This window comes from Pinus tabuliformis, chromosome 6 (genome assembly GCF_031772625.1).
Source record: "Pinus tabuliformis cultivar Carrire ecotype Pingquan chromosome 6, CPIR1, whole genome shotgun sequence".
Taxonomy (NCBI): domain Eukaryota; kingdom Viridiplantae; phylum Streptophyta; class Pinopsida; order Pinales; family Pinaceae; genus Pinus; species Pinus tabuliformis.
In genome coordinates, this window is record NC_142292.1 from 1,175,355,711 (window position 1) to 1,175,499,889 (window position 144,179).

A 144,179-nucleotide genomic window follows, 5' to 3' on the forward strand; every position below is an offset into this window, starting at 1 on the left:
AGAATACCATTATAAGAAAAAATATTATTAGAGATATCTTAGTTCAAGTATGTTTTCTACTACTATCCCCAATGCCATGTTTCACACTTACATGCACTCTATAAACACCATAGATCTTACCTCCTTTGATCTCCCACTAGTTACCTTAAGGACATGTTTTGATAACATGTCTCTCATTGCTTTTTATACACCTTTGTTTCATTCCAGTTCTCTATAATTAGTTAATGATGACATATTACCCACCCAAACCTTGGCTATTATGGAGTAATCTCAATTTACTATTTCTCCAACATCCAACAAAAAGTGGTACACTAATGGCATCCATGTTTCCCTCTTAAAACCAAGTAAAACTACTCACTAAACTATTCTACTATGATATACATGGTTATGTAACAAATACCCCTAATAACATAAACATAGAAAGAATAATTAAGTTCATTCCTTGAGAATGACATAGAGTTAATGAATGAGAAGCCTCTTCAAGGGCACAAACTCCTTTTACAATACATGAAATGAACAAATTCAAGATGCTTAGTTAAATGGAACTCCTTTATTTTAAATAGGAGATTAATAGGGCATGGAATATATTACACTCCAACTTGACCCAAGTATAACTAATATAATAATATTAGTAAAAGAGGGTTATGACCTTAACATAGCTCCCATATTTTAAAAATATTTGCTCTCAAAGTTTGTAATCAAGAGTCTTTCTTCTATCTTCCTATGTATTTTCTTCTAGATACATATTCTTATCTTAATTGGGTACTTGTTGAAGCCTCAATAACCTCCTTAGTTTTTCTTAAAAAACCTAAGACCCCTCATATAAACCTTGTAAATACCACATTTATTTGCATTTAATTTTGTGTTACTTGATTTGAGGGTTTGATTTGGATCATATTCCTTTTTTTTTTCATTGTTATAGTATTATAACCCACCATTAATGTATTTATTTCAATGAATAATGAAGACCCTTTGGTTTTTAGTTTTATTTTGAGTGTTTAAAATCCACATAGCCCATAATCAAGCATTGGTTTTCCTTAGTTTCATTTTCCTTTCAAATCATTCCTCTATATATATATATTGGTTTTTCCACATTTTGAACAATTTTTGGTGGAATTTAGTAAAACATTCAAAAGACCCAAGGATCCGCATTGAGCTCAAGAATTTTCATGTTATCTTTTGAAATGTTTCATGATTAATAATGTGATGATTCCCGTCTATTGGGCCTTGGGGTATAAATGAGTTTTTGTTAGTAACAATCACACGTTTCTCTTGAAAACCCAATATTTTCATATTCGTGAGATGCTGTGTCATAAATGATTTATGACAATAAACAAATGTATTTTCCATCCCTCGTATCTTGATATTTTCTCTTGGTTATAAACCCCAAATGACCTAATGCCCCAATATTTTTCCCCACCCACTGTTGTGAGCCTCACCTGGTGTAATATCCCTCCCCTTAATAATAAATAATAAAAATAATAAATAATACAAAAATAATAATTAATAATATAAATAATAAATAATAATAAATAAATCACTTAATAATAAATAATAAAAATAATAAATCATAAATGTTAAATAATAAATAAGATTAAAAATATATACAAAGAAAATAAATAAAAATAATAAAAATAAAAATAGTAATAACCATACTAAAACTCTAGATAAGAATAAATAGAAATAAAACAAGGAAACTATCAAAAAGAAGGAAATAAAACAAGAAAGCCAAAAATCAAAAGGAAAGTAAGAAATAAAACAACAAAGCTAAAAAAATCAATAAAGAAAGTTGCATGTAGACACATGGAGTGTGTGCATGTGGTTTCCCTTTCAATATTTGTTCTATTTAATAGATTGGAGAGAGATGAGAGGCACTCCTGCATTCCATCTTTTCGAGTTTCTATCTTGCATTCTCTTGGGAGAATGATGTTCTAAGACTTAGGAGTCACTGGCAGTAGTACATTGATTGAGGGCTCGGGGTGACCAGTTGTCGCAGATCCTTGCATAATTGAGCTTATGGTTGGGTGGAGAGTCATCCCCAAAACCTTGTTGCCGTCTGGCACACTTCGATTACATCTAATATATGTATGAATTTATTTGTCTGTTTATGTTTTTAATTAAGAAATTAACTTATTTTTACTTTGTACTGTTACATATGGTATCAGAGTAGGGCTCAACCCTTAGGGCCTATGGGCATCTGAAAACAAAAAAAAATTATTTTGTCAAGATATTTAACTTGACTTGTTTTTTTTGAAAGTTACAGGGTGCTTATTGATCACGCTATCATCCATGCCATTCCTCCAAATGTATAACAACACAGATTCTAGGGTTCTAACTTTTGAGTTTTAATATATTTTTCCCGATCAGGATTTATTCTTGTGACTGGTTGTGGGTATTTACATTATTATTGATATTTTCGAGTGAATACTGTAATTGGCATTCCTGAGTGGAGTTTGATGGCAACCCTTTGGAATCTTTACTTTTTGTTCCTTTTTAGCAAAACCCTCGTTTATTCAATCAGACATAAGGTTCGGCCTAGACGGAGTTTACAATTCTAACACTTATTATTATGTGTGCGAGCAGTCTAATTCTGTAGTAACTTTTTGTTAATTGTCGGACTCAAGATTTATTTGTAGTTAAGCTTTTATTGATTTCGAATTTGAGTTTTTTTTTAGGGTTTAGTTCAAAATCTTTAAAATATTGTTTCGCCATAAGGTTTTTGGTGGTACTTTAATCCTGTCGCATTCTTATTGAATTAAATTTAATAATACAATAGTTAGGGAATGAAGATGATTACATCATATGTGTGTATCAGATTGTCATATGAATATATGTTTCAAATTTAAGATATATTTCAAATTCCTTATGAAAAATGAATATTACTTTAAAATTTTAGCTGTACGAGATGTTTTTATTTTTTTTTCTGTACCAAATCATATTGACGTTCATATCTGTACTCAAAAATTTACTATGGGGGAGCTGGAATTTCCGGTAAGATACTTGGAATCCATCGAATTTGGGTCGAATGGGCCTAGTTTTAAATTGGGTTTGCGACTTTTATAAAGGGGCAAGGCCTGGATTCTTAAATTGGTTTCTTGTTGAATTTGGGTCATCCAGGCTTTGGTTTTAAATTGGGTTCTTATGTTCTTTTACACAGCGTCGAGACCTGAATTCATAAAAATGGTTTCTCGGTATGCTGCAAAAATCATTAGTAGGCCATTGAATTGACAGATTTGATTCACTGTATGCGTTCGCTTATAATATGTGTTTGGGAGTCGTTCCATTGCTGAGATTGAGGTTCCATTGCTGAGAGTTTGAATCATTCTTTGCTTATTGTTAACACAACAGAGTTTGATTCATTCTTTACATTGTTTGACTTTTCGATGTTAATAGAGTTGTAGTGTGCAGTATGTATTTGGCATTGTAGCTTTTGGTGCACAGAATTGTCAAGACCATCAATACCTCTCTTCCAGAATATTTTAACCACTCTTTTGTCTGATGTTCCTATCCAGAATATTTAGAGAACCAATGCAATTGCAATTCTAGGAGCTTTAACATTACTACCTATTTCATTTTTTTCCGTTGTGTTGTCTTAGCTCCTGCAAATTAGTGTCTCTGCGGCTTTCAGTACCGAAAAACAGCCAGCATGTTTCATTGACCTCTAGTCACTTTCTGCCCTCTGGAAGCAATCTGATCTTGACTAAACGAGTATAAACAAATATCAGTTCTTTATAATTTGCTGAAGGAACAATTACCTACCTTGGATGAGGAAATGGTACAATTGATTGTGTAAATGGTATTGTCTCTCAACGAATGTTTCAAACCACAATGTGAGGTTGATCTTATAGTGCATGCAGATTGTCAAAAGGAACAATGGAATTTGCAGGAACACGCATAGCCATGGCCGCAAGCTTACAATCTTCTGTCTTATATCTTATGCAGGCAATTTTATGTCTTATCCGGGCAATTAATATGGCTAAATGTATTGTAATTTAAGGGATTCGATATGGTGTTGCCTTCGCGTGTGCGCTTGCAGGCAGGCCATATAATTAATAAAATGATATTATTTGGTGTTGGGGAGGAATAACCTTCCCGGTCATCCAATCCGGTTCCGGGTCGGGTGGCAGTGTCTCTTCTTTATGGTGTGGAATATTTCTTGATGGTTTGATTTCATACTTTTCTTAAAATAGTCATAAGGATCTCAAGATACACTTGTTTAAAAATTTATTTTAAAACAGTCCATTTATTTTCTACATAAGTAATGATTGCATAAATAGATACTTAAAGTCATGAATCTGCAGAATTAATATTGTTGTGACATATAATGCTTCTTTCCAAAATTCAATACCTTCTGAACACAATAATGTCACCAATATTCTTAAGCTTTACTCATTCGATTTTTTATTTTATTTTACATTGATCCAATTCTCTAAGTTTTATGGTTTTATACTACAAAATTGTGTTTGTTGATAATTTATGGTTTAATTATTAAAAGAATATGGTTTAGATATTGTGATTATTGATAATTTATGGAACTCATAAACTCCATGTTTCTATACTACGAAATTTGTGATAATTTATGGTTTAAGTATTGTAATTCAATTGAGTAACTAAATGTATATTTTAAATTTGAACATATTCTAAATTTGTTGTAGCTTTTGGCATAAAAGTAATGTATAATTTAACTGAATATTACAGGGTAGATCATGGCTCCTAAACGTTGAAGACAAACCCGAAACAACCCTGAGGTAGAAACACCACCTCCCGCCACTTCAGAGATAGGAACCCCAGCTGAGCAAGCTATATTACATTCCCTTGGGGAAATGACCAATATCTTTAAGGATTGGGTCTCAAGCCAAGGACGAGATCAAGGAAATGTGCAAAAGGAATTGGAACAAAAATAGAGACAAGACCTAAATTCTCAATTCAATGCCAAAGATGGACAAGCAACACTTGATATTATGAAAGAAGTCCAAAAATCCAAATTACCAGAGTTTACGGGTCTAGAAGGGGGTTCAAAAGCAGAAGCATGGGTAATGGCTGTCAAAAGAGCACTTAGTTTTAAGGCATACACTTCTAGGGAAAAGGCCTAGATATCAATGAGTCTACTAAAAGGAGATGCCTTATTATGGTGGGTAAATGAAGAAATGAAGATGCAAGTCACCCCAGTGCAAGTTACTTGGGAAATGTTTGAGGAAGCCTTCTGAACTAGGTACCTATGAAAAGAGTACAAACACCAACAAGTAGGCGCTTTCCATGAAGTACAACAGAATGGTAGATCTATCAAGGACTATGAAGCTGGATTTTATTCATTGGTCCATCACGTGGACTATATGGCTGATGATAAACGTCAAGCTGAAAGATTCTTGCATGGACTCGACCCCTTAGTCTGAGCAGAAGTCGCCATGTGGAAACCCACCACTATGGCAACAACCACTAGTTTAGCCAAACAAGTCTTGAGGAAAATCAAAATGAAGAAACAAATGGTGGTTGATGAAAATTCAGGAAAGGAGCATTCCACAATGAGGCTAAATAAACCTGGGGGGAAGCCATATAGATTCTAGGGAAGACAAAACACTATTTCTCGGATCGCTAGCGCAACTTCTCGACCGCCTCCAGGAGGATGTAAGGGTCAGCCTTACTTGAATAGTGGGCGGGGTAAAAGATTTGGTGACTAAGGACAAGTACAACGTAAGGAGCAGACACCAGTAGAATGTTGGCAATGTGAAGGTCCACATTATAGAAAATAATGTCCAAGCTATCAAACAGGGATTAAACAACAAGAATACAAAGCAAAAGGAGGAAGACCACAAAACCCACATCGAATTCAAGCAGCGACAAACCATCGCCAGGCTGAGCAACAAACCACTGTAGTAGAGTTTGCAGGTTTCCGAGGAAGGAGTCCTTCAGGTCGAACCATTCTGTATACTGGACCATCGGGTTCGTCGACTCAGGAACCGTGAATTTGAGCAAGTCAAGGTCCAATGGGACCAATATAGCCCAGGGTCAGCTACCTGGGAAGATGTAGCTATTATTTTTCAAGACTTTCCTTATTTACTTGATTAAAATGTGTGGAAATGCTTCTTAGCTAACACATGTACTTGAATAATATGATATAATGATGCACATATGGTTCTTATAGTGATACTGTATCCTTATGATTTGCATAGGATTTATGATGCTATAATATGAGGTTTATTTACACATGGTTCATCTATTATGTAAAGTATTGATATATCTCTGATGCAATATGTGCATATCATTATTTGAAATGGTGAAGCATGTAATAGTTGCATACAAATGACATGCATGAGCATGCAATTTGTTATTAACAATGATAAATATTCTCATGATGACATAAAAGACTTGGCATGTGGGTTATTTTCTATGATACTGTGATGGTATAACAAATGCATTGTTGCATGTTGAGCTGTAATGATTGACAGGACTACACATTGGGCCGTGAGGGCCGGTTTATTTGATGATCTCGTGCGAGCCAATACACATGAGGGAGAATAAGTAATATCGTATAGGTTGGGGACAAAACTTAATCAACACTACATATGCTAGTGGTTCCTTTGTCTTGTGTATAGCTCTTGAAGATCTATGGGACCATCTTGAGGAGGCCAAGTGCCTGATGTTCTAGGCTAAGTGCTTGTTATCGGATTGGGATGCCGAAGTTTGGAAGGGATGTAAAGGACTTCGATGCCTGGGGCTGTGCGCCTTAGTAGTTGTGGAGGGAGTGGGCCAGCCTTGCGAGATGCCTGGGGTCATTGAGTACCGGACCGGATGCCTGCCTTGGGGCAGACGAGGTCTGAGTCAGGTGCGAGCCTTGGGGCCAGCCTTGGACTAGGATACAAACCAAGTCAGGCTTATGCCTGGTGCTGAAAGTGGGAAAAAAGACAAAGATTACTTGAGATTTCCCGGGTGTTGGGGACTTTCGATGCCTGCTGGTTATACTAGTTCAACAGAGGGTGTTGGCAACATGAAGTAAATTAAATAATAAATAATAAATAATAAATAATAAAAATAATAAATAATAAATAATTCAACTTAACTTCGGGACAAAGTTCCTTAAAGTGGGAGAGTATGTAATATCCCTCCCCTTAATAATAAATAATAAATAATAAAAATAATAAATAATAATAAATAAATCACTTAATAATAAATAATAAAAATAATAAATCATAAATGTTAAATAATAAATAAGATTAAAAATATATACAAAGAAAATAAATAAAAATAATAAAAATAAAAATAGTAATAACCATACTAAAATTCTAGATAAGAATAAATAGAAATAAAACAAGGAAACTATCAAAAAGAAGGAAATAAAACAAGAAAGCCAAAAATCAAAAGGAAAGTAAGAAATAAAACAACAAAGCTAAAAAAATCAAAAAAGAAAGTTGCATGTAGACACATGGAGTGTGTGCATGTGGTTTCCCTTTCAATATTTGTTCTATTTAATAGATGGGAGAGAGATGAGAGGCATTCTTGCATTCCATCTTTCCGAGTTTCTATCTTGCATTCTCTTGGGAGAATGATGTTCTAAGACTTAGGAGTCACTGGCAGTAGTACGTTGATTGAGGGTTCGGGGGTGGCCAGTTGTCACAGATCCTTGCACAATTGAGCTTACAGTTGGGTGGAGAGTCGTCCCCAAAACCTTGTTGCCATCTGGCACACTTCGATTACAGGTAATATAGGTATGAATTTATTTGTCTGTTTATGTTTTTAATTAAGAAATTAACTTATTTTTACTTTGTACTGTTACACCTGGTCGATTAAATAATGACCAATTTATCATCTCTTGGACCTCAACATCTTGGGACATTTCTTAAATGATTTTTTTAAAATCTCCTGAGAATCTAAGAGTTGATGGGTTTCTCATTATATAACTAATGTTCTTATTTTTCATATTTTTCATTGATTGAGGAAATATCTTCAATTTCTCAGTTGAGCCTCACCTGGTCGATTAAATAATGACCAGTTTCTCATCTCTTGGACCTAAACATCTTGGGACATTTCTTAAATGATTTTTTTTGTAAATCTCCCAAGAATCTGAGAGTTGATGGGTTTCTCATTATATTACTAATGTTCTTATTTTTCATATTTTTCATTGATTGAGGAAATATCTTCAATTTCTCAGTTGAGCCTCACCTGGTCGATTAAATAATGACTAGTTTCTCATCTCTTGGACCTCAACATCTTGGGACATTTTTTAAATGGTTTTTTTTTTTTAAATCTCCCGAGAATTGATGGGTTTCTCATTATATAACTAATGTTCTTATTTTTCATTGATTGAGGAAATATCTTCAATTTCTCAGTCCTCAGAGTCTCAAACATTTTCATTTGAATGTTACAATAATATCCTCTTGAGAGATCGAAAGTAGAGGTTCCAAGACGGTGTGGTAATCCAACTACGTGTACCTCCCTGATGATGCCACATGTCACCCTGTTTAGCCATATTAGCAATACCAAAATCACCTTTTCCACTTGCCACATGGCATTTCCACATAGGTGACACTTCAAAAATGCAACCATTATATAACTACTATTCTTATTTTTCATATTTTTCATTGATTAAGGAAATATCTTCAATTTCTCAGTGCTCAAAGTCTCCACATTTTCATTTAAACGTTACAATCATATCCTCTTGAGAGCTCGAAAGTAGATGTTACTTTTCATATTTTTCATTGATTAAGGAAATATCTTCAATTTCTTAGTCCTCAGAGCTTGACATTTTCATTTAAATGTTACAATCATATCCTCTTGAGAGTTCGAAATTAGAGGTTACTTTTCATATTTTTCATTGATTAAGGAAATATCTTCAATTTCTCTATCCTCAGAGTCTGGGCATTTTCATTTAAATGTTACAATCATATCCTCTTGAAAGCTCGAAAGTAAAGGTTGAAAGCTCGAAAGTAGAGGTTACAAGATGATGTGGTAATCTCACCACGTGTACCTACCTGATGATGCCACATCAGCATAGATACTAGCTCATCTCATATCTAGACTAACTTCACTAATAATGCTTCATAATGCCCATATCTTGGCTAGCTTCACTAATAATGCTTCATAATACCCTAAAAACCGAAGGTCTTGGGAAATTTCCACATGATCCATATTTATGCTTCTCGAAGCCACATTTATGCTTCCCCTCAACTAGCTTCACTAATAATACTTCATAATGCCCTTAAAAAGTCGAGGTCTCGGGAAATTTCCACATGCTCTATATTTATGCTTCCTTAAGACCCAATATCCTAAGAATTAGGATTAATTCACATGCTCCATATTTATGCTTCCCGAAGCCACATTAGCATAGATACTATCTCATCTCATATCTCGACTAGCTTCACTAATAATACTTCACAATACTGCTTCACTAATAATATTTCATAATACCCTAAGAACCCGACTAGCTTCACTAATAATACTTCAAAATACCCTAAGAACACGAGATCAACATAGATAGCTAATAATACTTCATAGTACCGCTTCACTAATAATACTTCATAATACCCTAAGAACCCGAATAGCTTCACTAATAATACTTCATAATACCCTAAAAACCCGAGACTAGCATAGATACTAGCTCATCTCATATCTCGACTAGCTTCACTAATAATACTTCATAATACCTTAAAAATTCGATTAGCTTCACTAGTCATACTTCATAATATCCTAAGAACCCAAAGTACTTCATAATACCCTAAGAACCTGAAATCTCTAGAAATTTTGACATATTTATGCTTCCCTTAGAATTAGAATTAATTCACATAAGAGTAATCACTCCTATTACTCCTTATTTTTTTTTTCTCCGTAAAATCTAATTCTATTAAAGAAAAATAAAAATATATACAAATAGGTTAGAACCTCAGAGGAGGCTGCGGCCATTCCTCTACCAAAAACTCAGAGACCTTACAGTTCAGGCTTAATGCCGAATTTACAAAACATACTACAAAATTTTTAGTTCGGGCCCTGACATACTGAAAAAGATTGCCCAGACTGAGTTCGTCATGCCCTTCATTGACCACAAAAACTGAGAAGCACCTATCATAGCCATTTCTATAACAAAAAACAGAGACTGGAATGACATTGGCCACACTCTGTAGCAAGAGTATGAACCAGACAGAGACATCTAACCTCAGAATTGACGACACATACCCAAAATTGCTTAGACCACCCAGCAGAGAGGAAACAGTTCTAATCTGCATGCTTTGGTGAATCCGACATTTCCTTTTCTACCTGGCTGGAAGAAGCAACCCAGGTCACAAAACCACTGTCATCATATACTGGTTCGCCACCATCAGGAGTGGTCACCAAATTTAAAATACCGCCTGCCCACTGAGTCGGGCCGCAAGGCACAATATCACTTTGAGCCAGATCCACGGGTTGTTGCGGCACCTCCGAGACATGGCCAACATCTTGCTGGTTGTCTGCCTGGAACACCATCCCTGTTAGGTCCCCGAGAAGCACACTGTCTCCCTGAGATTGAGAGGGGGTAGTTGTAGCCGAGCTGACTTGATTACTGTCTTCCTCCACGAGAACGATAGTGATACTTGCTGTCAAAACAGGCCTATTAAGCCGGCTTTGAAAAGTGAATCTGGCGGTCTGGAATGAACTATTCTGAATGGGCTTGGCTTGTTCCAGAGACGGAGAAGAAGGGGATGCTGAGGAAATAGGGATAACATTCTGAGGAACAGGGAGTGAAGGTTGGCCTCTGTTCTCGGTACGACTGCCTCTGCGGGGAACACCTCGACGTCGAGGCATCTTCAGAAGCACGAATTGACGAGCAGAGGGATTGAGACAGAGTAAATCTATTACCTGAGGAACGCAGACAGCTTCGAAGAGTTTACAAATCCACGCTAACAACCAGATTCGGAACACCAGACAGGGGTTCTGAAGCAGCTCTGCCTCGCTATGAAATTCTCCAGTGACTGAAACAGGCGTAGTGAACCGATCCATGACAATAAACCAAATTATCTGCCGATCACGCATGCTTGCATTAATGCCGGACTGCAAGACCAGCATTCGAGACTGCCCGGAATTGAATTCACCTACGCTTAAGTCCATTTGCCCACCTGCTACGCGTACCCTGCAAACGATCCACCTGCCGTCTGCCAGGCCAGTTGCCTGTGTTATGCGGCTTGTCATAAATGAGTCTTAATACCACCCGCATCCGGGTCTCCTATTACTCCTTATTAAGGTTAATTAATGATATTATTAAATGCATAACATTATCGTGTTTAAATTCAAATTACCGTTACATCCAAAATATTGGCCACCGTTACATCCAAAAGATTAGCCAATGAGCCAACTTATATAGCGATTATGTTGCATCTGACGACATATAGGTAGTGGAAATCTTTGTTATGCATGTGGTATTAATATTACAGATCAAATAGTCACGATTTAGGCATGAGACTAATCAAATTGTTTATGAGCAATAAGTTCAAATGAGCGAATCTTGAGTTATGGAAATCCATTTTAGGCACGAATTGATTCACCGAGTTGGTAAAATTAGGGAAAATAGTTTCCATGAGGTTTATCTTGTTAAATTTAGAGGGAAAGCCTATAAGTCAATAAAAACCTTTGTGTGTTATATCTTTTCTAATATTAATTATTTGTTTTCTAATTAAATATTTTATGTTTCCCACATGTACACAATTGGTCACTCACGATTTGTAGATTGGATTTCTAGATTTAAGGATCGATCCTCCCACTAATGGAAAAATAGATAATCGATCTTCATATCTATTTTTCAATTATTTGTTGAACTCCCGTTAAATATACTTTTATTTTCATTTAATTTGTAATATTATTTAAATGGAATTGGGACGCTTAGAGGGGAAGTTCGATTTCCAAAAAAAAGGAATAAACCTTTGCAATATTGTAAAGCTGAATTTTTGGAGGAAATTTAGAAACTGTAGGAACAGATCAAAGAGGATACACTGGAAATTGGAGAAGCTCATGTTGTCATTACTTTTCTTTGAAATCAGTTATACTTTGAAGCTAGTAACTAGATCTTTAATTTTGTATATTGTTGTTTGAATCTGAAGGATTACATTTATTAATTTTGATTTATTTTTTTTATAAAAGATTAATATATTTGTATGATTTTAGCACTATTGTTGATTTTATGCAATTCTATGCTATTTAAAATTAATGAAAAGCTATCTTCTTATGGTTTGTTAGATTTAAATCAAAGTTGAATGTTGGATTAAGATAACTTGTGCATGCTGGACGATAACCGTTTAGGAATTTAATTACAAAATTATTTTTCGCTCTAACCATTATTATATCATATAACCAATTCTATGATATAACAATGTATACAATCTTGAATCCAATTTTTACCATTGGAATCTAAGTATTTGTGTATACGGTTTTGGTGACTATTAACTCAACTAGCCATATATTCACGTGTCCTAATTATTGTGAGGCATATGAACTATTTCTATGATTTACTAGTTCATCTTTATCTTAGACTTAATTCTGGTCCATTCACCTTGCTCTTGGTTGAGATTGGGATTGTTCCCTCTCTTCATCAAGATAAGTTAGAAGGGTTAGTTTTATATTAGTGATAAGATAACTCTTTTTTTCATTTTCATATTAGCTTAGGCTGCATTTTGTTGCACTAAAAATTGTCACCTTGACATTTTGCAATCTATTTGAGTTCATTATCACTCATACTTTCCTCCTTTCGAGTCTAAAGCTTCAGTTCTTCATATCAGGCCTTGAAAGTAAGAGAAAAGCCCTAAAAGTCTCTAAAACTTTAGTTCCGCACTTTCTCTTTGCATTACCTGCGGTCCCGCACCTAATGGTCATGTCCCTTGCGCACCTGACTGCTCTATCCTTGTGTTATGGGTGTGGACCCCTGTAAAAGTTAAAAAGGCATGAGTTTATTCTAAAAAACTCACTTTCAGTCATTTCTGGAAGCTTCTGGAAGGAATCTTGAGGTGGCAAGTTCGCTCTCTTAAGGTTCATGCACTCCATACCTTTAAGGAGCTAACCCCTTGATGTGAGGAGCTTATCCCTTTTAAGGAGGATTCTATCCCTTCATAGATGGACCTGTAAACTTCTCCTTTGCACTATAAAATGAAGCATTGGGCTGGTTACTTGGGAGGTTGAAAGCTGAATATTTTTTGAGGTGAAATGCTGCTGGAACTTAGTCTTCTTAGTTGAGCTTTTATGAGGAGAGATTACATACCTCTAAGATCTCATCTGGAAGAGTGCAAGGCTTATCAAAGTAAAGGAAATTCCTGTTTCAGACCCCAGGAAGCACTTGTTCAACATCAAGGCTGAAAAGGTTGTAAGGTTCTTCTACTTCAAAGTTAATACAAATAAGTTTGTTTTTCTCAATAAACTGTTCATTTATGGTTTATTTTATGGATTCCTTGATCACCATAATAGACATGATTCATAATATTTGCTATGCAGGTGCTCTTTGATGTTTGCTTGTTTGTGATTGCAGGTATTTAAAGATAACTCTTTCAGACAATCGAGGGATGGCTACAATGAACAAGTGTTGGATCTAAGGTAGGATCGTAACACCTCTATAGTCTTTATTTGTAAATTGCATATGTCTAGAGAAAGATAGATTTATTTGTCTGTTTTTTGCTAGATTATCTTGTGATACTAGGGAGATCGGTCTTGTCCGCAAGATCGATTTATCCGACCAACAAATTGGCGACTCCGCTGGGGAATGAATTTGGTTTTTGGTTTTCCTTTGTTTTGACTTGAGAAAAGTGTTTTCATTTCTGGTTTTTGATTGATGTATACTGGTTTGGGTAGTTTTTAAATCTGGGAGTATTTTTTGTTTTTTTCGAAGTTTTCAGGGGACCACACTTTCTCTTCACAGACAGTGCGGGCATCTCTGCACTTTTCCTTTAGTAAACAGAGCGTGACCGCACCTGTTACTTCTGGAGCCTGCGGACCCTGTAAATTTTTTTGAAAAACCTAAAATACCTTTTTCTAGTTAGGTTTAGGTTTGATTTAGAAGCTTTAGGGTCTACCCAAATATCTATTTTTTCCTGTCAAAAACCTCTTGTGAGTAAGTTCCAATAGTATTTGTGTTTTAGATGATTTTCTAGAAGTTTGCATGCTTGGAGTGGTTTTCACTTGGTCTATGTAGTGACTCAAAGATCAGAAACCTGAGAAACCTTAGATCACCCTGGTGTCCTTTTGTCTTCTTGATGAGTCTGACTTGGTTGTGAAATCTATCCTTTATGAGAAATAGATTCAGTTTTCTCGTTGCAAATCTTTGAACAAACTTTGTCATAAGTTTTGAATTTCGTTTTTACAAAATAAAACATAGCTGGATGTTTTTTGGTTGATTTGTTATTCTGAATAAATGAATCCTTATTTTACCGAACAACTAAGTAAAACGTCCTAAAAAAGAATTCAAGCTTTTATTTATTTAGATTTTAAAGTTTTTAGATCTAAAAATTTGTTTTTGTAGTTTTGAGTGCTTTTCTGGAACTTGTAGATCTCTTTTGAAAGGAAAATTGTTTTTCTTGTAGTTTCGAGTTTTGAAAAAGGAAAGGGATTTATTGTGAGCATTTATTATTAGTCTCGTTTTGAGTTCTTATTGAAAAAGACAAAAAGATTTTCTTTTCATTCTCATGTTGAAAGAAAGATTTGTTTCTTACAGAATTGCATTCTTGAACTCTTTCTTTTAGCTAGAATTTCATTGAAAGAAAAATGAATTGCTTATCATTTTAGGTGCATTTTTTAGCATTAGGGCTCTTATCACCAATATAGCTTAGGCTAGTATCTTGGAGTAGGGAGTAATTAACTCTTCAAGATAGTTAAAACAAACAAGTATATATATCTTGTAGTAGGAAATAAATCCAATTGTAATTGATACATTCTGGGAAGCTTCTCTTAAAGGAGTCAATCACGAGATCATGTCCGAACCTTTGAGACAATCAAGTCTGTTTCATTGGGAAAGATAGAAGATTTGCGCGTATTATAAATGGTAAACCTATAATTAACCATTGTCGAGGAGCCTGGGGTCACTTGTTGGTAAACCTCGAATCGACCATGTCAAGGAGCCTTCAAGGGGATTGAGCTTTGTTACTCTGCCCTTGCGTGTAGATCGGATCGTAGACTATTCCCCTAGTTGTGTTTTTTACTGTTGGTAACCTTAGTGTCCATAAACTTAAGATTATTTCCTAAGGTGATGGTGAAGGATGGGTCTCGCTGTACCTGGAGCAGAAATTGACTAGACTCACTTAGACTCTTTGGGGGGTTCTCTTCACTCGAGATGGTTTTGTGAAGAAACTTGTGCCAGTCTGTTTCATTAAGCAGGTTTTTGGGGTAACTATTCCAACTGCCCTTTCTGTATTTAACTTCTACTACGTTGATTTCATCACCAACTAGTGTTTTTAGTACAGGAAGTTACTGTTTGTGTGTGGTTTAAACTCTTAGATTTTGTTAGGCGTATGATTCGTTTCTTTGTTTCTTTAGAGACTTTAGGTGGTTTTATTGAAATTTTCTTTGTTTGCATGTGAGTAATTAATATTTAATCATGGCTGAATTACTGAGACAATCTCATAGACTTCAGGGGAAACCTCCTGAATATTCACCAAGCTAGCTTGAAGGGCTACGAGCTCTTGTATCACCTAGTGATAGTAGAGTTGGATCACCAAAAGCCAGAGAATCATCTTTAATTGTTCATCCTGATTACCAGATACAAACAATAGAGTCTATTCAAGAGCCAATTTCATTTTCCAAAGTTACTGGTAGTATTTCTCCTTCCAGTGAATTAGCTGAAGAACCTGAAATTTCTGAACCCGCTGTTACTTCAACTTCAGGATTTGCTTCTCTAGCCTCTAGTAATCCTGGTTCACCTAGGGTAAGCAATATCATTACTCAAAATCTTCCTTATGGCCTCATTTCTATTGAAGAACTTTTTAATCCAGAAGAAGACGTAACTTTTCCTGAAAACCAACAGATTTTAAAAATCTTAGGGAGCATGAATCAGTATTCTATAGTCCTTTTAGGAGTGATGCTTGGTATGTTTCATTGACAATTTTTTTAGAAAATCCAGGTCTTAGTTTTTCTCCACTTCGAATTCCTTTTCATCCTACGCTAAGAGGTTATTATCCATCATCCATTATGTCAAGACAGTCATCCATGTTTTCCCAAACACTGGAAACATTTTTATCTGGCGGTCCTTCTGTTCCTACGGGGTACCAGTCACTTTTTGGTACATTTTCAGGAGCATCTCCTCGACCGATAGAACAAGTGTTATCATCTGGGAATAATGGAACTCAAGCGTTGAACACAGAATAGATCCTTATGATGTTTGGTAGTATTCCAAATCCTCAACCTCAAGGTAGTCAGTTACCGCCTGGGGAGCAACCTCAAGGTAGTCAGTTACCGCCTAGGGGGCAACCCCAAGGTAGTCAGTTACCGCCTGAAGGGCTTCCTCAAGTTTATCAATCTTCAGGACAGTACATACCCCAAGGTCAACCTCAGACTCAGTACATTCCCCAAGGTCAACCTCAGTTTCAGTACATACCTCAAGGTCAACACCAGTTTCAGTACGTGCCTCAAGGTTATTAACCCCAAGGTTAGTACCCAACTCAAGGTTTCCAACCGCCTTCTGGTCAACAATTTTTTCAAGGAGCTGGAAATTTACAACCTAATTATCAACCCTACGTTCAACCAGGTTATGGTCCTCCATGTGCACAACCTTTTGTAGGTCCATACTCTGGAATGAACATGGTTTGGGATTCGTCTCAAACTCAACAGACTTTGCAACCTAATGTGCAGTTAATTAATCAACCTAGAAATCCTTTGGTTTCTGGTCCAACCCAGCAACCTGTCTAACCTACTATTCAAACCCCTTCATCTGGTACAGTTCAGCAACCTAGGCCTAGTTCACCTCGTACTCTGCACCAAACTGCTCCAACTACTGCAACCTCTGTTCAACCTACAACACCTATTTCTGGAGTATCAACAACTTCGGTTTCTACTACTCTTGCATCAGTGCATATTCCTCAAGTATCTGTGCTTCAGTCAGGACCTACGGTTCAGACTTCAGTCCAGATGCCTATGGGACAAGCTAGTACGATTGCTACCATTACTACAAGTCAACCACAATTTACATATCAACTGTACCAGGAGCAATATCAATTCGGTCCTACTGTGCAAAACCTTGTTTATCAGTATCAATCGTATCCTGGCTATACTTATCAACAACCTCAACAATCCTAGTTTGGTCTAGTTAATCCTGGTTTCCCGGGAGGTTATAACATTCCTAATGCAAATCCAATTCCAGGTTATCCTGTATATCCTCCTCCTGGAACTGGTCACACTACTCAAGGTTTTTGTGACCCTAACCGTCAGTTACCATTTATTACAACTTTGGATTTACCTGATTTGTCGCACCTTACGAACGATCCGATTTACTATCTTCCGTATTGGCTGCCAATGCCTAATAAGTTGCTCAATGATATCCCAAAATTCGAGGGTAAGTCAAGAGAGGATCCATCAAATCATGTTATGACTTATTGTTATAGACATATTTTGGCACTGCAACCCCAATCACATATATTCATAAACCAAGGGCTTCTAAACCCCTAAAAGTGTTGTTTCATACCCTAAAGGAATAAGGTCAGCTGATTACAACATTTTCCAGAAGTTCTCCCTGAAAAACTGCTCAGAACTGGACCATACAGACTGCTCCATGCTAAGGGTGCGATGCATCTCACCTATTACACATGGGGGTGCGATGCATACTGAAAAGCCCTTCTATAGGGTGCGATGAGCGAGAGCAGACAAATGGCAGAAGTAGTTTACTAGGTGGAAACTCAAAGAATCTTCTAGAAGCTGCTCATATGACACTTGTCTCTCTGAATTCGCCCAGGGATGAGTAAGAGATCATGAAATCTCCAAGTGGAACCAAGAACTATCAGTTAAATGACACTAATCAAAATCCCAGAAGCTAACTCACTCTCCTACAAACATCTATATATGGATCCCTCTTCCTAGAGATCCAGGAGGTTGGAATTCTGTAATTTGCAAGGAAGCGCTGTTGGTTTCTCTTTGAAGACATTGTTGGGTGATCTTGCTTTGTATGAGGTGAAGAGGGATTTCATGCTGGGAGGACGATGCTGGATCAAACAGCTTGGTTGTAATCCTTTCTTCTACTACTTCTATCAATAAAGCTATTTGAGTTTTCCTCCATATGCTTGTATATCTCTGAAACTTGTATTTGTATATGCATTTATATGGTTAATGTACACATGATCCTACATTTTTTATGGTTATAGATCTCTATTCTTTGATGGTATTTTGCTGCTTTGACTCTACAGGTGTTCTTTGAAGCGGGACAAGTGAGAAAGGAGTGGCGAAAGCTCTATCAAAGGAGAGAGGAAACAAGCAAGGAGACTAGCAAAAGACTGAGGTTGGTACTTTCTTCTTCTCTCTCATCTATCTCTCATAAAGGAAAACACAAGTAACTTTAGTTTGTTTGTTTTTAAGATAGCTACCCGTTTCAGTGGGACTAACAGCTTTGAATGGACACTGGTTTTTCCGATAAAAAAATGGCGACTCCACTGGGGAGCGAATAGTTTGTTTGTTTTGTTACTGTTGTTTGCTTTATAAACCACAGACGGAGCCTAAAGTTAAGCCAGCTAGCCTTCGAACTGCTTTTGCTATGCAACTGCAAAGTAGATCAACGCTGCTTCAGTCAATCTCCGGGTTGGTTTATGAACTGAACATCTAGCTTGCAAACATCCTAAGTTCCCTGGTGGTAGCTCAAATAACCTCATTAGATCAACCCCTATACTTTTTGTTTATTGACTATCATTAGCTAAGCCTAAACCCCTGAACTTAGCTGCAAACTGTGAGTGAAAACCAAGCTCAGTCTCATCCCTGGACCATCGCACTGTCTCTTCTGGGCAATCTGGATGCATCGCACCTCCCGTGTGTTGTAGGTGAGATGCATCCCTGTTTCCCTATGTTACAGGTGCGATGATTGAGTAAGACTATTTCTGCCTCCAGATATTGGTTTTTTCTTCACTGTCTTCAACTTTATTCAGTGGTTTTGCTGTCTATGATCAGTATATAACTGTTGAAACCATCTTCCTTTGCATTATTCAGCCTCCACTGATAAGGAATTGTGAATGTTTTTTTTAATGTATTTTTCATCATTTACAGTTCTCCTTTGCAAATAGTAGCTTAATCGAACTGTCATCTTTTGATTTGAAAGTGTCACAAGTGTCATTTTCAGTCAAGAAAAAGAGTGTCGTAAAGTCTTCCTCTTTCAAATAGTTGATTACAATTTTGCCATTGTATATGATTTGAATTAATAGTATTTCAAGTGTCGAAAGCAATTTTAAATTCGAAATCGCAAAGTGTCGTCTTAGCCTTCCTTTCGTTTTTTGAAGTGAAATTTTTTAGTATTGTCGCTTTGAAAGAAGATAATTCAGATCTATACTTAGTTTTCTTTTTGTCATTCTCACATTAAGGAAACTGAAAAACAATACATGCATGTGCATTTGCATTTAAGACTGCATGCTGAAATTGATTTAGGAAAAGTGCATCTAGTGTGTGTTCTCTGCTTTATGTTGAAAGAATTTCATCTCTCTTTCCTTAGTAGCTAGGATTTTCATTGCAAAAAGAAAGTAAACGACTATTTATCATCTTAGATTGCACATTTAGGAATTGTATATCTACATCACGTGGTGAACCTTAAAGGTAAACTTCTTAAGAAATATCAATTATAAAATAAACCTCAATGAACATAAAAACGCTTTGGAACTTAGCGCACAACATTTAGAAGTCTAGGCTAGAGACGTATTCTGGCGTCATAAAGCCTGGTAACTATCGCTTTCATCATAGGTTGGGTAATTCCTCCTCTTTGAGACGACAAGTGCTAGTACGGACTTGTGCTCCCACATACCGTCGAGTATATATTGGGAGACCACAATAGGCTACATCCTTTATCCTTAGGAATCCGTGTCTGTCGCCCTATCGATCGCAATGCACTGAACACAACATTCGGGAAGATTGACTGCCATACTGTAAAAAGTATTCTGCAGTTTTGTGATTGGTTTGGTAATCCCTCTGTTTAGATTTCCAGAGCAGTCACTTTTGTTCCTTTTCAGACTCCTTAAAAGAAAAGGTCCATCTGAGCACTTGTCACTTCAGATTCATTAAAAATTGAAGGCGACTAGAGTCATCTTTAGCTTTTTCTTGACTCTTAAAAATTGAAAAAGAAAGTTGTGTTAGAGCGTCATAAAATTCATTTAATTCGGAATAACATTTTCCCCTTTTTATTTTGAGTTGATCAAGTAATCCACAATCGTGGAAGAAAGTCAATCAAAACCCCATCATTCACGAAGAATAACGAGTCAACCGTCTTTGACTCCGGAAACGAAACCATTCCGAGCCAAGCGATCTCGTTTAACTGGGTCAAAGTCTCCGGGTTTATTTGAAACTTGTGTTTCAACATCCTCAGAGACTCCAATTACTCCAACTATTTCTAGTATCCTTGCCTCTACAGAAGAAGTTCCACAGTCACAAGAGGACACTAGAACTGATCCTAGTGTAACGGTAAACACATCTATTCCTGAACCAGCTCCATCTAGGACGGATTTGGAAGGTGTCTCCCCTCCAACATCTGTCACTGCAGAGTGTGTACCTTCTTCGGTACTAGAAATATTTTACAGACCTGACGGTCTACCTCTTCCACCTGGACTGATTGCGATAGAAGAGATTGTGGAGGATCTTCCACCCAGTACCCCATTGCATTTTGGAACTGGGATCCACCTATATCCTTCTAATTCAGAAGTTAGTCACCCTTCATCTCAAGTTCCTGTAGAATCGCTAGGAAGTCTTTTGGATAGACTCAATATGTCTGAACAACCATCGACATCTAGGATTGTGTCATTTGATACAGCAGTAGCAGAACCTCCTGCCACTACTCCAACAATGTTCGTTGGTATACCATCCGTCCCAACTAGCTCTCAACCGCTAGATAAAGTCCACCCAGGGACTGTTTTGACAGTTTGGTTTGTTCCCGTTTGTTCGTCTGGAATAATATCTGGAATTTATTATGTTGAGTCTCAACAAATTGATCCTTCACAACAGTATCAATTTGGGCAGTCCAGTCTATAAAGACCAATTTTTCCCTTTGAACACTGGATTGCCGCCATATGGGGGGCAGTATGCCTTTTCATTGTTCCCTCTAGGAGAACAACCATATGAGAGTTCACAACATAATTCAGGTCAAGATGGAATTACATCCAGTGGTTGGGTGAAAATACTACCTCAACAACCAAGAGTTGTATATTCAATACAACCAAATTTACCTGTGTCGAATATTCCTACTACATCGGCTATTGCAACAGTGTCGCAAGTACAAGCGTTGCCTGTTGTATGTCAACCTCAAGTCTCTCAGGTCGTAATACAACAACCTCTTGTCTCCACGACACAACCACAATTGCCGATTAGTGGCTCCTTAACTGAAGTGACTCAGGCTCAAATGGGTACTATCAGCCCTCATCTTGGTCAAACATCCAGTATTGGACAACAGCAAATGGCTTCACAACCATGGCTAGTGTAATATCAACAACCACAATTCCAGCAAGCTTACTGAGGACCTGAGCAACAAAGCTTTGCGAGTAATGGGTAGCCGTATATTCAAAACGGTCACCATCAATCATATCATAATGGTTATGCCCATCAACCTTATCAAAGTTATCAACATCAAATACATTATGCTGGTATGCAAAGACCCACTGCTCAGGCGATCCCATCTTATCCTGGGTATGCTTCGCCAAACCTGAATCAACAGTTGCCTTTCGTTGCAACGTTAGAATTACCAGATCTGAATCGGCTAACAAATGATCCAATTGCTTACGCCCCTTGGTGGCCGGCGATTCCTCATAAACTTCCGTCAGATATTCCTAAATTCAATGGAAATCCGGGTGAAGATCTGTCGAATCATGTGATGACCTTTCATCTGTGGTGTTCGTCCAACACTCTCAATGATGATTTGATTATGCATCGCCTTTTTTAGCGAACGTTAACTGGCCCGGCAGCAAAATGGTACATCGAATTGCCTAGAGCTTCATTCAAGAACTTCAGCGCCCTTGCCACAACCTTTTTAACCCATTTTCAGTCACCCATAAGGTACAAAGCAGGAACAGAGCTTCTTACCAATTTTTAGCAAATGACAACCACTCACATATTTGATCATATTCATGAGTGGTGGCGTCGTCGTCGAATGGTAAAAACATATGTTCCTGATCAGCTACTAGCTGAATGGTTTATTAAGTCATTATTACCTTCTATTACAGAAGATGTGGCTAAGGGGGGGTTTGTCACTGAAGAGCAAGTCATTTCTCGTGCGCAATATCTAGACTTGATTTATACTCAGTCTGGAACACTCTACGACAAAATCCCTGATGCTCCTAGACCAGAGTTTTCCGTTCCTCCTCCTCCTAAATCAAACAAAGACTCTCATGCCGGTGATGGCATGATAGGTACAACCAGCATGAAAACCACAAAGGATACATCTAAAAAATCCCACATGGTTTCTGGTCAAAATGAAAATGAAGAACATCTTGCCTCAGAGGTTAATTCCGTGTTGACAGAGAAAGGCAAAGAACCAAAGCAACCAGGGGGCAAGAAGAAAGGAAAAAGAAAAAAGAAGAAACAAGATGATTCGTCTCCTAAAAAATCTTCTGCAGACCTTTCTGGGCAAAATAAACCTAATCAACCATGTCTCATATGCGATGAGGACCATTGGATGAGAGATTGTCCATAGAAAGTTGAGGTTAAGAAGTTTTTAAAAGTTCAAAAACCTCAGTGGTATTGACTGATCTGTTTCCAAACCCAGAAACCAATCTGGTTGCTAGCGACAATGCTTCCCCTTCCCAAGTGCTTATGTTGTCCATTTCGAAGCAGCAAAATGATGCTTTGATATCGACAAGGAATAAAGATTACGGGAATCCACAGCTATTGAAAAACAAGGTTGCAGAACAACCTAGTAGTTCGACAACAACTTCAACAGAAGTTGTGCCACCCATCATTCCTGAGCTAACAATAAAGCCGCCAAAGGGAGTAGTACACAAATCGACATTTAATAATTGTGCCCAAGAAGCACAAAATTATAATATAGTAGAGGATCTGGCCCAATCGCCATCCGCTATGTCGACACTTGAGGTACTGCAAAATTGCCCCTCCCAAAAGCAGGCTCTATTATCAGCAATAGGTGGGATTGACCCAACGGATTCCAATCTTGTGGCCTTTAATCATAAAGGATATGAACCTCAGTTACCAGCTCAACTCGCTTTCCTCATACAAGTGAAAGCCCTCAGCAAAACTGTTCATCGAACAATTATTGATGAGGGGGAATCTACCTGCATTATGTCAATGAGTTGCTAGAAAACTTTAGGATCACCACCCTTTTCAAGATCATCAACGACATTAAAAGCATTCGATGGATGAACATACACCCTGTACGAGATTTTAAGTAACTTGAAATTTGAACTTGGGGGAAAAACAATAGAAATTGACGTCGAAGTTATCGATGGAAACCTTGATTACAATATCCTACTAGGAAGGCCTTGGATTTATTCTATGGCTACTGTTGTATCAACTTACTTTAGAAAGATTGCCTTTCCTTTTCAAGAAGGAATTACAATCGTTGATAAAAAAACCTTTCTCCCCAACAGTTCACAAGTTACAGGAAGCATTCCAATGATCCATGGAAACTCCCATTCGCTTCAAAATGTCGGAGTAGGCCTACTGAAAGACCCTGCCTTAATGGGTACTTTTGCCCTACCACCTCCAAGTAATCTGGTGGAAGTGGCCACTGTAGAAACTTGCAATATGGTATCTTCCATTCAGAAGATTTCTGAAAATTTTGTTAGCATGGATCATCAACAGGTATTGCCTCCAAGCACAATAGAAATTTTGTAGCAATCAATTTTGCTCAGCCTGGGCGGCAAACCCGAATCAACGCTCATCGAGTGTTTGTATAGATAGGTCAACTGAATATGGCACCTCTTCAGATCCTTGGTCACATGTACATTCTACAGACAAAGGAATTATTCAGTTGATGATGATAGGAGAGGAACCATGGGAAGATTACCACCATCGTTGCCATCTTCCGGATTACAACGAAGATTATTCCAACGACCTTGATCATCCTTCAGTTTTTGATTTTCTATCAAATACTATAAATATGGTGGATTCCGAGTGAAATCTATCCAATATTGAAGAAACTATCGCCATAAATATCTCGATCAAACCTAATGTTGTAGAGAATATTCATGTTGGCAATCTTGTTCTTCTTTAGAACTGGAAATATATTACACTCTATTTCGCGAATTTAGAGATGTCTTTGCATGGTCATATGAAGAAATTCCAGGCATTGACTCGAGCATAGTTGAACATGAAATCAAGATGTATCCAGATGTCAAACCGGTACGACAACGGCTTCAGCAGGTGCACCCAAAGAAATCCTGTTGCCATAAAGGTAGAAGTTGAAAAACTTTTACATGCTGGTTTCATTTACCCGTTTCCTCTAACTGATTGGGTATCGAATATTGTTCCTGTGATGAAAAAGCAAGGAACGATTAGAGTGTGGATTGATTACAGGGATGTAAATCAAGCTTGTCCAAAGGACAACTACCCTACACCCTTTATCAACCAGATAATTGATGAATGCGCCGGATGCGAAATATTTTCATTTATGGATGGATTTTCCGGGTATAATCAAATAAATATCCGCCCACAGGACCAGTCGAAGACTACATTTATATGTCCGTGGGGCACATTCACATACCGCAAATTACTTTTCGGTTTAAAGAACGTAGGGGTAACCTTTCAGAGGGTTATGAATTATGCCTTCCATGACATCAAGAACATCATTCAACCATATCTCGACGATCTACTGGCTCATTGGCGAAAGCGGACTGATCATCCACAACATTTGAAAGCTATATTTCTACGTTGCCGACATTACAAAATATGACTCAATCCACACACGTGTGTGTTTTGTGTCGGTTCTGGTCGTTTACTTGGCTTCGTGGTTTCTAAGGATGGAATTCGACTCGACCCATGTAAGGTTCAGGAAATCATTGATATGTGTCCACCTTCAAATTTGCTTCAGATTTAGAAACTCCAAGGGAAAGCAAACTTTTTGAGGAGGTTCATTCCAAATTATGCTGAACTTGCTAAAGGTTATATGCGTCTTTTGAAAAAAGAAGTACCCTTCAACTGGGATCAGGTTGTGCAAGCTTCCTTTGATGCTCTAAAGGAATCCCTAATAGAAGCATCATTAATGTACGCTCCTGATTATCAAAAAGACTTTAACTTGTATCTAGCTGTAGCAGATACAACCATCGCAATGGTTTTAGTTCAAGAAGAAAATGGAATTGAACTCCTGTCTATTATTTAGGGTGAAAATTAAATGACACAGAAAGCAAATACTCCTATGTTGAAAATTTGGCTCTTGCAGCTGTTCAAGTAGTATAGAGATTTCGACACTATATCCTCTTTCGCAAAACTACCATTTTGTCAGATTGCAACCCTATGACTTACATTCTATCGCGTCAGTTACTTGGGGGCAAATATTCAAAATGGATAGCTATTTTTCAAGAGTTTGATCTGGAATTCGTAAAATCCAAATCAAAGAAATCTCTAGTTTTCGCGGAGTTATTATGCGACTTCCCATCGTCGTCCAACGATTCAACATCCAAAGCAACAATCGTGGATGAATCTTTGTTTTTGATATCGTCAAGTGATCCGTGGTATGGAGATATAATCATCTATCTCCAAACCCAAACATACAGGCCTAATACCTCTCGCTCTGAACAACGATGTACTCGATACCAAGCAAAAGACTACATGATTGTTGGTGATACGCTTTACCGTCGCGGTATCGATACAGTTCTACGAAGGTGCCTCACCCATGAGGAGGCTGAAAAAGTCCTGAATGATTGTCATTTAGGCACGTGTGGGGGGCATCAATCTGGTTACTCTATGGCACAAAAGATTTTACGAGCATCTTACTTCTGGCCAACAATGTTCAAAGATTGCATAACCGCAGTCAGAAGTTTCCATGCTTGTCAAATCTTCGACCGCAAAACTAGAATACCACCCGCACCTCTGCATCCAGTAGTTGCTATTGGGCTATTCGCCAAATGGGGCATAGATTTTATGACATGTAACCCCACCTCGGCCGGGGGGCATGGGTATATCATAGTCGCAGTTGACTATTTTATGAAATGGGCCAAGGCGATTCCTACATTAAACAACAACGGTGAAACGACTGCTCTTTTCTTTTTCAATCATGTAATCTCTAGGTTCAGTGTTCCACAAGCTATAGTCACAGATCATGGATCGCATTTCTGCAATCACATGATGGTCGAATTGGCTGCCAAATTAGGATTGTCCCATGACAATTCTACTCCGTATTATCCGCAAGCTAATGGACAAGTTGAGGCCATCAACAAAGTCCTGAAGCGCATGCTGCAAAGGATGATTGGAGTCCATAAACAGAGTTGGCACCTAATCCTGTACTCAGCCTTGTGGGCATACAAAACCTCGGTAAGGAATGTGACCGGGTTTACACCCTTTCAGCTGGTGTATGGCCTGGAAGCTGTATTACCAATTCAGTGTGAGATTTCATCTCTCAAGCTCGCAGTCGACCTTCTCCTCAGAACTTAAGAGGAAGAGGCTTCTTTCTTGGAACTAATCCAATTGGATGAAACCCGTTGTGACATCGCCTTGGCTAACAAAGCTCATAAGAAACGAGTTAAGGCACAATTTGACAAAAATGTCAAACCCCATGTCTTCTCAGAAGGTGACCTGGTCTTGCTTTATGATCAAGAATCTGATAAATTGGGAGCAGGTAAGTTCCAATCTTTATGGATGGGTCCCTACATTGTTAAACGAGTGTTAGCAAAAGGAGCCTACGATCTAGTAGATTACGATGGGATTCCACTGGCGCAACCCCGAAACAGGTTGTACCTTAAGCATTACTATGCTTGACTAAGTGTAGTAACCTCTTTATATGCTTTTGTTACATTTTTGTTTTCATCAAGAGTGATCGTTTTGGTTAGGTAATCCACTTTTGCATTTGTTGCAGATGTCAAACCTATTGGAATCATTTTTTCGATATGACGACAAAGCTAGTTGTAGTACACAGAAGCTATCTTCTGTGGCCTAGGCCATTTTTGATCCAAGCGGCGAGTTAGTGAGTTTCATAGGAGTATGTATTGGTCAGTCAACGAACAAAATCACTGAGTATAGCGCGTTGATGGAACTTCTCTTTGATGCCATCGCACGTGGAATACGCCGACTTATTGTCAGGCTAGACTCACAACTTGTCATCCTACAACTTACTGGCATCTATTCTGTTCGGAATCCAACTATCTATTGTATGTTCCTAAGGGTCAGGATTTTGGAAAGGCAGTTTGATTCTATTCAATATCAACACATTTCTAGAAACTTAAACACATTAACTGATTCATTAGCAAATTATGTGTTAGATAGACATTTGCAACATTTATAAAAGAAAGCATTTTAATCAACATTTGCATCAAGATCTATAACTTAACTAAAATAAAGCTCCGAAAATCAAAAATATATATAACTGTTTATAGTTTTTCAAAATTTTTTGTGTCCAAGACAAAATCGGTCACATGACCCAAAAACTCAAAAATGCAGGAAAATCACCCTAGACTAATGGTGCTGGTGATAACAAGTCACCGCCTGTGTGATCATATGTAAGAGCCTAGCCCATCGAATCGGTGCACCAGTAGTATGGCGCTGTAATCTCAGAGGTAACTCGTCGGTCTTCACATCCTGAATACCAAGGGTGAGACCCTCGATCTGATCCTGTAATACTGAAAGGGTCTTGGCTACGCCCAGATCGCGAAGGACAACCCTCCCTACAGCCTCTCCTGTTGGAACGACAACTGCTACCCTCGGGCGCACTGCTGGTCGCACTGGTCCAATATCTAAACAAATACATGGGTTTGATTAGTCTTGATAATATTTAAAAGACATAAGAACATTATAAAGACGATAAACAGAGATATGGTTAGATCTTTTACCTATAACACCCCACTGCTCGCTAGCTGGCAGCACCAAATCTGGGTCACCCAGGAAATCCATCCCAGCATACAGACCATCTGCTGACGGTTGAACCACTCAAAGAAGGCATCAGAGAATGAAATCTGTGATTGACCAGCATGTCTAGCCATAAGATCAACCCATCTCTGCATCCTTGGTTCTGTCGGCGGCACTCCGAGTGAAATGTACTGTGGCTGCATCAATGGGATCTTCTCCAAGGCGAAAGTGGTCAGAATAGAACCATAACCAAAGTTCTTAGATCTTCTATTCTTCACCTTGGTAAGCTATTCTTTTATAACCAGAAGTACTGCATCACACCAGTTGAATACCTTTGGTTCAAGGCATTCCAGAGCATACTGCATATAGGACCTGTTGGCCAAATGAAGAGCTGTACTACCAGCCAATCTAGTAAAGGTGAATAAGATAGTCCTCAAGGACCGGTCAGTGACATATCAAATAATAATCTTGCCGTCCGTGCTTGGCTGAGATCCATCTCTACAGAACTGACGAATATAATCCCTCACGGATTCACCCCCATGGGTGGATCCTGATAATGAGAGAGGGGCACCACGCCTTGATAAACCAGTCAAGAAGTAGATATCCTCAACTGCCAAAGGGATGGATTTACCTCGAGTCTGGAACACTTGGTTGGTAGGGTCCCATGCATCGAGAAAATATTGCAACAAATTGATTTGTTGCCTCATGCTGGATATGCGGAAGAATTTGAGCAAGCCATAGTTCCGCAATGCAGTCACCGTACCCAGATCATGTAAAGAAACCATGTCCTCTTCTTCATGCTCGCGTTCATGCCATGTAATGACCATCTTGATCCGATGAATCTCTGAAAAAGAAACAAGAGAAGAATTAGGATCCTGATTCAGGCAAAAACAGGCAAAATTTCCATGAAAAAACAGTGCATAAACTTTCCTTTTTGCACCCATCGCACCCCAGCTATGTACTAGGTGGGATGCATCCTGACTGGCCAATGACCAGCTCAGTATGCATCACACCTTTCGATGTATACTAGGTACAACGGGGAGAGAATGAATTGTTCAAACCCAGAGGCCCAGAAGAACAGGAAAACGTGATCAGAATTAGAAAAGGAAAGAATGCAATTGAAGAGCTTAGGGTTAGCTCCTACCTGGTCTAGACGGCACCGAAAATAGTTTGCAGAATCTCCTAGAATCAGCTGGTGAAAATCGAGAGGGAAAACACCTCCAGAGCTCCAAAAATCCCAAATTTGAATGAAATGGTAAGAATGAGAGGTAAAAACTACTTTTATGTTACTATTCACGTAATTCAAGTAAAATATTAGTGTTTAGCTTATTTTTCAAGCATGTATTTACATTTCTAATCAATTTGATGGAGTAATTGAATATGTAGTATGACCGTAAAAAGAACATAGTGTTAATGGTGAAATCAACATCTTTGACTATTATCACGAGAAGTTTTACGCGAAGTTCAAGCTCGTTAAAAATAAACCTAGCCACCAACAGTTTTACACAAAGTTCAAGCTCGTTAAAAAATAAACCTAGCAATGAGCACATGTTCCCCCAGAGTTCAAGCTCATTAAAAAATGAACCCACCTTCAGTAAATAACCATTGCGATGGCATAATTATCAGCTATTGAGCCTTGGTCGTGTTCTTACCATCACCTCCACTCTTTTTTAGCCGATCATATGCCTCCATTTGATTGTTTACCCTTTTAAGGAACAACTGCGATGAGTGATTCTATTAGCCACCTTCTTTACACTGCCATGATTGGAAAGTTCCAAACCTTACCTGGAACCAATTGTTATCTGAAAACATCACTCGCTCCTCAAAAAATGAGTCTCCTTTAAGCTCTTTTCATCTGACTTGTAAAATATGAAAAGATTGCCAAGCAATTGGCCTCTCCAGCTCGTTAAAGCGATCAGAAGTGCCATCCCTCCTCTAGATTTTAATCTTTTTGGACCTGAGGGATCATTACAAAAAAAGATCGAGTGCTTGTCTTGTTTGGCTCGTTAAAACTATTGAAAAGTCATCCCTTTCGTATTATTTTATACTTTTTCGGACTTAATGGATTATATTACGAAAAAGGGACCACTGGAGTTACCTTTATGTCTCTTTTTAGACTCTGTAAAATTGAAAAGGACCGAGTTATATTTGTCGTTAAACTCGTTAAAACAATAGCGACAAACTTGTCCATACAGAAAAGAGCGAGTTTCACTGTCACTAGGCTCGTTAAAACATAGCGACAGGTTTGCTCGAAGGGAAAATTATAGAACAAGCATATGTTATCCTCCTCAAGCTTGAAAAAAATAAAGAGGTACTGGTCAGCAATGACTGGGAAAAAGGGAATAAAACTTGAATAACTTCATTGGTAGCAGGTCGCTCTTGAACATGACACTTTCACTCCGTCACCATGATTGAGTCAGGTTGGGTTATTTTGTTCAACGGTCATATCACCATTGGTCTGTCGTACCATCCATTTTGGGGTTAATGCTACCAATCCATTTCAGTGTCGCCGATGTGTTCAAGAGAAGTCGCTCAGAGAATTCACCAACCTAGCTAACATCTCATCCGCTGTAATACCTTCACTCTCCATTTTTCATGGCCGCCACCTTGAACCTTGTATCATCAGATCGTTTTCACCTCCACAAAATTATTTTCTCCGTTCTCTTTCGTAGATGTGGGATTCATTAAGGCCCTCCTACGATGGGTCACTTCTTGTTGACATCAGCTCATTATCCAAGAAGTTGACTTAGCAACAACCCTTTCAGTACATTGAAGCTTGCATGCCTCAATGGCAAGTTTCTCACTTCCGGCGATAGGTTTACATCAATGGCCTTTGACCGAAATATTTTGCGTGGTGTTCGACATCAACTCATGTATTCACACCACGTGAATTGTACTGCAGTACCTTGAGGGTCATTATCATTATCGATGATTCCTCTCGCACCTATTAACGGCTTACATCATTGGCTGGTAATCAGGCGATGTCTTTCCATGTTCGACATCAGAGCATCTTTTCATATGGATCGACTTGTACTTTGGGCGAAGATTGAACGAGTTTGAAGACCTCGGATCTAGTTTCATCCATCCGGGTTGTGATATATTCAGGAAAATAAAGACATCAAATGTACATCATTGCTGCACAGTTAATCATCCAAACTAAGGGATGATGGCTCTACCAGAATCATCAGTCTGCCACATAGACTATTGTCTGTCCTATGTACATGAAAATGAATTTATAAATATGAGCATGGGAATGCCTGCTTCAGCTAGATCATGAAAATATTATGAAGATAATGTACTGTATTGTATCTTATTACAGGTCACCTTCCAATTTGAAAAACCTCGGATCCTCATTATAAAGCATTTCACCCGACATTAGAAGATTTACGACCTCATGCTTTAGGGGGAAACTATTATAGACATATTTGTGCACTGTAACCCCAATCACATATGTCCATAAACCAAGGGCTTCTAAACCCCTAAAAGTATTGCTTCATACCCTAAAGGAACAAGGTTAGATGATTACATCATTTCCCAGAAGTTCTCCCTAAAAAACTACTCAGAACTGGTCGAAACTAGACCATACAGACTGCTCCATGCTAAGGGTGCAATGCATCTCACCTATTACACAAGGAGGGTGCGATGAATCCTGAAAATCCCTTCTGTAGGGTGCGATGAGCAAGAATAGACAAATGGAAGAAGCAGTTTGCTAGGTGGAAACTCAAAGAATCTTCTAGAAACTTCTCATATGAAACTTGCCTCTCTGAATTCGCTCAGGGATGAGTAAGAGATCATGAAATCTCCAAGTGGAACCAAGAACTATCAGTGAAATGACACTAATAAAAATCTCAGAAGCTGACTCACTCTCCTACAAACATCTATATATGGATCCCTCATCCTAGAGATCCAGGAGGCTGGAACTTTGTAATTTTCAAGGAAGTGCTATTGGTTTCTCTTTGAAGACATTGTTGGGTGATATTTCTTTGTATGAGGTGAAGAGGGCTTTCATGCTGGGAGGATGATGCTGGATCAGATAGCTTGGTTGTAATCCTCTCTTCTACTACTTCTATAAATAAAGTTATTTGAGTTTTCCTCCATATGCTTGTATATCTCTGAATCTTATATTTTTATATGCATTTATATGGTTAATGTACATGTGATCCTACATTGTTTATGGTTATAGATCTCTACAATTTGACGGTATTTTGCTGCTTTGACTCTACAGGTGTTCTTTGAAGCGGGACAAGTGAGAAAGGAGTGGCGAAAGCTCTATCAAAGGAGAGAGGAAACAAGGAAGGAGACCAGCGAAAGATTGAGGTTGGTACTCTCTGCATCTCTCTCATCTATCTCTCATAAAGGAAAACACAAGTAAATTTAGTTTATTTGTTTCTAAGATAGCTACTCGTCTTAGTGGGACTAGCAGCTCTGAATGGACACTAGTTTTCCCGATAAAACTTATCACCTCTGGTGTGCATCTAATTCCATCATTGATGATTCAATTCGTTTGCATCTTTTTCAATGAACTCTTATTGGTCTTGCAGCCAAATGGTACATTGAGTTACCACGAGCCTCTTTTTATAACTTTAATCAGTTAGCCACTGCTTTCTTAACTCATTTTCAGTTGCCTGTTAGATACGACAATGGTACAAAACTGTTGACTTCACTGAAACAATCCACGTCCATATATATTTTGATCACATTCATGAATGGCGACGTAGAAGGCACTTAGTGAAAGTCTTCATTCTGGATCAAGTTTTAGCAGAATGATTTATTAAATCATCGTTACCTAAAATCACTAAATATGTAGCTAAGGGAGGAGTTGTTACTGAAGAGCAAGTCATTGCTCAGGGCCAATACCTTGACCTTGTTTATACGTAGTTAGGTACTTTACATGAAAAAATCCCTGATTTTCCAAAACACGGTCAAATAACTGTAGCTCCTTCAGGGTCTCCTGCCACTGATGGTATGATTGGTACAATTAGCACTAAATGTAAGAAGAAATCTTCAAAGAATTCTTCTCCTATAATAACTTTACTTGATTCCCCGATAGGAGAATCTTCCGCTGAAATTTCTGCTGGCATTCATGTTGTAGAATCATCTACGGTCAAATCAAAATCTGAAAATAAAAAGAAGGGGAAGAAGAAAAATAAACAAAATTCAAAGGATAAAACAGATAAAAATGAATCTACTGACGAAAAAAAACCTCGTTATCCTTGTTTCATTTGCGATGAGGATCATTTTACCAAAGACTGCCCACATCGAGCAGAGGTTTCAAAAATCGTTAAAGGTTCTCAAACGCCTGTTGTCTTGAAGGATCCTTTTCCTACTCAAGATAGTAAGATGATTGGTTCTTCCTCGAATACCTCAGAAGAACCCATTATGGTGATGTCTCATGTCAGGATTGCGACGCGATCGCAAGATTATGGTAGTAAAAATCTTGCTGGTGGTAAAGAAGTAGAATCTTCTAATTCAAACACATCAACTACATCTCCTCCTAGTTCCGGTCCACTACAGATCAAGAAAACAAACCCTGAATTAGTAATCAAACCGCCTGCTGTTATAGACATTTTTGTGCCTTACAGCTTTGAGCATGAAATGTCCATAATCCAAGGGATCCAAAGTCCCTAAATATGTTGTTATAGCTCCTAAAGGAACAAGGTCAACCAATGACAGCTTCTCCCAGAAGTTCTCCACCAAAAACTACTCAGAACTAGTCAAATCAGGATCAATTCAGAAGCTCCACTAGCTGCCTGCGTTGCAAAGCACCCAAATACACTGGCTAGGTGTGTTGAAACACACTTGAATGCACTACCCAGGTGCGTTGAGCGGGAAATGACAAGTGGCAGAGTCATTCAACGAGGCGGAGAGACAATGGAAGCTTCCAGAATCTTCTCCAATGACACTTGCCTCACTGAATCCGACCAGTGATGAGTAAGAGGCTCTCAGTCTCCAAGTGGAAGCAAGAACTGACAGAGAGAAGCCACAAGTCAAAACATAAGCTGACTCATCCTCTCTGCTTACATCTATATATGGATCCCTCATCCCAGAGATCCAGAGGCTGAAATTTTGTACTTGGCAGAGAATTGCTGTTGGTTTGAGATTGAGATTAGTACATTGGGTGATTTATGCTTTGTTGGAGGAGAGGAAGGGATTGCTTTGCTGGGAGGTAGATGCTGGATCAGGACTCACTTGGTTGTATCTCCTCTTGGACTTTCTTATCATATCAATAAAATTATTTGAGTTTCTCCTACATGCTGTGTATCAATGATGTTTTGTTATATTTGCATGTTTAGCTTAATCTGATCCTAAGCTTTTTATGAATGTAAATCTGTATCTTCGTGTAGTTTCTCTCTTCTGTGATCTTGCAGGAATTCGGTGAAGCTGGGCCGGTAAAGGAGCAGGGAGCTGGGAGCTATTGAAGAGAGGAGCGATTGGATCAACAAACTAGCGAAAGACACAGGTTAGTTACATCCTTCCTCTTCATTTACATTTCATAAAGAAGAATACTCAAGTAGTTTTCCTCGTTTGTTGCTAAGGCACTATCACACCATAGAGTGGGATAGGGGCATTCTGAATAGATACTTTTCCCAACAACAAATTGGCGACTCCGCTGGGGACCGTATCTAGTTAGTTTATTTGTGTTTCTATTGTTGTTCTTCTCATAAACTTAGGAGTGGCGAATCGAACTACATTTGCCATTTACAAATGCAAAGTAGAGATCTGCTACTCTAGTCCATTCACTGGGCCTGTTTATGATCTGAACAAGCTGATCCACAAATTCTCTAACTGCCCTTTGTGATAGCTCTTAGTCCTCCTTTAAATCATCCCTATAATTGTACCTTACTGATAGCTTTTATTCGGCCAAAAACCATAGATTAAACTGCAAACTGTGACCTAGAACCCAGAGAAAATTCTCGTTTTTGCTTCAGTGCAGGCTCTGTGAAGAGGTTCTGCATTTCAACGCAGGTCCCGAGAGGGCTACCTGCGCTGCAATTCAGTTTCTCTGTGCAACAGGTGCACTGATCAGCCTTTGCCCTGTGCAGCTGTGGTTCTTTGCTTCATTTTGTTCAGTTTTATCTCTGATTTTTGCAGCCTGTTATCAGTGTGTGTACCTATCTGAAAACCCCTTTTCTTTGCCTTAATTCCGACTCAGTTGTATAAAAGAAACTGTATTTGTTTTTGTGTATTTGTTACATCATTTGCAGTTTCCCATTACAAAAGTAAACTAGTCATACTGTCGCCCTTAGATCTAGACCTGTCGTAAGTGTCGTTTTGATCTTAGGAGTAAATTTGTTTGCTATTGACAGTTGATTGCGCTTTTACTTTTGTCTTTTGGTTTGAATTTGTGAATTTCTAGTGTCGAAACAAGTGTTTACTTCAAAATCATAAAGTGTCGTAATCATCTTTTTGATTTCAAAAAGAAACTTGTTTGTGTTTTCACTTGAAATCGAATTCAAATTTGTACAACAGCTTTCTTTTTAGGCATCAATATTAAGAAAGTGAAAACAAATACATGCACATGTGCATTTTCATATTGATAGTTTGTATGGTTTGATTTAGGAAAAGTGCATTTACAGTGTGCTCTATGCTCTTTGAGAAAAGATTGTGTCTTTCTTTTCCCCTTGTAGCTAGGATTTTCATTGTTGAAAAGAGATAAATGCTTGCTTATCATCTTTAGACTGCATTTAGGAATTGTATCTACATCTCGTGGTGATCCAAAAAGGCAAACTTCTAAGAAAGATCAACCTAAAATAAATTGAATGAACTTAACAACGCTTTGTAACTTAACGCACAACATAGAGGTCTAGGCTAGAGACGTGTTCCGGCATCGTAAAACCTGGTGACTGTCGACCTCACTGATGGTTGGGCGATTCCTCCTGAGAGACGATAAGTGCCAGTACGGATTGTGCTCCCACGTACCATCGAGTATATATTGGGAGATCCCTATAGGCATAAAACCTTTATCCATAGGAAGCCGTGTCGGCCGACCTACTGATCGCAATGCACTGAACACAGCATTCGGGAAGATTGACCGCCCGTACCTTAAAAAGTATTCTGCGGTTTTGCGATTGGTTTGGCACACCCTGTACCTAGAACTCCAGAGCAGTCCCTTTCGTTCCTTTTCAGACTCCTTAACGGAAAAGGTCCATCTGAGCACTTGTCACTTCAGGCTCATTAAAAATCGAAGGAGACTAGAGTCATCTTTTGCTTTTTCTCGACTCTTAAAAACTGAAAAAGCAAGTTGTGTCTAAAGCGTCTAAAATTCATTTAATTTGGAAACACATTTCCCCTTTTGTATTTTAGTTGATCGAGTAATCCGCAATCATGGAAGAAAGTCAATTGAAACCTCGTCGTTCGCGGAGGCTTACGAGTCAACCGTCTTTGTCTCCGGAATCGAAAACAGTACGGACAAAGCGAACTCGTTTAACCGGTTCGAAATCTCCTATTAAAGTTAGAACAAGTGTTCCAACAACATCCGAGATTCCGGTTACTCCAAACACTTCTGGAAACCCTGCCTCTACAGAAGAAGTTCAACAACCACAGAGGGATAGTGATACTGATCCTAGTCTGAGAGCAAACACTTGTGTTACTGAACCAGTTCCATCTATAACCGGTTCGGAGAGTCTTGCTCCTCAAACATCTGTCGCTGTCGATTCAACCCCTTCTTCGGCACCAGAAATATTTTACGGACCTGACGGTCTTCCCCTTCCCCCTGGTTTGATTCCGATAGAGGAAATTGTAGAAGAACCGCAAGCAAGTACTCCAACACATTTTGGAGTCGGGGTCACTCTATTTCCCTCGACATCAAAAGTTAGTCTACCACCAGTGGAACTTCCTGTAGAATCGCTAGGTAATCTTTTGGATAGACTCAAAATGTCTGAACAACCGTCAACATCTAGGACTGTTTCGGCTGACACAGCGACAACAGAACTCCCTGCCGTCACTCCGACAATGTTTGCCGGCGTACCATCTGTCCCGACTAGCTCACAACCGCTAGAAGGAGTCCATCCAGGGGCTATTTCGACAGTATGGTCCGTTCCTGTTTGTTCCTCCGGAATAATATCCGACAACTCTTATGTTGAGACTCGCCAAATTGATCCATTTGGAGGTCAATTTGGGCAATCCAGTCCCCAAGGGCAGACAATCCCCTTAAGTTCCGGATTACCACCGTATGGGGGGCAGTATGCCCTTTCATTACCCCCTCCGGGAGGATACCCATACGGGAGTTCACAACAGTATTCAGGTTATACTGGAATTACGTCAAGTGGTTGGGTACCTATACTACCCCAACAACCAAGAGTTGTGTATTCTATGCAACAATGTGTACCTATGTTGAACATCCCGACTACACCAGCTATTGTGACAGTGTCACAAGTTCAAACACTGCCTATTGTATGTCAACCTCAGATTTCTCAGGTTGTAATGCAACAGCCCCTTGACCCTGTGACTCAACCACAATCGCCGACTGGTGGGGCGACACAGGTCCAAACAGGCACAATTACCCCACACCTTGGTCCAACGGTTAGTATAGCGCAACAGAACATGGCTTCACAACCGTGGCTGGTGCAATACCAACAACCACAATTCCAACAAGTGTACCAAGGTTCTGAGCAGCAGATCTTTGCGAACAGTGGACAACCGTACATTCAAAACGGTCAAAATCAACCAATTTACAATGGTCATGTCCACCAACCGTATCAGTCATACCAGCATCAACTACATTATACTGGTATGCAAAGGCCAACTGCTTAGGTAATTCCATCATATCCTGGGTATGCTTCACCTAACTTGAATCAACAGTTACCATTCGTGGCAACTCTAGAGTTACCTGATTTACACCGGTTAACAAACGATCCAATCGCTTACGCCCCTTGGTGGCCGATGATCCCTCATAAACTTCCATCAGATATTCCTAAATTTAATGGAAATCTAGGTGAAGATCCATCGAATCACGTGATGACATTTCATCTATGGTGTTCATCAAACACCCTAAACGATGATTCGATAAGGCTTCGCCTTTTTCAGAGGACGTTAACGGGTCCAGTGGCAAAATGGTATATTGAATTGCCTAGAGCTTCGTTCGACAACTTCAATACCTTAGCCACGACTTTCTTAACCCATTTTCAATTACCGATAAGTATGAAACGGGAACGGAACTCCTAACCAATTTCAAACAGACAACGGCCACTCACATATCTGATCATATACATGAGTGGCGACGTCGTCGTAGGATGGTAAAAACGTACGTTCCCGATCAGCTATTAGCTGAATGGTTTATCAAATCCTTACTTCCTACAATCACGGAAGATGTGGCAAAGGGGGGAGTCGTAACGGAAGAGCAGGTCATTGCTCGTGCGCAATATCTGGACTTGGTCTATACTCAGTCTGGCATGCTCTACGACAAAATACCTGACGCCCCTAGACCGGAATTCTCAATTCCTCCTCCTCCTAAATCAAACAATGACTCTCACACTGGCGATGGCGTGATTGGCACGACAAACGCGAAATCGACAAAGGCTACGTCCAAGAAAGCCCGTAAGATTTCAGATCAAAATGCAAAAGACGAAATTCTTGCTTCGGAAGTAAATGCCGAATCAGTAGATAAGGGCAAAGAAACCAAACAACCAGGAAGCAAGAAGAAGAAAGGCAAAGGGAAGAAGAAGAAACAGGATGAGTCATCTCCTGAAAAACCTTCTTCAAACCCTCCTGGAAATAGGAAACTGAAAAATCCATGTTATATATGCGATGAGGATCATTGGACAATAGATTGTCCATACAAAGCTGAGCTTAAAAGATTCTTTAAGAGTTCGAAAACCTCAGCTGTGTTAACTGATCCGTTTCCAAATCCAGGAACAAATCTGGTTGGTAGTGGAAATGCTTCCCTGTCTCAAGTGCTAATGTTGTCAATTTCGAAGCAACAAAATGATGCTTTGATTTCGACAAGGAACAAAGATTACGAGAATCCGCAACTGTCGAACGACAAGGGTAAAGATCAACCAAGTAGTTCGACAACAACTTCGACAGAAGTTGTACCACCCATCATTACTGAATTAACAATAAAACCGCCAAAGGGAGTAGTACACAAGTCGACATTTAATCCTCGCGCTAGAGCGGTGCAACATTATAACATAGTGGAAGATTTGGCCCAATCGCCATCCGCTATGTCGACTCTTGAGGTGCTACAAAATTGCCCATCCCATAGGTAGGCTTTGTTATCAGCCATTGGTGGGGTTCATCCTAAGGATTCCAATCTTGTATCCTTCGACCACAAAGGATACGATCCTCAGTTACCAGCCCAATTAGCTTTCCTTATTCAAGTGAAAGCCCTCAACAAAACTGTTCATCGAACAATTATTGATGAGGGGGCATCTACATGTATTATGTCGATGAGTTACTGGAAAACTTTAGGATCTCCAACCTTGTCGCGATCTTCGACGACATTAAAAGCATTCGACGGAAGGACATATACCCCATATGGTATCCTAAATAACTTGAAAGTTGAACTAGGGGGAAAAACAGTAGAAATAGATGTTGAAGTCATCGATGGAAATCTTGATTACAACATCCTACTAGGAAGACCGTGGATATATGCCATGGCAGCTGTTGTGTCGACCTATTTTAGAAAGATTGCATTCCCCTTCCAAGGAGGGATTACAATCGTCGATCAACAAAACCTCCTCCCTAATGGTTCTCAAGTTACAGGAAGCATTCCGATGATCCATGGAAGCCCCCATTCGCTTCAGAATATCGTAGTAGGCCTACTAAAAGATCCTATACTAATGGGAACTTTCGCTCTTCCACCTCCAACCAATTTGGCGGAAGTAGCATCGATAGGAACCTGCAATATGATATCTTCCACAAAGATTTCAGAAAACGATATCAACATGGATCATGCAATGGTTTTGCCCCCAAGCCCAATAGAAATATTGTAGCAATCAATGTTTCTAGCATGGGAGGCAAACCCAAATCAACGCTCATCAAGCGTTTGGGTAGATAGGTCTATAGAATATGGTACCCCTTCAGATCCTTGGTCACGAGTGCATGGAACCGACGAAGGAATTGTACAATCAATGTTGATTGAAGGGGCACCATGGAACGATTGCCACCATCGTTCCCTTCTTCCGGATTATGAAGAAGATACTCAAGATGACCTTTATCATCCTTCAGTTTTTGAATTCCTTTCAAATACTGTAAATACGGTGGATTCTGAGTGAAACTTATCCAACATTGAAGAGACTATAGCCATAAATATCTCGACTAAAACAGATGTTGTAGAGAATATTTATGTTGGCAAATGTTGTTCTCCTTCAGAATTGGAAATATATAACGCTCTTTTTCGCGAATTCAGAGATGTCTTTGCTTGGTCATACAGTGAAATGCCAGGCATCGACTCGAGTATCGTTGAACACGAAATTAAGATGTATCCAGATGTCAAACCGATACGACAACGGCTCAGGCAGGTGCACCCCAAGAAAGCCGCTGCCATTAAGGCAGAAGTTGAAAAACTTCTCCATGCTGGTTTCATCTACCCAGTTCCTCTAACCGATTGGGTATCGAATATTGTCCCTGTTATGAAGAAACAAGGGACAATTAGAGTGTGTGTCGACTATAGGGATGTAAATCAAGCTTGTCCAAAAGACAACTACCCTACACCCTTCATCGACCAGATAATTGATGAATGCGCTGGATGCGAAATATTTTCATTCATGGATGGATTTTCCGGGTATAATCAAATAAATATCCGCCCACAGGACCAGTCAAAGACTGCATTCATTTGTCCATGGGGCACATTCGCATATCGAAAATTACCCTTTGGTTTAAAGAACGCAGGGGCGACGTTTCAGAGGGCAATGAATTATGCCTTCCATGACATCAAAAACATCGTTCAACCATACCTCGACGACCTTCCGGCTCATTCGCGAAAGCGGACTGAACATCCGCAACATTTAAGAGCGATATTTCTATGTTGCCGACACTACAAGATACGACTCAATCCGCACAAATGTGTATTTTGCGTCAGTTCTGGTTGTTTACTTGGCTTTGTAGTCTCTAAGGATGGGATTCGTCTCGACCCGTGCAAGGTACAGGCAATCATAAATTTGCCTCCACCTTCAAATTTGTTTCAGATTCAGAAACTCTAAGGGAAAGCAAACTTTCTGAGGAGGTTCATTCCAAATTACGCTGAACTTGCTAAAGGTTATACACGTCTTTTGAAAAAGGAGGTACCCTTCGTCTGGGATCAGGTTGCGCAAGCTTCCTTTGATGCTTTAAAAGATTCCTTAATGAAAGCATCATTAATGTACGCCCCCGATTATCAAAGAGATTTTAACCTGTATCTGGCTGCAGCAGATACGACCATTGCAATGGTTTTAGTTCAAGAAGTCGATGGAATTGAACACCCTATATATTATTTAAGTAAAAACTTAAATGATACAGAAAGTAAATATTCTTATGTTGAAAAACTAGCGCTTGCAGCTGTTCAAGCGATACAAAGATTTCGACACTATGTCCTCTTTCGGAAAACTACCATTCTGTCTGATTGCAACCCCATGACTTATATATTGTCGCGACAGTTGCTGGGGGGCAAATATTCAAAATGGATAGAAATCCTTCAAGAGTTTGATATGGAATTCGTAAAATCCAAATCAAAGAAAGCTCTAGTTTTTGCAGAATTATTATGCGATCTCCCATCGTCGTCCAACGATGAAACATCCGAAGAATCAATCGTGGATGAAAATCTGTTTCTGATATCTACAAGCAATGAGTGGTATGGAGATATAATAATTTATCTCCAAACCCAAAAGTTTAGGCCTAACACCTCTCACTCCGAACAGAAACGTATACGATACCAAGCAAAAGACTACATGATCGTCGGTGATACACTTTACCGTCGTGGTATCGATACAGTTCTGAGAAGGTGCCTCACCCATGAGGAGGCTGAGAAAGCCCTGAATGAGTGTCATTCAGGAGCTTGTGGGGGGCATCAATATGGATATGCTACAGCACAAAAAATCTTACGAGCAGGATACTTCTGGCCAACAATGTTCAAAGATTGCATAACCGCAGTCAGAAGTTGCCATGCTTGTCAAATTTTTGATAGCAAAACCAGAAGACCACCCACACCTCTGCAGCCAATAGTTGCTGTTGGGCCGTTCGCCAAATAGGGCATCGATTTCATGACATGTAACCCCACCTCGATCGGGGGGCATGGGTATATCATAGTCACAGTTGACTATTTTACCAAATGGACCAAGGCGATGCCTACATTAGATAACACTGGTGAAACAGCTACCCTTTTCTTTTTCAATCATGTAGTCGCCAGATTCGGCGTACCACAGGCTATAGTCACGGATCATGGATCGCATTTTCACAATCACATGATGCTTGAATTAGCTGCCAAACTAGGATTGTCTCACGAAAGCTCTACTCCGTATTATCCGCAAGCCAACGGACAAGTTGAAGCGATCAACAAGGTCCTGAAGCGCATGTTGCAAAGGATGATCGGAGTTCACAAAAGAAGGTGGCACCTAATCCTATACTCAGCCTTGTGGGCTTACTGAACATCGGTAAGGAATGCAATCGGGTTCACACCCTTCCAACTGGTATATGGCCTGGAAGCAGTCCTACCAGTCCAGTGCGAAATCTCGTCTCTTAAACTCGCAATCGATCTCCTCCCCGGAACTTCAGAAGAAGAGGCCCGTTTCTTGGAATTAATCCAATTGGATGAAACCCGTCGTGATGCTGCTTTGGCTAATGAAGCCCATAAGAAACGAGTCAAGGCGCAGTTCGACAAAAATGCCAAACCCCGTGTCTTCTCAGAAGGTGACTTGGTCTTGCTTTACTACCAAGAATCCGATAAATTGGGAGCAGGTAAATTTAATTCTTTATGGATGGGCCCCTATATTGTTAAACGAGTGTTAGCAAAAGGAGCCTACGAGTTAATGGATTATGACAGAATTCCACTCGCGCAACCTCGTAATGGGTTGTACCTCAAGCGTTACTATGCTTAAATAGTAACCAATATGCTTTTGTTGTATTTTGTTTTCGCTAAAGTGTTCGTTTTGGTCGAGTAATCCACCTTTTTACCTTTATTGCAGATGTCAAACCTTTTGGAGACATGTGTTGGATATGCCGACGGAGCGAGTCGTAGTTCGCGGAACCTGTCCTCCGCAGCCTGGGCCATTTTTGATCCAAGCGGCGAGTTAGTAAGTTTCACAGGGGTATGTATTGGTCAGTCAACAAATAACATCGCTCAGTATAGCGCGTTGATAGAACTTCTCTCTGATGCCATCACCCATGGTATATGCCAACTAATCGTCAGGCTAGACTCACAACTCGTAATACTACAACTCAATGGTATATATTCCGTCCGAAACCCAGCTATTTATCGCATGTTCCTAAGGGTTAAGATTTTGGAAAGACAATTTGATTTTATTCAATACCAACATATTTCCAGAAACTTAAACACGTTAACCGACTCATTAGCAAACTATGTGTTAGATAGACATTTGCAACATTTATAAAAAGAAACGCATCATCAATGTTTTACATGTGGATCATATAGCTCAACCAGAATAAAACCCCGAAAATCAAAATATATATATAGCTGTTTATGGTTTACATATAATGTTCTGTAACCAAGAAAAAATCGGTCACATGACCCAAAAAATCAAAATGCTAGGGGGCACCCTAGTCTAATGATGCTCGTGATAGCAAGTCACAGCCTGTGCAATCATGCGTAAGAGACGAGTCCATCGTCTAGGTACACCAGTAGTATGTCGCTGTAACTGCAAAGGTAGCTCGTCGATCCTCACATCTGGAATACCGAGAGTAAGGCTCTCAACCTGCTCCTTCATAGCTGTGAGAGTCTCGGCCACATCAAGGTCACGAAGAATAACCCTCCCGGCAGCCTCTCCTGCTGGGGCAGCGGCTGGCACTCTCTGGCGAACTACTGGACGAACATGACCAACATCTGCATGAACACAAGAGTTTGATTAAAAAGTCTTGATAGAATAAAGCACAAGGACATTATAAATAAAAATAGTAAACAGTGATATGGTAAAATATTTTACCAATAGCGCCCCACTGCTCGCCATCTGACAGTACTAAATCCGGATCACCCCGGAAGTCCATGCCAACATATGGATACTCAGCATAAGCCATCTCCTGCCGATCAAACCACCTGAAGAAGGTATCAAAAAATGAAATCTAAGACTGACCAGCATGCCTAGACATATGGTCAACCCATCTCTGCATACGTGGTTCAGTAGGAGGAGGTATGTCGAGTGCAATGTACTGCGGCTGCATCAGTGGTATCTTCTCCAAGGCAAAGGCGGTCAAAATAGAACCGAACCCAAAGTTCTTCAACCTCCCGTCCTTTATCTTGGTCAACTAAATTTTCATCACAAGAAGTACTGCATCACACCAGTTGAATATTTTTGGTTGGAGGCATTCCAAGGCATGCTGCATATAGGACCTGTTGGCTACATGAAGATATGCACTCCCGGCCATCCTACCAAAAGTAAACAGGATAGACCTGAGGGACCTTTCAGTGACATCTCGGATGATGATCTTGTCGTCTTTACTCGGCTGAGATCCTTCCCTGCATTACTGGCGGACATAATCTCTCATAGAGTCACTCCCTCGGGCCGAACCTGACAAAGAAATGGGGGCACCCCGCCGCGACAAGCCAATCAAGAAGTAAATGTCTACTACATTCAAGGGGATAGATTTGCCCCTAATCTGGAAAAATTGATAGATAGGATCCCAAGCATCGAGCAAATACTGCAGTAGGTTGATCTGCTGTCTCATGCTAGAGATGCGGAAGAACTTCAACAAACCACAGTTCCGCAGTGCGTTCACTGTAACAGGATCATGTAGGGCAATCATGTCCTCTTCTTCATGTTCTCGTTCTCGCCATGTAAGGGTCATTTTGCTCCAATATCTCTGCAAAAACAAACAAGAGAGGAGATTAAATCCTAATTTTGATGAGAAACAGGGAAAAATTCCATTAAAAACTGTGCAACAGCTTTCCTTTCTGCGCCCAACGCACCTACACATGTGTTATGGGTGCATTGAATGTCAAGTCACCTTCATGATGACCCACAATCAGTGCAGGTTTCGATATGCCTAGGGTGCATTGATGGCAGAACGCACCCATCAAACCCCAGGGGCTCAGAAAAGCAGGGACTGAAGCACAGAATGCAGAAAAGAAACCATGAAATGAAAGAGCTCAGGTTTAGCTCCTACCTGGTCCAGACGGCACCGAGAATCGTCCATAGAATCTCTTGAAATCAACTAATGAAAATCAAGGGGGAAGAGGCACCTCCAAAGCTCCAACAAACCAAGTTCAAATGAAATGGTAAAATGAGAGGTAAAAACACTTTTTAATTGCTTTTTATGTAGTTCAAAGTAAAATATTAGCGTTTTAATCTCATTTTCAAGCAAATGTTGTTCATTTCTAATTAGTTTGACGAAGCAATTGAAAGAACAATACTATCTTTGAAAAGGAAAAGCTATTTATGGTAAAAAATCAAAACTAGACCATGTTATCGAGCAGTTTTAGCACATAGTTCATGCTCGTTAAAAAATAAACATAAGATCGAGCAAGTGTTTCAACCCACGTTTAAGCTCGTTAAAAAATGAACTATCCTCCGGTAAATAACCACCGTGAATGTAACATTATCAGCCATTAAAGCCTTGGTTGTGTTTGCACCGTCACCTCCACTTTTCCATTGGCCGATCATTCACCTCCATTTGATTGTTTACCCATTTTGAGGAATAGCTGCGAAGAGTGATTTCACTAGCCATCCTTGTGACACTGCCGTGCTTGGAAAATTCCAACCCTTACCTGGAATCAACTGCTACCCATTTTATCACTCGTTCCTCAAAAGACGAGTCTTCTTTAAGCTCTTTTCATTTGACTCGTAAAATATGAAAAGATTACCGAGTTTTGGCCTTCCAGCTCGTTAAAGCGACAGGAAGAGCTATCCCTCCTCTAGATTTTAATCTTTTTGGACCTGAGGGATTATTGCACAAAAAGATCGAGCGCTTGTTTTGTTCGGCTCGTTAAAACTATCGAAAATTCATCCCTTCTGTATTGTTTTATACTTTTTCGGATTTAAGGGATTAGATGACGAAAAAGGACTTCCGGAGTTAACTTTACATACCTTTTCAGACTCTCTAAAAGTGAAAAGGATCGAGTTTTCTTTGTCGTTAGACTCGTTAAAAAGATTAATAGCGACAAACTTGTCTTTAGACGAGAACGAGTTTCACTATCGCTAGGCTCGTTAAAACATAGTGATGGGTTTGCCCGAAGGGAAAATTATAGAACAAGCATATGTTATCCTCCTCAAGCTTGACAAAAATAAAGAGGTACTGGTCAGCAATGACTGGGGAAAAATTGGGAAGAAACTCAAAGAACCTTTATTGGTAGCAAGTCACTCTTGAACATGACACTTCCACTCCGTGCCTGAGTCGGGTTGGGTTGTTTCATTCACCGGTCACATCACCATGGTCTCGCCATACCATCCACCTTTGGGGTAAATGCTACCAATCCATCATATAAGTGTCGCCGATATGTTCAAGAGAAGTCATCCAGAGAAGTCAACCGTGTCCCATCCACTGCCATACATTATACTTCATTCTTTCATGACCGCCACCCTGAACCATATATCATCAGATCATTTTCACCTCCATCAAAATCATTTGCTCCGTTCCGTGTCACTGATGTGGGATACATCAAGGCCCTCCTTTGACGGATCGCTTCTTGTCGACATCAGCTCATTATCCAAGAAGTTGATCTAGGAACACCCCCTTCAGTACTTTGAAGCTTGCATGCCTCAATGGCAAGTTTCTCACTTCCGGCGACAGGTATACATCAATGACCTTCGACCGAAAGATTTTGCGTGGTGTTCGACGCCAAGTCCTTTATTCACACCACGTGAATTGTACTACAGTACCTTGAGGGTCATCATCCTTATCGGTGATTCCTCTCGCGCTTGTTAACAATTTACATCATTGACTGGTAATCAAGCGATGTCTTTCCATGTTCGACTTCAAAACATTTCTCACATGGATCGACTTGTACTTCGAGTGAAGATCAGACGAGATTGAAGACCCCGGATCTAGTTTCATCCATCTGGGCTGCGATATATATTCAGGAAAAATAAAGACATTGACATGTACAACACTGTAGAACAGATAATCATCCTACCAAAAGGATGATGATTTCATCAGAATCATCAGTCTACCATCAGACGATTGTCTGTCCTATGTACATGAAAATGAATTTATAAAGCTGAGCATGGGAATGCCCGCCTCAGCTAGATCATGAAAACAGTATGAAAAATAATGTATTATATTGTATCTTATTACAGGTCTCCTCCCAGCATTGAAAGAACTTCGGATCCTCCTAATAAAGCATTTCACCCGATAAACGACCTCATACTTTAGGGGGCAACTGTTATAGAAATTTTTGTGCCTTACAGCTTTGAGCATGAAATGTCCATAATCCAAGGGATCCAAAGTCCCTAAAGATGTTGTTACAGCTCCTAAAGGAACAAGGTCAACCAATGACAGCTTCTCCCAGAAGTTCTCCACCAAAAACTACTCAGAACTAGTCAAATCAGGATCAATTCAGAAGATCCACTAGCTTCCTGCGTTGAAAAACACCCAAATACGCTGGCTAGGTGCATTGCAACGCACTTGAATGCACTACCCAGGTGCGTTGAGCGGGAAATGACAAGTGGCAGAGTCATTCAACGAGGCGGAGAGACAATGGAAGCTTCCAAAATCTTCTCCAATGACACTTGCCTCACTGAATCCGACCAGTGATGAGTAAGAGGCTCTCAGTCTCCAAGTGGAAGCAAGAAATGACAGAGAGAAGCCACAAGTCAAAACATAAGCTGACTCATCCTCTCTGCTTACATCTATATATGGATCCCTCATCCCAGAGATCCAGAGGCTGGAATTTTGTACTTGGCAGAGAATTGCTGTTGGTTTGAGATTGAGATTAGTACATTGGGTGATTTATGCTTTGTTGGAGGAGAGGAAGGGATTCCTTTGCTGGGAGGTAGATGCTGGATCGGGACTCACTTGGTTGTATCTCCTCTTGGACTTTCTTATCATATCAATAAAATTATTTGAGTTTCTCCTACATGCTGTGTATCAATGATGTTTTGTTATATTTGCATGTTTAGCTTAATCTGATCCTAAGCTTTTTATGAATGTAAATCTGTATCTTCGTGTAGTTTCTCTCTTCTGTGATCTTGCAGGAATTCGGTGAAGCTGGGCCGGTAAAGGAGCAGGGAGCTGGGAGCTATTGAAGAGAGGAGCGATTGGATCAACAAACTAGTGAAAGACACAGGTTAGTTACATCCTTCCTCTTCATTTACATTTCATAAAGAAGAATACTCAAGTAGTTTTCCTCGTTTGTTGCTAAGGCACTATCACACCTTAGAGTGGGATAGGGGCATTCTGAATAGATACTTTTCCAAACAACACCTGCTAAAGGTATACTTCGGAAATCAGCTTTCAATCCACATGCGAAAGCTGCTCAGAATTATAACATTGTTGAAGACTTAGCTATTTCCCCTTCAATAATGTCGGCTTTGGAAGTGCTGCAATCGTGCCTAGCACAACGTAAATTACTATTGTCTGCTATAGGAGCTGTTGATATTTAGGATTCAAACCTAATAATCTTCGATTTAGAGAATAGTACACCCCGCCTCCTTCATCAAATGGCTTTCCAGATTCCAATGTTAGTAAAAAACAGACCTTGTTTTAGGACTGTGATTGATGAAGGGGCTTCTACGTGTATTATGTCGATCCAATGTTGGAAATGACTTGGTTCTCCCACACTCAATCAGTATCTGACAATTCTAAAGGCTTTTGATAGTCACGCGTTCCATCCTTTCGTAATTTTGCAGGATTTACCTATAGGGTTCAAAGGAAAAACCGTAAATCTAGATGTGGAGGTGGTTGATGCCCCTCTAGATTACAACCTTCTCCTAGGTTGCAGTTGGTCTTATGCTATGACTCCTATTGTTTCATCAGTCTTTCGGCTTATCAAGTTTCCTCATAACAAAAAGATCGTTACGATAGACCAGCTAACTTATTTCTCATCCGACCCAGCCTCTGCAGATAGTATTTAGCACATCGGTAAAACGACTATCCCTTACAAGGACATTGGCGTAGGTTTGATCAAAGATTCTGGTTTACTAGGAACTTTTTCCTTCCCTCCCCCTAGCATATCACTTTCTATTGCAACTATTCATATGATTTCATCGAATACTCTTACTTTTGATGATCCTTAGATCGTACCTTCTGATTCTGATGTGGATTCCTTTGGTGGCGCGATGCCTCTGAGTCCCTTTGAAATTGCATATCAGGCCATATAGTCATTTTCTGATGCCTATTCAACCGAAACTGATCCAATGAATGTGATCCATGGAGAGTCACTTTCAATATCAAACTCAACCTCATCAATGTTTTCTGATCCTGTTCATTCTGATGAGCAGATTTGTGAACTATTGTCTGTTGATGATTTACCATGGGAAGATCTGCATCATCGGTCTTCATTTTTACTTGAGCTTGATCATTTTGAAAATGATTTCTCTTCTATTTTTACAACTGACTATGTCAAAGAACCGAAAAATCCATTGTAACATTCTGATTCTGAGTTAAGTTTGGAAAATATTTCTCGAACGTTTCCTATTGACATTTCAGTTAAGCCTAGAATTATTGAAAACATTCATATAGGTGCTTGTTGTAAGGACGATGAAATCTAAACATACAAAGCCCTATTTCAAGAATTCCGTGAAGTGTTTGCCTGCTCATATGAAGAAATGCCAGGAATCGATCCGTCAATTGTTGTCCATGAAATCAAAACATACCCAGATGCTAAACCTGTCCAACAATGCTTACGTCAGATACATCCGTGAAAAGCTGCTACTATAAAAGCCAAAATTGAGAAATTACTTCATGCAGGTTTCATTTATCCAATTCCTTTAACTGATTGGGTATCAAATATTGTTCCTGTCAATAAAAAGCAAGGAACGGTAAGAGTATGTATCGACTATAGGGATATTAATCGAGCTTGTCCTAAAGACAATTATCCAACACCATATATTGATCAAATTATTGATGATTGTGCCGACAATGAAATGTTTTCCTTTATGGATGGTTTTTCCGGTTACAATCAAATCAACATACTCCCTACTGATCAAGCTAAAATAGCTTTCATTTGTCCATGGGGGACATTTGCTTATTGCAAATTGCCTTTTGGATTGAAGAACGTTGGAGAAACTTTTCAAAGGGATATGTCTTATGCATTTCATGACATCAAGCATATTGTGCAGCCTTATCTCAATGATTTTCCTGCCCACTCATTATGTAGAGCTGACCATCTCACTCATTTACGAGCTATCTTTATGAGATGTAAGCATTATCGAATTCAGCTAAATCCACAAAATTGTGTATTCTGTGTAGAAACGGGTCGCCTACTGGGGTTTATCATATCAAAGGCAGGCATTCGTGTTGACCCCTCGAAGGTGGAAGCTATTTTCAATCTACCTCCTCCTTCGACTCTTCACCAACTCCAAAGTTTGCAAGGGAAAGCAAACTTTTTACGTCGTTTCATTCCTAACTATGCTAAGATAACGAAAGGTTTTACCAGGTTGTTAAAATAGAACATTCCATTCTTTTGGGATGAGACCACTGATCGATCCTTTGATGCACTCAAACACGCGTTGACCCATGCATCATTACTGCATCCTCCCAATTACAACCATGATTACTTTTTGTACCTCGCTACTTCTCATTCCACCATTGGGATGGTTTTAGTTCAGGAAGAGAAATTCAAAAGTGAACATGTGATTTACTATCTTAGTCAAACTTTGCATCCGACTGAGATTAAATATTCGAATGTGGAGAAATTGGCCTTGGCAACTGTTCAAGCTGTCCAAATATTTTGTCACTACATATTATTACGCAAAACCACGGTAATTTCTGACTGTAACCCTATGATGTATATCTTGACCAAACAATTGCTAGGGGAAAGTATTCCAAATGGATAGTTATTCTGTAAGAATTTGACTTGGAATTTGAAAAATCCAAGGCAAAGAAATCCTTGGTTTTTGCCGAACTGATGTGTGATTTCTTGCGTAATGATACTAAAACTGTGGCAGAAGAGCCCATTGCCGATGAATCCTTGTTTCTAATCAGTACTCTTGATCCATGGTATGGAGATATTATTGTTTATCTCCAAACCCAATCTTTTCGGCCTGAAATCTCACGATCTCAGCGACGGAAAATATGTTTCCAATCCCAACAATACAATATTATTGGTGATACACTTTATCGTCGTGGAGCAGATTCTGTTTTCCAACATTGTTTAACTCATGAAGAAGATGAAAAGGTTCTAAATGACTGTCACTCTGGAGCATGTGGCGGTCATATGTCTGGGTATGCCACAGCCCAAAATATATTGCGTGCTGGTTATTTCTGGCCATCCTTATTCAAATATTGTATCTATGCAGTCCAGAAATGCCACAATTGTCAACTTTTTGATCGTAAGATGCGTGCTCCACCCACTCCTCTTCACCCTATAATTGTTGTCGATCCTTTTGCAAAGTGGGGCATTAACTTTATTATATGTAACCCTCACTCGGCCGGGGGGCATGCATATATTATCCTAGCAGTAGATTATTTTACTAAGTGGGCCGAAGCGATGCCTACATTTTCGGCAGACAGAAAAACTGCTGCAACTTTCATATTCAATCATACAATTGCTAGATTCGGTGTTCTTAAATCTATTATTACTGATCATGGAAGTCACTTTTGAAACATCATGATGACTGAACTAACAGATCAACTTGGCCTGCGCCACGATAGTTCTACTCCGTATTACCCGTAGGCTAATGGTCTGGTTGAAGCTATCAATAAATTTTTAGTCACTATGATTAGACGAATCATTGGTATTCATAAGTTGAATTGGCATACCATGTTATTTTCAGCACTTTGGGCATATCGGACCTCAGTAAAAACATCAACTAGTTTCACTCCTTTTCAACTGGTCTACGGTTTGGAAGCAGTGTTACCTATTGAATGCGGAATATTGCATTTAGCCATAGAATTACTCTCAGCTGCTTCTGAAGAGGAAAAATGTTTCTTGTACTTAGCTCAGCTAGATGAGAATCGACGCGCTGCTACAATAGCAAATGAGATTCATGCAAAACGAGTGAAAGCTCAGTACGATAGAAGTGTTACACCTCGAAATTTTTCAGAAGGAGACCTAGTTTTACTATATGATCAAGCAAACGATAAGCTAGGGGGTGGAAAATTTGTACCTATGTGGCATGGTCCTTACATTGTTAAGCGAAAGTTGGTAAAAGGGGATTATGAATTAATAGATTTTGATGGTGTATCTTTGGGTAAACCCAGAAATGGACTTTATCTGAAGAGATATTATGCTTAAATTTGGTGTGGAGATTTTTTTGTTATATTAGTTTCTTTACTGCTGGTGTGTTTTATATTAGAAAAGTGTGCCTAGTTTAGAGAGCGCTTTTATCATTATTCTTGCTTATCTTGATTTTACTCTTGATATTGCAGATGTCGATGTCTCTTCGATGTCTCTTCAAACATATATTGGTTTTGCTGATGGTGTTTGTCGTAATACACAGAACATTTCTTCCGCAACTTGGGTTATCTATTCACCCTCTGATGAGTTAGTATCTATGCATGGGGTAAGCCTCGGTCAAACAACAAATAACATTGCAGAGTATAGTGCAGTGATTGAGTTATTATCTGAATCTATCTCATTTGGGATTCAGAGTTTGATTGTTAGGTTGGATTCTGAACTCGTTGTATTACATCTTAACAGGGTTTATGCCATTAGAAATCCAGTATTATTAAGGTTATTTTTGAGAGTTCGTCTCTTGGAACGTGAATTTGACTACATCGAATATCAACATATTCCAAGATATTTAAATACATTAGCAGATGCAGTTGCTTCTAGTATGATAAATAGACATTTGCAATAATCAAAATAGTAAAGTTAAAAACATTCGACAACATGTTACACAAGTGTTGTGGGGAAAAATGCCTATGCAGGACGATCCTATCCACCTAAGGTGTGACAGCGCCTTAGCAACAAACGAATACAGCTATTATGATTTCTTCCTTTATGAAATGGGAAAGAGGGGAGATCGGTAGACTTACCGTTATCTTCCGGTTGTCCCTCGAACTAGATCCTCTTCTCTTTGTGTGTCCACAGCTACTTGTCTCCTCGCTTGCTCAAGAGAACAGCTACTTGAATCCCACGAGATCACAAGAGAACAACTACCTGTGACAAGAGAACAGCTACTTGCGACAAGAGAAGAACACAACACAAAGGCAAATATACATATTCATAAATGATTCAGGATTAGAAGTAAATCAAATACACTAATGAAATCATACAAAATACACCAGCATATAGGAAAGAATCAAGATAGCTTTATTGATAAGTAACAGGGTTCAGGAAGAGATACAACCCATAGGGCTCCAATCCAGCATCTCCTTCCCAGCAGAATGGAATTCCTTCTTCAGCTCCCTTCAAAGCATTAAGCACCCAATGTCTCCAGCCACAAACCAACAACAATTCTTTGCAATAACAAAATTCCAGCCTCTAGATCTCATGGAGAAGAGATCCATATATAGATGTTTGGAGAGAGGATGAGTCAGCTTGAGATCTGACTAGTGTCCTCTCCCTCTCTTAGTTCTTGAGTCCACTTGGAGGTTCTTGCTTCCACTTGGAGATTTGGAACCTCTTACTCATCACCAGTCGAATTCCTTGATGCAAGTGTCATTTTGGAAGCTTCCTTGGCATTGACACCTTGAGGAATGACTCTGCCACATGTCCAAACTCGCTCAGCGCAGGTAGCCTTTGTTGCAATTGACATTCAACGCAGGTAGACAGTGGAGCAGTTGACATTCAGCGTAGATGCTCAGTGGAGAAGTTGACATGATCCAGAATTGGCTTGTTTTTGAGTGTTTTCAGGTGGAGAACTTCTGTGAATTGCTGTGGTTAGTTTGCCTTGTTCCTCTAGGGGTAGGAACAACATGTTTAGGGACTTTGGATCCCTTAGATTATGGACATTTCATGCTCAATGCTGTAAGGCACAAAAATGTCTATAACAGTTGCCCCCTAAAGTATGAGGTCGTTTATCGGGTGAAATTCTTTATCCAGGAGGGTCCGAAGTTCATCCATCTGCTGGGAGGAGACCTGTAATAAAATACAATACAATACATTATGATTCATACAGCTTTCATGATCTAGCTGAGGCGGGCATTCCCATGCTCAGCTTTATAAATTCATTTTTGTACATAGAACAGATGATCGTCTGATGGTAGACTGATAATTTTGGCGAAATTATCATCCTTTGAGTAGGATGATCATCTGCTGCAATGATGTACATGTCAAATGTCTTTATTTTTCCTGAATATATATCGCAGCCCGGATGGTTGAAACTAGATCCGGGGTCTTCAAACTCGTTCGATCTTCACTCTAAGTACAAGTCGATCCATGTGAGAATTGCGCTGAAGTCGAACATGGAAAGACATCGCTTGATTACCGGTCAATGATGTAAACCGTTAACAAGCGCGAGAGGAATCACCGATAATGATAATGACCCTCAAGGTACTGCAGTACAATTCACGTGGTGTGAATAAAGGACTTGGCGTCGAACACCACGCAAAATCTTCTGGTCGAAGGTCATTAATGTATACCTGTCGCCGGAAGTGAGAAACTTGCCATTGAGGCATGCAAGCTTCAAAGTACTGAAGGGGTTGTTCCTAGATCAACTTCTTGGATAATGAGCTGATGTCGACAAGAAGCGATCTGTCAAAGGAGGGCCTTGATGAATCCCACATCAGTGACACGGAACGAAGCTAATGATTTTAATGGAGGTGAAAACGATCTGTGACATATGATTCAGGGTGGCGGTCATGAATGGATGAAGGATAATGTATGGCAGTGGATGGGACCCGGTTGACTCTTTCTGAACGGCTTCTCTTGAACATATGGCGACACTGATGCGATGGATTGATAGCATTACCCCAAATATGGATGGTATGGCGAGACGATGGTGATGTGACCGGTGAATGAAACAACCCAACCCGATTGTGGTACGGAGGAAAAGTGTCATGTTCAAGAGCGACCTGCTACCATCAAAGTTTTCTTGATTTTTTCCCAATTTTTCCCCAGTCATTGCTGACCAATACCTCTTTATTTTTGTCAAGCTTAAGGAGGATAACATATGCTTGTTCTATAACCTGCCCTTCGGGCAAGCCCATCGCTATGTTTTAACGAGCTTAGCGATAGTGAAACTCGTTCTCGTCTAAAGACAAGTTTGTCGCTATTTAACAATTTTAACGAGTCTAACGACAAGGATAACTCGGCCCTTTTCATTTTTAGAGAGTCTGAAAAGGTACATAAAGTTAACTCCAAAATTCCTTTTTCGTCATCTAATCCCTTAAGTCCGAAAAAGTATAAAACAATACAGAAGGGATGAGTTTTTGATATCTTTAATGAGCCGAACAAAACAAGCGCTCGACCTTTTTGTGCAATAATCCCTCAGGTCCAAAAAGATTAAAATCTAGAGGAGGGATAGCTCTTCCTGTCCTTTAACGAGCTGGAAGGCCAAAACTCGGCAATCTTTTCATATTTTACGAGTCAATTGAAAAGAGCTTAAAGAAGACTCGTCTTTTGAGGAACGAGTGATAAACAGGGATAGCAGCAGATTCCAGGTACAGGTTGGAATTTTCCAATCACGGCAGTGTCACAAGGATGGCTAGGTGAAATCACTCTTCGCAGTTGTTCCTCAAAATGGGTAAACAATCATATGGAGGTGAACGATCGGCCAAATGAAAAGTGGAGGTGGCAGGTGCAAACACGACCAAGGCTTTTATGGCTGATAAATTTACGATCACGGTGGTTATTTACCGGGTAGGTTCATTTTTTAATGAGCTTGAACTCTGGAGGAAACTCTTGCTCACAATCGCTTTTCTATTTTTTAACGAGCATAAATTCCGCGTTAAAACTGCTCAAATCTTGCGTTTATTTTTTAACGAGCATGAACTTTATGCTAAAACTGCTCGATATATAGTCAAATTTTGATTTCTTACCATAAATAGCTTTTCTCTTTTCAAGGATAGTACTGCATTCTCAATTGTTGCATCAAACTTAGTTAAAAATGAATAACATTTGCATGAAAATGAGATTATAACCTTAATATTTTGCTTTGAACTACGTAAAAAGCCATTAAAAGGTGTTTTTACCTCTCATTTTACCGTTTCATTTGAACTTGGTTTGTTGGAGCTCTGGAGGTGCCTCTTCCCCCTTGATTTTCACCAGCTGATTCCGGGAGATTCTGCGGATGATTTTCAGCGCCGTCTGGACCAGGTAGGAGCTAAACCCTAGCTCTTTCTTTTCATGGTTTCCTTTTCCAATTCTGTGCCTGTTTTCCTGTTCCCATGAGCCCCTGGGGTTTTGCTAGGGCGCTCTGCCATCAGCGCAGGCAGTCCATTCGAAACCTGCGCTGAATGTCAAGCTGCCTTAAGGCAGTTTGACCTTCAACGCAGGTAGGACACTTGCCAACTGCGTTGATCTCAGAAAAGCAATTCTATGCACAGTTTTTGATGAAATTTTGCCAGTTTTTCATCAAATCCAGGAACTTACTCTTCCTCTTGTTTGTTTTGCAGGGATATTTGAGCAAAATGTCCCTCACATGGCGAGAACGAGAACATGAAGAGGAGGACATGATTGCCCTCCATGACCCTGTCACGGTGAACGCGCTGCGGAACTGTGGCCTGCTGAAGTTCTTCCGTATCTCTAGTATGAGAGCACAAATCTCTTTACTGCAGTATATGCTTGATGCTTGGGACCCTATTAACCAAGTATTCCAGATTAGGGCAAAATCCATCCCCTTGACCATAGTGGACATTTACTTCTTGACTGGGTTGTCAAGGCAGGGTAGCCCCATTTCTTTGTCAGGTTCGGCCCGGGGGAATGACTCCGTGAGAGATTATGTCCGCCAGTATTGCAGGGAAGGTTCCCAGCCGAGCAGAGATGGCAAGGTTGTTATCCGTGAGATCACTGACAGGTCTCTCAGGTCCATTCTGTATAATATTGGTAGGATGGCCGGTAGCGCATCTCTACATGTTGCCAACAGATCTTATGTGCAGCACGCCTTGGAGTGTCTCCAACCGAAAGTATTCAACTGGTGTGATGCAGTACTTGCTCAGATGAAAAGTCAATTGACCAAGGTAAAGGACGGGAAGCTGAAGAACTTTGGGTATGGTTCTATTCTGACTGCCTTTGCCTTGGAGAAAATACCACTGATGCAGCCTCAGTATATCGCACTCGACTTGCCTTCTCCTACCGAGCCACGCATGCAGAGATGGGTTGATCACATGTCTAGGCATGCTGGTCAATCTCAGATTACTTTCACTGATACCTTCTTCAGGTGGTTCGAGCGCCAGGAGATGGTCTATTCCGAGTACCCATATGTTGGCATGGATTTCCGAGGTGATCCGGATTTGGTGTTACCGGATGGCGAACAGTGGGGAGCTATTGGTAAAATCTTCGACCATATTACCATTTACTGTTCTTATTTATAATGTCCTTGTGCTTTATTCTATCAAGACTTTAATCAAACTCACGTGTGCATGTAGATGTTGGTCCTGTTCGTCCAGCAGCTCGCCCGAAAGCGCCAGTTGCTGCCCCAGCGGGGGAGACTGCTGGGAGGGTTATTCTCCGCGACCTTGATGTGGCAGAGACTCTTACAGCTGTGCAGGAGCAGGTTGAGAGTCTTACTCTCGGCATCCCGATGTGAGGATTGATGAGTTACCTTTACAGTTGCAGCGACATACTACTGGTGTGCCTAGACGATGGACTCGTCTCTTGCGCATGATTGCACAGGCCGTGACGTGCTATCATGAGCACCACTAGGCTAGGGTGCCCCCTAGCATTTTTGAGTTTTTGGGTCATATGACCGATTTTGTCTTGGTTACAGAACATTATGTATGAACGATAAACAACTTATATATATTTTGATTTTCGAGTTTTATTCTGGTTGAGTTATATGATCCATATGTACAATCATTGATGATGTGTCTCTTTTTATAAATGTCGCAAATGTCTATCTAACACATAATTTGCTAATGAGTCGGTTAATGTGTTTAAGTTTCTGGAAATATGCTGGTATTGAATTGAATCAAATTGTCTTTCCAAAATCTTAACCCTTAGGAACATGCGATAAATAGCTGGATTGCGAACGGAATATATACCATTGAGTTGCAGTATCACGAGTTGTGAGTCTAGCCTGACAATTAGTCGGCGTATACCATGGGTGATGGCATCAGAGAGTAGTTCTATCAACGCGCTATACTCAGCGATGTTATTCGTTGATTGCCCAATACACACACCTCTGAAACTTACTAACTTGCCGCTTGGATCAAAAATGGCCCAGGCTGCGGAGGATAGGTTCCGCGAACTACGACTCGCTCCGTCGGCATATCCAACACATGTCTCCAGAAGGTTTGACATCTGCAATAAATGTAAAAAGGTGGATTAATCAACCAAAACAAACACTTTAGTGAAAACAAAATACAACAAAAGCATACAGGTTACTATTTAAGCATAGTAACGCTTGAGGTACAACCCGTTACAGGGTTGCGCCAGTGGAATTCCGTCATAATCCATTAACTCGTAGGCTCCTTTTGCTAACACCCTTTTAACAATATGGGCGCCCATCCATAAGGAATTAAATTTACCTGCTCCCAATTTATCGGATTCTTGGTCATAAAGCAAGACCAAATCACCTTCTGAGAAGATACGGGGTTTGACATTTTTGTCGAACTGCGCCTTGACTCGTTTCTTATGGGCTTCGTTAGCCAAAGCGGCGTCACGACGGGTTTCATCCAATTGGATTAATTCCAAGAAACGAGCCTCTTCTTCCGAAGTTCCGGGGAGGAGGTCAATTGCGAGTTTAAGCGACGAAATTTCGCACTGGATTGGCAAGACTGCTTCCAGGCCATACACCAGTTGGAAAGGTGTGAATCCGGTCGTGTTCTTTACTGACGTTCGGTAAGCCCACAAGGATGAGTACAGGATTAGGTGCCACCTTCTTTTATGAACCCCGATCATCCTTTGCAACATACGCTTCAGGACCTTGTTGATTGCTTCAACTTGTCCGTTGGCTTGCGGATAATACGGGGTAGAGCTGTCGTGAGATAGCCCTAGCTTGGCAGCTAATTCGACCATCATGTGATTGCGAAAATGCGATCCATGATCTGTAACTATATCTTGTGGTACGCCGAACCTGGCGACTACATGATTGAAAAAGAAAAGGGCAGCTGTTTCACCAGTGTTATCCAATGTAGGCATCGCCTCGGCCCATTTGGTAAAATAGTCAACAGCGACTATAATATACCCATGCCCCCCGGTCGAGGTGGGGTTACATTGCATGAAATCGATGCCCCATTTGGCGAAAGGCCCAACAACAACTATTGGCTGTAAAGGTGCGGGCAGTCTTCTGGTTTTGCTACCAAAAATTTGACAAGCATGGCAACTTCTGACTGCGATTATGCAATCTTTGAACATGGTTGGCCAGAAGTATCCTGCTCGTAAGATTTTTTTTGCTGTTGCATATCCAGATTGATGCCCCCCACACGCGCCTGAATGACACTCATTCAGGGCTTTTTCGGCCTCCTCATGGGTAAGGCACCTTTCAGAACTGTATCGATACCACGACGGTAAAGCGTATCACCGACGATCATGTAGTCTTTGGCTTGGTATCATATACGTTTCTGTTCAGAGTGAGAGGTGTTAGGCCTAAAATTTTGGGTTTGGAGATAAACTATAATATCTCCATACCACTCATCGCTTGTAGATATCAGAAACAAATTCTCGTCCACGATTGATTCTTCGGATGTTTCATCGTTGGACAACGATGGGAGGTCGCATAATAATTCTGTGAAAACTAGAGCTTTCTTTGATTTGGATTTTACAAATTCCAGATCAAACTCTTGAAGGATCTCTATCCATTTTGAATATTTGCCCCCCAGCAACTGTCGCGACAGTATATAAGTCATGGGGTTGCAATCTGATAAAATGGTAGTTTTCCGAAAGAGGACATAATGTCGAAATCTTTGAATCGCTTGAACAGCTGCAAGCGCTAGTTTTTCAACATAAGAATATTTACTTTCTGTATCATTTAAGTTTTTACTTAAATAATATATAGGATTTTCAACTCCATCGACTTCTTGAACTAAAACCATCGAAATGGTTGTATCCGCTGCAGCCAGATACAGGTTAAAATCTCTTTGATAGTCTGGGGCATACATTAATGATGCTCTTACTAGAGAATCTTTCAGAGCATCAAAGGAAGCTTGCGCCACCTGATCCCAGACAAAAGGTACATCCTTTTTCAAAAGACGAGTGTAACCTTTAGCAAGTTCTGCGTAATTTGGAATGAACCTCCTCAGAAAGTTTGCTTTCCCTTGGAGTTTCTGAATCTGAAGCAAATTTGAAGGTGGAGGCAAATTAATGATTGCCTGAACCTTGCAAGGGTCGAGACGAATCCCATCCTTAGAGACTAAAAAGCCAAGTAAACGACTAGAACTGACGCAAAACACACATTTGTGCGGATTGAGTCTTATCTTGTAGTGTCGGCAACGTAGAAATATCGCTCTTAAATGCTGCGGATGATCAGTCCGCTTTCGCGAATGAGACGGAAGGTCGTCGAGATAAGGTTGAACGATGTTCTTGATGTCATGGAAGGCATAATTCATTGCCCTTTGAAACGTTGCCCCTGTGTTCTTTAAACCAAAGGGTAATTTTCGATAAGCGAATGTGCCCCACGGACAAATAAATGCAGTCTTTGACTGGTCCTGTGGGCGGATATTTATTTGATTATACCCGGAAAATCCATCCATAAATGAAAAGATTTCACATCCGGCACATTCATCAATTATCTGGTCGATGAAGGGTGTAGGGTAGTTGTCCTTTGGACAAGCTTGGTTTACATCCCTATAATCGACACACACTCTTATTGTCCCTTGTTTCTTCATAACAGGGACAATATTCGATACCCAATCGGTTAGGGGAACCGGGTAGATGAAACCAGCATGGAGGAGCTTTTCAACTTCTGCTTTAATGGCAGCGGCTTTCTTGGGGTGCACCTGCCGAAGACGTTGTCTTATTGGTTTGACATCAGGATACATTTTAATTTCATGTTCAACGATACTCGAGTCTATTCCTGGCATTTCATCATATGACCAAGTAAAGACATCTCTGAATTCGCGAAAAAGAGCGTTATATATTTCCAGTTCTGAAGGGGAAAAACCTTTGCCGACATAAATATTCTCTACAACATTTGTTTTAGTCGAGATATTTATGGCTATAGTCTCTTCAATATTGGATAAGTTTCGCTCGGAATCCACCGTATTTACAGTATTTGATAGTAATTCAAAAACTGAAGGGTGATAAAGGTCATGTTGAGTATCTTCTTCATATTCTGGAAGAAGGGAACGATGGTGGTAATCATTCCACGGTTCCCCCTCAATCAACATTGATTGTAGAATTCCTTCATCAGTCCCATGTACTTTCGACCAAGGATCTAATGGGGTACCATATTCTCTAGACCTATCTACCCAAACGCTTGACGAGCGTTGATTTGGGTTCGCCTCCCATGCTCGAAACATTGATTGCTACAATATTTCTATAGGGCTTGGGGGCAAAACCATTGCATGATCCATGTCAACATTGTCTTTTGCGACCTTCATGGAAGATATCATGTTGCAGGTTGCTACTAACGCTATATTTCCTATGTATATAGGAGGTGGAAGCGCGAAAGTTCCCATCATTGTGGGGTCTTTTAGTAGACCTACTCCGATATCTTGAAGCGAATGGTTGCTCTCATGGATCATGGGAATGCTTCCTGTAACTCGTGAACCATTAGGGAGGAAGTTCTGTTGGTCGACGACCGTAATCCCTCCTTCAAATGGGAATGCGATCTTCCTAAAATAAGTCGACACAACAGCTGCCATGGCATAGATCCATGGTCTACCCAGTAGGATGTTGTAGTCAAGATTCCCATCAATGACCTCAACATCAATTTCCACTGTTTTTCCTCCCAGTTCAACCTTCAAGTTATTAAGGATACCGTACGGGGTATAAGTCCTTCCGTCGAAAGCTTTTAATGTCGTCGAAGATCGCGACAAGGTTGGATATCCTAAAGTTTTCCAGCAACTCATCGACATAATACATGTAGATGCTCCCTCATCAATAATTGTTCTGTGAACAGTTTTGTTGAGGGCTTTCACTTGAATAAGGAAAGCTAGTTGAGCTGGTAACTGATGATCGTATCCTTTGTGATCAAAGGATACAAGATTGGAATCCTTAGGATCAACCCCACCAATAGCCGATAACAAAGCCTGCCGTTGGGATGGGCAATTTTGTAATACTTCAAGAGTCGACATAGCGGATGGCGATTGGGCCAAATCTTCCACTATGTTATAATGCTGCACCGCCCTGGCGCGAGGATTAAATGTCGACTTGTGTACTACTCCCTTTGGCGGTTTTATTGTTAATTCAGGAATGATGGGCGGTACAACTTCTGTCGAAGTCGTTGTCGAACTACTTGGTTGATCTTTACCTTTGTCGTTCGACAGATGCGGATTTCCGTAATCTTTGTTCCTTGTCAAAATCAAAGCATCATTCTGCTGTTTTGAAACCGACAACATAAGCACTTGCGACGGGGAAGCATTTCCACTATCAACCAGATTTTGACCTGGGTTGGGAAATGGATCAGTTAACACAGCTGAGGTTTGCGAACTTTTAAAGAACCTTTTCAACTCAGCTTTAAATGGACAATTCCTTGTGTAATGATCCTCCTCATCACATATTTGACATGGATAAATTTGTTTCCCTTTCCCAGGAGGGTTTGAAGAAGTCTTTCCAGGAGATGACTCACCCTGTTTCTTATTCTTCCCTTTGTTTTGCTTCTTCTTGCTTCCTGGTTGATTGGTTTCTTTGCCTTTATTTGCTGATACGGCATTTACTTCCGAAGCAAGAATTTCTTCTTTTGCATTTTGATCCGAATTCTTACGGGCTTTCTTAGACGAAGCCCTTATCGATTTCGTGTTTGCCGTGCCAATCACGCCATCACCGGCATGAGAGTCACTATTGGATTTAGGAGGAGGAGGAATTGAAAATTCCGGTCTAGGGGCGTCGGGTATTTTGTCGTAGAGCGTGCCAGACTGAGTATAAACTAAGTCTAGATATTGTGCACGAGCAATAACTTGCTCCTCTGTTACGACTCCTCCCTTCGCCACATCTTCCGTTATAGCAGGAAGTAACGACTTTATAAACCATTCAGCTAAAAGCTGATCGGGAACGTATGTTTTCACCATCCTACGACGACGACGCCACTCATGTATATGATCAGATATATGAGTGGCAGTTGTTAATATTTCATACCTTATCGGTAATTGAAAATGGGTTAAGAAAGTTGTGGCTAGGGAACTAAAATTGTCGAACGAGGCTCTAGGTAATTCAATATACCATTTTGCCACTGGACCCGTTAACGTCCTCTGGAAAAGGCGAAGCCTTATCGAATCATCATTTAGGGTGTTCGATGAACACCACAGGTGAAAAGTCATCACGTGATTCGATGGGTCTTCACCTGGATTTCCATTGAACTTAGGAATGTTAGATGGAAGTTTGTGAGGAATCGCTGGCCACTAAGGGGCGTAAGCAATTGGATCGTTGGTTAACCGGTGTAAATCGGGTAACTCTAAAGTTGCCACGAATGGTAACTGTTGATTCAGGTTAGGTGAAGCATAACCAGGGTATGATGGAATCGCTTGAGCAGTGGGCCTTTGCATACCAACATAATGTAATTGATGTTGGTACGACTGATACGGTTGGTGGACTTGACCACTGTAAAGCGGTTGGTTTTGACCGTTTTGAATATACGGTTGTCCACTGTTCGCAAAGATCTGCTGCTCAGAACCTTGGTACACTTGCTGGAATTGTGGTTGTTGGTATTGCACTAGCCATGGTTGTGAAGCCATGTTCTGTTGCGCTATGCTAACCGTTGGACCAAGGTGTGGGGTAATTTTACCCGTTTGGACCTATGTCGCCCCACCAGTTGGCGATTGTGGTTGTGACCCATGGTCAAGGGGCTGTTGCATTACAACCTGAGAAATCTGAGGTTGACATGCAACAGGCATCGCTTGAACTTGTGACACTGTTACAATAGTCGGTGTGGTTGGGATATTCGTCATAGGTACACACTGTTGCATAGAATATACAACCCTTGGTTGTTGAGGTAGCATAGGTACCCAACCACTTGATGTAATTCCAGTATAACCTGAATACTGTTGTGAACTCCCGTATGGATACCCTCCCGGGGGGGGGGGGGTAATGAAAAGGCATACTGCCCCCCATACGGTAGCAATTCGGAACTCAAGGGGATTGATTGTCCTTGGGGACTGGATTGCCCAAATTGACCTCCAAATGGATCAATCTAGCGAGTCTCAACATAAGAGTTGCCAGATATTATTCCGGATGAACAAACTGGAACAAACCACACTGTCGAAATAGTCCCTTGGTGGACTCCTTCTAGCTGTTGCGAGATAGTCGGGACAGATGGTATGTCGACAAACATTGTCGGAGTGACAGCAGGGGCTTCTGCTGTCACTGTGTCGTTTGACACAGTCCTAGATGTTGACGGTTGTTCAGACATTTTAAGTCTATCCAATAGATTGCCTAGCGATTCTACAGGAACTTCCACTTGTGGTGGATTAACTTCTGATGAAGGAAATAGAGTGACCCCGACTCCAAAATGGGTTGGAGTACTTGCTTGCGGATCCTCTACAATTTCCTCTATCGTAATCAAACCAGGTGGAAGAGGAAGACCGTCAGGTCCGTAAAATATTTCTGGTGCCAAAGAAGGGGTTGTTTCGACAGCGACAGTAGTTTGAGGAACAAAACTCTCTGGATCGGTTACAGATGGAACTGGTTCAGTAAAGCAAGTATTTGCCCCCAGACTAGGATCAGTATTATTGTCCCTCTGTGGCTGTTGAACTTCTTCTATAGAGGCAGGGTTTCCAGAAATGTTTGGAGTAACCAAATCTCAGATGTAGTTGGAACACTTGTTCTAACTTTGATGGGAGATTTTGAACCGGTTAAACGAGTTCGCTTTGTCCGTACTGTTTTCGATTCTGGAGACAAAGACGGTTGACTCGTAAGCCTCCACGAACGACGGGGTTTCAATTGACTTTCTTCCACGATTGCGGATTACTCGATCAACCAAAATACAAAAAAGGGGAAATTGGTGTTTCCGAATTGAATGAATTTTATTAGACGCTTTAGACACAACTTGCTTTTTCACTTTTAAAGAGTCGAGAAAAAGCTAAAGATGACTCTAGTCTCCTTCGATGTTTTAACGAGCCCGAAGTGACAAATGCTCGGATGGACTTTTTCTGTTATAGAGTCTGAAAAAGGCCAAAAGAAACTGCTCTGGAGTTCTAGGCAGAGGGTGTGCCAAACTTTTCGCAAAACCGCAGAATACTTTTTAGGGTATGGGCGGTCGATCTTCGTGAATGTTGTGTTCACTGCATTGCGATCAGTAGGGCGGCCGACATGGCTTCCTAAGGATAAAAGATATATGCCTATAGGGGTCTCCCAATATATACGCGACGGTACGTGGGAGCACAATCCGTACTAGCGCTATCGTCCCTCAGGAGGAATCACCCACCTTCCACGAGATCGACAGTCACTAGGCTTAACGACGCCGGAACACGTCTCTAGCCTAGACCTCTATGTTGTGCGTTATGTTACAAAGCATTGTTAGGTTCATTCAGTTTATTTTAGGTTGATCTTTTTAAAGTTTTCCTTTCAAGGTTCACCACGAGATGTATGATACAAATTCCTAAATGCAGTCTAAGATGATAAGCAAGCTTTATTATCTTTCAACTTTGAAAATCCTAGCTACTAAGGGAAAAGAATAACACTATCTTTTCTCAAAGAGCAATCAGCACACTCTAATGCACTTTCCCTAAATCCAACATGCAAACTATCAAATGCAAAATGCACAATGCAAGTGTTTGTTTTCCACTTTCTTAGTATAAATGCCTACAAAGAAAGCTTTTTGCACAACTTTGAATTTGCTTTTAAAATGATCAATACAAACAAGTTCACTTTCTTCGAAATCAACAAGGGTAGAAGAGATTACAATCACTTTGCGATTTTCGAAATAAAGACTTGTTTTGACACTTTGAAAGAGACAAATTCAAACCAATAAGCAAAAGTAAATCTATAATCAATCTGAAAACAACCAATGAACTCTCTTCTAAGATCACTATCAATTAGATCTGAATCAAAGGCTACAGGATGACTACTTTACTCATGCAAAGCAAAACTGTAAATGACGCCACAAACACATTAAAACATTCACAGTCTTTTTGTACAAAAGAGAGGCGGAATCTAAGCAAAGAAAAGGAGTTATCAGACTGGTACCTATGCTGGTTAAAGGCTACAAAAAACAGAGATCAAAACAGGGCAATAAACAACAAATAACCCCAGCTGCACAAAGCCACACTGGATCAGCGCAAGTCTAACACTGTTCAGTTGACATTCAGCGCAGGTAGCCTTCACGGGACCTGCGTTGAAATGCAGACTGCCTTCACAGTGCCTGCGCTGAAAGAGAAACTCTCGTTTCCCTTGGTTTCTGGGTCACAAAATGCTCAAAAATCAACTGTTTCAGGCCAAATAAGAAACACAAGCAAGGTATAAACAGAGGGATGCTTTGAGAGGGTACTAAAGACTATCACAAGGATCATCAAATCATTTGTGGATCTAGTTTAGATCATAGACAAGTCCAGCAACTGGATCAAAGCAACAACTTTCTACTTTGCATCCGGGAAAGATGCAGTTCGAGAGTTGCTGTCAAGTCTATGAATTAAACAAATGACGGAAACACAAATGAAATGAATAAACAAGTTCTTCCCCAGCGGAGTCGCCAATTTGTTGTGGGGAAAAATGCCTATGCAGGACGATCCTATCCACCTAAGGTGTGACAGCGCCTTAGCAACAAACGAATACAGCTATTATGATTTCTTCCTTTATGAAATGGGAAAGAGGGGAGATCGGTAGACTTACCGTTATCTTCCGGTTGTCCCTCAAACTAGATCCTCTTCTCTTTGTGTGTCCACAGCTACTTGTCTCCTCGCTTGCTCAAGAGAACAACTACTTGAATCCCACGAGATCACAAGAGAACAACTACTTGTGACAAGAGAACAGCTACTTGCGAAAGAGAAGAACAGAACACAAAGGCAAATATACATATTCATAAATGATTTAGGATTAGAAGTAAATCAAATACACTAATGCAATCATACAAAATACACCAACATATAGGAAAGAATCAAGATAGCTTTATTGATAAGTAACAGGGTTCAGGAAGAGATACAACCCATAGGGCTCCAATCCAGCATCTCCTTCCCAGCAGAATGGAATTCCTTCTTCAGCTCCCTTCAAATCATTAAGCACCCAATGTCTCCAGCCACAAACCAACAACAATTCTTTGCAATAACAAAATTCCAGCCTCTAGATCTCATGGAGAAGAGATCCATATATAGATGTTTGGAGAGAGGATGAGTCAGCTTGAGATCTGACTAGTGTCCTCTCCCTCTCTCAGTTCTTGAGTCCACTTGGAGGTTCTTGCTTCCACTTGGAGATTTGGAACCTCTTACTCATCACCAGTCGAATTCCTTGATGCAAGTGTCATTTTGGAAGCTTCCTGGGCATTGACACCTTGAGGAATGACTCTGCCACATGTCCAAACTCGCTCAGCGCAGGTAGCCTTTGTTGGAATTGACATTCAACGCAGGTAGACAGTGGAGCAGTTGACATTCAGCGCAGATGCTCAGTGGAGCAGTTGACATGATCCAGAATTGGCTTGTTTTTGAGTGTTTTCAGGTGGAGAACTTCTGTGAATTGCTGTGGTTAGTTTGCCTTGTTCCTCTAGGGGTAGGAACAACATGTTTAGGGACTTTGGATCCCTTAGATTATGGACATTTCATGCTCAATGCTGTAAGGCACAAAAATGTCTATAACAACAAGATAGCCGGTCATAGTGATATATCATAGCATAGAAGTAGTGTTTCAAAATATACATCGTCTTCGATCATAGGTTGTGTTAGACTCCGTCTCATGTCAGCAATTGATTCTTCTTCAAAAAGAAGAAATCATTAAATATGTTGCTTTAGATTATCTAATTTGTTCTTCAGCTTTTCATCTGGCGGCAAGTCAGCACCATCTTGACAGTGCAACAATGATAGATGCTCTATCCCCGTCAGGACCTAGTCCACAGATTGAGGTTTTAAGCAGTCCGAATTTACATGATCTTCAAGTCTATGGAGTTCTTGTCACTGTGGTTCTATGCCTTGTTGTGTTTGGTGGGGTAAAAATAATCAACAGAGTTGCTCCAGCATTCTTAGTGCCCGTTTTGTTGTCGGTGTTTCTAATTTTCATTGGCATCCTTTCAGTTTCTCATCGCAATCTTTCTTCTGAGATCACTGGCTTAAGATTGAGCACTTTTAAAAGAAATTGGGGTCCTGAATACCAGCATACCAATTGGGCCGGAATTCCTGCTCCAGATGGCATCATTTACTGGAACATGGAGGCTTTACTTGGGCTTTTGTTTTTTTTTAGCAGTGACAGGCATTATGGCAGGTTCAAACCGTTCAGCATCTTTAAAAGATACCCAGAGGTCTATACCAGTTGGCACATTGGCAGCTATAGGATCTACGACCATTCTTTATTTGGTTTCTGTTTTTATGTTTGGAGTTGTTGCCACCAGGAAAGAACTTCTCACTAACAGGTTGTTGACTGCAACAGTTGCATGTCCAGATCCCACTGTTGTGCAATTTGGAGTCATTCTGTCTACACTTGGAGCAGCTTTACAAAGCCTTACAGGAGCTCCTAGGCTCTTTGCTGCAATTGGATCCTTGCTGCAATTGCCAATGATGATATACTACCCATACTAAACTATTTTAAGATTCCTGATGGTGGGGAACCACATCAAGCAACTCTTTTCACATCACTAATTTGTTCTGCTTGTGTTATCATTGGAAGTCTGGATGTTATTTCACCTGTGATCACTATGTTTTTCCTCCTGTGTTATGGAAGGGTCAATCTTTCATGCTTTCCACTTGATTTATTAGATGCTCCGAGCTGGCGACCTCGATGGAAGTTCCACCATTGAAGCTTCTCTCTAGCGGGTGCTCTTCTATGTTTAGAGACAATGTTCCTCATATCCTGGACGTTTACAATTATATCTCTGGTACTAGCAAACTTAATTTACTATCATGTCAGTATACGGGAAAAGGCAGGTGATTGGGGTGATGGTTTCAAGAGTGCTTATTTTCAATTAGCACTGCGCAGTCTTCGTTCTTTCGGAGGGAATCAAGTCCACCCAAAAAAACTGGTATCCTATCCCATTGATTTTTTGTAAGCCTTAGGGAATTCTACCACCTGATGTTCCTTGCCATCCAAAGTTGGCTGACTTTGCCAATTGTATGCGGAAAAAGGGACGTAGAATGTCAATTTTTGTATCTATATTGGAGGGTATAAAACCTGGGAAGATATCATACAATACCCTTCTCAATGCATATGCCAGGTCAGGGTAGCATACCAGAGCAGAGGAAGTTTTCATTGAAATGCAGGATGCAGGTCATTCTCCAGATTCCTGTACTTACCTTTCACTAATTTGTGCTTACACAAACTGTCAAAGATTTCAAGAAGCAGAAGACCTCCTCAAGAGAATGCATCGACAAGGGCTGGCCCCAGGACTTGTCCATTTTAGTCATTTGGTTTTTGCATTTGGAAAGGCTGGCTTGGTTGAGGATGCTTCCAGGTTATACATGGAGATAGAGAAGGCAGAACTTAAGGGTGACTTGGCTTGTCACCGCACAATGCTGAAGATATACCGTGACAATGGTCACACACATGAAGGGATTCTCTTGTTCGAAAAGCTGCAGGATTATATAGAACCCGATGAGCACATTTATAGGATGGCTATCAATCTGCGGGGAAGATTATAGAGGCAAAATATATTTTACAATTGATGAAGAACAAGGGATTTTCCTATCGTTCGAAATTGGAGGCGTTTAAGGCTGCTATTTCTGGATAAAAGGCGTCAAAACTTCTATTACGATGATGAGCATTCTATCTATACCTGGCTTTTATTAAACGAATCTTCTAAAGGAGGTGTTGAATGCTGTTGAATATTTCAATCGTTTCTGGAGTCATGATGCTTCTGTTTCTGAGTTGTGTAGCTCCTTGACTCAGTCAAATATCGACATGACAATATATAGTGAAGATACAGTAATTGATGAACAATCTGGGGCAACCTCTCACAAAGACTTTATTTATAAAGAACATCTCTCAGCAAATGCAATTGAAGAGGGAAGTGCAAATGGCGATCTTCGAATTGGCACTTTCCATGCCACCAAGTACAGTCTAGATGAAGGTTTTGTTCGCCCCAGCAATAAGGGCGAGGCATCTCTACTTAAAATCTTAGCTCCTGGTCGGAAGCTACAAAACAGAGCATTGCATGGAGATCTTGTTGTTGTATGCTTCCGCCATTTTCGGTTTAGTGCGTGTTTTTTATGTTTGGAAATGCTGAAAAACCGAAGTCTAAACAACCATTATAACCGGTCTCGGACTTGACAAAACTGTGAAAATGTTTCTTTCTCATGGAGCGAATCCTTTGACAATCAATGATGATTGCCAGACACCTCTTGGCACATGCTTTTCTGCGTTGCTCTCCTCAGTGCCAATATACAAATTGCCGCAGAGTAAAAGGGCTTTTTCGTCATGGAAGACAGTGTAGAATTCGTGCTCTGAAGTGTGACAAGGATAGCACCCACGATGGGTCTTTGTTTTCTGTTCCTGTATGGACCATGTATTGCAATGGGCGCAAGGTGGGTTTTGCCATAAAACACAATGTTACAGAGAACGACCAAGCCGTATTGAAGATGATGCAGTCCATATCGGTTGGGGCTGGAGTTTTGCCCACTGTGACTAAGGGAGATGAAGGCGAGCTCATGTATATGAGAACAACTTATGAACGAGTTGTTGGGTCTTCAGATTCGGAGTCCTTTCATATGGTCAATCCCGATGGGAGCACCGGGCAGCAGCTTAACGTTTTTCTTCTCAGATATGCCCATTATCATCGGATAAGCAGGATTGTAGGGGGGGTCGATTTCCATCCGATATATGCGGTGGATTTATTCCAGATTTTCAAAATCTTTTCCTAATTGCGGTAAAATGGCCAACGCATGTCAGGACATTTGGGGAGCAGTTGCAAAGTGGCAGGGAACAAGATTCGATTGCCCATATTTGTCTTCACAAATGGAAATTGACGCCTGTAATGCCACCTATTCACCAGATTTAAGTGGAAAGAGCGCTATTCTCTCTTCAGGAAGCGCTGATTGTTTTTTTAGTTTATTAATAATGATAAAAATAAATGCCGGGTCTTGGGGTCGATTTGTTTTCCCCCAGTGGTTTTTTGTTTCATATATTAAAAAGAAAACGTTCTTTCCAATTTTTGTGTAGTTAGTTAAAACAGCGCCCCTGTTTTGGGTAGCAGTTTTATTTAATGTATTAAAAAATTCATTTGTAAAAAAGGGTGAGAGAGGGGAGTTTTTCTGAGCGCTGGGAGCTGCTGGAGAAGCAGAGAGCTTTTTATTGTACAGTTTTATGACAGAGAATTGAATGGAATTTCACAGCTCTGTTTGCTGAGATTCATGTGGTATGTTGATTTAGCATAAGTTTTTCCCTTTGTCTCATATGTAAACTGTTTTGTTTCATTCACCTCATGATCATATCTATTTGAGCAAATGAAGTGATTAGGTAGGAATTCATAGTATTATATGCTCCTCCTATAAGTTTGTTCAATTCAATGTTTTCTTCTGTTTAAGGAGGATTCGAAGTATTATTTGCCCTCCTTAGCTCCTCACCAGTCTTGCCATCCCATTTGAAACCAGATTTGGTGTTAAATTGCATGCCTACCTTGCCTCAGTTGATAACCTGTGTAGTCATTATATTTCTCTGTTTGAAGCTGTGATTTTGCCCATGCAGCCCAGAAAAGCCCCGTCATTCCATTAAAAAACCCCAAAAGTCATTAAATCAACCCCCCTTATCAATTTACTAGCCTAAAATCTTTATTCTTAATTGGTCAGCCTAATCATATTGAAAGATCTATCAAATCTGACCCGAGAGAGCCTTCTCATACCTCGTAGGGCTAGCTACGAGGTGAAATGGTTTGATGTAGCCTTGATGATTTACCTTTTCAGCCTGAGGTGAAATCTCAAGCGCTAACATAGTGGCGACCATACTGGGGAGAACAAACTTGTTTGTGGGTTGATGTGTTTGTTTCATAAGTCTTAGACGGAGCCTGAAGTTACGCCAGGAGCCTTCGAAAACGCTCTTGTTTTACATCAGCGTTAGTAGATAAACGCTGCTTCAGTCAATCTCCGTGAGCTTGTGAATACGACCACTTCATTTGTATTGTTTTACCCCAGTACATGTATCAAGTTCAGATCTGATGCTGATGGTGGACAGCAGTCAGACACTTATGCAGGCTGAATCATTCACCTGGCGACTCCAACTCGATCCAGACATTCCAGTGCCTGTTGATATGTTCATGCAATGGTAGGGTATGTGGCAGACCCTGCACTTTGTTAAGCTCTAGATGGCGTTAGAGAGTTGTTAGCGGATATTGAAATTAATGAAGAATTTTTCAGTATTTTCCTTCAATGTTTGAAATATCCGAAGCTTCATCTTGAAGGCAAAACTAGATTTTATGAGTTAGTTGTTGAAAGAGTTGAAAATGAGATTCAGTATCTTGATGAGCAAATTCAGTCTTATGATTTCCAAGACCCTAAAAAGTTTTTGGAAATCCTTCCTCCATCGAAACAAGCAATAACAGACTTGCCTATAGAGGTATACATTGACAATGTGCAGCTGGAAGTATGCATTGCAGAGTTGGGGCAGCCAACAGAGGCCGGTGTCCGTGATCCTATTGCAGCATACATGGACACATTTTTCAGTTTGATTGACAGATCAGGCTGTCTTTTCCGTGACCGGGCTCAGTATGTGCATGAAGGGCTGCCAGCAATTGCATCTGTGACTTCGTGGCAGCATTCTCAAGCGGCTTCATTTCCAGGTTTACTCGAGTGGTTAATTTGGCATTTTAGTATAACCTTATCTATTGTTTGTACAGCATATTAGAGTAGATTTTGTACATAAATAAGCAGCCATAAGGGCAGCATCTTGTTTTAGTTTGCTTGAAGATTGTTTCAGTTTAGTTTCAGTGTGAAAATAAATCCAGAGTTGTGTTGATGATGACTCCATTGCCCAATGGTGGAGGCACGGTCTGCTCTTCCAAAGTTCTGCGGTTCTTGGCACCTCCAGGAAGCTGCAGCTGCCATCCCAAATGGAGCCGATGTTAGACTCCGTCTCATGTCAGCAATTGATTCTTCTTCAAAAAGAAGAAATCATTAAATATGTTGCTTTAGATTATCTAATTTGTTCTTCAGCTTTTCATCTGGCGGCAAGTCAGCACCATCTTGACAGTGCAACAATGATAGATGCTCTATCCCCATCAGGACCTAGTCCACAGATTGAGGTTTTAAGCAGTCCGAATTTACATGATCTTCAAGTCTATGGAGTTCTTGTCACTGTTGTTCTATGCCTTGTTGTGTTTGGTGGGGTAAAAATAATCAACAGAGTTGCTCCAGCATTCTTAGTGCCCGTTTTGTTGTCGGTGTTTCTAATTTTCATTGGCATCCTTTCAGTTTCTCATCGCAATCTTTCTTCTGAGATCACTGGCTTAAGATTGAGCACTTTTAAAAGAAATTGGGGTCCTGAATACCAGCATACCAATTGGGCCGGAATTCCTGCTCCAGATGGCATCATTTACTGGAACATGGAGGCTTTACTTGGGCTTTTGTTTTTTTTAGTAGTGACAGGCATTATGGCAGGTTCAAACCGTTCATCATCTTTAAAAGATACCCAGAGGTCTATACCAGTTGGCACATTGGCAGCTATAGGATCTACGACCATTCTTTATTTGGTTTCTGTTTTTATGTTTGGAGCTGTTGCCACCAGGAAAGAACTTCTCACTAACAGGCTGTTGACTGCAACAGTTGCATGGCCAGATCCCGCTGTTGTGCAAATTGGAGTCATTCTGTCTACACTTGGAGCAGCTTTACAAAGCCTTACAGGAGCTCCTAGGCTCCTTGCTGCAATTGCCAATGATGATATACTACCCATACTAAACTATTTTAAGATTCCTGATGGTGGGGAACCACATCAAGCAACTCTTTTCACATCACTAATTTGTTCTGCTTGTGTTATCATTGGAAGTCTGGATGTTATTTCACCTGTGATCACTATGTTTTTCCTCCTGTGTTATGGAAGGGTCAATCTTTCATGCTTTCCACTTGATTTATTAGATGCTCCGAGCTGGCGACCTCGATGGAAGTTCCACCATTGAAGCTTCTCTCTAGCGGGTGCTCTTCTATGTTTAGAGACAATGTTCCTCATATCCTGGACATTTACAATTATATCTCTGGTACTAGCAAACTTAATTTACTATTATGTCAGTATACGGGAAAAGGCAGGTGATTGGGGTGATGGTTTCAAGAGTGCTTATTTTCAATTAGCACTGCGCAGTCTTCGTTCTTTCGGAGGGAATCAAGTCCACCCAAAAAACTGGTATCCTATCCCATTGATTTTTTGTAAGCCTCGGGGAATTCTACCACCTGATGTTCCTTGCCATCCAAAGTTGGCTGACTTTGCCAATTGTATGCGGAAAAAGGGACGTAGAATGTCAATTTTTGTATCTATATTGGAGGGTATAAAACCTGGGAAGATATCATACAATACCCTTCTCAATGCATATGCCAGGTCAGGGTAGCATACCAGAGCAGAGGAAGTTTTCATTGAAATGCAGGATGCAGGTCATTCTCCAGATTCCTGTACTTACCTTTCACTAATTTGTGCTTACACAAACTGTCAAAGATTTCAAGAAGCAGAAGACCTCCTCAAGAGAATGCATCGACAAGGGCTGGCCCCAGGACTTGTCCATTTTAGTCATTTTGTTTTTGCATTTGGAAAGGCTGGCTTGGTTGAGGATGCTTCCAGGTTATACATGGAGATAGAGAAGGCAGAACTTAAGGGTGACTTGGCTTGTCACCGCACAATGCTGAAGATATACCGTGACAATGGTCACACACATGAAGGGATTCTCTTGTTCGAAAAGCTGCAGGATTATATAGAACCCGATGAGCACATTTATAGGATGGCTATCAATCTGCGGGGAAGATTGTAGAGGCAAAATATATTTTACAATTGATGAAGAACAGGGGATTTTCCTATCGTTCGAAATTGGAGGCGTTTAAGGCTTCTATTTCTGGATAAAAGGCGTCAAAACTTCTATTACGATGATGAGCATTCTATCTATACCTGGCTTTTATTAAATGAATCTTCTAAAGGAGGTGTTGAATGCTGTTGAATATTTCAATCGTTTCTGGAGTCATGATGCTTCTGTTTCTGAGTTGTGTAGCTCCTTGACTCAGTCAAATATCGACATGACAATATATAGTGAAGATACAGTAATTGATGAACAATCTGGGGCAACCTCTCACAAAGACTTTATTTATAAAGAACATCTCTCAGCAAATGCAATTGAAGAGGGAAGTGCAAATGGCGATCTTCGAATTGGCACTTTCCATGCCACCAAGTACAGTCTAGATGAAGGTTTTGTTCGCCCCAGCAATAAGGGCGAGGCATCTCTACTTAAAATCTTAGCTCCTGGTCGGAAGCTACAAAACAGAGCATTGCATGGAGATCTTGTTGCTGTATGCTTCCGCCATTTTCGGTTTAGTGCGTGTTTTTTATGTTTGGAAATGCTGAAAAACCGAAGTCTAAACAACCATTATAACCGATCTCGGCCTTGACAAAACTGTGAAAATGTTTCTTTCTCATGGAGCGAATCCTTTGACAATCAATGATGATTGCCAGACACCTCTTGGCACATGCTTTTCTGCGTTGCTCTCCTCAGTATACAAATTGCCGCAGAGTAAAAGGGCTTTTTCGTCATGGAAGACAGTGTAGAATTCATGCTCTGAAGTGTGACAAGGATAGCACCCACGATGGGTCTTTGTTTTTTGTTCCTGTATGGACCATGTATTGCAATGGGCGCAAGGTGGGTTTTGCCATAAAACGCAATGTTACAGAGAACGACCAAGCCGTATTGAAGATGATGCAGTCCATATCGGTTGGGCCTGGAGTTTTGCCCACTGTGACTAAGGGAGATGAAGGCGAGCTCATGTATATGAGAACAACTTATGAACGAGTTGTTGGGTCTTCAGATTCGGAGTCCTTTCATATGGTCAATCCCGATGGGAGCACCGGGCAGCAGCTTAACGTTTTTCTTCTCAGATATGCCCATTATCATCGGATAAGCAGGATTGTAGGGGGGGTCGATTTCCATCCGATATATGCGGTGGATTTATTCCAGATTTTCAAAATATTTTCCTAATTGCGGTAAAATGGCCAACGCATGTCAGGACATTTGGGGAGCAGTTGCAAAGTGGCAGGGAACAAGATTCGATTGCCCATATTTGTCTTCACAAATGGAAATTGACGCCTGTAATGTCACCTATTCACCAGATTTCAGTGGAAAGAGCGCTATTCTCTCTTCAGGAAGCGCTGATTGTTTTTTTAGTTTATTAATAATGATAAAAATAAATGCCGGGTCTTGGGGTCGATTTGTTTTCCCCCAGTGGTTTTTTGTTTCATATATTAAAAAGAAAACGTTCTTTCCAATTTTTGTGTAGTTAGTTAAAACAACGCCCCTGTTTTGGGCAGCAGTTTTATTTAATGTATTAAAAAATTCATTTGTAAAAAAGGGTGAGAGAGGGGAGTTTTTCTGAGCGCTGGGAGCTGCTGGAGAAGCAGAGAGCTTTTTATTGTACAGTTTTATGACAGAGAATTGAATGGAATTTCACAGCTCTGTTTGCTGAGATTCATGTGGTATGTTGATTTAGCATAAGTTTTTCCCTTTGTCTCATATGTAAACTGTTTTGTTTCATTCACCTCATGATCATATCTATTTGAGCAAATGAAGTGATTAGGTAGGAATTCATAGTATTATATGCTCCTCCTATAAGTTTGTTCAATTCAATGTTTTCTTCTGTTTAAGGAGGATTCGAAGTATTATTTGCCCTCCTTAGCTCCTCACCAGTCTTGCCATCCCATTTGAAACCAGATTTGGTGTTAAATTGCATGCCTACCTTGCCTCAGTTGATAACTTGTGTAGTCATTATATTTCTCTGTTTGAAGCTGTGATTTTGCCCATGCAGCCCAGAAAAGCCCCGTCATTCCATTAAAAAACCCCAAAAGTCATTAAATCAACCCCCCTTATCAATTTACTAGCCTAAAATCTTTATTCTTAATTGGTCAGCCTAATCATATTGAAAGATCTATCAAATTTGACCCGAGAGAGCCTTCTCATACCTCGTAGGGCTAGCTACGAGGTGAAATGGTTTGATGTAGCCTTGATGATTTACCTTTTCAGCCTGAGGTGAAATCTCAAGCGCTAACAGGTTGAAAAACACCTTAAGATCGGCAAAAATGATAACACAAAAGTCAAAAATGTCATGAGTCTACAAAATCGATCATCCTATCCCTGGTGATGAACACGATAAGAAACCATTTCTCGGGCCACCCTACATAGGAACCTCCTAAAAGGTCCTGGGACCCCAATCACATATCTCTGCAACCCAAGTGGGATATCATCTATATTCGTCTCTATAATATCTAGCGTCAAGTGCTCTAGATGATGCTCCAAATCGGTCAGGATCTTTGCTGATTGGTCCTGTGGGGTTAGTGCTGCTGCAGCTGGTTGTTTCCTCTCGAAAGGCTGGAGAGCGGCTGGTTGTCGTGGACCCACATTTGCATTTAAACTTTTGATTATCAGTTTTGGATGATTTAAAAATAAAAAAAAATAGAACTTAGAAAGTGTTGAAAATGATTTTACCTGAATCATCCAATTGTTCTCCTGGTGGGAGAATCATGTCTGGGTCACCACGATAATCCATCCCAATGTTTAATATCAATCCGTTGATCCTTTGATTGATTATCGCAAAACTCCAATCGGAGACTAGCGATAGACTGGCCACCTGGCCTAGTCCCAAAAAGAGATAATTGTTCACCCTGGAGTTGACGGTTTTTGATTTCAACGAACAAATTTTCCAGAATCTTCATAGAACTTTCTTACCCAAAAGCTCTCACTTTTCACTCTAAACTCAAATGGTAAAAATGAAGTTGGAAAACCCCTTTTTATAAGTTTTTTCGAATAAATGAATTTTTAATTTATTTATTTTTCACTTTAAAAAGGCAATTTTTAAATCATTTTTATTTATCTTAAACAAGTATGTGTAATGTTTTGAGTTTTTGTGCAGAATATTGGATTTTTTGGGAAAATTTATCATTTTTCAACAAAGAGCATACTTTTATCACTTTTTCGGACTCTTTCAAAAATTTACGAAAAAGCGAAACATTGGAGTCCTCTTTTAGCTCTTTTTAGACTCTCGAAAATTGAAAAGATTGCCGAGCACTTGATTTTTCAAACTCGTTAAAATAAATGAACAATCATCCCTTCAGTATAAGTTTACCCCTTTTACGGACTGAAATGGACTATTTACGAAAAAGGTACAATAGAGTCCTCTTTAAACCCTTTTCAGACTCGTTAAAAATGAAAAGATTGTCAAGCGCTTGTCTATTTCAGCTCGTTAAAGTATTGAAGAGTCATCCCTTTTGTATTATTTTATCCTTTTTCGGGCCTAAGGGATTATTTTACGAAAAAGTACCCCCATGGAGTTTTCTTAAGTTTTTCTTCTGACTCCCTAAAATTGAAAAACATCGAGTTTTTCCTATACTGGACTCGTTAAAATTTAACAGTAAAGGACCTATTCAATTTCAAACAGGAACGAACCACTCCTTCTTAGGGTTCGAATTTTAAACTAAGTTGGACTCATCCGAAGGATGAGCTTATAAAAAAGAAAATGTTATCCTCCTCAAGCTTGTCAAAAATAAAGAGGTACTTGCCAGAAATGGTGGGGGAAAAGAGAGAAAAATGAACCTACTTGTTACACTTTGTTTTATAAAAACCCGTCAACACTCTTGAACATGACACTTTTTGTTCACCTAGGTTGGGAAAATCCTTTGCCTAATAGTTAATAAAACCAAATTGAAAGTCTTCAGTCGGTTTCTCGGTATTAGCTTTGGGTCAATTGTCCCCAAACCATTTGTAGTGTCATTGTGTGTTCAAGAGAACAATTCAAACCAACCATTCATCTGCAAAATATCTGTCATCCATTTTGATCATCCCTGAGTCATTCCTTGCCACCATATTTCTTCAAAACTTGATCTATGATTTCATGTTGTGGGCTTGCCCACGACATATCACTTTCTATCGACTTCAGCTCATTATCTGGAGAGTTGATCTAGAAATCGTCAGTACCTTGAAAGCTACATGCCCTAATGGCAGTTTTCTCGACTTCAACGATAGGTTGCATCATTGACCTTCGATCGAATGATTCTGTGACATGTTCGACTTCGACTCATTTATTCACATTTCATGCATTGTACTGGGTACTTTGAGGGCCATTGAAATTACTGGTGGTTTCTCTCACACTTGTTAATAATTCACATCATTGACTTGTAACCAAGTGGTTTCTACCATGTTCGACTTCGACACATTCATTCACATGGATAGAATTGTACTAGTTCGGGAAGCGGAAATCAAGACCCTGGATCTAGTTTCTACCATCCAAGGCTGCAAGGAATTTTGTTATTCATTATGCAGTGGGCTATTCATAAATAGATGGCTGTGTCCACACTGTGTCTACACATGTCTATACTCTTGATGTATTTCAAAAATCATTCCTGTATTAGAACAATTTAGCCAGTTTTCTAGTCAGTTTTGATTTGAGTATGGGAATGCCTACCTCAGCGATGATATGTCTATATATATATTTTGCATTGAATGTTTTTACAGGTTCCGAATGGGATGTCCATAGGATGATCCTTAAAATGATAAAGTACTTCACTCTTCATACATGAAAGACTTCCTCTTCATCTATTACAGACTTCGCACTTTAGGGGGCGATCTGTTGCACTAAAAATTGTCACCTTGACATTCTGCAATCTGTGTGAGTCCATTATCACCCATACTTTCCTCCTTTGCAAGTCTAAAGCCTCATTTATTCGTATCAGGCCTTGAAAGTAAGAGAAAAGCCCTAAGCATCTCTAAAACTCTGGTTCCACACTTTCTCTTTGCATTACTTGCGGTCCTGCACCTAATGGTCATGTCCCCTACGCACCTGACCACTATGTCCTTGTGTTATGGGTGCAGACCCCTGTAAAAGTTAAAAAGGCACGAGTTTATTCTAAAAAAATCAGTGTCAGTCATTTCTAGAAGCTTCTGGAAGGAATCTTGAGGTGGAAAGTTTGCTCTCTTAAGGTTCATGCACTCCATACCTTAAGGAGCTAACCCCTTGATGTGAGGAGCTTATCCCTTTGAAGGAGGATTCTATCCCTTCATAGATGGACCTGTAACTGTTATAGACAATTTTGTGCCTTGCAGCATCAGGCATGAATTGTCAATAATCCAAGGGATCCAAAGTCCCTAAACATGATGTTCCTACCCCTAGAGGAACAAGGTCAGCAAACCAACAACTCTCAGATCAGTTCTCCACCTGAAAACACTCAAAAACAAGCAATCCTGAAATCAAAGCAGGTGCTCCACTAAGCTTCTGCGCTGAAACTCAACTACTCCATGGTGTACCTGCGTTGCAAAGCAGGTAGAACAAAGGCCACCTGCGCTGAGCGAGATGGGACAAGTGGCACACTGAGTCATTGCTCTGGAATCTTCCAAAAATGACACTTGGATCAGGGATTTCGCCTTGTGATGAGTCAGAGGCTCTGTTTCTCCAAGTGGAAGCAAGGTTCTCCATGTGGACTCAAGAACTGAAGATCAACTGAAGAGAGAAAGGACACAAGGCAGCTACACATCAGTTGCAAGCTGACTCATCCTTTCTCAATTCATCTATATATTGAGCTCTCTCCTATGAGCTCAGGAGGCTGGAATTTTGTGCAAAGTAATGATATGCTGTTGGTTTCACTATAGAACTATTGGGTGATTGCTTGAAGGAGGTGAAGAGGAGAAATTCTTTCTGCTGGGAGGTGTTGCTGGATTGGGGCCTTCAATGGTTGTAACACTCTCAGAACTTTACTTCTTCCATTAATAAAAGCTATTGAGGTTCTTCTATATGCACTTGTTTCAATGATGTATTGTGATAATTGTATATTTGATTTATGCTAATCCTTGAATCAGTTATGATTGCATGCTTCTTGTAGTTTGCTTCTTTGTTATTTTGCAGGATCTCATTGTAGCTGGGCCAGCAAAAGAGCAAGGAGCTGGGAGCAAGCAGCAAAGAGAAGAGTTTGGATTCGACATTAAGCGCAAGGCAAACGGTTAGTGCATTTCTTCATTCTCTCTTGCTTTCATAAAGAAGTAAACCTTAAGTAGTTTTCTTTACAGTTGTTGCTGAGGTACTATCACCCTTAGAGTGGGATAGGGTCATCCGAGTCGGATACTTTTCCCTACAACAAACTGGCGACTCCGCTGGGGATCGTATCTGTTTGATTGTTTGTAGTATTTTGCTATTCATTTCCTGAACAAAAGAGTACCAAATCGAAAAGCTTTTGACTATATCAAAAGCGAAGTAGAGGGCAGCTACTCTAGCTCATTTCTGAGCATGTTCATGATTTGAAGAGCTGATCTACAAGGATCCTTGTAAGCTCTTAGTGATAGCTTTTCATCTTCCTTGTCATCCCTTAGTGTGTACTTGACTGATAGCTTCTGATTTGAGCAAAAACTGTGAATTTTTGAGAAAATTGTGACCCGGAAACTGAGAAAACGCAACTTTCGTTTTCCAAAGCAGGTAGTACACAGGCTACCTGCTTTGTAACGCAGGTCCCGAAGGGGCTACCTGCGCTGAGAGCCAGACTGGCTGTGCAGCACCTGTGTTGGCCCAATTTTGCCTTGTGCATTTGGGGTTTCCTCCCTTTTTCTTGCCTGTTTTCACTATAGATTTTGCAGCCAGTTACCAGTCTTGTACCTGTTCTGAAACCAACCTTACTTGCCATCATTCCGCCTCTATTATATAACGAAATTGTACTTGTTCTTTTGTATTTCTTACATCATTTACAATTTCCCATAACGAAAGTGAACTAGTCTTTCTTTGGCCTCTTAGATCTGAACCTATGTTAGGCATTTTGCTGGTCTAAAGAGTTAGCTTGTTTGCTGTCCATAGCTGATTAGTCTTTTTACTTTCGTCATTATGGTTTGATTTCATGTATTTCCAGTGATTAAACAAGTAAATCTTAAGGTGTCTTTTGATTTTGGACAAGCTTGTTTGTTTTCGCTTTAAATCGAAATCAAAGTTATATAACAACTTTCTTTTTGTAATACATCAACATTAAGAAAGGGAAAAGAAAATACATGCATTGTGCATTTTGCATTTGACTGTTTGCATGCTGATTTAGGAAATTTTGCATTAGTGTGTGCTCTATGATCTGTGTGAAAAGATTTGCCTTTCTTCTCCTCAGTAGTTAAGATTTTCAAAGTTGAAAGATTGAAAAGTTTGCTTCTCATCTTAGACTGCATTCAGGAATTTGTTACATACATCTCGTGGTGATCCTTAAAGGCAAACTGCTAAGCAAGATCAACATTAAAATAAATCCAATTTACTTAACAACGCTTTGAAACATAACGCAAACACATAGAGGTCTAGGTAGAGACGTGTTCCGGCGTCGTTAAAAGTAGTGACTGTCGATCTCTACGAAGGTGGGTGATTCCTCCTGAGAGTCGGTGGCACTAATACGGACTTGTGCTCCCACGTACCGTCGCGTATATATTGGGAGACCCCTATAGGAACAAAGCCTTTATCCATAGGAAGCCGTGTCGGCCGCCCTACTGATCGCGATGCAGTGAACACAGCATTCACGAAGATCGACCACCCGTACCGTAAAACGTATTCTGTGGTTTCGCGAAAAGTTTGGCACACCCTCTGCCTAGAACTCCAGAGTAGTTTCTTTTGGCCTTTTTCAAACTCTATAACTGAAAAAGTCCATCCGAGCATTTGTCACTTCGGGCTCGTTAAAACATCGAAGGAGACTAGAGTCATCTTTAGCTTTTTCTCGACTCTTAAAACATGAAAAAGCAAAGTTGTGTCTAAAGCGTCGTTAATAAAATTTATTTTAAACGGAACATAATCACCTATTATTCCCGCGTTGATCTTTCAGTTGAAAAGTATGGAGCCCACCAACCAAGGAAGTCACCTTGGCGGAAGTCCCAGTCCCTTCTCCTCTTGGGGAGATGTTGGTGCGCCCCATATGGCCACATTGTCACTTCCAGGATTGACAATTGGCCTACCTGTATGGCTCTTTTCAACTAATGTAGTTCAGACCACCACAAATCCTGAGCAGTCGAATCAACAGTCAGACCAGTCTAGAGCTACCCACCAGCCTTCCACTTCTTACAATTCTTCCTCTGATCCTTCATCTTCGCAAGGTAGAGCCGGCAAAAGTCAGCCTCCCATGGAGAAGAAGGAAAAGAAGAAGAGAGAAAAGAAGCAGAAGGGGCCTATGGCGAAGGCGACTGGGGGCAAGCAAAAGACATTTGACAAAAATCCACACACTGCACCGACCGGGCCTAAATTGCCATGTGTCATTTGCAAAGGGACCCACTTCCACCGTGATTGTCCTTGTATTTCCCAGATACTAAGGGACTGGTCCCCCAGGTTGCACAATCCGGTAGCATCAACCTCTGATAGACATGTTGATTGCATTCCGTCAACTAGCGAGAGTGAAAGACAAAGAGGGAGACCAAGATCACCCTGCAGACTGTGTGAAGGCGATCACGCCATCCACCGTTGTCCATTCTTAGATGAGGCGAAGAGAGTTTTGGAAGATCGTCCGGTTTCACCGTTACGACTTCCTCCTGGATACCAAAAACTCGTGCCAAGTCCCTCGATAGTTGAAGATCCAGCTGGCCCGATCAAGTGGTCAGCTGAAGTGTCGGTCATTGAGAATGAACCTACTGAATCCAGACCAGACGAAAGTCTAAAGGTCGAAACGGCAGTTGACCCGGTTCTTCCTTCAGAGGTTTCATCCTCAAATGACACCGTCGTTGAAGATTCATCTTCGAATGACACCCTCACTGAAGAGAATAAGGATGACACCATCCAGATTCTTTTCATCAACACAGACTCTGATGAGCATCAGGGCAATGCGCCCATTCCTTTATCGCAGGAAGGAACATCGTCAGGGTCGTATCCGGCCGTGTATTCGGTCCCACCACCAAGCAACCTGGTTGTGTCCTTTGATTGGAACCAACTAGGCAGACCCCGGTTACCAGCCAATATACCATTCAGAATCATTGTCCAAATCTATAGAATGGTAATCGCTGGAACTATCATTGATGAAGGGGCATCTGTGAGTATCCTTTCCTCTATTGCTTGGAAAGCACTGGGTTCCCCGGCGCTTTTACCTGAGATGAGAAATCTATCAGGTTTTGATAAAGGAACCAGTCGCCCTTTAGGGATCCTCCCCAATGTTCCCATTACATTGAGGAAGAAGACAGTTCATATGAACGTCATGGTCGTCCAAGGACCCTTGGATTATAACCTACTCCTTGGACGGGACTATATATATTGCATGGGAGCTATAGTCTCCTCACTCTTTAGAGTAATGTGTTTTCCACACGAAGGAAAGATGGTCAAGCTCGTAGACCAACTTTCATTTCCGGGATCTCGCATCGCAAATAGTCAAATACCATCCCTGAATGGCTTATTCACTCAAGAAATGCCTCCACCCCCGGTTCTACTTCCCGATGAGTGCGAGTGATTCGGAAAGATATAACTGGGACCTAGGGGGCATGCACCCTGGCCTGCCTTGGGCAGAGGAAACCTTGGGTATAAAGTTAATTTCCGCGGAGGAAGATGACTAGTCCGTACCCCGTCCGGCATGGAAGAGGGGTTGTTCTAGAATAAGATTCTTTTGTCAAGGTTACTTGTTTGACAAAGGTCATTCATCTTTATCTAAATAAGTAGGCTCTGCCAAGGAAGGGGATCCATTTGTGGCAGTAAGTAGTAACCGTCTTTAGATAAAAGGCAAGCCTCACCCATTAAAACAAATGTTTTAAAGGATAAGTAGGGGCAGCCTCCAAAGAATGAGTTTCTATTGCTGCAACAAATTGTAACCATCCTTGTGTAACCTAATGATAGATATCGCCGAAGAAAGAGTTTCATTTGCGGCAGCGGATAAAACCATTCTTCGAGTAACCAGAAAGAGGTAGGCCTCTCTCGGTAGAACGAAAGTTTTGGCGGAAAGAAGTAGGGGTAACCTTGAAATTGTACTTTATACCTGGGGGCATGCAAACCTTTTGGAGTGCAAGCACGGGACGACTATTTATTTTTTTAAATTTTTAGGTCCTCCCTTTAAACCTGTAGGTCTAACCCGTTAAACTCGTAGGATTAGCCGTTTCCAGCTTGCATAAAGAAAGGATGTGGGGCAAAAGTCAAAACTTTCCAAATAGGAGCATAGCTTCGTGAGATAAAGCTCCTTAAAAAATAGCTATCTCACCTGAGGCGTTTCTTGTATTATGACTGGTATATTCGAGCAGTTTTAGCACACAGTTCATGCTCGTTAAAAAATAAACGCAAGATCCGAGCAATTTTCGCACATAGTTCATGCTCGTTAAAAAATAAACATAAGTTGTGAGCAATCTTCCCCTAGAGTTCAAGCTCACCCAGAAAAAATGAACCGGTAAATAACCTTGGTAAATGTAACCTTTGACAGCCATATTAAAGCCCTTGGTCGTGTTCTTGCAGTCTCACCTCCATCCGTTCATTTGGCCAATCGTTCATCTCCATATGTTTGTTTACCCATTTTGAGGAACAGCTGCGAAGAGTGATTTCACTTAGCCATCCTTGTGACACTGCCGTGATTGGAAAATTCCAACCTGTACCTGGAATCTATCCATGTTTATCACTCGTTCCTCAAAAGACGAGTCTTCTTTGAGCTCTTTTCTCCTGACTCGTAAAATATGAAAAGTTTGCCGAGTTTCGGCCTTCCAGCTCGTTAAATGACCGGAAGAGCTATCCCTCCTCTAGATTTTAATCTTTTTGGACCTGAGGGATTATTGCACAAAAAGATCGAGCGCTTGTTTTGTTCGGCTCGTTAAAGCAATCGAAAATTCATCCCTTCTGTATTGTTTTATACTTTTTCGGACTTAAGGGATTAGATGACGAAAAAGGAATTCTGGAGTTGACTTTATGTACCTTTTCAGACTCTCTAAAAATGAAAAGGACCGAGTTATCCTTGTCGTTAGACTCGTTAAATTCATTAAATAGCGACAAACTTGTCTTTAGACGAGAACGAGTTTCCCTATCGCTAGGCTCATTAAAACATAGCGATGGGCTTGCCCGAAGGGCAGGTTATAAAACAAGCATATGTTATCCTCCTCAAGCTTGACAAAAATAAAGAGGTACTGGTCAGCAATGACTGGGGAAAAATTGGGAGAACCTCACAGCTTTAATGGTAGCAAGTCGCTCTTGAACATGACACTTTGTCCTCCGCATCACATCGGGTTGGGTTGTTTCATTCACCGGTCTCATCACCATGGTCCTCGCCACACCATCCACATTTGGGGTAATGCTACCAATCCATCACATCAGTGTCGTTATATGTTCAAGAGATGTTGTTCTGCAAAGAGTCAACCGTGTCCCATCCACTGCCATACATTGTCCTTCATCCATTTCATGACCGCCACCCTGAATCATACATCACAGTTTGTTTTTCACCTCATCACAATCACTAGCTCCGTTCCGTGTCACTGATGTGGGATTCATTAAGGCCCTCCTTTGACGGATCGCTCCTTGTCGACATCAGCTCATTATCCAAGGAGTTGATCTAGGAACAACCCCTTCAGTACTTTGAAGCTTGCATGCCTCAATGGCAAGTTTCTCACTTCCGGCGATAGGTATACATCAATGACCTTCGACCAGAAGATTTTGCATGGTGGTCGACGCCAAGTCCTTTATTCCCACCATGTGAATTGTACTGCCGTACCTTGAGGGTCATCATCCTTATCAGTGATTCCTCTCGCGCTTGTTAACGGTTTACATCATTGACCGGTAATCAAGCGATGTCTTTCCATGTTCGACTTCAAGAAATTCTCACATGGATCGACTTGTACATCGAGTGAAGATCGGAAGAGATTGAAGACCCCGGATCTAGTTTCATCCATCCGGGCTGCGATATATATTCAGGATATAAAGACATTTGATGTGTACATCATTGCAGCAGATGATCATTCTTCTCAAAGGATGATAATTTCAGTAGAGAATTATCAGTCTACCATCAGACGATCGTTTGTTCTATGTACCAAAATGAATTTATAAAGCTGAGCATGGGAATGCTCGCCTCAGCTAGATCATGAAAAAGTATGAAAAATAATGTATTGTATTGTATCTTATTACAGGACACTTCTCAGCAGATTGAATGAACTTCGGATCCTCCTAATAAAGTATTTCACCCGATAAACGACCTCATACTTTAGGGGGCATCTGTTATAGACAATTTTGTGCCTTGCAGCATCAGGCATGAATTGTCAATAATCCAAGGGATCCAAAGTCCCTAAACATGATGTTCCTACCCCTATAGGAACAAGGTCAGCAAACCAACAGCTCTCAGATCAGTTCTCCACCTGAAAACACTCAAAAACAAGCAATCCTGAAATCAAAGCAGGTGCTCCACTAGGCTTCTGCGCTGAAACTCAACTCCTCCATGGTGTACCTGCGTTGCAAAGCAGGTAGAGCAAAGGCCACCTGCGCTGAGCGAGATGGGACAAGTGGCACACTGAGTCATTGCTCTGGAATCTTCCAAAAATGACACTTGGATCAGGGATTTCGCCTTGTGATGAGTCAGAGGCTCTGTTTCTCCAAGTGGAAGCAAGGTTCTCCAAGTGGACTCAAGAACTGAAGATCAACTGAAGAGAGAAAGGACACAAGGCAGCTACACATCAGTTGCAAGCTGACTCATCCTTTCTCAATTCATCTATATATTGAGCTCTCTCCTATGAGCTCAGGAGGCTGGAATTTTGTGCAAAGTAATGATATGCTGTTGGTTTCACTATAGAACTATTGGGTGATTGCTTGAAGGAGGTGAAGAGGAGAAATTCTTTCTGCTGGGAGGTGTTGCTGGATTGGGGCCTTCAATGGTTGTAACACTCTCAGAACTTTACTTCTTCCATTAATAAAAGCTATTGAGGTTCTTCTATATGCACTTGTTTCAATGATGTATTGTGATAATTGTATATTTGATTTATGCTAATCCTTGAATCAGTTATGATTGCATGCTTCTTGTAGTTTCCTTCTTTGTTATTTTGCAGGATCTCATTGTAGCTGGGCCAGCAAAAGAGCAAGGAGCTGGGAGCAAGCAGCAAAGAGAAGAGTTTGGATTCGACATTAAGCGCAAGGCAAACGGTTAGTGCATTTCTTCATTCTCTCTTGCTTTCATAAAGAAGTAAACCTTAAGTAGTTTTCTTTACAGTTGTTGCTGAGGTACTATCACCCTTAGAGTGGGATAGGGTCATCCGAGTCGGATACTTTTCCCTACAACAGTAACCTTCTCCTCTGCACTATAAAATGAAGCATTGGGCTGGTTACTTGGGAGGTTGAAAGCTGAATATTTTTTGAGGTGAAATGCTGCTAGAACTTAGTCTTCTTAGTTGAGATTTTATGAGGAGAGATTACATACCTCTAAGATCTCATCTGGAATAGTGCAAGGCTTGTCAAAGTAAGGGAAATTCCCGTTTCGGACCCCAGGAAGAGCTTGTTCAACATCAAGGCTGAAAAGGTTGTAAGGTTCTTCTACTTCAAAGTTAATACAAATAAGTTTGTTTTTCTCAATAAACTGTTCATTTATGGTTTATTTTATGGATTCCTTGATCACCATAATAGACATGATTTATGATATTTTCTATGCAGGTTCTATTTGATGTTTGCTTGTTCATGATTGCAGGTATTTAAAGATAACTCTTTCGGACAATCGAGGGATGACTACAATGAACAAGCGTTGGATCTAAGGTAGGATCGTAACACCTCTATAGTCTTTATTTGTAAATTGCATATGTCTAGAGAAAGATAGATTTATTTGTCTGTTTGTTGCTAGATTATCTTGTGATACTAGGGAGATTGGTCTTGTCTGCAAGATCGATTTATCCGGCTAACACATTTAGATTTAGAAAAAGAAAATGAGAAAGTCTCCTTACAAGGAGCAATTCATTTAGTGGAAACTATGACCACATACTAGTCAGAATCACCATTCCAAATGGATGAAGGTCTAATCTGTTCCTTGAATAGGTGATATCCTCATAGATGGCTTGATCAAATTGGAGCATCAAGATTTTTGGTGCTAGAAGGAGGGAAAACTGATAAGCTGACCTTGTGGAGATTTCCATTTTAAAAAGTTTTTATTTTTAAATGGATCCTTCCCAAATCCCTATCCGGAGATGTGATTTTGGATGAGTATCATGTACTACTCCTTTAAAGATAGTAAAACTCTTGTCAAAAGTTAAATTCGATGGTGAAAGTGAAATATCTACATCTGAACATGTTTTCAATTTATTCAAAATTGTCTTTCTCATGAAATTTCCCATGAAGGTGTCATGTGTAGCTTATTCACTCTTACTTTCGAAGATTGAGTGAAGACATGGTGTGCGACATTGCTAGCCAAATCAATACATTCATTGAAGCAGTTTATAGATGTTTTATTTGATTTGGAAAATTATGATTATAATAAATTATAGTATGAACTAAATAATCTTAGGGTAAAACCTGATGAGTCATTAGAATATTTTTCCATGATATCGATTCATCTTTGTTATAGATTTCATTTTAATGATATGCCTTCTATAAGTGAATGTTTTGAACATCTTATTTATCTTCCTTATAATCAAAATCAATTAATCAGCAATAAATATAGTTCATACATTAATATTCATTCACATAATGATGTAGATTTATGTAAAAATATTGAGGTTGCGGAAGTTATAAATGAGCATTATTTTATGCCAATTTTTTTCACTCTGCTAGACATAAACCAAGGGGAACATGATGCTTTGAAGGAAGAACAAGTAAACTATGAAATTTCTCATATGAAAACATCTTCATTGCTTAATGAGTAGATCTCTCGTGTAAACAAGGAGGTTTCAGGTACCTATGAACAAAGCAATGAAGAAATTTTGAATAGATATGAAGAAAGCTGCTTCATTCCACAAAGTATGAAAATTACCCTAGGAATGGAAGGAACTGAATATGAAATCTGTGTTCATAACATAGAAAAATCCTCTGATAGGTCAATTGATCATATTCAAGACCAATTTCTTGAGAGTTATATTATTGATCATTTTGTTAATCCACCAATAGAAACAAGGTTAGAGACCTCTTGTTTTGATAAACCTTGTGATTTTATCTCATTTATATTGGATCACAATAGACATGATTATGTTTTAGATAACATTTTATATTTAGATTTTCATAGATATCATACCAAGGAATTTGATCAATTGACTACAAGGAAAGAAGAATTGAAATCATACATGAAGGCTACTTGTTCATGAGATGATTTTTATTTTATTTCATATTACACTTATTTTCCTTATATCCTAAATTATTCGATGATTCTAATTCCCATGATATCATTTCAGATCCTATGGCTATTCATTCTGTAGGACATGAATCTATTGAAGTGCAGGATGATGTTAAAAATGAGGTCATATCCTCCCATGCATTTAAGTCCTATCAACCTTGTATATAAGAGAGAGGAATTTTTGTAGCAAACAAATTTACCAAAGATCCTTCTAATGATTCAGTTACATTTACAATTAATGAAGAGTATTGTTGTCTGAGTAATCAATTAGGTGAAATTAAATGTTTTAATCAATCAAATGATGCTAGTATTTGTCATCCTATTAATAACAATTTATCTGGACAATGAAGGAGGATAACTCATACATATTATTTGACCCTATTAATTCACCACAAGTTGGTTATTCATCATTTGGATTTTTTGGAGACTTGTCAAAAAGATGAGACACTTTGGTTTCAATTGATGGCTATGTCAACTTCTCATGATCTCGCTAAGATCTTTGAAGTTAATCACATCAAGATTCTTCCACAAGATATTCTTCATAGTAATTTTACATGTGATCTATACTCATATGTAAAACTTTTCCAAATTTTCCACATTAGTCATTTTACATATCATGATAGGATAGGAGATTAGTTAGAAGAGTATTTATGTGCTAGATTTCTTGTAAATAAAAAGTATTATTTTCTTGCACATGTTAGATATTTTAAATTATTATTTTTTATTATTGATTGAATTTTTGTTTTTAATTTCTAATGTATATATGACTATAATCTTTCATTTTCTGTAATTTATGCTAGTATTTCAGTGCTCATAGTTTAGTGGAGAAATATCTATTAATTGATTCAAATAATTTTCTTCAAGGTGATGGAACAACTTTACAATTTCAAATAATGACTATGATTCATCATCTTGTTGTTTCTCTCAAAATAAATAAAACATCAAATTTCATGATTTCACACAAACTCTTGTACTTGAGATAATTTCACATTATTCCTTCCAACCAAACTATTCCCTCATCATTTCTTCCAAATCTCTAGCATTTTTTCAACCTAATTTTAGCAAACCAACCAAATTTTCGTTGGAAGAATTATTTATCAATGAGATATTGTTACATAATGATTTTTATGATAACATAGAATCCTGGTTAGAGAAATATTTCAATACTAAGTTTCTTGTAGATATTAGGTATAGGTTTAGAGATTTTGAAGTTTTATTTTTAAAAATTAGCATTTATGAAAATTATGTTCCTAATTCTTGATGTATACATGTTTGCAGGTTTACATCTAAATAGATGACTTCATTGGAAATTTGATTTTACTTAGTTTTAATTATCCCTATAGTTTAGAATTGACGTAAAAGTCTATTAATTAACTTAGTATTATTTTCTTCTTCTACCAATAGATTACATTTCTTTTAATTCATTTAAATAAACACAACTATAAAATTACACATCAATATCACATTAAAGATGAACTCGCATTAGGATGCATCCAAGAAAGTTCTCTTTACCTTTTCTCTAGTTATTTTTTCCAAATCTATTACATTTTTGTCCAAATCTATTTTTTAACTAATCATTATGAGGACTTTGATGTAAAATGTCTAATATAATTAGTTTTCAAAAACATGAATCCACTAGGAAAGAGATTAAAATAAAGAAATAATTTTAAATTATACATCACTTTTCATTCTTCTTTTGAAAGTAATATGATAGCTATATCTTTATATTCTCTATTTTATATTATTTTATTTTATTGACTTTGAATAAAAGGTCGAACAGTGAAGTATTTTTAAATCTTAATTTAAAACAAAGGATGTATTAACAAAAAAATTAGGGATTACAATTTCAAACTTACAATTAAATCTCTTATAATCCAATTGCTCCATTTTAATATTAACTGTGATATGTTAAGATATTTGTTCACACGTTTTGTTATATTTAGGGCTCTTCTTAATTTGACAATTTGATTGATTTTTGTACTTTTCCATTATTTTTGTTTTCTTTTTTCATGGTTTCGAGAATGTTATTTTCCTTTCATTATAGATAGCACATTTTTAAGATTCTCTATAGCTCTAATTTTCATAGTCCTTTGAAGTTATTCAATAGTTTTGTGCATTTTCTTTGTTCTACTTTCATGTTTTAATTTTATTGTGTTTTCAAAGTTTTATATGGGAGATTTCAGTTGAATGTATACTTTACCATTATATATAGGGTTTTATTTATTTAAAAACATTTATATCAAGTTTTAATTCTTATTCATTCACTCGCAACTATGGAGGAACATTACGCCATATTTCAAATATTATGATTTTGGTTTAAGTAGAGGAAAGAATATAGTTCAATATTTCTCCTTGAATCCCATCCCTTATCCCACCACATTTAAATTCTCTACATTGAAAGATTAAGGAATTTTTTTTGGAGTCAAACTTAATAATTACTACATCTATTCCCTTTAAAAATATATAAGATTATCTCTTGTACCACCTTGCTCTCTTCACCCAATTTCATATTGCAATTCTCAACCAATCAAATCTAACAGGTGGAATTTAAATACAAGATAATTGAAAGCACTGTAAATGTGGGAAGTGTAAGTAAACCCCTTGGGGTTGGAGACGCTCACTTGTAGTGAGGCTATGCTTGTATGGTACTAATAAATCTTCCTTGGGACTATCGACACTCATGGGTAGCGAAGAAATGTTGGAAAAAAGAGATAAAATTATACACCTAATAGATGTTTAATAATCATAAAACTCCATAGATATACCTTTTTTATTCAATAGTATGAGAAGAATATATAATTTTTTTTCTTAGTTTGGATTCATCATTTAAATATCGATTACTCTTGAGTTTATACAATTACATTTGTCTTATGTGGGACCCATAAATTTTGATGAAATGTTTGAGAATTTTGTGAAACTTATTATTTATTTTTTAATAAATTTAAAATCCATTACATTAACAATAGAGACAGTTGCTTCACCCACGTGTGTCACCATTTGTTGAGGCCTCAAAAAAACCCTTTAATTTTTCTTTAAAAAGCTAAGCCCCCCATATAAACCTTGTAAATACCACCTTTGTTTGTAGTTAATTTTTTCTTACTTGATTTGAGGGTTTGATTTAGATCATCTTCCTGTTTTTTGGTAAAATCGTTGTTATAGTATGATAATTCCCCATTAATGTATTTATTTCAATAAATAATGGGTATGTAGGATTTAATATAAAAACAAATTCTTAAAAACATAAAAAAAACAATGGCGAGAACATAAAACAAACATACACAAATATTTTCCCTTGGATCCAAAAATAGGGACTACTAGATTGATTTTTCATTATGTTCCTTTCAATGTCACAATACACACACACACACATATCTATATATATATACATGTCGAACCATTCATAAACCCAAATCCGTTAAACCTGTATTACAACATAACCGTAATTCCCTTGACCAAATCTACAAAATACCATGGACAGAAAACCATCATTCCCAAAACCATGTGCAAAACCCATGCACAAAACTATGGGTAGGTCCACCCACTATATTTGGGTCGCCTAACTGTTATTGGTTCCACATAAAAAAAATTCTCGGGGCGTTGCCCCGAACCTCGTGCAGCGACTCCCCCCTACAAACCCCTGATAGGGGGTGCTAGTCATGGTTAATTAATGATAGTAATAACTCCTAATTAAAGTTAATTAATGATATTGTTAAATGTGCACCCTTATCATGTTTAAATTCAAATCACTGCCTCATCCAAAATATTAACCAACAAGGCACCCTCTATGGTCCTAAGCATGTCCCTTTTGGTATATTACCGATGGAAATCCACATAAAAACATAAATGGGATTCTCCACTATGCATGTGGCATTAATCTTACATATCCAATGGTCACGATTTGGTCACGATTTGGGCATGAGATTGATCGAACAACCTCTGAGTGGCAAGTTCAAATGAGTGAATCTTGAGCTTTGGAAATCCATTTTTGGCACTAATCGATTTTCCAAGTTGTAAAATCAGGGAAAATGTTTTCCAATAAGTTTATTTTGTTAAATTTAGAGGGAAATATTGTTAAGTAAATAAAAAAATCTAGGTGCTATATCTTTTGTAAGATTAATTATTTGTTTTCAAATTAAATATTTTATGTATTCCACATGTACACAATTGGCCACTCATGATTTGTGGATTGGAGCTCTATATTTAAGGATTCAATCCCCTAACTCATGGGAAATCAAAGAATTGATCCTCATCTTTATTTTTCAATTATTTGTTGAATTATTGTTACACAAACGTTTATCTTAAATTAATTTTTAATATTATTTACATGGAACTTGGGATGCTGAGAGGGGAGCTTCAATTTCTGAAAAAAGGAATAAGCCTTTATATTGCTGTAAAGTTGAATTCTTGGAGGAAATTTGGACCCACAGGACTAGAACAAAGAGGAGACGTTGGGGATTAGAGAAGCTCATGTTGTCATGAACTTTCTTTGAAATCATTTATACTCCAAAGATAATAACCATATATTTAATTTTGTACATTTTTGTTTGAATTCGAAGGTTGGATAATGACTTGTTAAACTTATTAAATTTTGATTTATTTTCTATTCTAGATCAATATATATTGTATGATTTTAGAACTATTATTTATTTTGTTTATTTTATGCTATTTAAAACCAATGAAAAGCTATATTCTCATGGTTGGTCAAATTTAAATCAAAGTTGAATGTTGGATTCAAGAGAACTTGTGTGTGTTGGTTGATAATTGTTTAGTAGTTTAATTGAAAACTCATTTTTCACTCTAACCACTCTTATATCATATGAACTGTTTCTATAGTACAACAATGTACCTAATCTTGAATTCAAATGTTATCATTTGAATCTAAGTACATGTGTAGGTAGTTCTAGTAACTATTTATTTAGTTAACAATACATTCACATGTGTCTTAATTATTGTGAGTCATATAAACTAATTATGTGAATTATTTGTTCATCTTAAGCTTAGACTCAGTTCTTGTACATTCACCTTGCTCTTGGTTGGGATTGGGTTTTTTCCCTCTCTTGATCGAGATAAGTTAGAAGAGTTGGTTTTATATTAGCGGTAGGATAACTCTTTCTGTCGCTGGTATATTATCTTAGGGTGCATTTAGATTTAGAAATTAATATAAGTGTATAAATTCAACTAGAGAGACATAAAATATTTACTGAGAGAAATATTAAACCAACTAGTGACAATAATAAAAATATCATGTAAATATAGCAACACAATATTTACATTGGGAAAACACCAACTCTGGGGAAAAACCCAGCCAATGGAGTTCCATTAGTCCTTGGAAAAAACCATAGCCAATCCAATCAAGTGAGCCTTCACCGATTACCTCGCTGGAACCATTACAATGAAGTTTTCCAAGCCTTTTAAAGGTTCCACTACTTGTAATCCATGGGAAAATTACCATGGGTAACAAAAAAACTGTGGTCCCAAAACCACTACTATTGACCCAAACAACTTTGATTCTTTCGCTTAGTTAAGTTTACTTAAAAATAACCCTTAAACATTGACTTGGGGTTTCCCTTGACCAAATTTGGCCAAACCAACCAAGTGATTCAGCCTCGATCACTCTAGCCCTTACTCCCCTTAAAAGTTACACCCAAGGTATTTGTTAACCTGGAATGCCCCCTATCACTTAGGTATAACACCAGGCTTTACTAGTAATTTCACAGGGGCACACATACCTTACCAGGCATTATAGTAGTATGCCCATTTACATGTAATAAACTTTTTTACTCAATTATAATAATGTTTGTTCTTTTGCTATTATTTAAGTTTTTCTATACATTAACACACTTGAAATCCAAACTTGATGTTGACCTTGTTTTGTAATGCCCTTTCTTGTATTTTCTATGGTTAGCATCAATTCCAACCATAGCTATACAACCACTTGGTTCAATTTCCTTAGTTATAATGTGAAGCTTCACCCTCATAGTTACATGATGAAGTCAATAATCAAGAATACATATGAGATAATGGCACCTACACACATCATATTGTTTCCAAAACAATTGTTTTTACTTTTAAACTAGCAACTAGTCTTCCTCTTTGCCTTGTCATTAATCTACATGACTAATGTAGTCTAGACTATGACTATCAAATAGATCTCCTACACTAGGGTCATGAGTGTGGTTCCTAGGGTTATTGTCACGATGTAAATTGATACCACTAATACCTATTTTATTCACATCTAATACCCAAGGTCCATCGTATCTGACCATTGCTCAATAATCTCTACATATAGAAAATCACTGCACAAATCTAGCATGGGAAAGATATGATGCCCCCATTGTTTTGTGTGTGCTACATGGTTCTACTCACATCCCCATTAGCCACCCTATTCCTTCTTTGAGCATCCCAAAAGATATAGTTATGCAAATCAAAAGTTGTTGCCATCATTTATGTCATTATTACATTTTCATTTTGAAACTTTGCCTTGTTTTCACCTTCAACATTGCACCAAAAAAAGAAATGTCTCAGATGATGTCATCTCATGGTTTAAACTAGAAAATGGAACTGATGGAAAAAGATGATTTCAAGTCCCACTCATGGAAACAACATGAATTTTGAAATCTTATGTCATATTATTAGTCATAAGGGGTGAAATATAACATTCAAAGTCCTCATTATACTACATGACAGATAGACAAAATAAATCCAAGGAAACATTTTCCCTAGTGGCCATATTTCTACTTCTCAAAACTTCCATGATGGGTAAAATTTCTCCTTCCTCTACTAGGTGGTTGGTCATATCCCTTGTTTCTTAATTCTCTTGAATACATGTCTTGCTTACTACATTCTTCTTACATTTTTTTTCCTTGTGGTGAGATGGGTGATCCTTATACCAATCTATGGTTTCTATGGGCATGTTCAACATTTCTACCATTGAAATATGGGAGTGTCCTGTTATCCCCAGATCCCACTGCCGCTCGACCACCATGAAGCATCATCAATGTCATCCTCCTTCAACTACCCTTCTTCTCTACCACTTCTTGGAATGTAGTAGAGCATGAAGATACCAATTCATCATGTCCTTCAAAGCAATGTTATCCATAAACAAACACCTTATTTTCCATTTTTCTATAGGGAATGCAAATCTTAGTAATGAATCCAACCCACATTTAGATCACCATAAACACCATGCTACCTACACCTAGATCTGACAAAAAATTTGGTACCGATATCTCCATCTGCCAAGCCAAAAGAAAGCTCTGGCAATAGTAACGTCCCCCTGAAGCCAAATCTTGAATTTGATGCACCAATGAATTTGATACTATTGTATTTGCTACAACCCCTCCAAAATTGATCTATATTAAAATTTTGGAGCCTCCTTTTGGTCTTGTGAATTGTCATTTTGAGTTGTTAAAGTCATCCTTGGTCCTACTATTCCAAGTGTCAAGTCTTCTTCTATTAAATCAAGTGTCGCAACTTCTTGTTCTCACATGCCTAGCTTATAACCCTCAATTGTGCACTTCATGATAATAGTTAATCCTTTTCACTCAAAAATGCACACTCCCTGATAGCAGTGATTGTGCATGCCTTGAAAATCAGGATAGCACAATCCTCTATCACAGTGAATTGCACAACTCCTTATGATAGGTAACTGTGCAATCTCTTGTATCAATTAATTGCACAATCTATTGTGCCAATTGTGCAGTTCCCAAAGAATTTTTTTTGACACTCACTGAGGATAGACACTGCGCATTCTCTATGAATAGCTAATGCACACCGCTTATTGATAGTGTGGGCACACTTTCCAAAGTTAACATTATTACAAGTGGAAACTAACTAACTCTAGATCCTATATTTCCAACATGAATGCACAAATCCTAAACCTAGATCTATGAATGTTCACCTATATAATAATATATCACAGAGGTCATTCCACACTAATATTTGGAGCTCTACACTTTGCTTGAGCACAAGGAGCTTTTGGTTTGCATGTGCATTGCTATTTTGGGTAAGTTTCGTAATTGTTGCTTTATTTGCTTTTATAATTTTGGCTTTCATAAGTGTTGTTTTTTCCTTCTTTTTGCATCACAAGTGTCACTTTTTCTATATTTATCTTTTTCATGTGTCGTTTCTCTCTTGCATCCTTCTTTTCTAGTGTCGTTTCATATTCCAGGTCCTTTCACATTCCAGTAAACACTGGGATGAATGTATTTATGCATGTTGATATTTTCACAATCCTCATTGTTTGTTGTTGATCAGTTATTAGTTGAATTTTTAGCATATATGTATCCTCATCTCTATAATTATGCATTTCTACCTTCCATACATCATATCTCAAGCCTTTCTATCTGCTAATTTGACATGCACACCTCTTAGAACTTGCCTCCCTTCAACTGTGCATTGCGCAACTCTAGTTAGCAATAATGCCATCCTTTACCATTATGATTGTGAGCTATGCAATCATTGGCCTCAACTGCACACTATGCACTTCTAGTAAGCAACATGAACCCTCCTGTCCATTGTTGATGTGAATTGCACATTAGAGAAGCCCTCTCTCTCACCAATTACGCATCGCGCTGTCATCGGACCTAGGCCTTCAATATTGACTCTTGATGACCAAGAATGTGCAACGTTTCCTCTCTATAATTGTGCAGTGCACACTTTTGGTGACCAATTAAGTCACCCTTGCCTCAAGGTTTCCCTCTTGTTCTTAGATATTTGGAAATCCTCCCTCTCAGTGACTGCTTTTATGTTTGATAGCTTGATAGAATAGGTGATCATCTATGCAACTAACTTTGTGTTTCCATGAGTGCACCTCCAGTTACAAGTGCTACCACTCAAGAACTCATTAATCTCACATACTACACTAACACAATGCTCCTAGTCACAAGAAAAGAACCAACTAAAGAGGCCATTGAAAGCAATATTGAAGATGTTGGGGTACATTCTAAATCAGGAGCACTTGTCCTGATAGATAACAAGTGTTTTATGGATAAGTCTACTACTATATCACGACTGACCATAAAATATACTTTCAATAAGAAAGAGTTCCCAAAGGATCTACGAGATAGATAAATTTACATCAATGTTAAGAGATCAAGGTTTCACAAAGTTGCTTGTAGATATCTAGTGCTACTGTGTGCAGAAGAAATCAAATGGATATTACAGGTTCTATACTCTAAGAACATGATTCTAAGCAGTGTGAGAGGGTAAGAGCTCGCAAAATATCAGCCACATGATCTCCATTCATACTACAAACTGTCGAGGCCTAAATAATATTTGAATTCTAAGTTTTATGCAGTATAGTCCCATTTGAATACAAATGATGTGATTAGATCATGGTTGTAGGAATCAACCAAGTTTTGCCAAAATATATAGGATATCTCTAAGATAAAATCATTAAGGAATGTCTACCAGTACTTCGTGTAAATTTTCTACAGTTTGTATGGATAAGAAAGCACTAATTTTTGTGAAGAAGGATGGATATACATGCTTTATCCAGTGGTTACAAAAGGGAAGATGTTATAGACAATTTTGTGCCTTGCAGCATCAAGCATGAATTGTCAATAATCCAAGGGATCCAAAGTCCCTAAACATGATGTTCCTACCCCTAGAGGAACAAGGTCAGCAAACCAACAGCTCTCAGATCAGTTCTCCACCTGAAAACACTCAAAAACAAGCAATCCTGAAATCAAAGCAGGTGCTCCACTAGGCTTCTGCGCTGAAACTCAACTCCTCCATGGTGTACCTGCGTTGCAAAGCAGGTAGAACAAAGGCCACCTGCGCTGAGCGAGATGGGACAAGTGGCACACTGAGTCATTGCTCTGGAATCTTCCAAAAATGACACTTGGATCAGGGATTTCGCCTTGTGATGAGTCAGAGGCTCTGTTTCTCCAAGTGGAAGCAAGGTTCTCCAAGTGGACTCAAGAACTGAAGATCAACTGAAGAGAGAGAGGACACAAGGCAGCTACACATCAGTTGCAAGCTGACTCATCCTTTCTCAATTCATCTATATATTGAGCTCTCTCCTATGAGCTCAGGAGGCTGGAATTTTGTGCAAAGTAATGATATGCTGTTGGTTTCACTATAGAACTATTGGGTGATTGCTTGAAGGAGGTGAAGAGGAGAAATTCTTTCTGCTGGGAGGTGTTGCTGGATTGGGGCCTTCAATGGTTGTAACACTCTCAGAACTTTACTTCTTCCATTAATAAAAGCTATTGAGGTTCTTCTATATGCACTTGTTTCAATGATGTGTTGTGATAATTGTATATTTGATTTATGCTAATCCTTGAATCAGTTATGATTGCATGCTTCTTGTAGTTTCCTTCTTTGTTATTTTGCAGGATCTCATTGTAGCTGGGCCAGCAAAAGAGCAAGGAGCTGGGAGCAAGCAAGCAAAGAGAAGAGTTTGGATTCGACATTAAGCGCAAGGCAACGGTTAGTGCATTTCTTCATTCTCCCTTGCTTTCATAAAGAAGTAAACCTTAAGTAGTTTTCTTTACAGTTGTTGCTGAGGTACTATCACCCTTAGAGTGGGATAGGGTCATCCGAATCAGATACTTTTCCCTACAACAAACTGGCGACTCCGCTGGGGATCGTATCTGTTTGATTGTTTGTAGTATTTTGCTATTCATTTCCTGAACAAAAAAGTACCAAATCGAAAAGCTTTTGACTATATCAAAAGCGAAGTAGAGGGCAGCTACTCTAGCTCATTTCTGAGCATGTTCATGATTTGAAGAGCTGATCTACAAGGATCCTTGTAAGCTCTTAGTGATAGCTTTTCATCTTCCTTGTCATCCCTTAGTGTGTGCTTGACTGATAGCTTCTGATTTGAGCAAAAACTGTGAATTTTTGAGAAAATTGTGACCCGGAAACTGTGAAAACGCAACTTTCGTTTTCCAAAGCAGGTAGTACACAGGCTACCTGCTTTGCAATGCAGGTCCCGAAGGGGCTACCTGCGCTGAGAGCCAGACTGGCTGTGCAGCACCTGCGTTGGCCCAATTTTGCCTTGTGCATTTGGGGTTTCCTCCCTTTTTCTTGCCTGTTTTCACTATAGATTTTGCAGCCAGTTACCAGTCTTGTACCTGTTCTGAAACCAACCTTACTTGCCATCATTCCGCCTCTGTTATATAACGAAATTGTACTTGTTCTTTTGTATTTCTTACATCATTTACAATTTCCCATAACGAAAGTGAACTAGTCTTGCTTTGGCCTCTTAGATCTGAACCTGTGTTAGGCATTTTGCTGGTCTAAAGAGTTAGCTTGTTTGCTGTCCATAGCTGATTAGTCTTTTTATTTTTGTCATTATGGTTTGATTTCATGTATTTCCAGTGATTAAACAAGTAAATCTTAAGGTGTCTTTTGATTTTGGACTAGCTTGTTTACTTTCGCTTTAAATCGAAATCAAAGTGATATAACAACTTTCTTTTTGTAATACATCAACATTAAGAAAGGGAAAAGAAAATACATGCATTGTGCATTTTGCATTTGACTGCTTGCATGACGATTTAGGAAATTTTGCATTAGTGTGTGCTCTATGATCTGTGTGAAAAGATTTGCCTTTCTTCTCCCTCAGTAGTTAAGATTTTCAAAGTTGAAAGATTGAAAAGTTTGCTTCTCATCTTAGACTGCATCAGGAATTTGTCATATACATCTCGTGGTGATCCTTAAAGGCAAACTGCTAAGCAAGATCAACATTAAAATAAATTCAATTTACATAACAACGCTTTGAAACATAACACAAACACATAGAGGTCTAGGTAGAGACGTGTTCCGGCGTCGTTAAACGTAGTGACTGTCGATCTCTACGAAGGTGGGTGATTCCTCCTGAGAGTCGGTGGCACTAATACGGACTTGTGCTCCCACGTACCGTCGTGTATATATTGGGAGACCCCTATAGGAACAAAGCCTTTATCCATAGGAAGCCGTGTCGGCCGCCCTACTGATCGCGATGCAGTGAACACAGCATTCACGAAGATCGACCACCCGTACCGTAAAATGTATTCTGTGGTTTCGCGAAAAGTTTGGCACACCCTCTGCCTAGAACTCCAGAGTAGTTTCTTTTGGCCTTTTTCAAACTCTATAACTGAAAAAGTCCATCCGAGCATTTGTCACTTCGGGCTCGTTAATACATCGAAGGAGACTAGAGTCATCTTTAGCTTTTTCTCGACTCTTAAAACATGAAAAAGCAAAGTTGTGTCTAAAGCGTTGTTAATAAAATTTATTTTAATCGGAACATAATCACCTATTATTCCTGCGTTGATCTTTCAGTTGAAAAGTATGGAGCCCACCAACCAAGGAAGTCACCTTGGTGGAAGTCCCAGTCCCTTCTCCTCTTGGGGAGATGTTGGTGCGCCTCATATGGCCACATTGTCACTTCCAGGATTGACAATTGGCCTACCTGTATGGCTCTTTTCAACTAATGTAGTTCAAATCGCCACTAATCCTGAGCAGTCGAATCAACAGTCAGACCAGTCTAGAGCTACCCACCAGCCTTCCACCTCTTACAAGTCTTCCTCTGATCCTTCATCTTCGCAGGGTAGAGCCGGCAAAAGTCAGCCTCCCATGGAGAAGAAGGAAAAGAAGAAGAGAGAAAAGAAGCAGAAGGGGCCTATGGCGAAGGCGACTGGGGGCAAGCAAAAGACATCTGACAAAAATCCACACACTGCACCGACCGGGCCTAAATTGCCATGTGTCATTTGCAAAGGGACCCACTTCCACCGTGATTGTCCTTGTATTCCCCGGATACTAAGGGACTGGTCCCCCAGGTTGCACAATCCGGTAGCATCAACCTCTGATAGACATGTTGATTGCATTCCGTCAACTAGCGAGAGTGAAGGACAAAGAGGGAGACCAAGATCACCCTGCAGACTGTGTGAAGGCGATCACGCCATCCACCGTTGTCCATTCTTAGATGAGGCGAAGAGAGTTTTGGAAGATCGTCCGGTTTCACCGTTACGACTTCCCCCTGGATACCAAAAACTCGTGCCAAGTCCCTCGATAGTTGAAAATCCAGCTGGCCCGATCAAGTGGTCAGCTGAAGTGTCGGTCCTTGAGAATGAACCTACTGAATCCAGACCAGACGAAAGTCTAAAGGTCGAAACGGCAGTTGACCCGGTTCTTTCTTCAGAGGTTTCATCCTCAAATGACACCGTCGTTGAAGGTTCATCTTCAAATGACACCCTCACTGAAGAGAACAAGGATGACACCATCCAGATTCTTTTCATCAACACAGACTCTGATGAGCATCAGGGCAACGTGCCCATTCCTTTATCGCAGGAAGGAACATCGTCAGGGTCGTATCCGGCCGTGTATTCGGTCCCACCACCAAGCAACCTAGTTGTATCCTTTGATTGGAATCAACTAGGCAGACCCCGGTTACCAGCCAGTATACCATTCAGAATCATTGTCCAAATCTATAGAATGGTAATGGCTGGAACCATCATTGATGAAGGGGCTTCTGTGAGTATCCTTTCCTCTATTGCTTGGAAAGCACTGGGTTCCCCGGCGCTTTTACCTGAGATGAGAAATCTATCAGGTTTTGATAAAGGAACCAGTCGCCCGTTAGGGATTCTCCCCAATGTTCCCATTACATTGAAGGGGAAGACAGTTCATATGAACGTCATGGTCGTCCAGGGACCCTTGGTTTATAACTTACTCCTTGGACGAGACTATATATATTGCATGGAGGCAATAGTGTCCTCACTCTTCAGAGTTATGTGTTTTCCGCACGAAGGAAGAATGGTCAAGCTCGTAGACCAACTTTCATTTCCAGGATCACGCATCGCAAATAGTCAAATACCATCCCTTAACGGTTTATTCACTCAAGGAATGCCTCCACCCCCGGTTCTGCTTCCCGATGAATGCGAGTGATTCAGAAGAAAGAACTGGGACCCAGGGGGCATGCACCCTGGCCTGCCTTGGGCAGAGGAAACCTTGGGTATAAAGTTGATTTCCGCAGAAGAATATGACTAGTCCGTACCCCGTCCGAAAGAAGGAAGAGAGGGTTGTTCTAGAATAAGATTCTTTTGTCAAAGTTATGTGAGTGAGATAATCAGCTTCTCGCTCCCCTTGTCTAGGTAAGTAGGCTCTCCTAAGGAAGGAGATCCATTTGTGGCAGCAAGTAGCCACCATCTTTGAAGGCAAGCCTCACCCATTAAAACATATGTTTTGAAGGATAAGTAGGGGCAGCCTCCAAAGAAAGAGATGAAATTGCTGCAACAAGTAGTCACCATCCTTAGCAACCTAATGATAGACATCGCCGAAAAGAGAGTTCAGTTTGCGGCAGCAAATAAAACCATTTTTCGGATAATAAGAAAGAGGCAGCGCCTCGAAATTATACTTTATACCTGGGGGCATGCAAACCTTTTGGAGTGCAAGCATGGGACGACTATTTATTTTTTTTAAATTTTTAGGTCCTCCCTTTAAACCTGTAGGTCTAACCCTTTAAACTCGTAGGATTAGCCGTTTCCAGCTTGCATAAAGAAAGGATGTGGGGCAAAAGTCAAAAATTGCCAAATAGGAGCATAGCTTCGTGAGATAAAGCTCCTTAAAAAATAGCTATCTCACCTGAGGCGTTCCTTGTATTATGACTGGTATATCGAGCAATTTTAGCACACAGTTCATGCTCGTTAAAAAATAAACGCAAGATCCGAGCAGTTTTAGCACATAGTTCATGCTCGTTAAACAATAAACATAAGTTGTGAGCAATCTTCCCCTAGAGTTCAAGCTCACCCAGAAAAAATGAACCGGTAAATAACCTTGGTAAATGTAACCTTTGACAGCCATATTAAAAGCCATTGGTCGTGTTTATATGCCATCACCTCCATCCGTTCATTTGGCCAATCGTTCATCCCCATATGTTTGTTTACCCATTTTGAGGAACAGTTGCGAAGAGTGATTTCACTTAGCCATCCTTGTGACACTGCCGTGATTGGAAAATTCCAACCTGTACCTGGAATCTGCTGCTATCCCTGTTTATCACTTGTTCCTCAAAAGACGAGTCTTCTTTGAGCTCTTTTCTCCTGACTCGTAAAATATGAAAATTTTGCCGAGTTTTGGCCTTCCAGCTCGTTAAACGACCGGAAGAGCTATCCCTCCTCTAGATTTTAATCTTTTTGGACCTGAGGGATTATTGCACAAAAAGATCGAGCGCTTGTTTTGTTCGGCTCGTTAAAGCAATCGAAAGTTCATCCCTTCTGTATTGTTTTATACTTTTTCGGACTTAAGGGATTAGATGACGAAAAAGGAATTCTGGAGTTGACTTTATGTGCCTTTTCAGACTCTCTAAAAATGAAAAGGACCGAGTTATCCTTGTCGTTAGACTCGTTAAATTCATTAAATAGCGACAAACTTGTCTTTAGACGAGAACGAGTTTCCCTATCGCTAGGCTCGTTAAAACATAGCGATGGGCTTGCCCGAAGGGCAGGTTATAGAACAAGCATATGTTATCCTCCTCAAGCTTGATAAAAATAAAGAGGTACTGGTCAGCAATGACTGGGGAAAAATTGGGAGAACCTCACAGCTTTAATGGTAGCAAGTCGCTCTTGAACATGACACTTTGTCCTCCGTATCACATCGGGTTGGGTTGTTTCATTCACCGGTCTCATCACCATGGTCCTCGCCACACCATCCATAGTTGGGGTAATGCTACCGATCCATCACATCAGTGTCGTTATATGTTCAAGAGATGTCGTTCTGCAAAGAGTCAACCATGTCCCATCCACTGCCATACATTGTCCTTCATCCATTTCATGACCACCACCCTGAATCATACATCACAGTTTGTTTTCACCTCATCACAATCACTAGCTCCGTTCCGTGTCAATGATGTGGGATTCATTAAGGCCCTCCTTTGACGGATCGCTCCTTGTCGACATCAGCTCATTATCCAAGGAGTTGATCTAGGAACAACCCCTTCAGTACTTTGAAGCTTGCATGCCTCAATGGCAAGTTTCTCACTTCCGGCAACAGGTATACATCAATGACCTTCGACCAGAAGATTTTGCATGGTGGTCGACGCCAAGTCCTTTATTCCCACCATGTGAATTGTACTGCTGTACCTTGAGGGTCATCATCCTTATCGGTGATTCCTCTCGCGCTTGTTAACGGTTTACATCATTGACCGGTAATCAAGCGATGTCTTTCCATGTTCGACTTCAAGAAATTCTCACATGGATCGACTTGTACATCGAGTGAAGATCGGAAGAGATTGAAGACCCCGGATCTAGTTTCATCCATCCGGGCTGCGATATATATTCAGGATATAAAGACATTTGATATTGTACATCATTGCAGCAGATGATCATCCTTCTCAAAGGATGATAATTTCAGCAGAGAATTATCAGTCTATCATCAGACAATCGTCTGTGCTATGTACCAAAATGAATTTATAAAGATGAGCATGGGAATGCCCGCCTCAGCTAGATCATGAAAAAGAATGAAAAATAATGTATTGTATTGTATCTTATTACAGGACACTTCTCAGCAGATTGAATGAACTTCGGATCCTCCTAATAAAGCATTTCACCTGATAAACGACCTCATACTTTAGGGGGCATCTGTTATAGACAATTTTGTGCCTTGCAGCATCAAGCATGAATTGTCAATAATCCAAGGGATCCAAAGTCCCTAAACATGATGTTCCTACCCCTAGAGGAACAAGGTCAGCAAACCAACAGCTCTCAGATCAGTTCTCCACCTGAAAACACTCAAAAACAAGCAATCCTGAAATCAAAGCAGGTGCTCCACTAGGCTTCTGCGCTGAAACTCAACTCCTCCATGGTGTACCTGCGTTGCAAAGCAGGTAGAACAAAGGCCACCTGCGCTGAGCGAGATGGGACAAGTGGCACACTGAGTCATTGCTCTGGAATCTTCCAAAAATGACACTTGGATCAGGGATTTCGCCTTGTGATGAGTCAGAGGCTCTGTTTCTCCAAGTGGAAGCAAGGTTCTCCAAGTGGACTCAAGAACTGAAGATCAACTGAAGAGAGAGAGGACACAAGGCAGCTACACATCAGTTGCAAGCTGACTCATCCTTTCTCAATTCATCTATATATTGAGCTCTCTCCTATGAGCTCAGGAGGCTGGAATTTTGTGCAAAGTAATGATATGCTGTTGGTTTCACTATAGAACTATTGGGTGATTGCTTGAAGGAGGTGAAGAGGAGAAATTCTTTCTGCTGGGAGGTGTTGCTAGATTGGGGCCTTCAATGGTTGTAACACTCTCAGAACTTTACTTCTTCCATTAATAAAAGCTATTGAGGTTCTTCTATATGCACTTGTTTCAATGATGTGTTGTGATAATTGTATATTTGATTTATGCTAATCCTTGAATCAGTTATGATTGCATGCTTCTTGTAGTTTCCTTCTTTGTTATTTTGCAGGATCTCATTGTAGCTGGGCCAGCAAAAGAGCAAGGAGCTGGGAGCAAGCAAGCAAAGAGAAGAGTTTGGATTCGACATTAAGCGCAAGGCAACGGTTAGTGCATTTCTTCATTCTCCCTTGCTTTCATAAAGAAGTAAACCTTAAGTAGTTTTCTTTACAGTTGTTGCTGAGGTACTATCACCCTTAGAGTGGGATAGGGTCATCCGAATCGGATACTTTTCCCTACAACAGAAGATCTTCAATTGGTCATATATACTTTCCCAACAACTACAAATTAATGTGTCAAAGGCAAAGAAGGACGTAGAATACGGGAAAAATGGTTATTTATGTCTGCATACTTGCTTAATGAAATTTGTTGTTAGAAATTAAATTACAGAGTAATGGAACACATAAAATATTGCGGAAAAACAAACACATAAACACATAGAACAAGAGAGACATAGATATACATGGTTCACCTAATTTGGTCTATGTCCACGGAGAAACAACCAGTCCTTCCTTTATATTATCCAGTAAAATGAAGGGATACAACCTACAACAAATCCATTGTAACTTCCTATTCACTATCACACAATCTCCTCTATTTTTTTCACAAAGAATAATACGCAACCACAATACAATTCCCTTATATAAACCGAGGGTTTCCTTCTAGGGAAAAAATCCCTAAATTAACATAACTTCTACCATCATATCTTATTCCTACCGAAAAACCTAAATATTTCATAAAAACAAACACAAAAAAGAATAAAACAAGAGAGACACATGTATGTGTGGTTCACCCAATTTGGGCTACGTCCATGGAGAAATAACAACTCCTTCCTTTATATTATCCAAAAAATTAAAGGGATACAACCTACAACAAATCCATTGTAACTCCTCTTCACTCTCACACAATCTCCTCTTTGTTTTCCACACAGAAAAATACACAACAACAATACAATTCCCTAATATAAACCAACATAACTTCCTTCTAGGGAAAAAAATCCCTAAATTAACATAACTTCTATTGTTAGATATTTCACCTAATGAATGACCATATACCCCCCTGATGATGCTAGTGAGTGGGCAAGCCCCCCAAGACCCCCCAGGAATGGGTTGTGATCCAAACACGACTAAAATAAGACCTATAAATCAAGAAAATAATCATGCTCCACACCCAACATCTGTGCTAGAAACAAGTTTCCAATTCTAGAGTGGAATTGGACTCAACAACCTCTCTTTGTCAACATATATTGCGAGCTACTTTCAGAATTTATCTACAGAGGATTTTATGAGAAGTTATCCAAGCACTTATTCATTGTACTCTATCAGATGATCTTTGAATTTGAGGCTTCCTACTTCATTGATCAAGCCGTAGAAGTGGTTATTGAAATTTGTAGATTGGTTTTCTTCTTCTCAGGGAACCTATATCATATTCTTTAGATCCAAAAACCCACCTCACCTATTACTGAAGTATGTGACTGATAAGGTGGTCATGCAGGAGATTGGCTATCAACTTTGCTCAGGATTTTCGTAGTTATTTTAGAAGAAAAATAAGTTACCATGGCCTCTCCTTCCCGTAAAAATGGGGTCTTATAAGCTGAAGAGTCTGAAGGAAACATAAGTAGAGGTTGTATAACTTAGGCACCTAATATTTGGTTATTTAAGTTGCCATAGATGTGACACTAGGGGAGTATGCAAACAACATTGTGCTAAGCTGCATTTTTCCTAGCCATATGTTTCTATTTATTTTGAAGATGAAAAAGATAAGAATAATTGGTACAATGTTTTCTAGAGAAACTAGGGTAGGTGATGAGGCAAGGCCTTCTAACATAGCTCATATACTAGACATTTTTCAATAAGGTAACTAATGAGCCTCAATATTCCAACAAGCATGTTGAGATTGCTAAGGCTACCATCTTTAATTATCAACCTGAGGTTCTTAAAAACTTAGAGGTGACAATGTTATATGCACAATAGGTCAAGTTATAGTCATGCCACCTTGACACAATGGATCATTTAAAGGCATACATAGACCACTCCTTCAACTAGCATAGAGAAAGAAATTGCATGAAAAGAGAGAGTTCTACTCTATTTCCAGGAATGAAAACATTATTCTAATTGCAGAAATGAAAGTGTTATTCATCAGGTTGTAAATAGTGATTCTAATTGCAAGAATGTAGAGACTATTGCAAATTGCAAAAATGAAAAGTGTTATGCTACTTGAAGAATGTAAATCAATTCTCTACTTGCAAAATGTGAAAATTTTCTTTGAAAAGAAATTTTTGTCTTTTCAACAACAATGCATGTGACTAAAATCCTAAGAAAGCATAAAATCAAGAATCAGGTCTACTCTACTTTGTATTGGTGAATCACCCTTTTTATTACTGTGTTCAATGAAACTTAGCCTCAGTACTAGAATGCATGTACATTTCATAAGAAAACATTCACTGCTATTCAAATGTGGACATTTGTCTTCTAATTCTAATTGTAGATTTGTACTTGCAATGACAGAAAGGTCGGTCTAGAGTGGTCTTTGGTCCTACCCAACCATGGATTCATAGCCTATTTGTCATTATTCAATCCCAAGAGGAAAAATTCAATCTTTTAGAGAAAATATGGTCAAGTTTGGACAATGCTATAGTGTTGGGTCCCTATAATACTAGTGATTACCCCATTACTATTGTATTTATACCCCTTATTTATATTGTTGTGCCCCTATTACCCCCATATTGTTATTTCTGTGCCCCATAGAATCCCTCTATTGTTATTTTTGTGGCTTTATATTATTATTGTTAGCTCGGCTGGATTATATTGTGACTCCTTAGACTCCTATATATAGAAAGGAGGTTTTGTCATTTGTATCATCCAAGAATTGTTCCTTTATGTAATATAAAGGAGGTTTCCCCCTCGAAGAGGCTGAATTCTAAGGCGTTGATCTTTCTTTTCTATCTTTTCTTGAGCTGGTTTCATAACATTTGGTATCAGAGCTTTGGATTCTAGGGTTTCGCTGCTCCAAACAGGTCATCGTGGCATTTTTGCTATAACTTTTTCTCTGTGACATTTCAGAAGTCACATAAAAAACCCATTTGAGAAGAATTGGCGCTGAACCTTGGGTCCAAATTTCAGAGCTTTTCGCGTGATTCGGAGATATGATCTGAGGAAGTTGGTCTTTTTGCAGACTCTTGAATTACATTCAAAACAGGTGACCTGGGGAAAATCGTCATAACTTTCTGTCTGAGGATCGGATTGAAATTTCGTAAAAAGGTACAGAAAGAGGACGGACTGTAGTTTCCTGTATGTGTGTTTTAGATCCAAAGGTCGAAACAGTGACTCGTGGCACGTCATACAAGTTCGCTCTACTGAACTAGTCTATAAGCAAGTCACTGTGGGTGATTTCACATAACGCTTCCTTGGAGAATCCAATTTGGGTCAGACTTGTGGCATTGGAAAGAGGACACAGAGGGCTACTACAGCTTACAAATTCAGAAGTAGATGATTGGAAAGTACAGAGATACATCAGAGGCAATATTGAGCTCCTACAAAGTGAAAAAAGGTGTGTAGATTTTCTTAAATTTTTGCTTAAGCTTGGTTTGAAAATTTATTTTGAAGGAATTCAAAGGGCATAGTAGAGCATTATTATCGGTAACTGATGCCCCGAGGAAATAAAATGCAAACACCTAGTAAGGAACCTGAAAGCTCTAGCATGACTCATGAAGAAGAGGAAGAAATGCAACATGATATATCAAAATTACAAGACCAAGTGCAACAACTGTCCCTTGCACAAAAAGGCACAGAATCTAAGATGGATGGTTTAAAGAAAGATGTAGAAGCTAAGATGGATGGTTTAAAGAAAGGTGTAGAAGCTAAGATGGACTGTTTAAAGAAAGTCGCAGAAGCTAAGATGATTGACGTGGAAGCTAAGATGGATGATTTGAAGATAGATTTGAAGACATACATGGACGAATTGAAGATAAATATGAATAAGTTGCTACAAGAAATGGTCACTAAGGGTGAAAGAGTACTAAAGGAAACTCATGATGAGAAAAAAAGAAATGTTAATCATGATTCCATAGACTCTAATGTTGGATCGAAGACTCACCATGTTCCAAAAATCGATATGAGGAAGTTTGATGGCAAGGATCCCGCCACATGGATATTATAGATGGAGCAATTCTTCGATCTCAATAATGTGCAAAACACACAAAAGGTACGTATGGCAACTTTATATTTGGAACCAAATCAGTTTGTATGGTATCAATGGCTTTGTTCTCGTAAACAGTTTATCACTTGGGCAATTTTTACGGAAGAATTGATAGCACATTATGAGGATACAAAAAGCAACATTTTTTTTAGCCAATTGATAAGTCTCAAACAAAAGGGTTCAATAATGGAGCACATTGAGGAGTTCCAAAAATTGAACATAAGGGTAAAAGATATTCCAGAGGAGCATAGGATTGATGTGTTCATAGGGTCTTTAAAGGATAATATCCAACATGATGTGCGCCTTTGGGAACCTGATTCATTAGAGAAGGCATTCAGGTTAGCAAGAAAAATGGAAAGCAAAATTATGGCAACTAGGAAGCATACCATTCACAACTATAAAGACGGAAGTGTTGTTGCCCATAGTCTTCCACAACCTACAAGGTTGACACCACAACAATTGGAAGAAAAAAGAGCAAAAGGGCTTTGTTACAATTGTGATAGCAAATACACAAAAGGTCATAAGTGTGCTGAGAAGAAATTATTCTACATAGATTGTGAAGAGGAAGAAGAAAAGGAGAAAGAAAGGTGAAAAGAAGAGGATATATTTCAGGAACAAAGCCTAGATGAAGAACAAATAAATCCGACCATATCTTGTAATGCATTGGTGGGAATTACCACTCCTCAAACCATCAAGATAGAAGGACAAATCAAGAAGAAAAAGGTAATAGTGTTGATTGATTCAGGAAGCACCCACAATTTTATTCATTGTAGGGTAGCAAAAGAATTGAATTTCTTCCTATATCCAGCACCAGAGTGTCAAGTGATGATTGCAAATGGAGGAACAATAAATTGTTCTGGAAAGTGCCATAATATCAAGTTATCCATGGGAGAATATGTATTGACTAGCCCAATACTTTCCATTCCAATGGGAGGTGCTGATGTTGTACTAGGAGTCCAATGGCTACAATCCTTGGGTACAATAGCTTTTAATTTTCAAGAACTTTTCATGAAATTTTCTGTGGAAGGAAATGAAGTTGAATTAAGGGGTATTGCAGGGAAACCAGGAAAGATAATCAGCTCTAATGGCATGACAAAGCTTCTAAAAAAGGAGCAAAGAGGTGTAATTGCACAATTATGTTCGCTAGATGTTTCCACATTGGAATCATCTATTTCTCCAGATCTCCAAAAAGTCCTGGACAATCATTCCAAGGTATTTGAGACTCCCAAAGGTCTCCCACCTATGCGTGATCATGATCATGCTATTCATCTGATTCCAGGAAGTGTTCCTCCAAACATCAGGCCCTACAGATATCCATATGTCCAAAAAAGTGAAATTGAATGTATGGTTGCAGAAATGCTAGAGGCTGGTATAATTCAACCAAGTCAAAGTTCTTTCTCAGCTCCAGTAGTATTGGTGCACAAGAAGGATGGATCATGGCGCATGTGTCCAGATTATAGGGAGCTCAACAAGATCACTATTAAAGATAGGTTCCCCATTCCTGTCATTGATGAATTACTGGATGAATTGCATGGATCAATTTACTTCACCAAGTTGGATCTTCGTTCGGGATATCATCAAATCAGAATGAAGATTGAAGACATTCCGAAAATGACATTTAGAACTCATGAGGGTCATTATGAATTTTTGGTCATGCCTTTTGGCCTTACCAATGCACCTTCAACATTTCAAGGTTTGATGAATTCAATTTTCAAACCATTCCTTAGAAAATTTGTGTTAGTATTTTTTGATGATATACTAATCTACAACAAGTCTTGGAAGGATCATGTTGAACATGTTGACAAGGTGCTACAACTATTGGAGGAGAAACAATTATATGCAAAAAGATCCAAATGTTTCTTTGGAGTCCAGGAGGTGGAATATTTGGGTCATATTGTATCTCATGAAGGAGTTAAGGTAGACCCTAGCAAAATTAAAGCCATTAAGGAATGGAAAATCCCCACATCCATAAAGCATCTGCGAGGATTTCTTAGGTTGACAGGGTATTATCGTAAATTTGTTAAGAATTATGGGAGAATAGCAGCACCTCTAACAACATTATTGAAGAAAGATTCATTTTCATGGACTCAGGAAGCAACAAAGGCCTTTAAACATCTTAAAGAGGCAATGTGCCAAACACCGGTCTTAGCTACTCCGAACTTCACAAAAACCTTTATTGTGGAATGTGATGCTTCAGGAAATGGAATTGGTGCTGTTCTAATGCAAGATGAAAGGCCCATTGCTTTTGAAAGTCGTCCAATCAAGGGAAAGTTTTTAAGCAAAGCTATTTATGAGAAGGAAATGTTGGCAATACTCCATGCACTTAAGAAATGGCGACCCTACCTAATGGGAAGACACTTCAAGGTAAAAACTGATCATGATAGCCTTAAATACTTTTTAGAACAAAGATTATCCTCTGAAGAGCAATAAAAGTGGGTCACAAAGATGTTGGGTTATGACTTTGAAATCATCTACAAAAAAGGGAAGCAAAATGTGGTGGCAGATGCACTCTCAAGAAAGGATGAGGATATGGAAGCATTGTTGTGTGCCATTTCTATTATCCAACCAGATTGGATAAACGAAGCAAAGGAGGAATGGAAGAATGACGAAGAAGTGTGGGCACTTATTCGAAAGCTACAACAAGATTCCAGTACTTCTGATATATTTAGCTGGCAAAATGATTCGTTATGGTACAAAGATTGCTTATACCTCTGTAAGAATTCCCAGCTAAAACAAAAGATTCTTATGGAATTGCACACTTCTCCCTTAGGAAGGCACTCAGGATTTTTAAAAACTTACCATAGGGTTAAGAAGGAATTTTTTTGGGATGGCCTTAAATCAGATATTCAAAAGTTTGTGGCGGAATGTTTGGTTTGCCAACAAAATAAAGTTGAAACAATTAAGACAATGGGTCTATTACAACCTTTATCCATTCCAAGCCAACGTTGGGAGGAGGTTTCAATGGATTTTATCATAGGTTTACCCAAGTCTGAGGGAAAGAGTGTCATCATGGTGGTAGTTGACAGACTTACCAAGTATGCACACTTTTGTGCATTATCACATCCATTTAAAGCCAGTACAGTTTCTACTGCATTTATGGAAACAGTTCAAAAGCTACACGGAAACCCAAAGATTATTGTAAGTGACAGAGATCCCATTTTCACTGGAAATTTTTGGACAGAATTATTTTATTGTCTTGGTACTCAGTTAGCTCATAGCTCATCTTATCATCCTCAATCTGATGGGCAAACTGAGATAGTAAACAAATGTTTGGAAGGATATCTTCGTTGCTTTGTATCTGATAAACAGACACAATGGGTCAAATGGTTGCCTCTGGCTGAATGGTGGTATAACACTTCCTTCCATACAGCAACAAAAATGACCCCATTTATGGCACTTTATGGGTACCAACCACCATCAATCACATCATATTTAAGAGAAAATTCTAAGGTTCAGGCAGTGGAACATCACATCGAACATCAACAACAAGTCCTCCAACTCTTAAAGGATAACCTCGTGTTGGCACAAAATAGAATGAAACAACAGGCAGATCAACATTGCAGTGAAAGAAGTTTTGATGTAGGTGATTGGGTATTCCTACGGCTACAACCATATAAGCAAATGTCCCTAAAGCAAGCTAAGAAGGATAATAAATTATCACCAAAGTATTATGGTCCGTACAAGGTGTTGGAAAAGATTGGTACTATGGCATACAAATTGGAGCTTCCTGCAGCTTCTCGATTGCACCGAGTTTTCCATGTTTCATGTTTAAAGAAGGTTATAGCCGACAAGCTCCCAGTTCAAACAATATTGCCAGAACTTGACGAGGAAGGAAAAATTATATTGAAACTAGAAGCAGTCACAGAAACAAGAACTCAACAGCTACGAAATCGATCAATTTCAGAGTACCTTATCAAGTGGAAGAACTTATCCGCTGAAGATTCCACATGGGAGGATGAGAATTTTATGCAGAAATATCCAGAACTGCTCAAGCGTTGAGGACAACACTTTTTTGAAGGAGAGGGGCATGTTGGGTCCCTATAATACTAGTGATTACCCCATTACTATTGTAGTTATACCCCTTATTTATATTGTTGTGCCCCTATTACTCCCATATTGTTATTTCTGTGCCCCATAGAATCCCTCTATTGTTATTTTTGTGGCTTTATATTATTATTGTTAGGTCGACTGGATTATATTGTGACTCCTTAGACTCCTATATATAGAAAGTAGGTTTTGTCATTTGTATCATCCAAGAATTGTTCATTTATGTAATGTAAAGGAGTTTTCCCCCTCGAAGAGGCTGAATTCTAAGGCGTTGATCTTTCTTTTCTATCTTTTCTTGAGCTGGTTTCATAACATATAGGATGCTACATGACTGCTACAAGATTGCTATAGGATGCTACAGGATTGCCCCGTTTTGCTACAAGATTGGATCTGTGAGCATCCTTGAGGGTAGAAAAAGTGTTTATAAGGCACATAAAGGTATATGAATGTGTATGGAGGCTATGTTAGGAATTTTGCAAGCTTAGCGCCCCTTAGAGGCCCATATTGCACAAAAGTAAGTGCTCACAGTGTCCTTCAATGACCCAGAAATGTGGTCTCTGTGGCTGAGTTTTGAGGGAAACATTAGTGGTCAAGGAAGAGGTTGGTTGTGACAAAATAGATGTAGGATGAGTGTGCTAGCCCTACAAGCCACTGGTAGTACATTTATACCAACAATCAATCCCTTATTGTTCTTGAAAAGAATGCAAGAATAATGATAAAATAATAACAGAAAAAACTAAGCAAGAAAGGATGAGTCAAATTTTATGAAATCAAAAAAAGAAGGATTTTATCTCATTAATAACTAATTCACCTTGCAACATACATCTAACCTACATAAATGATAAAGATGATTTTAACTCGTACATTGCAGAAACAAATTATGCAAGAGAACAATGAGCTAAAGCATAACAATCTACAAATGAAGGAAACCACATATTTTTGGCTTGCTGTTGTAGAATCCTCAATCACACTTCGCACAAGAGACATGGTAATAAGGTCTACAACCACAATTTTCCTGGCAAGTAAACTTTTACTCAAATAAAGAAGGAAATGTTGCTACGAAAATAATTCATAAATAAGATACATAAAGAGAAACTAGAGCCTCTGGGTTGGGACCTAACCTAAGGGGACTCAGTCCTTTGAAATAAACTCAAATGTGAATGTAACACCCTCCTCCCACATCTACCCAAGAAAACGACCAACTAGGGTAAACATACGATGAGAGGACACTATGATATGATTCGAACTCCCAGGTCATGTTAAGGAAGTGGAAATGATGAAAACACACCATACAAAGATTCAACATCAACTTTAGGACCCTCAGTTACCAATCCAACACTTTAGACAACTTGCCCTTGGGTATCACTGAGCTTTTGGACAACTTAAGCCTCAATTGCTCTCATGATATAGGCACGACAGTGTCTAGAGACCCAGATTCGCTCTCACAAGATTGCCTGCCAGTGTCTAAAGACTCATTTAGTTAGTCTATGCTAGCATCCCCGAGATTTGAGCCACTTTTTTAGCCCAGAGCCAAAGTCACTGCCCAAAATTGAACCATATCTTTAGAACAGTAAAATAACATGGAAATGATAGTACTAAAGAAAATACTTGTTTAAGACGTTAACTGGACCCCTACTAGTCAAGTCAGACATTTCGTCAAGCATATCACGAATATGTAAATTTCATGTGTAAATAACATATTTGAGCATATGGGTCTCATACTTATCTGAGATTCACCATGAAGCATTGATGCCTCAACACATTAACTTCCATTCCATCCATTAGTCCATAGATACATTGATAATTAAATTACAAGTAAAAGCATGATGAGAGCCATACATAGTTGTTGTCATAAAGTATATACATAACCAGCATAATAGGGACAAAAATACCAATGAACTCATCGCCATATAAACCTCATATAATCTAGTATAATTCTAATAGAAATATAAGTAGAAATAACCTCTTATTTATGATGAAAAATCCAACCCTAGATGGGACTTCCACATTCCACCTGACCATAGAATGGCTAGTCCAAATCTCTCTTCAACCATTCACCCCCGTGCCATATTCCAAGCATAAATGTGGGATCTCATAGAATATAGCAATCAAAACTCATCCAGGCTTCCAAAGGCCAGCCACCTCAACCCATCAAATAATGATTCCACCTCACGATCGAACATCACAAAACCATTATCAGATCGGTCTCTGTCCAAGCCTTCTAGGGCTCTAGAGCGTTTTTCCAGCCAAGGCTTCAGGACTAGTAACTCATCCCACAACTTTCACTGGGCTCTAGAGTGTTTGTCTAATCAAGGCTACAGGACTAGTAACTCAACCCACCAAGGGCTCCAAAGTGTTTTTCCAACCAAGGCTACGTGACTAGTAACCAACCCAAGCTATTCCAAGGCTCTAGAGCATTTGTCCAACCAAGGCTATGGAACTAATAACTCAACCCAAGCTAAGGAAACATGAGAACCAACCAAAAAAAAAACAATGCAAATAAACCCACAATCACCATGGCTATCAAGGAAATGGCAAGGTTAGGAAATCCATTGTCAATCCTAGCCATCCTCCATGCCAATGACAAATCACAACCAATGATCCACATGCATATGCCATGCATGCCAAAACTAGTGAAGAAATTATACATGAAACTCGGTACCTATAAGAAAATTTGATGTAGCTGTTGATCCTGATGCCCTCTTGCGCTTTCCTACTCTTCCTTCACCTTCTTGCTCCAAGAATCCAAGTATTCCACACCCACCAAGAGTGCTCCAAGAAAACTTTGTCTCCAAGAGTATGAGAGAAAGAGAGAATAATGAGAGAGCTCCAAAACTGAACTGACCAAGCTTGAGCCAAGAACCTACACTGACTAAGAGCTTTCCCATTGATCCTTAGAAGCCTTTTTAAAAATGAGGCCTCTATTTTTTCATTTTCCATTATTTTCCTTCATTTTCCTCCTCACATGCAACTTGTGACCTTTCACTTTCCTTTTCTCCTAATTTCCTTTATTTTCATAAATAAATCTGCCAAAAATGCCATTTTTCCTTTCCAAAGCCTTAGCCATTGCCTTTGCCAATTTCCTAAGCCATAATAAAATGAATCAACACCCATTAGGATGTTTCCCCCACCATTCAACTTGAAATACTTGTCCCATCACCGTGGCCTTATATATATTTTTACATGGAATTTTCACTAGGATTGTTACAGAACCCTCCCACTTGGGGAACACCGTCCTCGGTGTTCAATGACACCTATAACCAATAAGACTGTTGAAAACAAAACATACTGTCCATGGAGCTTTATAACACAACTCGTTGTAGTATTTATAATGACCACTATTGAAACATGACAAACATATCGTTTACTGGAGCTTTATAACACAACTTATTACGGTATTTACACTAACCACATATACACATACATATCTTCTTCAGCAATAAAATAACCATAATGTCTATGGAGATTTATAAATCCAACTTGATACAATATTTACAACAATACACACATATACACATATGCACATTTTCTCAATCCATCAAATAAAAGGATACGATGCCTACATCCACAACAATGGAATCCAGAGGCTCACACATCCACCCTCAAAGTAATACTAGGATTCACCTCCTTCCCAGGAAGTCCAGAATCCACTGTCAAAGTCAAAGCTCCATCCAATGTCTAGTGATACAATCCCATGCCACTTGTCCTCTCATTGAACAATTACTGGCTCATTGTTCCAGGTGGCACTCCTAATGTGCATCTGATTCTATCTGGAAATACTGATGACCAAAACAAATCCATCCATGAGCTTCCCTTCTCTGCTATATAGTCCCTCGAGCAATCTGGTCATCCCCTTTCTTGCAATCACTCACCTTCCAAGTTCCGCTAACACCCCCATCTCAGGCAGTCCATCCCTTCGAAAGGCTTCCTCACACTGGGAGATACAAAACTAAGGCATATACCTATCTCAAACCATCATACCGGTCATAGCATGCTCATGGAAATCAATGCACACTATTGGGTACCAGTGTCCCACAATGGCCCTGCTCCTGAAGTTCTTTACCAACATACTATTTCATGTTCTAATTTATTTCACTGCTGCTACTACTTCTTGCAGTTGATTTCAGTGAATAAACTGGGCATGTTCATGCATTCCTGTTCCAAGCACATAATTTCCATTATATTCAAAATAATTTGAAATAACTTCAAATCATACCTCATCAGTAGCTCATAAATAAGGTACACTTGCAATCTTGTTTACTTCCTGCCACAATGAGTCAAACTAACATCTTTGATCAAATCATCATGTATAAACATATCACATCAGGTTAGCTCAAAACATAACCATCATAGGTCAAAATCACAAATCACATGTAACCATCATAAACCATCATCATAAATCACATGTAATCATCATAAACCAGAATCATAAATCACATGCATACTAAAACTGAAACACAATACCAATACTTGTCCTTCATCGATCCTTACTTCTACCTTTGTTCTTTGTGTACACACACCAGATCGATTTCCATACTCGACAACACTTAGTGCCTTCTCCTCAACCGTGTGCACACACACATATTGTACATCCCAGACATACAACCACACATGACACACCACACCATGCAATACATGCATCTACACCTGACATACAATACATACAACTATACTCAGTGTACAACACAACACAATACATATGTCTGCACCCAATGTAAAACAAAACACAACACGTATACATACACAATTTACATCACAAGGCATACATCTGAACACAACGTGCGACACCACAAAATGCATACACATACATCTGATATACAACAAAACTCATACATATATACCCGATGTACCATGCCACATAATAGATGTGCCTACATTTGGTGTACAACAAAAAAATACATGTACTACACAAAGTACAACACAAGGACTACACATGTCATGATACCACGGCTACACAATGCATATACATATTACCGAATGCCCACAACACATCATGTATGACATGTACATAATACCACATGTACACTAGTACCATATGTACAACATGTACACAATACCACCTATACACCGCACCACCTGCACAATGTGTTCATAGCATCACATGTACATGACACCACCTGCACAATGTGTACACAACGCCACATTTACACTGCACCACCTGTAAAATGTGTACAAAATACCACATGTACACAGTACCACATGCACAACATGTACATGACACTACATGTGCACAACACCACATGTATGACATGTACACAACACTACCTGCACACATCTCTGCTTGTACAACATGTACACAACACCACTTGTACAATCATGCACACAACACCATATGTACCTAGCACCACCTGTACAACATGCATGCAACACCATAGGTACATAGCACTGCATATCCAACACGTACATAACATTATATGTACACAACACTTCATATACAACCTATACACAACACGATCTATACCCAACACTGTATATGCAATATTCACACAACACTATGTATACCATCCTATACATAACATTGCATAAAAAACATGTACACACTATATATGCACAACATTGCATGCACACAACAACACATATGCAACATGTACAACATATACAACATATGCACGACAATAATACCACACATCCAAAACCACACTATCTTTACCAAGCAACTTTTCTTCTAGCGTCTTATCCAGGCTTGTCCCAGCATCTCGTAGACCACACTACTTTCATTTCGCCGATGTATCTATTGGTATAACTTATCAATAACATAGACATAATATAATCACATAATATCAACTCATAACCACATGATACCGACCTCGTATATTTGTCAGGACTACTCTTCTCACTTGATTCCTCATAAACCAGGAACCTCTTCATGTCATTCGCCTGCGCAAGAAATCATTCCTTCACAAGAACGATTCCTCATGAAATTGTTAGATAGTGGCATAGATACATGGACACATACATACATATACATAAACATTAGTATAAAACAATCATGGTCATGCTAGACAATGACACACATACACACATATATATATACACATAAATGTTAACATTAATAATCATGATCCATGATGAACCTGTCAGACATGACATACATACATATATACATATATATACACATAAATATTAGCATTGAACAATCATGATCCATGATGACATTGTCAGACACGACATACATACATACATACATGTATACATATATAAACATCAACACAATCATGATTACAACATAATTACCAAATATCATAAGGTCAAGGTTAAGAGAACGCCCTTTATGCGTGCAACATATGCGCAACATCGAGAACAACAGTTCCCAACATAGCCAAGGCATCTGACGCCTCATATCCATTTACTTCACCTTTCCTATTATCTTTCTCATGACTATCCTACCACTATCCATTTACACCAATGGACCAAACTAGTCCAACTGATTGTCACAGTCTTACCTTCCACTGCGCTTACTTATGCAAAGAGATTCATCTAAATATTACATTACCTTTCATGTACCACACAACTCTCCTTGAGTTCCATTAACTTTCCTCTTTCCCAAACCAATTCCCAAGACTCAAAACATAAAAGGAAAGACAAGAAACAAACAAGAAGACCATGAAAATCAATAACAATACGACACCACGAACAAAGTGGTATGTCCATACACTAGACATAAGCAAAGCTGCCAATCAAGAACAACAAATCATGAAATACCAAAATAAAAAGACTGACAACAAACACCATGACTCAATCCCCATGGTTCCAAGTGCTCCCAAAGGAAAGCTCAATCCGAGCCTTCTTCAAGATTTCATGGCAGTGTCTTTGCCATGTAATCTCCTACATCATACTGCCATAAACACATAACTATCAGTGCATAAATAAATATAACAATACACCAATTACGTTACCTTGTTGCGCCAAGCAATTTGCTTGCAATTGAACACATCCACGCCATCTCTCAAGGGACTCCAATTCCCTTGACAAATCCACTTGTAACTAGAGACTGGCTAATATACCTGTCAAGTACATGTTCATGACTATAACACATATCCACATAATGTCAGACAAAATCAAGGTTAAGAAGACTTCTTGTATGAAAAGCACTCATTCATTTGGAATTATGGTTTCCAAACATAGCCAAAGGAATTCTTGTCCAATTCCTTTCTTTCACCCCTTTTTACCTTATTGTAATTGAGGCTTAATATGTACTGCCACATCGCCCAAATGTTAGTTATATAAACATATCAACTATTACCTTGTCATACTAATAGTCACTAGACATAGTTCTACCACTGTCACCTACTACACTCACGTACATATCAATTGTATCAACACATGTGTATTAGTACAACCATCTTAAAACAAGATCATTTCTTTATGCAACACATACTCATATCATGCAATTAATCAAACATTCAACCAACTCACAAACATACCATTTTAGATAAATAAACTAGATGACATATGCAAGCTCATACCTTAATGTGTCTTAGGGGAGGCTATGTCATCTGCACAATCAATCCATATTAGCACAACATAATATCACATCATATTAACTCATACCTGAATGTCATAACCATAACAATTTGCATAGACCAATCCAAATTAGTACGATACATACAACAACAAGATCTTAAATACAATAACCCTAATCATCAAGCTAACTATCATATAACAACAAGTTAACCTATAACACACTCATCAACAACGTATAACATAATCATCAATTTATCTAACATAAAACAACAATAGAAATGCATACAACCACATGTTATTATAATTCTTGATTTTTCGACACATGCGCATATGGCTATACTAACCAACTATCATCTATCATGTATGTAACAATAACATCCAAAGAAATGTACATAAACCTAATGCATCTAAAAATCCTTAACTTACCTGCATGCCCAACATGAAAACCTGTATGTGATATGCTCTTATCCCAAAGTCTAACGTTGCAACTTCATTATGATGATTTGTATCTCTTGCTCTATCTCAGCTAACACATTAGCATCATAACAACCAATAGCATCATGATGACCTAAATTGCATACAATTACTTTGCAAGACATGCTTGACCTACATTTCATGCATAACTATAACCAAGACCATGCATGCATAAAAACTGCATATAGACATATAACACATGAGTACAAAACCATATACACATCATTCTAGCTAGAGTCCAGTCATCAATGCATGACCATAGAAACTACACAAACCATGACCTCATGCATAATAACTGTTATGCTCCTATAACAATATGTGTCATATTTCATGATTGACTTGATGAGCTCTGTAATATGTTCTTGCCTTTTCTTGTTGCAAAGGTTTTTCATATTGTCAAAAATAAAAAAATTTAAAAAATGTAAAGAGGGTATACCCTAAAAGAAAAATCAAAGGGTAAAAAGAATAAAATGGTCAAAAAATGAGAAGAAATGAACCCCAAACAAAAATAGACCAGGAAAGTGTGCAAGTTTAAATGCCACTACTAGTTCATTTTCTATAATAAGCAGTTGTGTGTAGCTTGTCATTTATGCCGCAATTCATGAAGAGTCAAATTGTTTAAACTTGGCTCATTCATTTTTCAATTTCATGCTGTAGAGATAGAGAATAAAATTTGACCAAACTATTTAATATTGGCAGATAAGTAGATAGGTAGAGTGAATAAAAGGAGCTTAACAGTTTAATCTGAGCCCTTGGATGTAATAAGGTTAGATTTAGATAGACTTCCATATGTAAAAGAAAAAGTGTGATAAGGGTTTGCCAGTGTAAGTGCACCCTAATAAAGAAGAAAAAATGTCAGGCTAAAGTAGATAGGGTAGGTAGGTGATGTTGTAGAATGATACTTGTGATAAAAAATGCTTCTAAATGTGCTGATATTTACTTTTACCACCAGTGCAAGGCAAATATTACACTTGATGCAGTTCAAGAAAAACAAGGTTAAATAACTAATTCCCCTTTACATTTTTCCCTAATCATTTACTAATTTCCCCTAAGTATCAAGGTCTTGGAAAATCAAAGGGGCTCAGCGCATTTCTCTGACTTTTGGAGGGACTGGACCCTCAACCCAATGGTCTAAAAGCTTAAGTACTCAAAAATCATCCATCCATCAGTCATTTCGTTTCATAAAGTTTGCCTAAGTAAAAAACCTATTTTACTTAGGAAATGCATAATATCACTTGAAAGACCCCTTTTCCACTTTAGCCTAAGTTTGAAGATATACTTCAATTTTTTCTTAGTGCTTTCCATTACGTTTTCATATTAGTTCCTAACTATTATTATATGACTCCGGCACCATAAAACCTTTCCCATATTATTTAATTATACATAAAACCCCAAATTTTTAATACATCCCGCCCTGGTTAAATATAACCATAAAACACTGTTTAAATAGGGATTATTAAATTTATCTAAAATTTATTAATAACCTACCCCGCCGCGCCATATGGGATTAATTAACCCTTTAGGTTAATAATAATCAACCCTAACCAATAGAATTTCCCCTGATACAATTAAACGCTGTTAAATACATCGGGCCCACCACAAATTAACTCCCCACTATCTCTAGCACCCGTCAGTCGTCCGATCTCCACCTTTTCATCCAATGGCCGACAGCGATATCACGACCCCCTTGGTGACCGCGCTTTAACTCGCAATCACCAGGCGGTTTTCCGCCGTACCTCCGCTACATGTCGCTCGCTCCATATGCTCGCTCGCCCTCCGTCCAAAACCACCTAGCCGCAAAAGAAGTGCGACGCTTACCGCTTACCACCCTTCGCATAATGACAAAGCATCACATCACGCTTATGTCATCCGCCCAATAAAGCCAAAAAGTCCCGCCAACCTGAATTTCGTTAAATACAACGATTAAACGTCATTTTCACTATTATTCTCTGCAAACTGTGCTCCCATGCAAATTAACGACCGAGTCCACTATTCAAGCATTCAGCCCACCACCCGGCCAAGAGACTACATCACGAGCTTCGTAGCCTGCCAACCAACCTGCCATTGTACGATTTTCCTCTTTAACTTAGGTATTTATGCATTTTGCCCTGCAACCCTACAATTTCAGTTTTCCACTGAGAAATCTACCAGATAAAGCCGAATTTAAGGCAAAAACAATCTGTGTTGCCATAAAAAGACTGTAAACCTACTTCTTAATCCATTTTTCCACAGAAAGCCCGAATTCGAGTTTGAATACACAAGAACCAAATATGGGAACCCCTGTAGCTCTGAATGTCGCACCCCTCAATGCTCCCCACAAAGACTTAGATTATCTACCTCTGGCCGATAAATATTTTCAGATAAAGGACTTATCTGGTCAAATAAATCATCTCCAAGCCTTCTGCCAAGCTAGAGATAGTTATCTGAATAAGTCTGACATTTTTGGACTATGGGAATCTAACCTTCCCATGTATTTCCTCCCCTCAGTCCATGTTTTCCTAGACATCATTCATCAGTGTTGTGCCAACTATGACCCTGTCCATAGAGCAGTTATGTCCTCATCCCAAACTATCCTTTTTCCCATAACTGCTAAGTCCATCAATGAAATGATACAGTTCCACTCCACTCAGCCCCTTGCTCCTCTTTCCATGGGATATTTACTTGAAAAAGCATCTCAGTTGTCCAAATCAGAAGTGACTCGTATTGTTCAAACCTTCATGTCACCAAAGCACCAGCCTAAAGGTCCACCTCCCTATCTGAAGGTTTTTTTCACTGACACTAGCAGACTCATTATTGACATGATATCCATGATCATGGGATTTAACTCCAGTGAATATGTTGATGATATCACCCTAGTTCTTTTATCAATCTTTACTCCAGGACAGCCCCCTGCTATCAGATATGACTATGCCACTTTCATTGCCAACAAAATCCATGATCAATTCTTGAATTTGGATAGGGAAGGAGTCTTCAAATATACATCTTTTATATACCATCTTTTGTTGTATCATCAGCCAGACAACTTTCCTTTCCCCATCAGGAAATTGGACTCAAAAGGAAATCGAAGGTCTGTGATTTTTTGGAGTTCCATCTTTCATAATACCTATGAGTCTCCTTACACTTATAATGAGTTCATTGACTGGTTTGAGTATCCAACAACCACTTTATTGATAGAAGTTTCCCCTCCTAGGATAACTGGTGATATGAAGAAGATTCTGTAGCTCTCTAAACAGTACAGGATAGGTGACTGGTACCTGTACCAAAATCACACAGAAATCAGAATGTATGGGTGTGAACTTTGCCCTTTCAAGTTGCCTAAATATGTGCCCATGAGATTATTTGCACTAGAATATTTCAGACAGATCATAAATGCAGACTTAGTCCATTTTTGTAGCACAAAGAAAAAGGCTCAGTTAAGAATCAAGAACCAGTTAGGCCCTTTTGTCATCAATTCTAGGGATGCATGGCAAGAAGCTGAAAATATTTTAGAAGACCACCTTAGATTGAAGAAAATTTTTTGGTGGGTGCCATATGACCCAAATAGTTTCATATGTGACAGAAGGACAAAAAATAGGCTATCAGTTTATCTACATCATAGGATCCCAGAAATTGAACAGTTTGAAAATCAGGATGAATGGGTAGAAGGGACCCTAATAGAAGAGATTAGTGAGCAGGAAAAGATGGAAAATTCTATGAAATATCTTGAAAAAACCCTTGACCTAGACTCTTTTGGACAGGTACCATTCAAACTGCCTCAACAATCAGAAATTGGTACATCTTCTGCTGGAACTTCTCAACAGCCTGCATAGGAAACCAGCATACCAGTTATAGGAACTTATAAAGGCAAAGAAGTAGAGACCACAGAGTAGCCTACAATGACTAATCAGCCTAGAAAGACCAAAGAACAGAGTCATGTACAAATTCCTCCAGCCCAAACTAAAGCATCAGAAATTCCAGCATTGCAAACTCCTCTAAATGAGGAAAGAAACAAAAAGAGGGACAAAGAAACCACCACACCTATCAGTGGACCTACAGAACAACCTGGAGCAAAGAGACAAAGACTGAATCCTCTTTCAGAAGAGGAAATCATTTAAGAAACCACAGAAAGTATAAGAGTTGAAAGAGCAACTAGCCAGCAAACTCCCCCATTGGGAGGAACTTCAACTAGCTCAGAAAGGCAGGAGCTAGAAAGACAACACAATGTAGAATTATCATCCACCAGGCCACAAAGCAAACAGGCTTCAAACATTAAGAAGACATTTACAGAGATAAAAGCCAAGAATGATCCAGTAAGGCTTCAAATTTATAATTAGTATTTGAAGATGGCCCCCTCAAACTAGCAACAGATTACATCAGAACAAACTTGGAGGTCTTAGCCAAAGATATTCATCCTATGGACCAAATTGAGCTTCACAAGCAGACTGGGGAAGTGGTTTATTCCACACTGGCTGACAAAGCAATGATGGCCCATAAGTTACAAAATTCCTTGGACAATACAACTACTCAACTACACTTGGAAAAAGCCTCCTCCTTGGCCAAGGATAATAGAATAAAATCATTAGAAGAAATCATCGTTGGATTGGGACATGATCCCAAAGATATGAAAGGCGTTGAGGCATTAATCAAGAAGAAGGAAGAAGACATTGCTGCCCTGAGGAAATAGTTAAAGCTACCTCCTTCAAGGCATCCACAGACTGATGAGGTTGTGAAGCAAAAATCTGATGAAGAGATGATGGATCTCCTTCTGAAACTTAATGAAAGATTAAATGATACAGAACAGGCATTAGAAAAGACATTGAAGGACAGGCAGGGAGAGTCGACCTCTTAGCCTCTTGAAGTGATTCCCATAGTCTCAATATCAATCCCTTCTACAATTAGAACAGCATTGGCTCCAAACATCCAAACAACCCCAACAGAGGTGATTATAGGTACATCAATAGCAGGAATAGCATCAGGCAGAAGTACTAATATGAGCACTGAAGAATTGATAAAGGCCATGGAAGAACTGAAATTACAAGTTACAAAATTAAAACAAGTAAAAGAGAAATTGGCTAAGGTAGAAAGAAATTATGATAATTCCAAAATAAGTGTTGTGGAAAAGACAAGGGAGATTAAATCCTTAGAAAGTAAATTTAAAACATTAGAACAAGAGCTCACTTTTGACAAGCCCCTGGCAGAGATCAAGAAAATCCTATGGACCAACATCACTCAATCTATGAATGATGTTTGGCCATCCATCCAAGTGATCTATGAGCAAATGGACTTAGTAAAAGCAACACATGGAGCAATTCAACAGACAAGAGCACAGTTAGGACAGATGCTTGAACAAGCCAACTGGCTTATACATTTTTTGAATACCAAAAATAAAGAACAATTGGAAGCATTTGGCATCCCAGACAGGACAAACACTATTTTGGAAATCAAAAGGTTGCTAACTAAACAAACTTTGATGCAGAATCTAGAAAGAAGATGTCAAGATATGCAGGTGGAAATCAATTCTTTTATGGAGAAGTTCACTGTCTTACAGAATAAAGGGATACCAAGTCCTTTGGTCATCAATAATAGGTTAATGAAGCACATTGATTATGTAGATAAATAGAATAAATATGTTGGAGATCAAGCTAGTTCATCAACAAGTGCATCAGGAGAAAAAGCACTTCCCACAGGCCAAGTTCTCTATGACAGCTTAGAGAAATTATTCTATATTGAACATGAGGTAAAGCATTTGTTTCAACTCCAGCCTAATTTTTTCAGATATATAGAAACTGATGAGACTCTGAGGAAACTTCAGAAACACAGATTTCCAGAGCAAAAATGGTGGGAAGATATGTTAGAAATTTTGTAAATTTACTCTTGGTAAAATGTAAATTTTGGGCTTTTACCATAGCAAGATGAAAAAAGATGAAAAGGGGTCAAACAGGTCGAAATGTATCAGAATAGGTGAAAAGTATTGGTCAAAACAAGGTAGCCAGCACAGAGTTACTAAAGAGGACAACAGCAAGCCAAATAAAAGGGCCTGCCTCCAGCACATTCAGCGAGAATAGGAACAACACAACAACAGTTCACTTTCCTCCTATCTTCGAGACTAGTTGTCTCTATTTTTCTGTAAAAATAATTAGTCATCACTAGAATATATCTCACTCTGTTATGAGATATTTTTGTAAAGATTTTTTGTATAAATACCCCCTCAATTGGAGTATTGAGGGTGGATTCTTAGACATTGCTGTAATATTGACTATTTTGGAATAAAAGTGCTGATTGGACCAATTTTGTGGCTTGCTAGATGAAGAATTGAAGCTAAGGACTTTTCTCCAAATTATTGAATCAAACACTGGATCAATAAGTCATCTATACTTTGTGTTTTAATTTTTTCCTTGTTTAAGATATCATCTATGTTTCACATCTGAATGATAAACAAAAAAGAGTAACTCAGAATATGCTTAATTGCACTCTGTTTTCAATTGTTATTATTCTCAATGTTTTCTTTTGAACTAGTATAAACAGTGAATTCTTAATTGCTCCTGTTTCTTAGTTCATTCATCTTAATCATTTAGTAAAGAATTCTTAATTTCTCTTTATTGATGGTTAGTCATGTTTTGCTCTTTTAAAGTATGTTCAAGGATTCTTAGTTTCCCTTTAACCCTTTAAGCCCATTCCATCTTTAAGTCTCTAATTGTTCCCTGTTTGACTACCTTGCTCTGTTAAACCATCCTTAGTGAAGAAACCAAGTCCAGTTAAGCCATCTAATTTGACTCCATCAGCCCAATGGAATAAGCTACTCAGTTTTACCCCTTTGCTATTGAATCTCACCACCCAAACTCAAACAAAACCCCCAAACTTTACAACTAACCTAATATCATTAAAAAACAAAGCTAAATTTGAAAGAGAGAGCCCTCTCTGGATACAGATTGGCTAGAATCTGTATCTAAAAGATTGGTTTATGGTTACCTCAGAACCCTTTCCTCTTCCAACAACTCCAAGGAAAACTTGAGTGATAACATAGTGGCGACTCCACTGGGGATCTGAAAATTTTGTTTGTTACTATTTTTTACTTTATAAGCTATAGACGGAGCCTGAAGTTAGCCAGGTAGCCTTTGAAATGCTCTTGCTTTGCAATTGCAGAAGTAAATGAATGCTGCTTCAGTGTATCTTCGGTCTAGTTTATGGATTGAACATCTAGTTTCAAATTCTTGATCAGTTCCTTTTATCAAATAAGTCTTTAAGAAAGTTCAAATCCCATATCTAAAGCTTCTTAAAGAAACTGTAAGAAGTTGTTTTTCCCAACCCATTTAGAGAAAAAACCCAAAAATACACCTAGAAACCTGGCTTCAGAAAGGACTCGTTACATCAGAGCTAACTCTGATCCAAATCCACCCCCTGTGTTCGAAAACCCTAATATGATCCCTATGATTCTAAGGAGACAAGATAGCCAAGGGAGTTCTACTAGTTCACAGCCTTTACATGGACCAACATCCTGTCCAGAGAAGTGGATTTACCTTGAGGAGGAACCCTTTGATGAGTATTTTGAGACTTCTTTTTTTGTAACCTTTTCTGAATCTCCCTTAGCCCGCATGGTTCATGACCCTTTATTCATCGAAAATTTACAACTTGAGATTGTCACTTCACATCTCAACAAACATTTGCAAAATTCCATTCACTTTGAACTTACCTCTGTAGGAACATCAAACCTTTCTGTGATCACTTCAGCCTCTCCAAGTTCATCTCAACCCCAAGCTACCCCTTCCACCCCTCCATCTACAACTCACATTCCCATTGTTATCCTTGCTCAACCATCTGTCACATCTACCCCTCCAGCCATGGCAAATAGATACACTCCTTTGCACTTACCTGCTAACCCAGGGGCTATGCCCCAAGACTATCAAAGTAAAATCACTCCTTTTGATGGCACTGGTACCTACACAGCTCAACAACATACTAAAAAGATGACAGACTATTTTGAGATATATGAAGTTGATTCTGATGATGTTAGAGTGAGGGTATTTGTTCAAAGTTTGACTGGAGATGTCAGAACATGGTTTAGAGCCCTCCCTGCGAACAACATCAATGACCTACAAGCTCTTTACCAGACATTATTGAATAGATGGGAAAAGAAGAAAGATCCTCTTCATATTTTTTCAGAATATGAAAACTTGAAGAGGGGAACACAAGAAATTGTACAAGATTACTGTACCAGGTTCAATAATGTTTACAGTGCTATCCCTCAAAACCTTAGACCTCCCCTAGATTTGGCATTAATCAAATTCCCTGATGGATTTGATTCAGATATGGCATACCATCTTAGGGAAAGAGCTCCTCAAACCTTGGAAGAAATGCAAAGTATAGCTGTCAGCGTTGAAGCCAACCTAATATTCAAACGAGCTAGAGCCAGAGCTGAAAGGAGGATACCTTTGAAAGAAGAACCCTCAGCCTTTGAACAAAATTTGATGCTATTATTAAAGGTATGGAGAGGTTAGGAGATAGAGTAGAAACAATTGAAAGGAAATCCCCTTGGGATGGTCAACCAAGCAACACTGGGAGAAATCCAAATTTCAGGAAGAACCAGAACACTGGAAAGATTGGCCCTGATCAAAACCTTAGGCCCCCTTTCCAAGAAAATTATGCTGAAGCCTCAACTTCTGATGAACCAACAGAAGACACCCAAATCAATTTGATGGGACTCAACAATGGAGAATAAGTTTTCTTGACCCAAGAGGGTCAAGAAGATTACGTTCTGAAACAATTCCAAACTCAGTTAGGTGAACCATTTGACTTTAGGGAGGGATATGATACAACCATTTATGAAGTCCACAAACAATATAATTTTAGGAGCATAAGAATAGATGTCCCTGAAACTAATAAACAGAAAGCCACCAAACAACCTAACAAAGGTAAGACTAATAATATCCCTGTACATATTCTTTCCAGAACAGATCCTAATCCAAATAACCCAATTATTGAAGATGTATCCGATAATCAACCCAATAATAGACAACTTCCACTTCTATTCCCTCTAAATAAACCTCCAGAAGTTGATTTGGAAACAACTTCAGACCATAACCCCACTCCTAAAAAGGAGAAAAACACAGAGAACACAGATGAAAAAGAGAATCCAACTGTCCGGAATGCAAGAACTTAGACTGAAAAGCCTTTTAATTTGGAAGCTGAAGTAGGCAAATTAAAAATAGTTGTTCCACTGTCTGAATTAGCTAAACATGATGTCTACAGAAGCCAAATCAACAAGTCACTCAAAATCTCGGTTGATGAAGATTCAGTAAATGTTTCAGATGACCAACCTGAATTGATTTTTGGCCCTGAAGTGAATGGAAAATCAGTAGATGGAGGAGTTCCTCCTTTCTATGTAATTCTAAACATACATGATAAAATACTTCATAATGCCATGTTTGATTCGGGTGCCTCTCAAAACTTAATGCCTAAATCTGTAATGGAGAAATTGGACCTAGAAATCACCAGGCCATATAAAGAACTTTTTTCTTTTGATTCAAGTCAAGTTAGATGTTTAGGATTAATCAAAGACTTATGTGTGTCACTAGTTCAATATCCTGCCAAAACAATTTTAATGGACATAGTAGTGGCTGATATTCCACCAAAGTATGGCATGTTATTGTCTAGGTCTTGGGTTGCAAAACTTCAAGGATTTCTACAAATGGACATGTCTTATGCTACTATTTCAGTATTTGGTCAACCCAAGAAACTATACAGAGAAACGTTAATGAAGTACGTTGTAAGTAGTCAGGAGAAACCCCAAAATTTCCCTATCTACTTAGTTCACTCTGATATGGATTCTTTCATTCTTTACAATGCTAAAATTGATCCTTCAACTAAATTGGAAGTTTTAGCAGCAGAACCAAAAGAAATTACAAATGATAAATCTAGTGTTCAAATACATGAAATTTCTGAGAACAATGAAACATCAGACACCCAAAAGAAAACAGAAGAAAACAAGGAAACAAATCTCCCTATTAAATAGATTCCTGAGACTCCTGACACCAATTATGAACATGAAATTCTCTGGAACTTAGAATTTGATGGTTCAGTTAACAAATTAGGAGTAGGATCAGGAATCTAGGTGATCAATCTTGAAAACGACCATGCTGAAGGCCATGGCTACAGATTAAACTTTAGATGCACCAACAATATGGCAGAATATGAGCTCTGTTGCTAGGTCTTAAATTGATTAAAAGATTAGGAGCAATCAGGGTGTCTGTTTTAGGAGATTCTGAGCTAATAGTTCAACAGATTAAAAGAAAGTGTTCAACCAATGATCCCAGACTGAAGTATTACAGAGATACTGTGATAGAGATTCTCAATACATTTTTGGAAACTAAGCTTGCAAAATCCCAAGAAAACATAACTTTCAAGCTCATAGTCTAGCAATGTTTTCCAGCGCCTACAAATTACCATTTGAACCTAATCATCAGTTCACAGCTGAGATTAGACATAGGCCAACTATACCTAACAATTTAAAGAACTGGCAAGTATTTGATAGGGATAAGAAGATTAAGAATTTCTTGACTTTAGATGAGGAATTTTGTAGCACTAACATAGATGTAGATACAGTAAATGAGTTTTATCAAACAAACAAGATAGAAATAAACATTTCAGCAGAAAGTGCAAGTCAAATGGTTCACCCAAAGAAATTTACCAAAAAGGAAATGCAGGAACTTCAAGAGATGAATATTAATGCGATCATTGAAGGGGAATCTGAAGTAATCAATTTAAAAGACAATCATTTGCCTCAGGGATTAACTCCTTTGGAAGATCTCTTTGATTTCAATGATATTCCAAAGAAACCTAAGTTGGAGCCCTTAAGAGCAGATCTTGAGGACTATAATTTGGGAACTGAGGATCACCCTAAAATGGTAAAGTTGTCCAAATCTTTGCCCCTTGACAAAAAACTCAAATATGTTGAGCTAATGAGAGAGTTCTAGGATGTTTTTGCCTGGATTTATGAAGATTTGAAATCTTATGACACCTCCATAATTCAACATACCATACCTCTGAAGGAAAACCAAAACCATTCAAGAAAAAGCTTAGAAGAATTAATCCTGTTCTTTTGCCCTTAATTGAAAAGGAAATCAAATGAATGTATGAAGCAGGAATAATTGCTCCTATCAGATTTTCAAAGTGGGTATCTAATTTAGTACCTACTAGGAAGAAAACTAGAGAAATCAGATTATGTGTTGATTTAAGGAATGTTAATAAAGTTTCTCTGAAGGACAATTACCCCTTACCCAAGATGGATCACATTTTACAGAGGGTGGTAGGTGCTTCTAGGATTTCACTCTTGGATGGGTTCTCAGGCTATAACCAGATTCTGGTTCATCCTGATGACCAGGAAAAGACTGCTTTTACTACACCATGGGGTACATTCAAATATGTTAAAATGCCATTTGGACTCAAAAATGCAGGGGTGACCTTTCAAAGAGCAATGGACATAGCATTTGCAAAAGAAATTCATGAATTTCTGGTTATATATCTAGATGACCTGACTGCTTTTTCTAAATCAGATCAACAACACTTGGATCATCTGAGACAAGTATTCTTGAAATGCAGAAAATATGGTATTTCCTTAAATCCTAAGAAGTCATTGTTTGGTCTAGAGGAAGGCAAAATTTTAGGCCATATCATCTCCAAAGAAGGCATCAGAATTGATCCTCCTAGAATAGAAGCTATTCTGCAAATACCCCACCCTAGAAATGTCAAAGAAATTCAAGCTTTCCTAGGAAAGATTAATTTTTTGAGAAGATCCATATCTAATTTAGCTAAATTAATTAGATTGCTTAATAATATGTTGAAAAATGATTCTAGTATTAGTTGGACAGTTGAAGCCAAGAAAGCTTTTGAGGAAATTAAAATGGCTTTAACTAGAACACCGGTCCTTACAAGTCCAAAGTTTCATAATATTTTCCTTTGCATCAAAACACACCATAGCTACTGTTTTACTACAAAAGGATGATCAAGGATGTGAAAAACCAATAGCCTTTTTTAGTAAAGCACTTAGGGATGCACCACTGAAATACAAAATCATGGAAAAACAAGCTTTTGCATTGGTGAAAGCTATTAAAGACTTTAGAGTCTACATATTGTATTCCCATGTAATAGCCTATGTACCAAATGCTGTTGTCAAAGACATCTTAACTCAAGATGGAATTGAGAGCAAATGAGGTAAATGGATTTCTGCTATATTGGAATATGATATTGAAATAAGACCTACAAAGCTTATAAAAGGACAGGGATTGGCTAAACTCATGACTGAAACAAATTGTCAAGCCCTAGATATTAATGAAATGGATAACGAACAGGAGATGGCGACTCCACAAATCAGCCAGGCCTTCTTAGATTCACCTTGGTATGCTGATATAACTTATGTATTATTAAACCTGTAGGCTCCTCCAGGGTTATCCAGAACAAAGAAAAGGTTCTTAAAGTTGAAAGCTTCAAATTTTTTGTTGGGTTCTGTTATATTATTTCCACGACTAACCCACGTAGTGAACTAAGGGGTTAGAGGGGGGCAGGTATCCCCCCTCTACAGGGTTCGGGGCAGCGCCCCGGGAAAATTTTTTTTGGACCCTATATTAGGTTGGGCGAACCTACATATGGTTTTCGGTCCATGGTTTTGGACGTGATGGTTTTCGGTCCATGGTATTGGATGCTTCGACATGTATAAATATGTATTGTAACATTGAAAGGAATATAATGAAAAATTAATCTGGTAGTCCCGGTTTTGGTATCCAGGGGAAAATCTCTGTGTATATGTGTTTTATGTGTTATGCTTTCGCATTGTTTATTTTTTTGTGATTTAGAATTCGTATGCAGGTAATTTTTGTACGGGGTTAAAACCTACATTTGGTATCAGAGCTGTTTTGGCTTCAAGGGGACGCCTTTGTTGCTGAGGGGTTTTTCTCGGGCCTGTGGTAGACCCTGTTCAATGGGAGATCTGTGAGATCGATTCTGGTGGTGAAAGAAGATGGCGAGCAGCGAAAAGATAGAGATCAAGAAGTTCAATGGTCAAAGTTTTGAGTTGTGGAAACTCAAGATGGAGGATCTGTTGGTGGATAAAGATCATTGGATCGCGGTAGATCCAAGTACTAAACCAACGGGAGTGACCGATGACGAATGGAAGAAGTTGGATCGGAAGGCAAAGAGCACAATATGATTGTGTGTCTCAGATTCAGTATTACTGAATGTATCAGGGGAAGCTACGGCGAAGGCTTTGTGGGACAAGTTAGGGACTTTGTACCAATCTAAGTCTCTGGTGAATAAACTGTTCCTGCGGAAAAAGCTGTATAACCTGAGGATGAAAGATGGAGACTCAGTGACAGAGCATCTGAACGCATTTAATACTGTGGTAAGTTAGTTAGCGTCTGTTGATATTAAAATTTCAGATGAAGATAAGTGCATCAGTTTGTTGTGTTCTCTACCAGATTTGTGGGATAGTCTAGTTATTGCAATAGGTAGCAATGCAACTACCTTGCAGTTTGATGAAATAGTCTCAGCCTTGCTGACAGAGGAGATGAGACAGAAAAATATGGAGAGCCAGAATGGTGATGCCTTGTCTGTACGAGGACGGTCCCAGAATAAAAACAAAAATAAGTCATCAAGTGGGAGATCTAAATCTAGAGGGAGATCTAAATCTCCAGGAAAACCTGTAAAGGTGGTGTGCTGGAAATGCGGAAAGGAAGGGCACTTCAAAAGGGACTGTAAATCTAAAGGTCCTGATAAAGGAAAGGGATCTAATGATGCTCCTTCTGCAGAGGCGAAAACCACCTCAGATGAAGGTGGGGATGTGTACTTGGCTTCTTCAAGTACACATGTAGATCATGAGGCATGGTTGATTGACTCAGGTGCATCCTTTCACTTCACTCCCCATAGAGAGTGGTTCTGCGAGTATGAGAAATATGATGGTGGTGATGTCTTCTTGGGGGATGACAGGAAGGCTAGAATTGTTGGTCATGGAAAAGTAAAGTTGAAGTTGCAAGGTGGAAGGGTTAGAACGCTTCCGGGTGTTCTGCATATTCCTGCATTGGCAAGAAATCTGATTTTTGTAAGCAAGTTTGCTGATGAAGGTGTAAAAACAGTGTTCGAGAAGGATACCTGCAAGGGGGTCTGGGGAGCACTGGTATTGATTCCGGGAGTTCGGACTGGAATTTTGTACAAGCTGCAAGGTAGCACTGTTGTTGATGGGTGGAACAGTTCTGTGGTTCCTGAAAGTGGAGCTGAAAATCTAGTGGTCTCTGGAGACAAGGCCATGTTGTGGCATCAAAGGCTTGGACATATTGGAGAGAGGGGCCTTCGAATACTTCATGGTAAAGGTACAGTAGAAGGTATGAGTCATAGCTCTCTAGATTTTGATTTCTGTGAAAATTGTGTATATGGGAAGCAGAATTGGGTGAGTTTCCCCTCTGGTGCTAAGAGGGCGAAACAGATATTAGAGCTTGTGCACAGTGATGTGTTTGGACCTGTGAAGATTCCATCACTGGGTAAGTCTGTGTACTATGTATCTATTGTACTGTACAACAACCCACCCATTTCATAAAATTTTACTTTCAAAACTATAATATGAAATGGGTCCCTTTTAGATTAAATTGGTATCAACTTATCATTCCTCAAAAGTTGTGAAAAGAAACAAAACATTATAAACCTTTTGAGACAATATATAATCGGTCTTATAATAAAAAATGAATAATTCTTTATTATTGCAATAAAGCGATCGCAAGATCGCATATTGCAATAACAAAGGATGCATAACAAAAAGACCCATTGGTTTTCCCCGATGCGACAAGCGCAAATAACTATCGGCGATCAGAGAATGTAACATGCATGCAAGTAAAAGCCCTCTTCTAAAAAGTTCCCGATAAAATTGGCGATATCGCTATCGGCGATCGGAGATCCCGTAATGACACCAATATAACAACTTAAGCATTCCTACGATCCCCGATTGCGATAAAGCTTAGCATGAATTTCAAAAAGGATTGATAAGGCTTAGGTATATTATGTTGAATTATCGATAAAGCGATTGCAAGATTATCGCAATAACAAAGGATGCATAAAAGACCCATTATGCTAACTATCGGCTATCGAATGTAACATGCATGCATTCTTCTAAAAAGCTTTGGCGATATCGCTATCGGCGAATCCCGTAATGACACCAATATAACAACTTAAGCAGATCCCCGACTAAGCGCGACTTTCAAAACCTTTCTCTTCCCATAGTGATTCACAACCGCCAAAACATCAAAGCCACGCTTAAATGAATTATTCGGCCAATAAACGATATGATGAGCATTTAAATGATTGACAGGTTTAAACGGCCAATTAATGGAGCAGTAATGCCAAAATCTCTTCAGAGATTGTATCCGCGGCCACCTTATGTTAATCCTCCATTATTCATTGATTGATATAACTCTTTCATATTTGGTTTGCGCCACCTATTCTCCGCATTACGTTCATTTTATCTCCTGTGCAGAGCTCCTCCGAAGCAGCAAATTTAGGCCAAATGGGGAAGAAGTCTAAGAAAGTTGGAACAACTTCAGCTTCCGCAGTAACAGGACAACACACTGCCGATCCGGGACCAAGTAAAAAAGGATTAATCTCAGACACCACATGTCTTGGTCTCGGTAATACTACTTGGCAGAGCATCTATAATCTGGTTGAGGCCGAAGAGCCTCAGGAAACATCAGTACAAGCTACAACAGACTCAACCCGGAAGTCCGAGGCAACCCTAAAGGATTTGGTCGATTCTTACCTACACCGGATAGCGGCTCGAGAGAAAATTCTTCCATACACAGATGTGGTAAGATGGGCAGTTGAGGAAATTCCAATTACAAACAGAACATTTTGCACTATCGACGGGAGAGTATTCGGTTCATTTCAACCCGATGATTTGAGACAAATGTACCATTTGCCCGAACCAGAGAAGAAGTATAACAAAGCATTCCTGGAGAAGTTCAGAGATGAAAATGAAATTGAATCAGCACCTATACGAGAATGGAGACAAAACCCAGCGAAACACAAGCATGAGTCCTCGGGTAAGTACTCTGTCGATTCCTTGTGTTCTCCTTATTGTTATGCTGGAGCGATGATGTGTAGAATTTGGGGGTTGCATGATTCCTCAAACTTTTCCATAGAGATGGTACCTTTAATGGAAGCAGCATGCAATAGCGAAATAATGGATTGGGGGAATATATTATCTGATAAGTTAGCAACAACTATTCTTGAGTTCAGAAACAAATCCGCGTTACTGAAAGGTTCATTCCTCCATTTTACTTTAGTGCCTACATCTTAGATACTCTTTGTTTTAACTCCGAATTTCCTGTGCTGGGGTGGAGATGGACTCCACAGGACCCCATGCCCATTCATATCTATCACCAGAAGTTGTGGAAAGCCAATTATAAACACCACCTATTTACTATGCAATTTTTGACAAACCTGCTCCTAAGATTTCCTCACATGCACAGATTGACTTGACAGCCGTAGGAACCTGGTTTGGAGAAGAAAAATTTATATATGTAAGAGTTTTCGGCAGTCATGCCAGGCCTCATGTCCTCCCCTTGTATATACCCGACAAACTATTGGCTCGAGAGATAGCATATCAACTTACATCCGAAGGAGTTACACAGACTTTGAGGAATAAAAAGAAGCAAGTCTGGCCACCTTTTCCTCTAAGGTGTGGTGTTTACACTCTGCATGACTACAAGCATGCAGAGAAAGAAGCGGAAAAGATAAATACACTGAATCTCGCCACTCTTCCTAACAGACGATTTGATCCAAACAAAGTCGTCTATAATGCACTAGAACAGGCAAAACTCACTAAATTTGAACATAAAAATGATGAGTTTGATGACCTATTCTCCAGGGCCGAGTCATTATTTCAGGTTCAAGCGCTAGCTAAAATGAGATATCACGACGATGGGTTAGTATAATTTAACAAACTTAGAGAGCAGAGGTTGCAAACTCTGCCTCTAGATTTGTTAGCCACTGCCCCGATGACACAGTCAAGCGAGCCTAAACAGCGACTTACCAACGAACCTCCTGCTACATCAGAAATTTTTGAAGAGGAACTCAAGAGGAAAGAACAAGAGGAAGCGTAGAGGAAAGAACAAGAGGAAGCGCAAAGGAAAGAACAAGAGAGAATATGTGAAGAGGAACAGAAAAGGCAACAAGAGCAGAGCAGCAAGGATGTGAATGTTGATACCCAGATTGACCCAAGGTTGCTCCAGGAATGGCAGCAATTCGATTCAATCATAAGCAATCTAGAAAGCTCAAGGGAAGCCAATACATCCAAAGAGGTCGATACATAAGATACAACATCAAAATAGGTTCCAAGCGAAGGAACCAGCGGTCTACCCCCTACTACAGACTTAGAACTAATTCCCAAAGATCCTTCGGATCAAATCATTTTGCAAGTGGAGGATATACCTCCATTGGATGTCTTTTACAGCCCAAAGCACACGGCCATAGTAAATCGACAGAGGAAAAGGAGAAGGATTGATCAACCTTCCCTGTTCCCTGAACAAACAATGACACCCAATGTAGTTTGGAAGGAGGAGTTTAATCCTTCTGATGACCTAACAAAATTGTCCCAATATGCTGGAGCCTATTCAGCGGCAACCATGGATAAGGCATCGAAAGTGAGTAATTTTTTAAAAGAAAAAGACCAGGCAATCGCTTCATTACAAGCACAACTATCGAAGGCAGAACAGAAAGCAGAACAATTAGAACAACAATTGTCCACGCATCAACAATAAATAATCAATTGAACAAGCAGTTGCATGAAGAGAAACAGAGGGTAGATTCGAGTGCGATTCAAAAGAAGAAAGAACTATCGGAGGCATTAGAAAAATTGAAAGCAATGAATGAACAGATGGTAAAGACAAAATATGAGCAAATTGCTCAATTATCGGGTCAAATAGAGAAGTTCAAGAGTCTTCCGTAGCCTGCCGATTTCAGAGCAGAAGCACTACAGTTTAATAAGGCACTGGTAACACAAATAAGATTATTATGTCATAAAATTGCTCAAGTTGAACCCCTGTGTGACATAACAACATCAATAATCGATAAATCAGTCGATGCTAGACAAGACTTAGAGCAGGCCAATGAGACCTTAACAAATTTTCTTAATTGGAAGGACACTAATGAGGGACAGACAACAAATTTGCCTAAAATCTTAGAATCCCATAAAGAAATCATATTTATGGAGTGGCAGTCCCAGTTAATGAAGGCAGAGAGAGCAGTTTCTAGATGCAAATTATCCACAAGTAATTTGATTGAATTAACTAGCAATACTCTCTATTTATCTAATATGATCTCTTAGTGTACACTAGGTAAATTACTGTCGGTCAAAACAATGGAGCAATCATGTTATCAAGAGCTGGAAAAGAATGGGAGATTGATCACAGGTATTAAAATTTTAACTTGGGACACCTATTGGTTGTTCATAGTAAAACCATACAGCCAGAGAGCCGCCCTCAAGTGCCTAACAGATGCAATTGAGTGTACCATTCCCGATATACACGATGCCACCTATGCTGCTCAACTCAATTCTCGTCTCAGCTGCCCTCAAGAAGTGGAACTGATGCTAGCGATATGTCAACTCAGGTCGAAAGGCAAACATCCAGAGTGTTGAATCATGCTGTTGACTATCAGATTGCTATGGGGGAGATATTCAAGATCAAGTTGTACCAATCTAGTAGCATTTTAATTTTGTAGTTAGTTAGTTTAATTAAGTATTTATAGACCCTTTCATGTATTTAGAAAGGGTTGTAAGTTTTTGTATATGACTTAAACGTGAAGTTGCACTACTGTAATTCAGGTATATTTCTATAAAGACTGGGCCAATTATTCTAATTTTGATAACGAAGCTTTTATGTGGATGTGCACTACTACCTTTATTTAAAAGTATTTTTGTGTCGGAAGAAGGAATTCGAATTGCGATTGATGTTGGGAATGATTTGCAGCTCATATGGTACTACTATTTATGTCTGAATTCATTCTTTTTATGTGAATTGTTATTTGATCATTCTTGCTATTATTGAATATATGCATGTGTTTTAACAGCATTCTTTATACTTTCCACGATTGGATGTTTACAGCGTGATTTTCTTTTAATCATACATGTATCAGTAATATAAAAATATAAGTGTAACAATGTTTTATTAATTACTTTGTTCAACTATTTGAACAAAGCAATTATTATATGAATGAATGTCTATGTTTATTGAATAGAGTCATCTATATGCTTATTGATGAACAGAGATAATCAAACGTTGCACTTAAGATTAGAAGCTTCCCGGGATAGAATAGTCATTTGTATTTTTGCCTTTAGATTAAGTCATCCATTCATTATCACTTATTGGAAAACCAGTCACTCATCCATCCCCTTTTTATTCATTACTGGGAAACTGGTCCCATTATATCCAGTCGGAGCAACCATCCCAAATGGAAAAGGAGCTGTATTAAGGTCTGGACCAGGTGGTTATCCCCCGATGTTGATGAAACGATTTTCGAGGCATCAAAATTTTTGGTGCTAGAAGGAGGGCATGAACTGTGAATGGCGAGCAAACCCAAATCTACAATCCATTCTGACAGTAAATCT

General features: G+C 39.2%; 2 pseudogenes; both read left to right on the top strand.

The window, feature by feature from the left end:
- The first annotated feature begins 22,552 nt into the window (after positions 1 to 22,552).
- On the top strand, positions 22,553 to 70,263 carry LOC149262964 (cation-chloride cotransporter 1 pseudogene; annotated as a pseudogene).
- A 1,228-nt stretch (positions 70,264 to 71,491) lies between these two features.
- Positions 71,492 to 75,560, top strand: LOC149262965 (cation-chloride cotransporter 1 pseudogene; annotated as a pseudogene).
- Positions 75,561 to 144,179: the final 68,619 nt, after the last annotated feature.